We start from the raw sequence: 141,891 nt of genomic DNA, 5'->3' as shown, positions 1-141,891 counted from the left end.
TTTGTTTGCTAAAGATTACAAACAATAATTTAATTGAAAGTTGAAACCTGAACAGAGTATCGTCCTTCTTCAACGAACTCCACGAAATATCTTGAATAAACTCCGTCAAACTTCCTGGTATCAGGAGCTTTAAAATAAAAAATAAATTTGACAATTGCAAACGATACTAAAAGTGAATACAATGTGGGTTCAGCAGAATCTGCCACAATTCAGAACAATGCGCTGTAGCTGTGATCGCCAAGTGAACATCCAGGAAGCGAGATGATCCTGGCTATTATGCGATTGCATAAAACAATGCGGCAACGCAGGTTTTTATATTCTTCTATAAATTTTACCTGAGCCTGTGTCCAAAAGTGTGAGGGTGTACGTAGTCCCAGAAGGAGATGATACAGTTGCAATGACAGTAGCCCCAAGTACCGGTGTGTAACCGATAGCAACCTATTCTCATCAACAAGACATATTTATGTATGCAATGGCATTGATAGTTATAGACCAATTAGGATTTTTGAAAACCCAAGGCTTAGATATTTAATAGGCATATGTACACATTTCATCAACGGAAGCTGTGCTCTTTAAGTACTGACCACGTCCTCAAAACAACATTGTAGTGCTCTTTATAATATCTCACTAAAGGCGTTTTGAAGTAAATACCCGTGTCTTTAAATAACAAAAATTAAATTATACAAGAAACGTTGACGTCACGCAAACATTAGGTTAAAATACCTTCGCGTAAACAACGATAGGTTCCTGGTTGGTTGGGTCAATATTTGACATCCCTGACTCTACCAACATTGGCTCCACATCTCTGTTTGCCGCCATTGACGTTACAATGACGTCAACGCTATCTGGGTCTTCCGTATAGATTAGAAATACCCAGCTTCCCACCTAAATTGAATGAAACATGATTATGTGGGCCGAGTTTATCCTCCATAACTTCCTACCGCAGCAGTACCGGGAATCGAAAACATAATAGTTTTAAGGGTGTTGTCATTTGTTGAAAGACCGTTACAATTTCCCATATTACTTGCTGAACAATATCGCGCACCACCAGGGGAATTAACAACAACATTTATTGGATATTGTGCAGAATATGAGAAGGTGAACACTGTCTGATTGCCGATAGTTGAATCGATGAAAACTGTTCCATTTTGTTCGTCTTTTGAACTCAATTCAAATGTTTGTCCATAAACCTAAAAAAAAATTTAAGTTACAACTTACCCACAAACATATAATAAAAAATTTTAACACAAACATATTCGTCAGGATGTTCGCCATGCCTCGTCGAACAGGAGACAGAAGTATGCTATTTAAACATCGAACCCAACGAGCATTAAACATTTAAAAAAAATTATTATTGATATGGAACGAAGCATAGCACAATTATTACCTGGAAGACATCGTTGTACACGTCGCCATCCGATACATCAGCCAGTTCTTTAAAAGATTCAAGCAAAGCACCGCTGTCGGTAGCATCATTGAAAAACCAAACTCCATGTGTTTCTTCACTTAAATGTTGAAGATCTGAATTTGCGGTGGTGACACCAACAAATATGGTGTCCACCACAACATTCTATCAAGGGAATAAATAGGTAAAAGTATAAAGTCCAATATTTCAGCTGAAAAAACTAACCTTTGACATGACTTCTTTTTTGGTGTCTTTTACATAGGGTGGTTCATTCTCTTCCCCGTCAGTTAACACCAGTAAGTGCCCTCCCGCAGCCGATGTGCCATCGCTTTCAAGTACCTAAAGTTTCATACGATGTGAAGTCAATCCAAATCACAACCACCCCAAGTTAAACAGCCAGCAGATAATAAAAAATGTTTACATATATGGGCAATCTTGTACACCACGTAAATATAAATTTAGCAAATGTAGTATAACGCAACGTTAACAAAGTAATCCAATATGTGATAAAAATTATGTTTTCTGGTATGTCAGCGTTTATTTTTTACAATGATTGTTGTTCTTAAAAGTCATATTCAAAGTTGTTTTACGTGGATTTTTAACAGAACATTATTCTGTCATAGTAGTTACATGACTTACAGCAATGCCATATTTAATTCCACACCCAATGCAGGTATTTCCGCCTGTAGTAAGCCCAGTAATGTAGCTTGTTAGTAAGTCTTTGTTATCATCGACCAAAACCAACTTGGATACAATCGTTGCGGAAGTTTCAAATTTAACAATTCCGACTTTTGTACCATTAGGTAAAAACTGCTTGACAAACAAACTTGCTGCCTTTTTTACTCTACAAATTTTATCCTAAAAACACAAATTAGTCTCTGAGATAGTTGCTGAAAGTTGACGGATGAATAGACATGGTTTGCATAAATGACAATTACATTGTTAGTAGAAAAGATTGACAACTATGCTTAAACCAAAGTGCAATGACTATGCAAGGACCCAACTTACGCCTCCCATGCTTCCAGAAACATCGAGGACCAAAACGAATTTGTCGTAACTTCTGGCTTGCACGATATGAAACGTTGGTGTGACGTCATGGATAGAATTATCGGGAAAGTTTGCGTTGTCGAAATCCACAGACGATCCAATGACGCTCCAAACACTTCTAAGTTCACAAAGTCGGTTCTGATCGTTCGTAGCTTCTGTGTTGTGATAGCTTTTGTCTTTCCGATTTTCTTCCGTTTCGTCATCACAAAACTCTACAATCTTTAAATGCACAAATTTTGATTTTAGGCATTGAATTATTCGGTTTAAAACAATAATTTTGAGACGAATTAGGGATGACATATCACCAACTAACCCAGATAAAATAGAGTGACATGATTAGAAACTACAACACAAATATATTTATGGGGGTTACCTGATCCACGAATTGGTAAGACATCAGCGAAGTGTCGACGTTCTGGTCTGAGTTGGGAACGAATACACATCCGGTCTCTGGAAGTCCAGTGTAAGGGTCGTTTTGACAAGAACGCGAAAGCGCATCGTTGGATGAAAAATAAATGTTGCTTCCCTCAAGACCCACCGGGCACCTTTTAAAACTCAGTTTCGCGACAATGTACGACTTGCAAAAATAGGATTGCTAACAATAAACTAATGTTTATGCCAGGTCGATTTGATCCTTTTCGCTTCTGGTAGCAATATGAAAAAATGTCAAAATAGAGACAATAATATGAGTTCTGTGAGCTGCAGCTGCATGGGCCCATAAAGAGTTTCGTGTATTAATAGAAAATTGGGTTTAGTGTTGTTGTACTGCTAAAGAAAGGGTTAGAAGCTTTTCTTGTAAAGTATTAGTCCAGCAGGTATGCTATAACGTTATTGCCAATCCGCAGTTGTTGCGACATCATAACCTCAGGAATTCGAAAGTTAAGTATCGCGTTTATTTCGTCATATTACGACCTTAGATAGGAGGTCGCAAAGCAAACAGACGTTGCCGGAAATTCCCCGTCAGTAAATATAGATTAACGACCATTCATGTTTGCCAAAGCATACGCCGCTACCAGGATACAACTTTACAAGTATATCCTACCAATAAGATTTCCAGTCTTTCAAACGAAGTAGAATTTTTCTTCAACAATTAAAAATGTTTACTCAACTGAATTCAATTATTTTACAGTTCAAAAATACATGCTCTGGCAATGTTTTCTTCCATTAAAAAGTGGACAAACGGCACAGTTTGGGGTTCTTAAATATCAATGAATTTTAACCTTGTGGCTTGGATCTTTTGTTGGTTGTCATAGTAAAACGCTCCGTATCCGTCCGTAGAAATTTCGTCGAAAACGCCCCACCGCAAGTGCGCCCACTCGTGGACAAAAACTTTTCCTAAAAATTGTGACAAGTAAATTTGTTAAATCGTCCATCAGTTTGGAGTTGATCTAATCAAGTTACCTCGAGGACCGAAGTCATTGACAAACGAATCATCCCTTAAATAATCAGGAGTCACGTGGATGTAGGATCCAGGTTCTCCACACTGACCATACTGTAGCGTGTAAGGGGAATCACCGTACACAGGGTTGGCATCGGCTACAAGAACGTCAGCCTGAAAAGAACGTCAGTCGAAACTAGTGCTTATGGATCAAATGCCTCTGGTTTTGATCAAACATTTGAGGTTAAATTTTTAACATGCAATGATCGTAATCAACATTGGACGTAATTGTTTGAGCATCTGCTACTATTCAACGCAATTCCTACCAAGTTATAGCTTTGTCCATAGGCTGTCTCATAATTTCCACTCCAAGTTTTGGGAACAAGAATTGTGACGTTTCCAAAGTACGCCCTCTTGTGGGTGGCGGCAAACAAAACACTTGAAGCATTTGTAATCATGTCCTGTGTTGCATACAATATAGACCTTTTTTGATCTACACCAATTCAGAAGATTGCATAATTTACCTTAACGGCTTCAATAATAGCCAGATCCTCAGGTACATCAGGGTTGATTGCAACCAATATCCCGCCGTAGGCATTATCCACAAGAGAAACTTGATCAAACACGGCTGAGCATTCCAAGAAAAAGAAACAAAACAAAACGCTTGCAACTCCAAAAAAATGTCTCATCGTTTTGTAACACTACTACAATCTGGTAGAAATCTGTGTCCAATTATTAAAAATGTTATAATTAGCTGAGTTCATCACCTTAAGACAACGCTTGTAGACCTCTTCAAAAATATATATTGCTTCCACTAATTGCATTAATTTGGAAGGTAATGTTTCATTTTCAGTTCGATCTCACAACTGATGTGAGACATCCGCTGCTGTTTGCTATATAATGTCGCAATTGCGCAATCTGTCTACGTTGTTTCTACCGCACAATAAAATACCCCACTTAATTAATATCTTTCAAGGAGCTTTGTTTGATTTTCTTTCCTCTTCTAATAATTGCGAAGTCGTAAATATGAAACTTTGGTTTTCCCGGGTTTATTTTGACGTCATTGTGCAAATATTCGTCTGGTGCTGCACGAAGTAAGAGTGGCGCGATTAAGGCGGCAATTAACAATAGTTAGACTGACAAATTACCGGTTCTTTATCATAATTTCTCAAAAAAAATCACTGCTCACGTAATTAAGTCATTAACTTTAAGGAAATGGTTTATATTGTATCCATTTCATGAAATGTTGAATTAAGAGCGAAACCTACAACTGTGGGGTAAAGATGAGTTCAAACCACAGTGTAACGGATCAATAATGATCAATGAGACACTTGTTTTCCTCTAGCTACAAGGTTTGTGATGATATCAACAAGGTTTTTTCTGTTTCCGTCGACCAACACCAATTTGAAGGGAAAAAATGGTCCATTGGGAAAAAATTGATCAACAAACAAACTTGCTAATTTATTCGGGAAATGTTTTCGTCACAAAACAAGCACTCGGAAATAAGTCTGCTTATTTTGCAAAACATATCTCATTTAATGGGCTTTTGTTCACAATACCAAAAATCAATCAAATAAAACAGAATATATAATCACTATTAAAATACAGCCAGTTACAACTGCCCAAAGCCAAAATATTTGCAATTTTATTTCATAAAAAATAATCGTACCTCTCCCATGCTTCCAGAAACGTCCCAACCAACACTTCAAATGACGGTGTAACATCCATAATGTTGCTATTTGGAAAGTTGTTGTTGTTGTTCTTAATATCAATTGACGATCTGATGGCACTCCAAACACTTCTTAAGTCGCACAATCTTTCATGTTCATTCGGGGCTTCTGTGTTGTTTTTGTCGTGATTATCACAGAACTCTATAATCTGAGTGCAACAAATACATGGGTTTGTTCCAAATTAGAGGCTAAATTCATTGCAAGAAAATTCAGCACGATCACATCGATTTATCTGACTCATGCAAACGATGCAAGTTTCAGTTAATTCCCAAACAAGTGGGAATTGAGTCTTTGGGCTGCGACCCCTGACCATCAAACACAATCCTACTGCCTCAAATAAGATATTTTACTTAAACGCTGCCTTCCTAATTCGGAAAAGGCCCGGACCGTGCAATAACGGGTTACCTCCAAAACCAAGGTACCTTACACTGGTTTTACTAAATGGACATCTGACTTTAATAAACGAACTAATGTTAAAAATTACAGTAAAACGTACACAAAATACCACAAAACGCCAATAAACCCTTTGATACAAAGCACTAGTTTGGCAACACTAAAAATCACCGTACAACGCAACGCCAATCTCAAGACTAGCTCGGTAATTCTCGGAGCGCTGTTTGCACCGGCCAATCAACCAATCAAGGAAGATCACACGCAAGTCATTGGCGCGTTACGGGAAGTGGCAAACTTTGAAATAAAATACGGAAAACAAATGAAAACGAGGTAAAACGAAATTGATGAAAATCGCTGAAAGGCAAAGAGATACAGTGCAGTGTATTGGATGTGTATGTGATAAATCGTGCTTTGAATAGACAACAAAGATGAAGAAGAAAGCATGAGGAAAAGCATTAGTGCGATGTGTTACTTTGTGTACTGGCGCCGTGAACAAACGCTACAAAACGGGTGTGCGCAAACTGAACAGTTGGGATAGTAATACGAGGACAAACTGTGTTTGCACAATATTCGATTTACATCAATTAACAAGCTCGAACAGAAAAGAAAAAAGGGCGTTCACTAAATTTTTGCACTATGAATAGTTTTCATGATACAACATTACCACCAACCGAATTTTTGAAAAACATAAAGCGAAACGGGACATTAATTCGACTCGCATATATTAGCCAAAAAAATCAGCTTGTTTCGTACTCGAGTGCTTTAAGGGACGTTACGGATCTTTTTATATACTATGTGCGTAAATTTTTATATTTCCAAAAGCTTGTGATATATAACGAAAAATTTAGACACGACTTTCATGCAAAACGTTTATTAAAAAATCTGATCCTACGATGCAAAATATTATATTAATTTTCGAGGTAAGAAATGCTGCATAAAAACACCTGTCACGATATTTGACTCAGAAACGCAATAAATAGTCCCGCAAAGAGCATGGTTTGGGAATTCAGCTGACAAACTGCACAAAATAATCGGTCGGTCGGAGTTTCATCATAAACATCCCCTCGTGAATGCGTCCACTCGTGGACAAAAAACTTTTCCTGCAAAAGATAAGTTAAGAGATAGTGGTTTGCCCTAAAACGTACACGAAACAAAAAGGTCGAAACAGTGCGTGTACACACCCTGTCTGCAGCTTACCAATATTATAATGGCTTTTTTGCACATATATAAACAAAAAAGTTTTTCAAAAAATCAGCTTTGTTAAAATTTGTTTCCGAATAAATCTGACCGCGAGGCCCAAGTCACCAACGATAAACTTCTTCACCTTCACAATGATCATTCTTAACCTTTACAGTGTCGACAATTGCTGGATCTTCTGGCACGCGTGGGATAGTTGCCACCACTATCCTTTTGTATGCGTGTGAAATTGTTAATATATGCGAGCCAAATTTATGACCAGTTACGTTTTATGTTGTTCAAAATTCTGAGCTTATTCACGCGTAACGTTTTGTGACCTGTGTGTTTTGGGTCTTCATAAATTATTTTAGTGTCGAAGTGTGTCGAAGTGCCGAGCACGCAACCACGAATCCCAACGTTACATATAAAATATTTTGAAAACCTTGCATTGTTTTTTTAATCTAAAACACGCCTAAAAAAAAGAAAAGAACATTCCCAACATAAAAAAAAACGTAAATGTTGTCATTGTATATATATATAATAGCAAAAAGTACATAAATATACATTTGATTCTGGTGATGGTGCTCACAATACTTCCTTGTATACATATTGTTACTGGAACTAGAGATTTTGATTGCGAGTAGATCATTTTTCGCATTGACCATTTAAACAATATCTCGTGTTGACAAAAATAGTTCTTCTGGCATTTAAGTTTCTAAAGTTTTATTCGAAACCAACGTTTCGTCTGCCATCCGGCGAGACTTCTTCAGGGTATGTCAACAGTGAAGCATCACGCGCATAAAACACTAAAAACGCAGGAAAAACGCAAGAAAAACACAAGGAAAAAGGAATAGATAACATTGGCACCGCTTGCATCGTCACGTGAACCAGGTGTTCAATTATGCCTGGCAGCAAAAATAGCAGAATATCTCGTGTTCCTGTTGTTCTGCCCACTGCTTCCCAGCAAAACTGAAACTGAAATGAATCGCTATTGTATGCATCTGATCCATTTTTCGAAAACAAGTTGTCACCTGCAGGACCATTAATTACCCAGTACACAATTAACAGTTTTACGAGCAAGTAGGTGGAATTGCATGTTTGAACCTTCACGTGTAACACCTCGATCACCCAAAAATCCAACCCGAGCCATGAAAGTTATCGAGGTACTTTCAAATGCTTACAATGCGGTAAGCTTGCAATATGTTTTATTGTTGCTATATTAACGAGCAATGACGTTTATTGTTAATCATGAACATATGGTTGTTGAAAAATATCACACTGCGAAGTTTTGCGAGCAATGCAGTCATAAGTTTGAAAACACCAACCATCACATGACCTCGCACATTGTAATTGGATTTGCTATAGCAGTAAAATTAAATTGTGAACACATTTATGAAAGCATGCATTTCCCATGAAAATATGTTGGATTTGGTATGAGACAAATATAATTCGCTACACAAGGTTGGTCAGTTGTCTGTGTATAAGACATTATAATGTGAATGGAAACGTTATGGGGATTCACGTAGAGCTGAACCTCTAAATTTCGTATCCTAGGTTGGTTCGACCAGACGATACAGTCTCTGGTCTTTTGAATCTTTTAACATCATTCTCCTTCGATCCATATTTGCCATAAGTGTTGCGATACTTCATGCTTTCGGCCAACAACACGTTGTATTTTCTGCGTTGCTTCCTTAGGAGACAATGCACAACGCTGACTGTGACCAGAACACAAACTGTAAAACATAAAAAATCTTGGTTGAAAATCTCATAAACATCAGCATTTATTCCTTCACATATCTTGACATATTTACGCCGAAGCTCATGAGTTAATTTACGAACTACGAAGAGTGACAAAATTCCAACTCGTAAAACGTCACGTGTGCAGAACTTTGTTTGATAAGACGTTAATCAACGGGTCATCGATTCAAGTGACTCGTATGTGATATCCGAATTTTACATTTCGACACATGACCAACTGATGCACGTTGTGAAATAGAAAACTGTTGGTGCAACGAATATGATGTTAAACTTGATTGTTGAAACATTTTGTTGTTCTTACAAAAATTATTTGCCTTACCCTTTACCCACACTACAACAAAAAATGTGATTTGGATTTACTTTTGGCACATAGCTTACCTCACGTTAATCAAGCATAAGTCGTTAAGTTATTGCTGCTTGGGGTAAGTTTATACGCAAAACTCATAATCGTATTATACTTACTCAGAAGAACGCAAACAGCCGCCAGAATTATTGTCGTCAACTGAAAAATTTCCAGCTTCCTCTGAATCTCTGCAAACAGTAAGTAGAAACGTCAATAACGTTCTTGAAATATTACCACAGGCACCAGACGTGAGTAATCGTTTAATAGTAAAATCAAAATGGTCTGGCTAATATTAAGCCCTTGAGTTTATAAACGTAAGTCTAACCCGATTTGCCGGTTGTTGTTAAACTTGTAGTGGAAGTAGTTGTTGTCATTTCAGTGCTAGGTGCGTTTGTGTCAGGTGTGTTTGCAGCAGTCTCATCAGGGGTGGTGTCAATGACAGTAGTGGTTGGGACCACGAACGGAACAATGAACACATTCATCATTCTAATATTGGACAGTGGACTCACGTTCCCAGCTTCATCGTACGAACGCATTGCAAACCATACGCTGGAAGGCATTGCAAAAAATTGGATATTTCCAAGACGCAAAGGACTTGATATTACACATGATATTTCCAGACTTGTTATTTAGAGGTAATGAACATACCTCACAGCATCACGGTTTTGTGGCAAATCAGTTAGACTTGTGACCATAGTTTCCGGACTTCCCGCCACTTTAGGTGCTGATACATTGCCTTCCAGCAGCATATTTTGATCCACAATAATACAACTGTTAAAACTGTTCATGAGGTCGTCAGTGCCGTTGTAAGTGTAGCGGATTTCGTAAGTGGAAGCTGTAATCAGGAATTTGTCGAATTTGTCGAATTTTAATTGACAGACTTGGTTTTACAGCTTTTATTTCCTCATTAAAGTTTACTATTCAGGCAAAAAAAAATCAATTAAACCTAATTTTGCCATAAAAAAACAAGTGATCTCAATGTTGTATTAGCCTGGTTAAAGTCGTTCTTTAAATAATTGTTCGACGCTCGATTTAGCAATCATTGACGTCAATGGAAACTACCCCGCATTGTGTGGAGTTGTATTAAACATTGAGGAGGATCGTTTGAAACCAAGCAGCATTTACCAACTGGGCTGTAATGCTGCCATGAATCGAGAAAGTTTTATTGTGACTGGATAAATATAGACGTTTACAGAAGGATTCAAACTTTGTGCCCACCTTTCCCGGAATCGTAATCTGACCCAGGAGCGGAGAAGGTCAATCTTGCACCACTCGAAAGATCTGTGACGTCAAGTTGCGCTGCATTAAGGTCAATGACTTTGCTCGGAGGAAGCGTGTCAACCGCTGGGTTAACAACGACTCTAGAAAAAATATTGGACGGTTGCTTGGTCACATCCAAGTGAGGTTGACAATTGCAAATAGTGTTTAAAAAGAGTTTGTAACCGTTTGGCATTGTTCATTGTATTTCAACAAACGGCGATCTCAGTTTAGAATTTGTGAATCTAAATCAAGTCGCAAAAAGTTAAAAGCAGCCAACACCAAAACTGTTGAGAGGTTTGATTCTCTACGTGGGCGTGGTTTATACACCCAGATATTGCATGGCATGTAGTAAATTGTTCCAATTAGGCAATCACTTGTCATTTGAACTTGTCATTGAATTACCCAGAGTACGAAAATCCTCCTGGAGAAACAACTCTTGTGAAAGGATCGATTTGTGAAGTGGATACACCACTATCGGCGCTGTTGCTCCCTGTGTTGTAGATTGGTCCGTTCGGGTTGGGTACAAGAGTGCCTTCAAAACACACCGGGCAAAATATGGGGAATCAAAAACCTTTTGAAATTCTTCTGTAAGAAGTTTTTTTCCTACCGTCACTTTGAATAGAACCGGGGTTGTAGGCAGCTGGTGACGACTTTGAACTACCTGTGGATGTTTCTTTTCCAGTAACTTTCACCTGGAGGAATTACATCGGTGTTTCCCAAAAGAAAACAAAAACCCCTGTGACTTGGCGAAATTTACCACTCAAATGCCCGAAAATTTAGCGGTAACAATTAGGCATAACAGAGGATGTGCAATTATGATTCATCGAAGGTTACATTAATTATTTGACCTGCTCTGTTAACAAAATAATTTAATTTAAATATTGAAACCTTAACAGAGTAACGTCCTTCTTCAATGAATTGCGTGAAATATCTGGAATAAACTCCGTCAAACTTCCGGATGTCAGGAGCTAAAAAATAAAAAACAAAATTAACAGAATTGCAAACTATAGCAAAAGTTAACACAGGATTGCAGGTTTTTCAAAAAACATTTACCTGAACCTGTGTCCAATAGTGTGAGGGTGTACGTTGCTCCAGAGGGAGATGAGACAGTTGCAATGACAGTAGCCCCAAGTACCGGTGTGTAACCGATGGCAACCTATTCATATCAACAAGACATATTTATTTATGCAATGGCTTACAACCTTATGTATGCAATGGCTTATAACCTTTATAATAAATTATACAAGAACGTTGACGTCATGCAAACATTGGGTTAAAATACCTTCGCGTAAACAACGATAGGTTCCTGGTTGGTTGGATCATTATTTGACATCCCCGACTCTACCAACATTGGTTGCACATCTCTGTTCGCCGCCATTGAGGTTACAATGACGTCAACGCTATCTGCGTTTTCCGTATATATTTGAAATACCCAGCTTCCTACCTAAATTGAAGAAAACTTGAAGGGGTGGGCCGAGGTTTATTTCGAATATCTCCTACCTCAGCGGTACCTGGTATTGCGAACATAACAGTTTTAAGGGTGTAGTCATTTGTTGAAAGACCGTCACAATTTCCCATATTACTTGCTGAACAGTATCGCATTCCACCAGGGGAATTAACAACAACATCTATTGGATATTGTGAAGAATATGAGAAGGTGAACACTGTCTCATTGCCGATAGTTGAATCGACGAAAACTGTTCCATTTTGTTCGTCTCTTGAACTCAATTCAAATGTTTGTCCATAAACCTAACAAAAATTGTAAGTTACAAATTACCTACAAACATATAATGGAAAATTATTTTAACACAAAAAAATATTCGTCGGGATGTTCACCATGCCTAGTCGAACAGGAGACAGAAGTCTGCTACGTATACAATAAACCCAATTTACGCTAATGTTCTGCTTTATTATTATTTTATTAATAGGGAACGAAGCATAGCACAATTAATACCTGGAAGACATCATTGTACACGTCGCCATCCGATACATCAGCCAGTTCTTTAAAAGATTCAAGCAAAGCACCACTGTCCGCAGCATCATTGAAAAACCAAACTCCATTTGTTTTTTCGCTCAAATCTTGAAGATCTGGGTTTGCGGTAGTGACACCAAAGAATATGGTGTCCACCACAGCATTCTACAAAAGTAAAAATTAGATGTAAACTATGATATTTCGGGCAAGGCTGAAAAACTAACCTTGGACAGGACTTCGTCCTTGGTGTCTCTTACAAAGGGGGCTGTAGTCTCTTGACCGTCAGTTAACACCAATAGGTGCCCTCCGGCCGCCGATGTACCATCGCTTTCAAGTACCTAAAAGTTTTATGCTAATAGAAACACAGACACCCCAAGTTAAAAAGCCATCAAAGAATAAAAATTGTTTGCATATATATCTTTGCTCGTAATAATTAATGCGGACAAAACACTATACTAATCTGGAGCGCCAAAGCATACCAAAAACGCCTCCTGAATGTGAGAAACAATGTTACCAAAGGAGAAGAAAGTGTTTGATGCCAACAAACTTATCCAATACGTCATGAAAATGACCTGTCTCGTATGTGTGATGTCAGCGGGATTTCTTTACTGTTGTTAACAATCAAAATGTGTTGCATTAAAACCCAAACATCAGGCATGTCGTTTCACGCGGATTTATGCAAACATAATATCGCCGCGCGAAGGCAGTGATTTCACGTATAGTGTAGAAGCACTACTTACATCAATACCAGATTCAATTCCACAACCAATGCAGGTTCTTCCATTTGCATACAGTCCAGTAATATAGCTCGTTAGTAGGTCTTTGCTATCGTCGACCAACGTCAAGTTGGATAAAATTGTTGCGGATGATTCAAATTTGACAATTCCGACTTTTGTACCATTGGGTAAAAACTGATTGATAAACAAACTTGCTGCAGTTTTCATGGAATCTACTTTGCCCTAAAAAAACATCATATTTCCTTATTACGGTTGCAGAAAATGTACTAGACATGGTGTGTATAGCTAACTATTGTGTTGTCAGTGGAAAATATTGACAAAAATTATAAAATCAAGTTAAGATTATGTACAAAGAACTTACGGCGCCTCCCATGCTTCCAGAAACATCAAGGACTAAAACCAATTGATCGAAACTTTTAGCTTGCACGATATGAAACGTTGGTGTGACGTCATGGATGAAATTATTGGGAAAGTTTGTGTTGTCGAAATCCACAGACGATCTGATGACGCTCCAAACACTTCTAAGCTCACAAAGTCTGTTCTGATCGTTCGTAGCTTCTGTGTTGTGGTAGCTTTTATCTTTCCGATTTTCGTCCGTTTCGTCGTCACAAAACTCTACAATCTTTAAATGTATAAGTTTTATTTTCGGGCATTGAATTATTCGATTAGGCAATGATTTTTTAGAAGAAATAGGGATGATCACCAACTACCCCAGATAAAGTAGAGTGACGTGACTAGAAGCTACAACACAAGAATATTTATGGCGGTTACCTCATCTATGAATTGGTAAGACATCAGTGAAGTGTTGACGTTCTGGTTTGAGTTGGGAACGAATACACATCCGGTCTCTGGAAGTCCAGTGTAAGAGTCGTTTGGACAAGAATTCGAAAACATGCCGTTGGGTGAAAAGTAAATGTTGCTTCCCTCAAGACCCACCGGGCACCTGTCCAAATTAAGTTTCAAATTGTACGCAATGGCTTGCAAAAATAGGATTGCTAACAGTAAAATTCAGCTTCCGACAGGTCTGTTTCAGCCTTTGCGTTTATTTCTTGGTCTTATAGTACCAATATGAAAAAATGAATGAAAAAAAATTACATAAATTCTGTTTCCTGCAGAAAAATAGGGGCCATGTGGATTATTTGGATGAAATTACGTTGATTGTGGTTGTTGACAAATATAAGCCCAAAAGTTTCTTTGTAAAGTACACCAGCAGGTATGCTATAACGTTATTGCCAATCCGCAGATTGTTGCGACATCATAACCTCAGGAATTCGAAAGTTAAGTATCGCGTTTGTTTCGTCATATTACGACCCTAGATAGGAGGTCGCAACGCAAACAGACGTTGCAGGAAATTCCCGGTCAGTAAACAAATATTAACGACCATTCAGGTTTGCCAGCATATACCACTACCTATACGACTTTGTGAGTATTTCCTACCAATTAGATTACGTGAGATTTCTATTCTTTTAAACTAAGTAGAATATTTCCTTTAACACTCGCCATTTTTACTCAACTGAATCCAATTATTTTACAGTGCAAAAATCAATGCTCTAACCATGCATTTTTTTGTTTAAATGAGGAAAAACGGCACAGTTTTGCGTGCTAAATATTTTGGAGAATTTCAACCTTGTGGCTTGGATCTTTTGTTGGTTGTCGTAGTAAAATCCTCCGTATCCGTCTGTAGAAATTTCGTCGAAAACGCCCCACCGCAAGTGCGCCCACTCGTGGACAAAAACTTTTCCTAAAATTTGTGAAAAGTAAATTTGGTAAATCGTCCAACAGTTTGGAGTTGACCTGAAATAATCAAGTTACCTCGAGGACCGAAGTCATTGACAAACGAATCTTCCCTCAAATAATCAGGAGTCACGTGGATGTAGGATCCAGGTTCTCCACACTGACCATACTGTAGCGTGTAAGGGGAATCACCGTACACAGGGTTGGCATCGGCTACAAGAACATCAGCCTGAAAAGAACGTCAGTCGAAATTAGTGCTTATGGATTAAATGCCTCTTGTTTTGATCAAACATTTGAGGTTGAATTTTTAACATGCAATGATCGTAATCAACATTGGACGTAATTGTTTGAGCATCTGCTACTATTCAACGCAATTCCTACCAAGTTGTAGTTTTGTCCATAGGCTGTCTCGTAACTTCCACTCCAAGTTTTGGGAACAAGAATTGTGACGTTTCCGAAGTACGCCCTCTTGTGGGTGGCGGCAAACAAAACGCTTGAAGCATTTGTAATCATGCCCTGTGTTGCATACAATATATAGCTTTTACACTAATTCAGAATATTCTAAAATTTACCTTTACGGCTTCAATAATATCTGGGTCCTCAGGTACATTAGGGTTGATTGCAACTAATACCCCGCCATAAGCATTATCCACAAGTGAAACTTGATCAAACACGGCTGAGCATTCCAAGAAAAAGAAACAAAACAAAACGCTTGCAACTCCAACAAAATGTCTCATCGTTTTGTAACACTACTACAATCTGGTAGAAATCTGTGTCCAATAAAGTTATAATCAGCTTAGTTCATCTCCTTCAGACAACACTTATAGATACGTTTAAAAAATAAATTTTGTCTAATACATGAATTGAGAAGGTAATGTTTCATTTTCAGTTCGATCTCACAACTAAAATGACACATCCGTTGCTGTGTGCTATATAATGTAGCAATGTGGCAATCTGTCCACGTAAGCTCGAATTCTTCATAAGTTGACCGTTTGATAGAGAATCAACGTCACAAGATTGGTTTCATTGCAACTACTTTCAGAATAGCAACCGTTGTGCCTTTCTACGGCAAGAACATGTCTGACTATTTTTACCGATCGTCAAAGTCTTAAAAGATGTTTAACTACAACGGAGTCGCTCGTACCGCATTGTAAAATACCCCAATCAATTAATAGCTTTCAAGGAGCTTTGTTTGATCTCCTTCCTTCTTCTAATAATTGCGAAGTCGTAAATCTGAAACTTTGGCTTTCCCGGGTTTATTTTGACGTCATTGCGCCAACATTGCGAAGGCGTAACCTGTAGGTCGAGTGACGTATGTGATCGGGGATTTAACATTTTTGCAAGAGCAAAAAGTCCCGGTCTTCAAACAATTCTAAGTAAAACCCTCTTCTCAATTTAATTGTAAACACTTCTCACGTGTGTATCTCATAGATCTTTCGGAAAAAATCATGCCAATTTTGCATCATTGAGGTTGAAGTTGCTTGTTGAAAAAAACACATATTCCGTTATTTTAACACGGAATAAGTTTGAGGTAAATGGTTTAAATTGTTTTATAAAATGTCTGAGTAAGCAAAAAAACTAACTGGTGTTTAAACAGGGGTTTTTAACCACAGTTTAACGGACCAGTAATATCCAATAAGACATAAGTTACCGGTCTGTATAGAAACGTATCGGGCATTATTTCGGGGGGCACATGCTTCATGCACCAAACAGCGACAACAACTTGCACGATAAATCCAGCAAGTAATAATCCGCGTTGCATTGTTTACTAAGACCACCTTTACGAGTTAACAAACTTTGCAAGGCTGGAAAACGATTGGTAATGGCTTTATTGTCACGTTCGCATGATGTTTAAATGAAATGGAACTTTGCGGGTATGCAACACTGATCACAGCACAAAATGAACAATAATGACAATGAAATCAAGCAGGGCGAATATTTCAAACATGCTTACAATATTACACATATATTAAACTTGGTCGTTTTTCAAATAAAACTCCTGTCAAGGATATGCAGGTTTAATTTGAGGCCTTATAAACTTGGGAAAATCACTGCTGGCCCATATGTTCTGTTTTGATGGTTCCAATTCGATTCTTAATTGGATCAATTCCTTCTGGAATTTTTTTCTCAGTTTCGTGACCCGGTAGTTCATAATAACAGATGCCAACAAACCGCAAGCTGAAAAAAATATGTTTAGTATTCGCCTACTCATGTACCAAATAACTTATGTATAAATTACCTTTTAATAAGCAATAGTATATAAACGAACGTATCACCGTCGTCCTAAAATATTCGCTGTATTGCTTGATATTCATAGGCTGCAGTTTTAGTGGTCTCTTACCTAGAATAATGCTGACGGGTGCAAGAATAATTGTTGCCAACTGGAAAATTTCCAACTTTTTTTCGGTGTCTGCAAACGTAAGTTTACTTTATATACTGGCAGGTATAATTTATGGCAAATATTTTCCCACCTGACTTCGTACTTTCTGCAACTGTCGTTGTTGCGGGAGTGACAACAATGGGACTTGTAGATGTTGGAGTTGCTGTTGTTGTTGTTGTCGTAGACATGTCTGCTGTTGTTGTTGTTGTTAAAGACGTGGTTTCTATTGCTGTTGTTGAAGATGTGAATTCGGTTGCCGCAGACGTACCGTCAACTAACAATAAGCAAACTGGAGCTAATAATATGAATTGTGTGAGCTGCAGACAGACAGCCACTGTTTCGACCTATAAGGTCTATATCAGTGCAGTTGGTTTGAAAATTTTATCGTACCTTCAACTGTTGTTGCTGTTATCGTGTCTTCACTTGTTGTTATCGCACCTTCAACTGTTGTTGCTGTTATCGTGTCTTCACTTGTTGTTATCGCACCTTCAACTGTTGTTGCTGTTATCGTGTCTTCACTTGTTGTTATCGCACCTTCAACTGTTGTTGCTGTTATCGTGTCTTCACTTGTTGTTATCGCACCTTCAACTGTTGTTGCTGTTATCGTGTCTTCACTTGTTGTTATCGCACCTTCAACTGTTGTTGCTGTTATCGTGTCTTCACTTGTTGTTATCGCACCTTCAACTGTTGTTGCTGTTATCGTGTCTTCACTTGTTGTTATCGCACCTTCAACTGTTGTTGCTGTTATCGTGTCTTCACTTGTTGTTATCGCACCTTCAACTGTTGTTGCTGTTATCGTGTCTTCACTTGTTGTTATCGCACCTTCAACTGTTGTTGCTGTTATCGTGTCTTCACTTGTTGTTATCGCACCTTCAACTGTTGTTGCTGTCATCGTGGCTACAGTTGTTGCTGCTGTTGGATCATTTCCAATAAAAACCCCAACAAAAATAAAACTCAGAACAAATGTCAACCGCATTTTAAATTTTTTTTTGTACCTTTACAACATTTAAAAAAACACATTGTCAATTACACATAAATAAGTATATTATTCAGTCTAACAAATAATATTCTGTCTAACAAACAGGAATAGTACTTTGCAAAACATCATACTTTGACTGTCATCATAAAAGCTTTACTGAACCTGCGTTAATGTTGTGCAATGATGAAACCAGACCTCTAGTTAATTATTATCGTTGCAATTTTATTGTTTAGTGTGACAACCGGAATTATTCAAGTTAATATTTGACATGTACTTGAAATTGGAATGGTTACATTATAGTTTTCTTTTTGTCAGTATATTTTTATGTATATATTTAGCATTACCTTATTAAAAACGAATCTACTTCACAGTGAAAACTACTTCCTAACGTTTTTGTTATTTTCCTTACAACACGTTCTACACGAAGGTTGAGGGTGTGTTTAATGCTCATTCAGGCTATTCTCGTTTTATCCGTGGGTTGTCAGCCTTTATCCAAAAGAATCCTCCAGTTTATGAACTCCATTGCTTTGAGAAAATTTTCCCTCATCGCCTTTTGGCGCTCAAAAAAAGCTTTGAGGAAAATTTACAACAAATTGTCTTGAATATACTTTGAGAGTGCATCTATCACGTCATATTGGAGAACAGATCCCAGTATCGTGATGCTATTGTTTAACACGCAATTGCTTTGTCCCGTTATCAACCTGTTACAATTAGCCACGGGCATTTCCTAAACTGACGTCAACTCGCTTAGAACGAACGAACATTCATCATTCATGCTAAATGACACAAGTAGCGCTCCGTCCACCTCATTAAAACGTTCTACACCAATCATGTCATAACCTTTAACACTAACGTCAGTTTTTAAGTAGTCTTTCTTTTTCTTGAACCTAATTAACTGCACTCTCTCTGGGCTATATATTATGTTCAAATTTATCAAGTAACAAGAGACAAGTGAAAGGAGAGACAAATAAAAGACAAGGAGAGAGACAAGGCAAAAGGGGTTGATTGTCGCCTAGCTATACGAATTTTTGAATAGGACCCGATTCTATGCGTTGCTTGTAAGTTGTCGATGTGTTTTTGTTGGTGTTTTAATGAATTAAATTGGAGGGTAATTCTTAAAGGTCTGCAGTCTATGTTTAAACAGTAGAGCAGGAGTCGGATATACGGCAGTGTTATATTTTGTACTATACGTTCAAGGAACGGTCAATGCAAATTTGGTGACCCCGACGTGATACTTGAACTTGAACACCCAAATCAACCTTCTGATTGATAATCTGCGCAATGTTAATAAACTAACCGTAAGTATGGGTAATTTTTTGTGTCTACAAATTTTCGATTGTACGAACAAAAAATATTTACCCATTTCAAACAAGTTTTTTAAAATTTATCGTCGTTCTCCTTTGAGGAGAGAGACCGGATCAGGCATTTCGAACAATTGTAAGGTATGATGTTTGTTTTTCTGCGCCCGATTGTTTAAGAAAATGCCAAACTGCTTTTAAGCATGTTTTGTCAACTGCGAAACCGTTTCTATAGTTTAAGCAAACGCAGACCGTAGTGGTTATGTCAATCTATCTTTTCATTTGAAGTTGTAATGTTTACAATAACGCATGCATCTTAATAAGGGTTACGTCACGCGCGAATTTGTTTTATGTCCGTAAACACAAACACTTCTTGTACGTGAGGTAACTTTAACGATTAATATTGATTTGCAACGAATCGCTTGACCTTAAACTCGACATCCTCTTTTGTGAGTAACTATCGGACTGATTAAGGACCAGTATAAAAGTTATCTTAGATTTGATAAGACTACGTGTTCCCAAAACGATAAAAGTTTATTTAATTTTTAAACTTGCCGAAGGAAAATGGTAGAGGAAATGCACAAATTAACAGTAATGGTGTTTTCAATGCAAATGCATCGGGCAATCGCGCAATGACGCGACCGCGTACTCTCTACGCATTAATTTTTTTATCCATTTTCATACACATAGCTCTCTTTTACCGAACATAGTCCGAAGAAGCAGCATGTGACTGCTTAGTCGCCATCAGGTGCATGTAACTATTCCCTTATTTCGCATGTGTCCAGTCGTCAACAAAAACATGGACATAAAGCTGAAATATTATGCGTTGGGCCTTGGGCAAGTTGTAAAAGTCCGCAGTGATTTGCCTACGATGTTTAATCGCAATGGTAAATTTTAAAAGGCGACTTATTTTTCAGACCGCAGAAAAACGCCACTCAGTATAACACACTGCAAGTCTATAAATTGCATTGTGGGAGATTCATGATAAATCCAAGTCGTGGATTACATTTCACATTTGAAAATTTTTGTCATTAGCCCGCACCTAGTGGACTGTTTCAACTGTATCGCTGCTACCAAGTACAAAGGCTCGTTTACTTGTATACCATTGGAATTGCTGAACACATGTCAAATGTCGAACCTATTTGTATTGGTATACTCCTCTTTAACACACGAAATAGTTGCTCACAAGGTATGATAATCGCGTTGGATTTTTTTTATCGCAGTTGGAGGTAAGAGCTATGGTGTCCTCACGTAGCAGCTTTACATATTGTCTCCAGCGCGAATATGTAAACATGTCCATCAAACAACTCGGTGAACGAAGTATATTGTTGTCACGTATATTCCATATTCTGCACAGTTCTAAGTATCGTGATGCTATTGTTTAACATGAAATTGCTTTGTCCCGACATCAAGCTGTTGCAATTAACCACGGTCACTTCCCAAACTCACGTCAACTCGTTTAGAACGAGCGAACATTCATCATTCATACTAAATGACATAAGTTGCGCACCGTCCACCTCATTAAAACGTTCTACACCAATCTTTTCATAACCTTTAACACTAACGTCATTTTTAAGTAGTCTTTCTTTTCCTCGGACCCAATTAACTGCACTCTCATTGGCTATATATTCCATTAAAATTTATCAAGTAACAAGAGACAAGTAAAAGACCAAGAGAGAGACAAGGCAAAATTGATTGATTTTCGCCAGTCTATAAGAGTTATTGTTTGGAACCGATTCGATGCGTTGTTTGCAAGTTGTCGGAGTGTTTTTGCTGGTGTTTTAATGAATTTAATTGGAAGGTAAATCTTAAAGGTCAACATACTTTGTTTAAATAGTAACACAGGAGTCAGATATACGAGAGTGTTATATTTAGTATTACGTTTCCGGGAAGGTCAGTGCAAGACGAATGAATTTCCAGTTTTGTTACATTTTAACTACATAGCGGCCTTCTCAACGTTAAACAGACCCAGGTATGTTCAGGTAATACGATGTCGGTGTATAAGTTTGTCATCGTACGACGCATGGCGCAATATTAACACTGCAGTTATGCGGTTCCGTCGCCCAAACATCGTAAACTTAACTGTGTACAAACCGTGCCTTGATGGCGGGTCCTACGTACACATGAGCATTCCAGCTGCATTTAGGTTCACAAATTGCTGCAATATCACAAATTTGCCAAAAGATAAATTGTCGTTAATTCATTTTCTGTTTCTTCCTGTTTTTTTCATCAACACATTTTTGTTTTCTCCAAAATTTTTCTCCAAGTGAGTTTTTCACTCCCAAAATTGTATTCACTGTAAAACATTATGGACGCCATGTGTGTATGGGGTTGTTTGAGTCAATGCCAATATAGACAGAACAAAGCCCAAAGAAATTAACAGGCAACAAGAACTGAATGCCACAGAACTTTTTACAGACGTTAAAGTTTTCAGCAAAACCATATATTCGGATTTTTATTTTTTAAGGTTTTCGTTCAAATGTTTTACCAATCTTAATAAAAGAAGAATTTCATGAATTTCAATAATCTTGTTACTGGTCACTAAATCTTATACCTTTATACAAGCTAGATTCTAATTATTCAGATATACACTATACACGTTCAAGGACCGAAACTAAAGTTGTCGTGATCCGAGGTTCCTCTGAGATCCGGCCGCTTTATGTTTTGATAATTCTTCCAGGATGTGGATCGTTGCAACTCCACCCTCATCTCAAGCAACTCCCGTTCGTACTTCTTGCGCTGGTTGTTATGGCGACTAGTCATAATGCACGACGCTAGCAGAGCACAAGCTGAAAACCACAAACAAATTGTTAATACGTGATCATGCAATAAGCATGGATTACTTACCCATTATGATACATACTGGAGCGAGAATTATTGTCGTCAACTGAAAAATTTCCAATTTCTTCTCGATTTCTGAAGAGACAAAAAGAGTTAAAAAATACATTTACGGCGATTGACAATGATTTAATTTTCAATTATTAGTTTTCATTATAACTAATTTTTTTCTAAATAAATAAAAAAAATCGATTAGTTTAAGTGGATTATGTAGTGACGCCTTGCCCGGTTTTGTTGTTGTTGTTACTACCACAGCTGATGTTGTTGTTGTGGTAACTGGTGCAGCAGCTGTTGTTGTTTCTGGTTCAGCTGTTGTTCCCTCAAAATTTACTGGTGTATTGTACAAGTTGATTTTTACAACGTTGGATAAATGGTCTCCGGTATTGTCGCCAAAACGAACGGCTATCCAGATGGTGCTAAAACAAACAAGTAGTAAAGTCATACTACTTCCATTTGAAATCACAGTATATTTTGAAGATAACGAAGAAGTGATGCTTGAAGGTAGATCAAAGTAAAACTCCTTACTACTGCTGTATCTGACAACGTAGATTTTTCGCTAGTGAAGATCTTTTTCACCTACCTGGTGTCTTCTTGCTTTTGGAAAAAATCTCCAAGCTTTACGATAAATTCTGTTTGGCTCCTAAGAAAGTTTTTTTCAATTTTTTGTGCAGGATGACAACTCTGGAAGTCGTTGATGAGCTCGCTTTTACTTGTTGAGGAATACCGGATGTCGTAGTTGGTGTCTACGCAACACGCATAAAAAAAGTGTGTGAAAAAATATACTCTTACACAGAATTTGCGGAAATATATTTGCTACCAACCGCTGTAAGATTCAGGGGAAGTGAAGATTAACTTCAGGCCACGGGACAAGTCGGTGACGTCAATCAGTTTCGCGTGAAGGTCAAAAACATCGTTTGTTGGGTTTTCCCGGTTTTCCTAAGGAAATATTGTTATCAACTTACAGCAGACAAGATTACAAAATTGACCAGTTGGTTTTCAAAGCAAAATAAATCAATAAATACTTCAATGTTATTGCATCGCAAAGTTTACTTGCAAATTGTTGACGTTCACTTGGTGCTTTAGTCTTGACATAATGGAATCCATTTCTTCATTGTCGGCATTGCCTTGAAGAAAGGCAGGATTAAATTCCACGGCACTCCCCTGCATTATTCCAAAGAAAGCAAAGCACAGACACAAAATCCACTGCATTATAGTGAATCGGTAATCGCAGTAACACTAACAAACAAGATCGTTTCTCTGTGGAGATTTAGTTCAAAAAAGTGCACATAGAATAAAGCAATAAAGTAAGAGTTTGACGAAGTAATTAGACGCAACGCTGCCCTACAAAAATGCTTACGTTATGGAACCACCCATGTCCCCAAACCATTAAATGTATTAGTCTGTCTCATCCCACAGAAACCTAACCTGTCTCGAATTCCACATTTGAAATAAGAACGCGTGACTTGGGAGTGTGTCGTGATGGAACCAGGCATGCAGTTAAATATTATCAGTACAGTTTGATTAGTCTGGAGCAGTTCTGCAGAAATAGCAAACAAAGTATTTAATGTTGTTGTTTATCATCCCAGACGTCAGATCGTAAACTTAACTGTTCGCACACTGACTGCTCCCATCAGAGTCAACTTAACAGGGTCCAATGTACAAGAAAAGCAACTCACCTGTTATGAAATTTTGCCTCAATAAAAGAGATATCAAACTCTGGCATGGTTGTTAAAGGTTGTTTAAACATAGGATGGAGTTACGCAGGTCACTTTGCCGGACACCAACATTACAACTTTTCCCCCACAGAACATCAAACCAAAGCATCGTATCGAATATCGCATTTGAACCTTAACCAACTAACTTACATTGAGTTTATTCGCAATGACGCAATTGAAAACAATTGCCTTGTAACAAACATTTGGCCCTGATCATAGGGGGCCGATTTGGATATTTTTTGGGGGGAGTTAATGAAGGTTAAGCTCCATTTCCATGTAAACTTCAAACAGAAGAATTTTGGGAAGTTTCATAACATGAAGGCTGTCCTAGTTGTTGATATTGTGTGAAGGAAGACGATAATATCACCGTCAGCTCTTGTATTTTACCAGCAAACTTTTGCTGCAAACATTTTTCGATCAATAAGTATGCGTATGCACATCTTTATATGTATTCAATGCGCAGTATGTACATCGTTATATGTATTCAATGTGCAGTATGCACATCTTTATATGTATTCAATGCGCAGTATGTACATCTTTATATGTATTCAATGTGCAGTATGTACATCTTTGTATGTATTCAATGTGCAGCATGTACGTTTCAGCATCTTTGAACAACGTGAGTATTTTTTCTGGTTGTTACCTTAATTATTAACTAACGCCTCATATCATAAGGATTCCACATACACGGAAAGTCCGATTTCTACGGTTTATTGACCACTGCATCAGAATATTTCTTTGCATTCCATGAATTTATAAAAAGGAATAAATTTAGGTTTTTTGTTATATTGTATTGCGACGAGTCATTTGTTAATTTGTTTTTGTACAGATTTACTGTAAGCAATAAAGCGGGAATTGTGAACACTAATAGAAAATTGTCACAGTACGTTAGTAAATAGAGCAGTAATCGTAAAGGTGTAATAAGTTACATCATATATGCATTATTGGTGCGCGCGTGGCTGGAAGGACGAACTTCTGGCTTGGGAAAAAGTCTCGGTTCCTCTTCGGTCCAAGCACTCCTCACACGCGATGGCTGTGAACGCATCTCGTGTGAATTCCTCATTTCCTCCAACTCTCGCATGAACTTCTTGCGTTGCTTGCTTAAACGACTGTGCATCACTATGGTGGCAATCAAGGAGCAAACTGAAATGTTAGGTGACATAAAATCCTAATTCTGATAATGGCAAATTGTATTGTAACATTTTAGAAAAGAATAAAACGACTGGCCCAAACTGTTTTTAACATTGTCATGTCAAACTGATGATGACATAAGTTCCTGCCGAACATGACAATGTTAATAACAGTATGGGCCAGTCTTTTTATTCTCAGAATTATGAGTAAATCCGTGAGTTGTGTTCCTAAATTTTAGATAATTTCCTTTACTCTGTCATCAGGGATATGGGTAAACACAGTAAAAATACTCTTTTAAACGAAACTACTTTTCCAATTGTCCATCACGAGTTGTTTATTAAGTTGTTTTGCAAACAGTGCACTGTGCATGCATTTAAAAACGACAAATGCATGGGTTGAAAAATGACAATATTATTTATCAAATTTGTAGCGACGTTTTTTAAATTATGGGTTGAATTGAAAATGAGTGCTGAAATCTTTATTTGTTTACCGATGGTGTTTGATAAATACAGGCAAAATTCAGTTCTGGAGCTAACGTGCAAAGACAAATGGCATTCCATTTAAACCTTTATAAACCTCAAGCAAAATCATACTTACTTCCCATGTTGAAACTCAGTTATCAATGAATGTGATAAACGCAAAGGAAAGTACCTGATATTTAAAATATGATTTTTCCTTGACATAAGCACTAGTGAGTAAATTACTGGCAGGATATATTGTATTTTAAAACCCAACATCAATGCAAAATAATTAATAAGAGTTCACATTTTGAATGTTCGATTAACCCATTCAACATGGATTGCTGAACTGCGAGTCAGTTAAACTTTGAGCGACCCCGCATTGTCCTGTCGAGACTCATCTCAGTACTTTTTCATAAACAATACGGAGTGCTGAAGTTATTTTGTATCATTTCACCCAAAAACGAGTTAGGGTTCCAATATATTGGATCGAACGGGTGGCCCACAGACCCAAAAATGGAACCCTGCATAAATAAACCCAACTTTGCACTCGTTGTATTACAAATTCCTTACTGCGAGTGTTCGAAAATGGTGGGCAGCAATCTACGGCCGCAATATAAAGGTTGAAGCACATTAGTAACTTATGCAACTGTCGCTCGGCAAGATGGACAACATTAAAACCACAGTAGATAAGTTACCCCCGTTGGTAATATTATATCGGCTCACCAAGCACAAGACAAACCGGTGCAAGTATCACGGTGGTCAACTGATAAATCTCCAACTTCTTTTGGCAATCTAAAAACGTTTGAAGTCATATTAATCTTCTAATTAAAATATAGCCCAAACGACGCCAACAAGATGACAAGTAAAGCGAAAACGGTTCCAAACTGATAGTTGCAACTTGATTAAAAATAATATTTTGAAAAGCAATAGACAAGTACAATGTGGTTGGAAAAAACTAGTCTCATAGTTAATGTAGTTTAAATTAACTTTTTTTTGCTGCAATAATAATCTCTTCTTCATAATAAAACATAATCCTGACCGGATTTTTGTGGTGTTGATACAGTGGTTGCACTTGTAGTTGTTGTTGTTGTTGTTGTTGTTGTTGTCGTTGTATCGTTTGTTGGGTAGGTTGGAGGAACATACGGGACGACGAAGACGTTCATCATGGCAACGTTAGATGTTGGACTCAACAAAGATGCATGGTCACTTGCTCGCATTGCAAACCAAATACTTACAACAACAAAATACATATTTGTTTGAGCCAAAATTCATTCTAAATTAACCTCCACGGCCTCTTAAACATATGATAGAGTTTTACCACAATCTATGCTGAAAGTAGTTCCTTTAAACATTGTAAAAAGCGCTAGACATACGTTATGGATGCCTTTGGCATAGACGGCATAACACAAGCTTTTTGAGCCATAAGTTTCATTTTAAGTAACGTTTGATACAGTTTTACAAGAATATATGTTGAAAGTAGTTGCTTCAACAGTGTAAGAAGGGCTAGACACAACAAGCAAAACAAGCAAAACAAGCAAGATGATTTTCAGTCACACAATTTTCTCACATACCTCAAGGCATCGTGATCTTCTGGAATGTTAATAAGTTCTATAACTATTGTTTCCTCGTTCCCCGCTTCCTGGGGTGCTGAGATATTTCCGTTAATAACCATGTCTTGTTCCACAAGGGTGTTGTTTTCGAAATTGCTGACCAATCCGCTTGTGCCGTTGTAGGAATAACGTATTTCATAGTGAGCAGCTTGAAAACCAAAATTGCTCTGTCATTTTTTTTAAATCACTTAAACGGAAATTATTCCCGCCAAGCAAAATACAAGATACTGTGACTCTGTTCAAAAAGTTACAAAGTCCAGAAAAATGTTTTATTAATTTGGCCACAAATCACCAGTTATTTTGTGTGTAAATGCAGTACACGAAGCTCATCTTGTATGCTTAACACCAAACAAACCTGTTCCTGAATCGTAATCGGAACCAGGAGCGGAGAACGTCAGTCTGACTCCACGTTCCAAGTCAGTGACGTCAACTTGACTGGCTTGGAGGTCAATGACCTTGCTCGGCGGAAGGATATCTACTGCAGGGTCAACAACAGCTCTAAAAGTAAATAATAATTACAAAAAAATTTATGTAGAAATCTAATTTTCCACTTAAATGGACATTAGAGTTGGCAGATGCATTTCATCAACAATCAAGATAAGTGTATGTGAAAATAATAAAAATGGTAATGGAACAATCAAGTTTCGACATTTTAGCATTCGGTTGTCAGGTGCCTTGCAGTCCAGTCGAGTAAAGTAATAAATTTCCCAAAGGTAAATTTTGAAATTACCTGCAGATACGTTCACGTATCTGTGTGCAAAAAATAAAACACCAAGCATACCCTGTGTATGAAAACCCGCCAGGCGACACAACTCGAGTAAAAGGATCAAGTTCAGAAGTTGAAACTCCGGTTTCACCGGAGGTTGTCTCTGCGTTATTTGTCGGACCTTTTGGGTTCAGAGTTAGAGTACCTAAAATATACGTGAAATATCGTTTGGTTGTGGTTCGTCTCTTTTGTTTGGTGCTCAGTATAGAGTACCCAACAGATCGACGTTGACCGAAAGGTACCACAAAGTGGAAATCAGTGTGCCTGCTAGTGTAAAAGCTAGCAGAGTGACACAGTCAACAGCTGCACTGATGATAACTTATAGGTCGAAACAGTGCATGTACACCCTGTCTGCAGCTCTCATTTAATATGGCTTTTTTGCACATATATTGAATTTGGTTGTTTTTACTTTTCAACTCCAGCTTACCGTCGTTTTCAACAGACCCTGGGTTGTAGAGGGCTGAAGATGACAGGGATTTACCGTAGGTGGAAGTTGTCTGGTTCCCCATCCCCGTTACTATCACCTAAACACATCTGTGTACATTGGGAATTTGCCTAACATACTTTTTTTTACCGAAACAGAATATCTTCCTTCCTCTGCGAATTGGGTGAAATATCGTGAATAAACTCCATCGAACTTACGAACGTCAGGAGCTGAAACAATTTAACAAACATTTGCAAAAAAACCTCCAGGGTGTTATTTTATAGATAGTTGATAGGTAAAAATACCAAGTTTAAAGATGTCAAGGAAACAGTTTCCCATATTACCTGATCCACTGTCCAACAGTGTGAGTGTATAGGTTGTTCCAGATGGAGATGAAACTGTTGCAATAACCTCAGCCCCAAGTACGGGGGTGTAACCAACGGTTACCTGCAAGTAACAACTTAATTTCGTAAATAATGCCAGGTTTCAGAAGAGCCGTTTTTATAGTAATAAAAATCTCTAGCATCTGCAATGAATACCGTCTTATATATTTAGATTTCAAATAACGAATATACCCCAGGTAATCCGTAAAAATGAGTAATTGTACCATTACTGGTATTGTTGCGATGTAAGGAAAAAATATTTTGAATTAAAAACCTTAGCATAAACAACGATCGGTTCCTGGTCGGTTGGATCAATATCTGACATCCCTGATTCTACAACCATCGGTTCGACTTCTCTGTCCGCTGCCATGGACGTCACTATGACGTCAACGCTGTCGGAGGAAGTACCGGTAATAATTTGAAATAGCCAACTTCCGACCTATAGCAAAGAAAACACCTGAATTTTGTTTGATTTTGTAGAGCGTTGAGTGTTCATACCGTGGCAGTTCCAGAAATCGAAAACATGATTGTTTTGAAAGAACTGTCCTCAGTTGCGTATCCGTCACAACTGGAGACACCTGCAGTGCATAAATGTGTCCCATCGGGTGAATATAGAATAACATCAATGTTGTTGGAGTAGGAAAACGTAAACACTGTTTGGTTTCCAATTGTTGAGTCGATGAACACTGTCCCATTTTGTTGGCTGTAATAGGTTATTGTGAATGTATTTCCGTAAATCTAAATAAAATTAAATAAAATAGGTTAAAATACCCGCTGTAAACAAAAGTGTGACTTGACTTTGTATTTTTGCGTGAGAACAGACAGGCCAAAAAGAAATTCTATATAGGCAAGTAAGTGGATTTATCTTGATTTTTTAATTTAGAAGAACAAATTTGCAGCAATGTATGCTGTAGCAATCTTTAAATTTCGTATATTTTTATGAGTAGTACCTGAAAGTTTTCGTTGTAAACATCGCCATCGTCATTGTTTGCAAGTTGTTTGAAAGATTCGAGCAAAGCTCCGCTATCTGTTGCATCATTAAAGAACCAAAGTCCGTGTGTGTCTTCAGATAGATCTTGAAGATCTTGGTTGGCGACAGTGACGCCAAAAAATATTGAATCCACCACCACTTCCTGATAACAAAGGGACAAAATGTTGTTTTGCTAAACTGTTTGGGAGCATGTGGTTGCCTTATATAAGAAAAGAGTATCGTAGTTGCAAATTAGTTGGTTTTGTTGCACAAAAAATTTTATACTGATGTTTGTTTTTTATCGTGGCGTTTACCTTTTTTAATACTTCATATCTTGTGTCTATAACCATTGGAGATCCGTTCTCCTCACCATCGGTAAGTACAAGTAAATGCCCGCCTCCCGCTGATGAACCATCACTTTCAAGCACCTAATGAAAAATGTGTTAACGATATTTCATGACATTGTTTGTTGTCACCTCAATTCCATGTTCAATTCCGCAGCCAATGCAAGTTCCTCCTCCGCTTACGAGCGTACCAATCAAGTCCACAAGGTACTCTCTGTTGTTGTCAATGGTAACAAGGTACGTTAAAATGTTCGCTTTGGATTCAAACGCCACAATTCCAACTTTTGTGCCATCAGGAAGAAATTGGCTTATAAACAAACTTGCCGCTGTTTTCATGTCTTCAATCTTATACTAAAACAGTAAACCAAAGCGAAATTGATTTACGAAAGACAGCAACCATTTTTAAGACAGTGCATGTGAACACTGGCGCATAATGCTAAGTTTGTAAATTGCTATTATTCATTTCATACATCTGAAAGGAGCTCCCGTGTACTAACACGCTTCAGGTTTATTTGGTAAGTGAAAAACAAATTTCCCGAAATGTTTAACCTACCCCTCCCATGCTCCCGGAAACATCCAGGACGAGGACAAACTTCTCAAAAGGTTTTGCTTGTGCCACGGAAAACTTTGGCGTAACATCAACAATGTTGCTATTAGGAAAGTTGTTGTTGCTGAAATCAACTGACGATCTGATGACACTCCAAACACTTCTCAAGTCACATAATCTGTTCTGCTCGTTCGGAGCTTCAGTGTTGTGATGGTTGATTACTTGCGGGTTGGCTTCAACTTGGTCGTCACAAAACTCTACGATCTGTAAGGTGTTAGCTTGTCACTATTATTGTCGGTGAGCATGACTAAACATCGTCCTCGTTGTGAATCTGTTGATTCTGTGATACAGTTTACTAAAGCCCTACTTCTTATCTTCGTTCAACCCAATACTTAAGCATAGCAATAATTTTATGAATGGGATATTACTAGTAAACCAAACAACATTTGCAATGACCTGTAAACCGTGGCAGCATTGAACACAGGGTTGTAAAATTAAACTGGACTTGGTAAAATAAATAAACGACCAACGACGTAACACACAGAAAAACCAAGCAAGGATGTTGATTAAAGTTCGAACCTACATCTAGAAGTATCATTATTAATTCCAAACCTCTTCTTTATACTGGTGGGACATTAAAGAAGCGTTGACCGGTGTGTCAGAGTAAGGAACAAACACACAACCAGCTTCAGGTAAACCAGTATTTGGATTAACTCTGCAAACTCTGTAATTATTTGGATCATCCGGTGGAAAGTAAAAGTTCTGACCCTTCAGCCCCAAGGGACACCTGTAAAGTATTCAGTCATGATGTTGTGCCCTTGCTTTGTGAACAGCTTTGCAAATGTGTGAGGCGGGTGAAAAGAGCAAATATTTGGATAGACAACAATTATAGTATCAATGCTTTCAGGCCAACATAATGTTTTTGGGAGCAAAAAATGTTTAATCTTAATTGTTTTTGACAACAAGAAGTGCACCTAAGTTGACAACAATAAGTGCACGTAAGTTGACAACAAGGAGTGCACCTAAGTTGACAACAAGGAGTGCACTGGAAACAATAGCAGTTAAGAAACCAGATACTGATGCTGTCTACTGCAGAAAGTTGACAAAGGTCATTCGGATGCAAAACTTTACTTGGCGTGTTGTGAGCAGAAATATCGCCGAGAAACATTGCATTGCGGCGGCAAAATGTTTCAACATATCTTGACAAACAATCAATTTGCAGCCCGACGAAGAGCAAAGAGTTGCGACACAAAGCAAGCAGATTGTCACCAGGCAACAGAATATATACAAACCAACATTATTGTTTGCAAAACCGCTGGGGATATTTGTATTCTAGATAAGAGTAGCCAGGAACCGCTACTCGCGTCACTCAGCGGTAATTGTAAACTGATTGGAAAGTACCTCACTTGGCGAATGTTGCAATATTACGCTACACCAAAATGGGTGGCGGTGAACTAGGGCCTGTATCGTGCGGCCATGAATATCAATGTTGCTTTGAAGGTGGGGGATCCGCTATAATGGCTTACCCCCCACCTCTCACTTCCTTCTCAAGCGATGTATAAAACGATCTGGCAATTAGCTTTTAAGGCAACAAGCTGTGTATTACCCTCTGTGTTGAATTGAACTAAATGTGTCATGACAAAGTTCGTTGGGTAACGTAAATGCAATGAACGTGACGCTTCTGAATGCCCGTGATCAACCATACTGAACGGTCATAAAACGGTTTAAAGATTGTAAATCCGCTGTTGTATGCTCAAGATTTATTAGGTAACTACCTGGTAGCCTGAACATCTTGCTTGCTGTCAAAGTAAAAATCTGCGTAGTTTTCAGTCGATGCTTCGTCATAAACTCCCCAACGTAAATGCGCCCATTCATGCACAAATGCTTTGCCTGTCAAGAAAATTATTGTAATTGTTGCATTGGTTATCTTGTGACAGCGTACTATTGCATAGAAATTTAAGTTCTCTCGGCAAACTTATTTGGAGGTGGTTTAACATTAATAGAAGCATATATTACAACGCCAAATTTCGATAGGATTGTTTTGAACTTTGGCTAAAAGTAGCAGCACAGAAAGATGAGCCTTGCCAAAATCATCGATGGAACAATTTGTACCTCGAGGACCGAAGTCAGTTACAAACGATTCGTTCCTCAAATATTCAGGAGTCAAGTGAATGTAGGTTCCAGGTTCTCCACACTGACCATACTGTAGCGTGTACGGGGAATCACCGTACACAGGGTTGGAATCGACGACCACGACGTCAGCCTGAAATCACGTGATATCAGTTACAACAAAACCTTCTAAAAATTTTCCCCTGTTTGATGTGGAAGGTAACAATGCCAATACCAGATCGTAACTTTGACCGTGCGCCGAGTCGTAACTTCCGTTCCATGTTTTCGGAACTAGAATAGTGACGTCACCGAAGTAAGCTCGCTTCTTGGTCGCAGTGAATAAGACGCTGGAAGCCTCCGTGATCATTTCCTGGATAAAGGGAAACAGATTTACATAATTCAATTTCTGCAATGCAAAATTTGCCTTTTCTTCTCTCAGTTTATGTGAGTTGAGAACTTTGAGTTTTGATGACTGCCACAAATAATACACCAGTACCAGTACAGAAAGAATTAAATTAAAAGAGAGTAAGCTGCATGCCAGGCAATGCCCTTTAACTTTGTGGTGACTATACAATCGCAGTCATCCGTTGGGCACCAAACTAGATGTAACCGTACAGATAAAACAAGGTAGAAACACTACGGCCAAGCAAAAGCGAAATCAAAAGTGCCGCCAGACTCTGTGCGACAGTATGTCATATACATAAGCATTTATAAGTAACATATGCAGCATACAGAATTCATAGTATAGATTTCATGCTTATGTACTTTATCCATTTTTCACCTTAAGAGTTTCGATAATTAAAGGGTCCTCTGGCACATCTGGGTTAATTGCTATCAGCAGACCATCGAACCTATTGTTGACAAGAGAAACTTTGCTGAAAACCGCCGAACACCCGAGAGCAAAACCCAGAAAGACAACAGACAATATGAAATAATGTTGCATGCTTTACTGCATTTATGCAACACCAATATCCGCAACGGTGAAGGTGTTGCTTGTTTAGGTGTAGTAGTTTTTTGCACTTTAACCTTTATTATTGCAAAAAGGAAAAAGAAATGCTTGTAATGGTTTCCAAATATCTGCAAAAAGATTTTAGCAGCCTTCTCATACTAACACAAATTACTAAATCTAAAACTGTCTAAAATTGTGCTTGCATGATTAATGCTTTAATGTTTTGCAAAAGTGTATCAAAAACGCCAACCTGAACTGTTCTTGACGCGTACTTCTAATCTATAATGCGAGTTTTTGACAAGTTGCCGCTGCATAACCTCGACCTTCTGAAGCTCCTTCCATCCACCATGAGTATCACAAAGCGAACCTCAAAACATTAGCGAAATTCTAGAGCCCTGCAGTTAATAATTATATACCGACACCTACGTCTTTGAACAATAAAAAAATGAAAAGAAAAACGCTCTTGAAAATATGTTTACTTGTATACCCACACGCCTGGGTATTACTCGAGTGAGGTATTGCCAATATTTGTTTTCACTTCAACGTTCATGGTTTTTGTGACAAACTCTGCAGCCAGTTGAACAAACTGTGGACGTTGATCCCAGGTGGGGGTAAAGTTTATACAGATTTCTCGGAGTGCAGACAACGCACTCGCCTTTATTTAATCATTTACAGTAATATCACATGAAGTTCTCGGGTATTATGGCATTGCTTAGGTTTTGTAATCCTCCCATTTGAAACATTGTCACTCTTTCCGCGTGCAAATGGTACTGTTACGGAATTATTTCGGCAGCTTTGCAATTAAGCGGTTAAATGTTTTTGGGTGGCGATGTTATCCCCCAATTAACCCTTCTACCTAATTTGGTACTTTGCACAAAACTGCCTCCCTAATTCTGATACTGTCCAGAACCCTGCAATAACGGCTCACCACGAAGCCAAAGTAACCCAGGCTGATTTAACTTATTGGACGTCGTGTTCAACTATAAAACGAATAAAAACAGTACAAATGACACTGGCCAAGATCACAATTATCCACAACACCGTAACAGAGGTGCTCACTACACGACGCCCAGAAGAAGACTCCTCCTTTTAGGGAAATCGTTCGTTACATGCAATCGCCAACCAATCAGGATGCGCCTTTCCGACACGCGGCACATCCGGGGCATACAAAAATAAACGGAGCGTAAAATAATAGGAAAGGGGAGACGAATGTAATAAACTAGTGTGGTGAGAATAGGTGAAATGCGAGACTTAAAAGCAATATACGTGCGTAAAACAATATAATAAATAAGGTGGTAACAACGAAAGAAAACAGTGAAATTACAAGGTGCCAGCAAGAAAGGTGAAAACAATGAAATACATACAATACTTAACAAAAGTGAAAGGTGACGTGAAGGAAATAAAATTCGTTACACTCCCCCCAACCCAAGAATTGTCCTACTCCTGTTGGACATTGGTCTACACGTGTGTCTCCGACGAGAATCGAACTGGCCGGCGTCGGGTCCATGTAGACCTTCTGCATCCGCCCGAATTATCCGGTGAATTCGATACCTCTCCATTGTCCACTCTCCATTGGTTGTATGTGGCCTAAATACATACACCAACGTAGGTTGTTGATCTTCGGCCTGCGGAGGTTCTGCCGTTTGCTCAGCGGGCATTGGGAATGTATCTGTGGTCGGTTTCAGTCGATTGAAATGGACAGTCTGTTGTTTACCAGTCCCATCTTCAATGACATAGTTCACAGGCCCGCGTACTTCGACCACTCGGTACGGACCTTTGTAGGGATACTGCAATTTCTTGCACCGACCTACGGGAATGACCGGGTTCGTTAACAGCACATAGTCTCCCATCGAGTATGGCTTTTCCCGTTGTCGCAAGTTGTAGCGGTCTTCCATACGCTTGCGCTGTGTCATAAGACTTCCCCTGACAATTTCTTCGGCCAGCTCTAGGCCGTCGCGTAACTGGTCGATCTCCACTCCGTAAGATCGTCTTGAATCTTCTCGGAGGGATCCCAATAAATCTGCCGGAAGGCGCAACGGTCGGCCGATCAAAAGGGTGTGCGGAGCTTCCCCTGTTGCTTCATGGGCGCTTGCGTTGTAAGCTGCGACTACTCCTGGCAACGCCTCGTCCCATCGTCGTTCGTCTTTAGCAGCTAGCTCTGGGTCGTTACTCTGCCGCTCTAGCAGCTCGTCCGGTTCATATCCGATGGTTGCTTTGAAGTCCACTGCGTTAACCTGTTCAATCCCTCGGCCTTCATCCGCTCTTTTGTATGGACATTCTGGATCATCCTCCAGGGAGTCGGATTTCTTCCGAACCAACACGATCGGACTGCTCCACGGCGATTTAGACGGCCGAATCAGTCCTTGTTTGTCCATTTCTGCCAAAATCCCTTCCACTTTCGCCTTGTTGTGGTGGGGCATGCGGCGGGGTGTAGCGAGTTTTTGCACCGACTTTGGCGCCAAATATTCGGATGTATCTCGAGCTATACGTTTTTGGTCGAAGTGACATTTTATCTCCGATGCGCGACGAATCGACCTGGAAAACGAAGGTGTACATGGTATGTTTTGACGTCTCGTGTCGACATCCCTTGTGTGTATATCCGTATGCGGGCAGTCGCGCCGCATATGGCCCAGTCCACCGCAACCATAGCAAGTCCGTGCTCGCACGTTGTTGTACTGTGGTCGTTCGCGCTTTATGTCATCCACTTGAGCTTGTAACGTCGCTAAGGCGTCCTCGAGTTGTGTGTTCTTTTCCTTGGAACGTTTCTCCATGTCTTCTAACATTTTTAGTACTAATTCCATCTCTGATGCTTTGGTGTTTACCGCAGCGACTTGGACAAAGCTCGGTGTTTGCGTATTGACAACGACTTGAGCTGCGGCTCTGAATGATCGCTCATACTTGATGGTGATCGGGATAGTGTCCGCGAGGCGCCGGTCTTGCAAGCCTCGCAATAAGGTAATGTACAGAACCTCATTTTTAAGGGCAGCTTCAGCGGAGTTGCTGTAGGCGCCATCGCCCAGTGCCTGTAGGGCGTAAACGAATTCACGTGCTGATTCGCCAGGTAATTGCACGCGCCTTATCAGCTCGGCGCGTTGACGCTCTGCGTGTTGACCAGTAGCCCTTTGGCGCAATGCGCGTTGTTTGAGGTCCTTGTAGGAAACCTCGAACAAGTTTGCGTCTTTTTCTTGTATTGTCCATTTCAAGTCGTTGTCAATGCTTGCCAGGAACAGGTGTCGTTTCATTTCTTCTGAGGCCTCGACGGTCGTACAATATGACTCAAATACATTAAAATACTGTCCTAGGTCAGCTCCCGGCCGTAAAGGCGGAGGTTGCATTAAAACATTAAAAGCCATTGTTAAGAAAAACCAACCTTTAAAATATCATAAAACCAAAATACACGTGGGAGTCTTCCCAGTAAAACCAGCCGGGTGTGGTGACAGGGTCCTGGCGTGCTCGCCAAGTTGTTACGGAATTATTTCGGCAGCTTTGCAATTAAGCGGTTAGATGTTTTTGGGTGGCGATGTTATCCCCCAATTAACCCTTCTACCTAATTTGGTACTTTGCACAAAACTGCCTCCCTAATTCTGATACTGTCCAGAACCCTGCAATAACGGCTCACCACGAAGCCAAAGTAACCCAGGCTGATTTAACTTATTGGACGTCGTGTTCAACTATAAAACGAATAAAAACAGTACAAATGACACTGGCCAAGATCACAATTATCCACAACACCGTAACAGAGGTGCTCACTACACGACGCCCAGAAGAAGACTCCTCCTTTTAGGGAAATCGTTCGTTACATGCAATCGCCAACCAATCAGGATGCGCCTTTCCGACACGCGGCACATCCGGGGCATACAAAAATAAACGGAGCGTAAAATAATAGGAAAGGGGAGACGAATGTAATAAACTAGTGTGGTGAGAATAGGTGAAATGCGAGACTTAAAAGCAATATACGTGCGTAAAACAATATAATAAATAAGGTGGTAACAACGAAAGAAAACAGTGAAATTACAAGGTGCCAGCAAGAAAGGTGAAAACAATGAAATACATACAATACTTAACAAAAGTGAAAGGTGACGTGAAGGAAATAAAATTCGTTACAGTACTATAAAGTAAAGTCCGTATGCACAGTTTTTTGAGAACACATGAAAATATTTGGTTAAAACACTTTCCATCAACTGACACTAAAAAAGTTGATTACCAGAACAGCAATTGTTGCAAGGAAATACTGCCTTGTGATTAAGTGCTGTAAAACCACACGGGTAAAGTTTGCTCGAGGTTGCGTTCCGTGACCTATTGATTTTTTCCGTTCCGACCGAGTTTATATATGGTCCAAACATGAGGTTCTTCCCCCAGTCAGAAATTTATGTACGGGCCACAATCGAATTTTCAAAGCATTATGCTTGGCCCAAGAAATGCTTCCCATTGATTGCCCGTACTTCTATATATGGGGTATGACACGAAAGTGAACATCCGGCCTAACTTCGACCGTCAGTGATGTACCTTGCTTGAATGTTTTACATGTCCCATATATATATCTATGTTTGGTAACAGGAACATCACCACCACAATATGTTTTAACGAATATTTATTGTGTTTACACAAACACATCAGTCACAGGAATTGTGTCACTGCTTGAACTACTGCTGTAACTGATCTTTCGTCGCCGCTCCCTGCCTCCGTCCCAATCTGCGGCACTGGCCAAACAAATTTGAATTTCCTTTGGCAGCTGATGCCCGAAGTTTTCGTGTTTGGTGTGATGTAGAACATCTAAGTTTAAAAACAATTTTTTGAACAAAATGCAATGCTAAAAATAAAGAACTTGAGCACAACTTTCTCAAAATAAGATTTCACAATAATTAGCTAAAAGCAACATGCAGTAGCAATTAATAGTCACATATGAAATACTTACTTAACAGAAACAAGTAGAGCTTGTGCTCCTTGAAAGAAATCTTTAAATTTGGCTTTCTTTTTTCTCCCATGCCCGTCCAAGAAAATTTCATTGCAAGTTCACGGTGCAGAAACAGCTTCAAAAAACAACGTATAGTCCCACGTAAAGAATCTCGTTCAACAATCTCAGCAATTCGACCATGGTTCTATAACACAAAATACCTTGTAGATTTTATAGACAACAACAAGTAATTCCCAACCAGGGTGCCATTCAAAAGGGTACTGCAAGCTTTTTCCTATGTATTCAGTATGCAAGTTTGTTATATTCATGGTAACATTGTAATGTAAATGCTCCTCGATGTGCCACTGAATGCTAAATGTTTTTTGAAACTTTATTGGCTTACAGCACAACACAAAATATAAAATGTTTTTATTTTGTGTTGTGCTGTAAGCCAATAAAGTTTGGGATGCACTGCCGTTAAGTAACATTTTTTTAACTACCTTGATGCTCTCCATGATAACTTCCAATTCCTGTTCTTCTTTAGCTGATTTGAAATTAATTACCAAGGGTGCAGCTTTTGTTTCCTTGTTTACTAGCTTAACCAGTTGATTTTCCATTGCAATGAGCTTCACTTGAATGGATTGTAACTCATTTGAGTTTTTTATGACCATATGAAAAATGTTGGCTAAATGGTCTTGTTCCACTCTTCTTTTTTTTCAAGGTGACATCTTTTTCGGAATAGCAAATGGGCTGAAACAGAGTTTGTATTAATAGCAGCTTTCGTTTTATTTTTTATTTGGGCATACCTTGGTGGTGAACTGGTAAAGATTTTTGGCACATTTGAAGGAATTGAAAAACTGTCTGTTCTAAGGAGAGGTGCCACCATTTCATTGTCGTCACTCTCTGAAAATGAAGACTCTACCTCTTTTGTAGTGTACGCTTTTGTTGCACAGCGATCGTATGAATCTGAAAAAAATATGGTTAGAGCACCATATGTCCAGAATTTTAGCAAGCATAAAAAATCATTACTAGATGCACATAAAATGCTGCAGCTGTATGTCTTCCAGTCATCCATACAAGGAGCTTTACTTCTTGCAAGCTCTTCTACTTGACCCTCATTTGGCCACTTGCAAAGGTTGTCGTTCAACATCCAATTTTTATAAACAATATCAGTCTTCCCTCCTTTTGCAAACTGTACACACAAGTACTTTTTCATTGTTAAAATTTGCTTATTCCTGTAAAAAAACAATTTTGGTAAGATAAAGGTTGCAGCATAACGTTATGCTTAACAAGTGGTGTGAACCATTTCTATTGCAACAAACTTCTTCTTGTACGGTAGTAGAACACATTTTGTAACACAACAGTCAAATACAAATGACTCCAATTGTGAGCTTAAGTGATCAACTTCAAAAATTCCAACATGGGTCGAGCAAACAGGTGACGTAAAAAATGGTTGGACACTCTCATATTTTCTCACTATGAAATATTTGCATGAAGATTTGACACAAATATTAACTACATGTGCAATCACACTTCCAACTTTAATGGTGGAATTTCCACAGGATTTTGGCACAATTAAACAATCACTGTACAGTCTTGCCTTTTTATAATAAACAGCATTTTCAAAATAAGGCATCGGTATAGTAGTAATTGTTTTTAAAACAGAACTAACTCCACCCTTTTTTAACTTATTATATTTAGCCTGGGTGAATGTTACAGCATTACTATTTGCATGGTGAGAGTAAGAAGCAACTTGTTGTAATGGCTTAAAGCCAGATTTTACATAGTTTTTTAACACCCCAAGAAAACTCTCAAACATAAAGCTATTTACTAAATCAAGTGAACCATACATTTTATAATCATCAACCAAATGCACAAGACTGTGGACATTATAAGACACAAAACCTTTTCCATACAAAGTTGGACACTCAGTGACAAAACTTTTTAACAACTGTGTGCATAAATTTAAGTTACGATCACTTGTCTGTGAATATACAAGGAATCGTAAAGAAATGCAGAATTTAAGAAAATGATTATATTTTGTAGGTGATATAACATGTTTGTGCCTTAATATTACAAATCCAGTGTACAACAAAAAAAGTCTGAACTCTGATGCCTTCCAGTATGCCACTTCAGATAGTTTTCGCATTTTGCGATTAAATTCTACAGGAATGAAATCTTTGAATTGTTTAATGTGCTGATCCATCTTTTGTACAGCAGTCGCTGACAGCTTTGCTTGGTTTTGTCTGAAGAAGTTTAAAAATTGAGGAATATTCATTGGAAAAGTTACCAATTTATTATACCTTCTGACACCTTTCCACCAATTAAGCAATCGTTTTGTAACTCCAAGACAACATAAGTGCATATAATCTAATACAAAACCATGCACCATATTTACTCCAAATTCAGCTAATATTGATGTTCCACGGTGATGATTTTTATCAATTTGAGAAATGAAATCTTCATTTTTTCTTGGAGTCTTTTCACAACCTAGCAGGCATACATGATGTGAGACTGAGTCATAATGACCAGTGATTTGACACCTCTCACAAGAATTATATCCACTGTGGGCCTTTATTTTCTTGAGTGAAGACCTTGCAGGTGCATCGCAAATGTAAATACCTTTGTTTACCATTTGGAAAACTTGGCTGCCTGTTGAAATGGGGTGAGTAAAGAGAAAATCAATGTCCTTTAAAAATTCCCTGAGAAATACATCGCCTTCAGGCATTTCACGATTGGTAGACTTCTCTGTGCAATAAATCCCAGCACAAAGGGGCCTTGATACAGTCTTGTATATGGAGCATAAAATAGGATATAATTTATAATCTGGTGTGTGCTGAAAAAGAGGAAGGCCATCTATATTAATGAGCAAACAGTAACTAATATTTCCTGAAATGCCTTGAAATGAATATTTCAAGAGATCTTTCAAACCAGACATCCAGTTGGTGAGATGTACATAGTTTCCACCATTCATAGGTCTATATGTAAGGTTGGGATTGGGTATGAGAGTTTTGTATGATCGAGGTAGTTCTTTATGAAAATGGTGCAAAGCTTGCAAAAGTCTTGAAATTGAATCTTTAGGGACATTTGTTTCAGAAAGAGCCCATGTGGTCAATGCACTAACAACACCATAATTTTCTGCACAATCAATGGAATTATCTAACATAGCAGGGATGCCGGTGTCACATTCATCATCACTAAAATGATTTTCCAAAAATTCCAACTGTGAGTGGTCATGAAGTGCAGAACTACTAGTAGACGAAGTATTACAAACAGATTTATTGTCATTACTATCTAAGGAAATATCATCAACTTCTTCATTTGAACTGACAGAAGTCATCGATGTCTCACATACATTGTGTGCCACTTCCATTGCTGTGTTCTTGCAAGTTTATGGTATGGTTTGTAAAACGAACGTTTTGTTTTGGTGCGTCCCATAACGACCTCCTAATTAATAAACATACATTTATACACACATTTATATCACTTACTGTTATTGATTAATGCTTGTCACCAAATACTAGTTGGGTTGCCTTAGATATAAGTCGCCTACAGTCTTCTGCAGGCCACGCATTCGAAAAAGACCGATTTTGCGCATGAATGATCTCCCTCCTTGTCGTTTTGGCCGTCGTTCTAATAATCCGTACCTACATGGTGTCCTCCAACATCAATATTATTCTTTCATTATTTCGTAAACGTTGTTTTACGAATTGTGAAAGAAAATGCATGTGTTTTTTTAGACAAAAAAAAATATGTGAAATGTATACTTCTTCGGACGTAGAAAGTTTTTTAAAAACTCTTTGCGGCAAAGCAAAAGCAGTTTTGCTAACGTAATTACCTTGAAATTGCAAATACAGTGTAATAAAAGCCGTTCTCAGTTATTTTTCTGTTAAGTCGATCATAGTTTTGCTATAACCAAATTGCGTACCTAGGACGGCATAAATCCACTTACCCGCATTATATTTGGGGTTATCAACCCAATCTATCATACATCATCGATTTATGCAGATACGGCCATTTCTATCATACGCCTCTGGTAACTCAACTGTAGTTGACACGAATTCCAGCGGTGTTTTTGATACACCAAAAGCGAATTTTGTTTATCACGCAAGTTTCTATGCTAATTTTGACAAATATCTCTGTGTTACGAATGTCAAGGAAAGCCCGGGTATTTGTCGATTAATTCTGGCAAGGCCCGGTAATACGACAGCTATAATTTCTGACTGGGCCTTCCTTCCTTCCTTGTTCAATGAATAAGGCATCCAGTGTTATTTAATTTGCTGTAATATTTTTTTTCTGCACAAGGATATTTTAGGTTTGTTCAGGTAAATAAAACAAAACATCAATAGATACGCAATAAAATATGAGAAACAAGTTTATGCTGCGGAACATAAAGTTGGTATCACTAATTAAAACTAGACCGTTGAGAAGATACATCATTTTTACGTATATTGATTCGCAATCGTTCACAATAATTTAAAAAGGCAAATTCCTTCCCAAGCACCATTAAGTTCAACGCAAATAACGAATACAAACACACAATAACAAAACAATTAAACCAATTTTGAAAACTTTCAGCAAACACTCGTATGCTACATCACAAACATCACACAGTATCAGTAACGTGGTATGTGTTGTTGGCGTAGCGAGTCGTTCCACGTACATTCTCGTACACGTTCCCTGATGTCTTCGTATTTCGCTTCCGGCACAGAACACAACCGGTCACCCCTAATATTTACAAAGAGCAGCCTTACGTGTATTTAGTGACAGTCGCAACATTTTAGTGCTCATAAATCCAAGTTATCATAGCTGCTTACCTGCGAGAATCGATACCACTAACGCACATCCCAGAGCAAATGTGGAAATTTGATAAGGACCAAAACCTATAACATAACATGGTTAACACTTGTTGTCAGTATCCGTTTGTCACATGGCTTACTGAAGGAAGTTGAAGTTGTAGAGGCGACAGTGGTGGTTGTGGTGGTAGTGGAAGATGGGCTGGTAACGGTGGTTGTTTTGGAAGTTGTTGTTGTTGTTGTTGGTGGTGTCCTGACTACGGTTTTAGACGCAATATTAGAAAATTCTGCCTGATTTCCAACCTCGTCGAAAGCTTGTATGGCGAACCAGACGCTACGAAAAGAATGCTTAGGTTATGTTTCACTGACATTGAAACGAATTGGAATGTTTCTAACATATTATTAGATAAGTATATAAGGCGTGTGGCAATTTAAACATAACGTTCCTCATTGCGTATTAACCCTCATCGCCATGTACGTCAAGATTAAATGTACACATTACTATACAATAGTGTTTCCCAACCTGTGGGTTGTTACACGAAATGACTTCATCAAAAGTTTTTTTGCGTCATTTCTTGTAAGTAAAGCGAATAATTACGAACATTTAAATATTAATGCTTTGTGTTCTTTGTTACTTCAAATTCACTACACGACTTCCATACTTTTGGTAACGAATAAAAGGATTGCCTTAAAGACAGGTTAGTATCAGTTGCTTTACACATTGGTGGTAACCTTATTAAACTGTTTGAAGAGGAATCCGGTATCTTGAGAATAAAACTCTCATCTTCTCCGGCAGTTTTCGGCCGGTAGATGTCGCCCGATACCACACTTTGGTTTGTGGCGAGCATGCAAGTTTCCTTGTCGCTCGTAAAGCATGCAGAACCGCCCACACTATACTGAATATTATATCCAGAGGCTGAAAATAATATTGTTAAGATATTAAACGACGCGGAAGTGTTTCATGCTTTCGCATGATTGGCAGGATCGCCCTCTGCGCAGTCCTTACTTGGCTATCACAGCTACCGTATGTCTGTGAACCTAATGATTATATAATATATGTAAAAATTATAATTTGGCAAGAGGGACAACAATTATAATGTTGTTGAACGTCGTAGCAACGTCGTGAGTGACTTTGTGGTGATGAGGAATAGCAGACTCATTTTTATTTTTACCTGCATCCATAGATGCCTAAAATACTCTCGGCTACAATTTAAGGGAATTTTTCAAACCTGTTCCCATGTCTAAGTCGTCACCGGGTGATGTAAAAGTTAACTCAAAACCTAGACCTGATTCGTAAACAATAAATCGTTTCACGTTCAGGTTCAGAATTCTGCTGGGGGGAAAGATGTCTGATCCAGGCCCGGAAACCCTTTAACAGTAAAAACTGTTCGTAATGTTGTTACATGTGTTAGAAAATTACTTTACTCACCTGGAAACGGGGATTCCCCCTGGGGAAACCGTTCTGGAGAAGGAACCAATTTCCTCAAATGAAATTCCAGTGGTTTGCGATGGCCTGACTCCAACATTGTTGGGAACCAAAACGCCTGTAAATTCCAATAACAATTGTTGAGTTGATTGGGTGCCGAGTTTGGCACCTAACGGATCAACGTGGACCGAAAGGTATGTGGGCTGCTAGTCTACCAGCTAGCACAGTGGCACAATCACCAGCTGCACTGATAAGACGTCACAGGTGGAAATAGTGTGTACACTCGTCTGCATTTTTTTCTGGGTGTGTTTCAAACATTTTCTCTGCATGACTCGCTAACTGCAATCTGTACAGAAGCAAAATATCCCGGAAAAGGAATCTTGCCTTCACATTTTTTGATAGAAACCAATCCATGGCGTTCTTTAACTACGTTATTTGTCTATTACTCAAGTTGTTTGAAATGATATTGGATTCTTGTGGGAGTAAATCTTATACCAGAAAGTGCCAACACAACGTGAACATTACACTGAAAATAGGTAAAGCGACGAATTAATAAACTGTTCGGTCTTCCGGTGAAAATGCAATAAATAAACACATTTTGTTTAAAAAAGGTCGTATACGATTTACAAGGATCGTATACAGTTTAATAAACATTATACAGTAACCAATCTGTACATTTGAGATTTCTAATAATCAGGATATTTTTGAATCAAGCATGATGTTGTTGCCTGATTACGTTAACTTACCTCCCTGGTAAACAAATGCTGAACTTGCGGCTGAGGAACCTTCTGTTGTGTTGGATGATGAGCTCACGTTCCCTCTGACCACAATCTGTAAAACAGCATTTGTTTTGTGAACTATAGCAACAAGCGTTGATTTGAGATATTTAATCTCGCAGTGCAAGTTTATTTTTATTATGAGGATACTGACTCATGTAGAAAATGCAAGATTATTTTATTTTATTTCTATGATAATTTTATTTTACAAAATTATTTTTATTCCTTTACATCCAAACGAATTTCAGAAGAGCATTGCAACAGGTTTTTTCAGATGAGAAAATCTTTAGGTAAGTATCCTTACCGTAACTCAAGTTATAGAAAGGTTAGAAGAGCCTTAAAAATTGGAGATATGAATGGCAACATAGTGGATTCGATCGTTATAAACATCTGGTTATATACACACTCACACGAAGCGAATGTCTGTTCATTTCTGTGGGAATGAAATATCGAGAGTAAACTCCATCGTTGGCTCGAACATCTGGAACTAAAAAAGAATATAATCTATAATTACTTGGCTATGTTACATGTTTTCTGCTCAACAGGGTTTTTCGGCAAAGTGTTTGCCTACCATACATCGACATTCCCTCGGTGTTTCAGTGCATGGTAGGTAAATCTTAGCACGAAGCTCAAGAGTAATTTAGGTGTTAAAGGTTATTAATTTTTTTACGGTAATTTTGTTGTAAATTAAAGATGGTTTGCCTAAATTTACAAACGATAGTTAAGTGGCATATTTTCAAACGCACCTGATCCTCTGTCCAACAGTTCAAGCGTAGTTATGCTTCCACTAGATGAGGTAATGATTGCTTCCACTTTAACTCCCAGGACCGGCAAAAACCCAACAAAAATCTGAATGAATGTTAAAAATACAAAAGTTAAAAATATGTAATTACTTTCTAACTTTATTTGTTAAAATGAGCTTGCATGAAAAAAATAAAAATTAAAAAAATATTTACTGTTGTTACAAACACTGTGATTAACGGGTTATGTTGGTTTATAACGGGTTTGTAAATGACAATTTTCACATTAGTCAAGTCCTCACCTCTGCGTTAACCACAAACACGTCTTGAGTGGTGTCATTCACTGGGTTGTAACCTCCATTGACGACCACTGGCTCCACCAAGCCACTGGCAGCTGACGACGTCACAGTTAGAGACGTTGTTTCATTTGTCGTTGAGTTAAGGGTGTAAGTCCATATACCAGTCTAAGTGAATGTAAAAATGGCGTGAGATGGCTGTGCGAGATACATTTTTTAATGGCCGAAAATAACCACGATATGTCAAACGAAGTTTTAAACAGCAGACAAATAAGATTTAAACGTTGCTGTTGAAGTTGGTTTGCAATGGTAAAAAGCACAACAATGTCAAAAATGTATTGAACAAAACGTAGCAATTTATACGGAATAAAACAATAAAGCGACAATCGTATTCAAAATCGACAACACGAGTCATTAGCTCTGGGACATTAACTCACTAATACATAACTTAGATTCATTCCACGCTAAAACAAAACATGCACACACAATAATTTCATTACCTCTGCTGTCCCTGGAATGCTAAAGACAATCGTTTTTGTCACGTTGTCAATTAATCCAGCACTAGTGCACCCAGGTATTAAATTTGAGCAGTAGGTTTCACGTGAGGGAGATGTTAAGACGATCACGGGTGGATTTATTTCATAACTAAACACGAATGCTGTATTGTTGCCAATCGTGGAGTCGATTGCCACGGAGTTTTGTAGAACGAGTCCACTTGTCAGTTCATACACTTCGTTGACAATCTTACGACATAATTATATCATAATTATGTGATTCAAATAAGTCACCAAGTGTTAACAGCGAAACTGCGAATCCTTCTATCGATACTAATAACAACCAAACGGCACCAAGGTGCATTTCCGGCGTACAACCTTGAAGTTTCAAAGGGTGTATTTAGGTTGTTTCAGTTATACAACTTTGCCGCCAAACTTTTAAAATGAACCAAACATGCAAGTAACCAACATGTAAATAAATAGGAAAACGTTCTATTCAATAATTATGTTTTATCCGGTTCAACCTGAAAAACTGTAGCGAAAATATCTCCATCATTAGATTGGGTTGATGCAGAAAAAGAAGCCACGAGTTGCTGAAGGTTTCTTTCTTGGTTGAAAAACCACTGGCCGCAAGCTTCGTCTGTAAGTCTTTGTAGATCTATGTTTTGATTTGAAACCCCAGAGCCAAAGAAAATGGCGCTCACGCATACTTTCTAAAGCAAATATGCAGATTACCACATTTGAGTTTATTTTGGGATGGTAGCGTTACAGCTGCTACACAAATTTATATGAAAACAGTTTACCTTGTCTAGAACATTCAATCGCGTATCGGAAACGTAAGGTCCTGCAGTTTCTTCTCCATCGGTTAAAATAATCAACCTTCCCCCAGCTGTGCCAGAACCACTTTCCAACAACTTACAACAAAATCAATATCAAAATTTAGCCTTATTTTAAGCAACACTGCTTACTGAAATTGCTTGATTGATGCCGCATCCGATACAAGTACCGCCACCGGCATTTAACGTGGACAAGACCATCTGTAACGACGCTCGGTTTCCATCAACCATCTGAATATTCGCAAGTGTTGTTGCCGAGGAAGAAAACGTCACAATGCCAACTTCACTGCCGTTAGGAAGAATGTGCGAGAGGAGAATTGTCGCAGCTCTTATCATGTCAGTCAGTTTGTTGTCGTCCTAAACAAACATTTACAACTGAAACCGTAATTCACTATAATGTGTGTGTTATTTTTGGAAATGGAAATTCGTACAAGCAAACCATACAATACAATCTTGGGTAAATCGTGTACATAAAGTAATTTACTTAGGTACAAAGGACCGTAATCCTATGAACGGAAATTCCAAAGTTTAAGATGTCGCTGACTGACATACACACGTTACGAACACATTTGTCTTCAACATCAATTTACATTTGCAACAAAGTAACGTCCATTTGCATGCTTGTGCATTTTGCTCATAAAAAGTTTGACGCGAAAATGCATTACATTAAACTCACCCCCATGCTTCCAGATACATCGAGGACCAAGACGTAAGTATCAACCAAGCGTGTCCGAAACACTTCAAAAGTGGGAGTAATATTCACATTGGTTGGTGTAGGTTTGTTTAGGAAGTCTGGTGACGTCATGATAACCTCCCAAGTGCTTCGTCTGTCACACAACCTGTTCTGTTCATTGGGAGCCTCCGGGTTATGAACATTACCCGGGTCAGATTGATTATTGTGACAAAAATGCGTAACCTGTGAAATAAATGCAGAGATTCAGGCAGAAAGTATCTGGAACACAAATTTATTTATTTCATAAATTCCATGTGTAGTACGGCAGGAAATACACATTGTTGATCAACAAAAGCACATTCAAATTTTTCACTCAAAGCGATTACCCAACTGTACACTATAGTTATTTAGACATTTACATTTTCAATTTGTTGGTGACCCATCAACGAAGCTGTCACGCCCGTCGGTTGCGTTGGGTCGGGAATAAATTCGCAGCCCTCTTGATACGGACTGGGACCATCAGGCGTTGTTGCACACGGTGTGTTTACTGTAATGAGGTTTTTCCCCGTAAGTGATAAAGGACATCTGAAAAATATGTCAAAATTATTCGGATCCGGAACCGAATCTTTTTAGTGGTGTCGAATCCCCAGGAGTATTCTCGCGTATTATAAAAGGGTGAAAACATGTGACATTTGTTACCGGTACGCGCGTGCTGCGAACATTTACACATTGTTTATGACGAAACAGACACTGACGCGCCGTCAACATGCCCCAGCGGTGCGGTAGAATGGCTCGAGATGTTCACCGTTGTCCTTTAAATATATAATATTACACTAATGGCGTCGATTTTGAGAGTGACATAGCAGTGGAACGTGTGACCCTTGCCATCAATGGCAAATAGTTGATGAAGGTCGTTCTATGACAAAGACAACAAATACTGCGCTTAAAGCGAGGGCCCGTGGGCCACATCCGGCAAGTCCAATAAAGACATCCGACCCAGTACAAATTGTAGTAATTATGTGGTGTTCTTTATGGTACAAAATACGGATATAATCCAAATACATTGCCCGAATTTGCAAAGTTTTTAGAATTACGCGCGATGTCACTCATCCAAAATGTTTAATATTTTGTATACCTTATTGCCTGCCGACTGCCGTTACTGTCGACGTAAAACTGATCCGAACCGAAACGCGGAGCTTCATCGAAAACGCCCCATCGCAAGTGCGCCCACTCGTGGACAAACACTTTTCCTGCGATGCAACAAAAATGCATCAAGCTACAAATATTGCCAAATCGTCATGATTATATTTCTCACAAATGCAACAAACAAACAACTAATCAGTGATTGTTTTTATGGTTGTGGAAATTATAACCATTTAAACATTGCGCGTAGTTTGTAAATTCACCTTTCGCCCCATTTATAACGAATCCATCTTTTAAAACATAGTCGGGGGTTAAGTGGATGTAACTTGCCCGTTCTCCACATTGACCGTACTGTAAAGTATACGGGAGGTCTCCATACACAGGGTTCCGGTTGGCGACCAAAACATCCGCCTGTTGAGGCAAACCAATGCTAAATTTAACTCTTGTATTAGGAATAAATCTAAACCAATTACGTCAGTAAAGTAACAGTTAAACGTTGTGCGATCTGAACATATTTCACCTCCAAGTAGTTAACTGTTCCTGCTGTTGGCCACGAACCATTTGTCCAAGTTTTGGGGAGAAGAATTGTCACATGACCGATCGCTGCCCGCTGATTGGTTGCTTGCCACAAATAATCTGATGCCTCTGTGACAATATTCTAAAACAAAAATACGATGTGACGTTTTGAACAAATGGAAGTTGCCTACTTATAATAACCTTTCTCCTGTTACAGCGTTGCATTACAAAAGAAATTATTAGAAAGCGAATCGGTGAAGTATTCTCATGCCCTTCAAGCCACCTGTCTTAAACAATTGGAAAATATCTCCATAGAATGCTGCACTTACTTTGATTTTCTCGACGATTGTGAAGTTTTCGGGAACAGACGGGTTGATCGCAATCACAATTCCGTGGTAAGAACCATTTGTGAACGAAACACTTCCAAACCTTGCAGTTGACACATTCGGGAAAATACACAAGCACAAAATCACCAAGGAACGACAACGACCGAGAAACCTCATGGCGTTTCCGTCACCTGCATGACACTTGTGATTTATTACTTAACTCGTCACGTAGTTAAGTCACTTCAACAGTTAAAATATCAACTAAAAAAGCAGCTATTTAACATATTGAAACCACCATGTGCTTACACAGGCTTTCACTGCATGACATTGAGATACCTTGTCCAAACAGCAACGCGCTTCTTTCGAGTTTCAATCTCAACCCGGTGTTTCCCGAAGCCACCTCCAGCGGTATTGATCAAGTTACAACGCTTTGTCGGCCATAACGCCACTTAATAATAGCAATGCCTCGTTGTGTAGCACCACGCTTCTCAAATGTTGTTTATACAATGATCAACGAAACACATCCTATAACTTCAGTGTAAGGGCAGCTTCAATATCTAGCAATAAAGTCATATTACCCCATCAGTTACCAACTCACATAACATTTTGTGGGTTCTTTAAAGCCGGTATTAAAATGTCACCAAAACGTTTGCTTAAAAAAAGTCGGTATTTAAAGTTGAAGATTAAACGCGAAACTATTCAATTCTCTGAACAATCTAATGTTGCCCAAATTTACAACCGCAACCCTCATTAATACAAATACATCGCTAACATCCAGTTTTTCGCATGTTTCAAGCCTAACGACCACATCTTAGGGAAGTAACCGACTGACGTCACGTGACGTCACAAATAAAAATCTTGAGCAAAAACCAGCAAAAATATTTTCAGCATTTTTAATGTTTGTTGTAAAAATAACGATGGTCAGCAACGACACCAAGTGGCCAGTGTGTGTATAGAAAAGCGCGCGCAAAAAGTGCATATTTCAACAAGCTTTCACGTGACGACACGCACACGTCATACGGTGACGTAAGGCACAGTAAGTTGTGCAACTTTGAAGGGGCACGGGGAGTCACGAATATGTGAAAGCACTTTGACGGCAGCAGTGGTGGAACGGTCAGTAAAAAGCGAAAACAAGAAAATCACTCAAAAATTTGGGGGTAAATATAAAAAAACACAAGTTACAAGACGTCTTGATTACAAACGAATACTTGATCGTCACTTGTTTGTACAAAGAAAATTAATGTATGGGTAAACAATACTAGAACAATAAACATAACAATGAAAGGTGAATGTAGATAGAGAACTCATCGGTTGTGTTAATGACATTAAATGAATATACCTAGCTGAATACCTGCGTTTATGACAATTTCGCTTGAAGCTTACAGCACCAAATATAACCAATTTAGCGAACTTAACAACAACAATTAGAGAAAATCGGAATGTTCAAGTTTCATTTTTGGCAAAAAGTATAACGTGCATACGAAAGGGGAACGATATACCAAAACTTTTATATATCAGGGTGCTATTAAGACTTTCACATATCAACAAAAAAATCCTAAATTTCACTCAGAAAGCAGCTATTCTTCTGTGGTCAGTTTGTACAAACAAGTGTGTCTATTGAATATAAACATAAGCTAATTAAACATCACATCTAAAACACTCAAATATCAACATTTCCAAGTAGGCGAGGAATTATTATCTATAAGTTGAGATAAGCAGCATAATTTGTATGCCAGTATTACACTGAAAATAATGAACATGATGTGAAACTGCAGTATATGAACCTGAAATTGTGCAAACTAACCAATATTAGTAAGTTAAAACATGCAAAGTGCACGATTGCCAGGCGGACACACCTGTGGCTGTACACCTTTTCTATCTCAGGTCAAAAACCCACAAATAATTCAGCCCAGAAATATTTCATAGCAATTAAAAACAAATCACTAATGCAGTGATTCTTAACTAGGGGACTGCAGAGGGTAATTAGGGGTTATGCGGCAAAATGCACACTTTGTAAGTCATAAACCCCAATTTGCAAACGTTTTGTGTAACTAAATGCATTGTGACATGACATATTTGTTGACAAAACCTAATATCCACCAGTACTAAAAGGTTGGGAACCACCGCACTAGTACAGTCCAAAAATCCCATTGCTTGTGAACAATGAAAAACCGCAGTTTAAATCAAACCACACATATCTGTTGGTAGGTCTACTCCCAGTTGGTATCAAAAGTTTTAAAATGAGTATTTTGTAAGGTCTGGTGGAGAGTTTCTTATCGTGACTGATGTCTCAACCTAAACGCAATCCAACTTCATGTCACCATCAACACTCATCGGCGATCCAAGCTCTAAATCCTTCTGCAGGGCCTCCATATCGGCCGGTTGGAGACAGTGGACATCCAACCAATTACGAAGCAGGGATGAGGAGCAGGGGTCCAGGGAGTCACCGGATGCTGCAGCAAACTCCATCCCGCTCATTATCCCTCCCTCACCTGTTGTTTGTGGTATGAGATCGTCGATGTTGATTCCAAGTCCATACCCACTGCCTGTAGCATCGGCAGCCACGACAGATGATGGCAAGTTGTCGGGATGAGTAATCTGAAATAAACATTTGTAAATCTTAAGGTGGAACACTTAATATCAGCAAACAACTCAAAACATTACTGCTGCTGTGACATTTTATGGCTATACTCAAACACAAATTTAGTTTATAAAACATTGTTGGAGATATCGGTTGCGTAATCACAAAAGTTTTGCAAGAAGGATTTTGGTGCAAAATCTTGACATAGCAAAGTATTATAAACCTTGGTTAAGTAACCATTGGTTTTGTAATAAACTTATTGAATTGGATTTCTGTCTATTTTAAAAATATGTTTAATTGATGCTGTTTTTCTTTTGCATTGCTAAAAGCATGTGACAGCATATTATTTTAAATTATTTTTTTGCTAATTTGGTAAGGTTTTGCCAACTTACCGGCCCATAATGGTGAGCATTGAGAGATATGGAATTGTCAATATTGGGAACAAACAATCCACCGTTAGACAGTGTAGATTCTGTGGACAGTTGAGTGGTTCTGTTGTAGATTGGGACCCCGCTTGTCGAGCCATATAGTGGTTTGCTGGCAACCTGTGTTGCCGTGACAACGATGTTCTGCAGAGAATCGTTCAACACTGTTCGTGGAATGTCTGTGACCGCAATCGCTGGTGTTACTGAATTTTCCGTCAGTGGAAAGGAATTTGGTTTTGATTTGATTTTGGGAAGTTTTGCACGAAACACAAGCGAAGTGCCACCCGGTGATAGCGTCACACCGCCCTCTAAGGATGAGGATGACTTAGCACTCATCAGTATTGAATCGCTCACCACACGATGGTGGTCTTTCAACTCTTCGTCTAGCACAAAATCAACTGTATCAGGGCTCAGAGATATCAGATTTTTACCAGACGGAGTTGTGAGACAATTTTGCATCGATGCCTGTCCCGGTGTCATCACCTGGTTATTCACGTACACTGAAAGGTTGCTTTGTTGCTCCAATGTTGTGAATAGTGAAGTCGGTCTGCTTTTCTCTGGCAATGTCACCGCGGCTTCAGTCTCCGGTATAAAAACACCACCTGTGTTGGTGTTGATAAACTGGTTGCCTCCGTTGGTTGAAGGTTTGCTGGTGGTTGGTATTTGAAGGTTCTTGTGAATGATGGGCTGATAAGCAGGTTCTGGTATAAATCCATTGTGGTTTGATTTGTTTGATTTCACATTTTGCTGTGATATTTGGTTGGTTTCTATGTTCGATGTAAGCGCATTAATTGAAGATGTGACATCACTGAATGATGACATCATCATGTTGTTGTTTCCAGCTACAGTGGTGTTATGAACAAGTAGGTCATCGTGTGATGGGTCATCAACATTATTTCCCATCACGACAGTGAAAACATCAGGCTTGCCAGGTGTACTCAGTATTTGTGATTGTTCATCGTTCATGCTCCATCGCTTGCTGCTCGCTTGACTGCCTCTGAAAAGACATTCAAGCATTAAATGCAGCATCAAGTTTCATTGGCAGAAACCAATGGCATTTTCTACTTATCTCATTTAGAAGTGAGTTGTTCATGATCATACAACAGTCTTTTTGTATTATAACATGACAGGCGAAAAATCAGTATTTAGTGACACTTCAATAATACACATACACTAGTAAATAATTATTATTGTCTGTTTAAAAAAAGAAATAAACACTATGTAGTTTATGGATCAAGCCAAGGATTTTTGCTTTAATAATAAAATTATATAACACCCAACAACAAAGCACGGTGGTTGACGTTCAGAACAAGATTGTGGGCTGCTACAGAAAATACTTTCTCAACTTACGTCACTAGGTGGCGATAGGGATTGGAAGCTGACGACGGCAAACTTTTGTGACGAAAAAGCCTTTTGTCAGAGGAGCTTTTGTCTGCAACTGGAAATGGCATTGTAAAAATTGAATGAGCACACTAGTATACACATATTATAGACTGAAGCATTTACCTTTTGTGTTTCTTGCAGTGTTGTCATTAGGTTTTTTGTTTTCTTTAGCCTTGCTTTGCTTAGTGCCATCATATTTCTGTTATGTAATTATCAAGGTAAGTGCCATTTAAATCGTACTACTTTAGCATCCCCTTAACAATTTTGTTACATACAGATATTAGCTGGTGCAATACCTGCATGTTCGTCCACCTTGCCAGTAAAGTTTTGTCTGCATCACTTAACTCCTTTCTTTTTTCTGCATCTTCAGCTTCTCTCTTCTTTTTCTCTTTCTCCGCTGCTCGCTCTTGCCTTTTTCTTCTTTTCTCTTCTCTCTCACGTTGTCTCTCAGCAGCGGTCACTGATTTTTTTACCTTCTCATTTGGTTTTCCCAAACCTGTGAACACACATGTGACATATTGGAAACATTAATAATAAATAAGTCTATTGGCAATTGCATGTATATATGTAAAACCACTGATACAAAAGGCTGTGTAAAATTGCATGCTTTCAGGTTGGAAATCCCATGACCATGGCTGTGTATGATTAATTGGGGAAAGCACTTACCTTTCTGTTTGGACAGCATGGAAGCGAAAATAGTGTCTCTAATTTTGGTTTTGGTTGCTTCAGAAATTGTTTTCTTCTTCTCCACATTGTTTGATTTGCTTTTACCACCAGTGGTTTGACGTTTTGAAGGTTCACTGGTTTTAACTCCCTTTGATTCCTTTGGTTGGGTACTTTCCTTGTCAGGAGCTGCTTCAGTGTCTGGGTCTGTGTCTTGCACCACGTGAACTGTTATCATTGGTTTCTTTGCAGACTCTGTGGCAACTGAGGACACGTCTGCAGACGGGGGCTTTTCCTGGGTTAATTTAACTGCTCGTTCAGCGGTTTGTGCGTCTAAATCCAGACTAAGGTCCATGGAGCAAACCGATGACGCACTTTTCATGTCAACGTCAAGGGTTGTGGGCATCTTACGGGTGTTCTCCGATGGTTTGGGTAAGATTTTTTGTCCACTGATTGGTGTTTGTGGTTTTTTGAAAACATCTTCTGATGACTTTCTCGTGTTTTCTTTTGACTCTGCATCAGTGGGCTGAAGCTGCTTTGAGACTACCACCAGCTGCTTGGACAACCTGGAAAAGACGACAAACATCAAAATTAACAAAAAATACACCTACATTTCTGCACCTCATAGTAATTTTGTTTAAATTGAAAGAATTTCACACCTGCTTTTTCTACACTGGTATTGGTCAATGATTTCAGAAACTTGTTTGATGACTTCGTCCTTTGTTACAGTGGCTTCAAATCGAAAATCAAACGGAGCGTGACACATTGGTTCATCCTCGTTGTCATGGTAATGTCTGAAGAATGGATGCTTTAATATTCTGTCTGCATTTGGCCGCGATGACGGATCAAAAGTTAACAGCATAGCAAGGATCTCAATCTGTAACATAAGAAATTGTGTATGAAAGTGTTAAGTTACATAACTTGTTCATCAAATTCATTGTCTTCGCTGGTTTAAAGTCACAGTGTACACGAGATGTTTTTAGTATGTGGACAGAAAAGTGTCACTACAATTTATGCCTAGACAAGTGCAGTAACACAGAATAATACTATTCCAACTTGTATGATCATAACAGTTGCATACCAATGCCAATAAAATTGTATATACCATTTCTTTGGTGGCTTTTGGGTAGAGGGATGGAAAAGGTACTGGATCTTTCTGTGGCAGGTTTTGCATGTAGCGTCGAACTCTTTCAGATCGTATGGAATTTACTAAATCTTTTGCTGGTGAGCCAAGCACAGAAATCACAAGCTGTAGCTGATGGACATAGTTGCGTCCTGAAACACACAAACGTGTTAATGACACCCAGTACATGTGATACATAATAAACACTACACATTACCATAGAATGAGTAACAGAGTTATACATATATACAACAAAATCAGTGCTTTGTTTTTACATATTTAACACAAAACAACAAGATATTAGAAACAACATCTCAGTGTACATTGTTCTTTGACAACTAAGTGTCAATGTCTGGATTTTGTCAACGAGTGAAACCAGAGCTGACAAACAAACCACAAAGGAAAAGTACTCGCAGCCATGAATCTTACCTGGGAATATTTGCCTTCTGCCGAGCATTTCTGCAAATATGCAGCCCACAGACCACATGTCAATTGCTTGGCTGTAAGATCCAGCTGAAAGCATTAATTCTGGTGCTCTGTACCACCTAAAGAAAGTATATTTGGTACAAGGTGTTTGGTAACAAGGTTTCAATTTTATTTGCAAGTACAGAACTTATTCAAGTACAGAACATAACACAAATCTAGTCATTGAATTTATCAGCAACACAAAACCCTTCAGTAAAAAGCATTACAGTTGCCCGACAATATATATTTTACCTTGTAGCAACATATTCCGTCATGAAAAGTTTTGGATCTTCTGGCCTCATTGAGATGCCACGTGCCATTCCAAAATCACCAATCTTCAACTCACAATTTTCATTCACCAACAAATTGCTAGGTTTCAAATCTCTGTAAAATTGCAAATTATGAAGTGTGAACGTTGAACAAACATATGGTAAGTGGTAAGACAACAAAATCTAAAAGGTAAACATAAGTCAAAAGTACCTGTGTATTACATTTGCAGAATGGATATATTTTATTCCTCTCAATAGTTGGTAGAGAAAATAACAGATGTGTTCTGAAGTGAGGGCCTGCTCTGACCTAAAACAAACACATTTAAACATCAGTTAACTATTAATTTTGGCATTAACAATAACACCACACATTACAACACAACTGCACAAGCTACAGCATTATATGCCCTTTTCATATGCATAGACAAAACCAAATGCAGTTGACAACCATGTTTCTGCACATAGTTTTAGTCTGACCATTTCACCAAATTTAGGCATGTTAATAAACTATGGACACTAATATTGAAATGAACGCAAAGTAAAACATTTAAAACACGAAATATTGTATCTATGTAATGTTACTTCCAAACATCTGCATATACCTGATGATGTGATGCAAATCTGTTTCCATCAAATCCATGACAAGGTAAACATCCTTTAAGTGTCTGTTTTCACTTTGTATAATGTTTTTAATTCCGACCACATTATCATGTTTGAAGTGAAGTAGCAGCTTTAGTTCCCTCAATGTTCTTTTTGCAGTTGTCACAATATCGAATGGATTGACGATCTTTTTTATGGCAACGTGATTCTCTGCAAATAAGTGTATGATAAATTAATATTGTCAAAAAAACACAAACAGTTACTTTAGACTATAAAGGTTGCAATACCCTTTAATTTTAATCTGTTTTATATCATTAGCTTTCGGGAATAATTTGCGAATTACTGAAAATAAAGTAACTTAAACAAAACCCAGCTTACTTGTTTTAGTATCGATTGCGGAACAAACAACTCCATAAGCTCCAGTTCCAATATTTTCCAGCAACTTGTAGCGGTTTCCGACATCAAATGTAACAAAACCATCCTGTATATGTCCACCATGCTTATTAGTACCAATGGTTGGATGTTTGGATAACAATGGAAGCCGTTGAGGGCCTGACATGTTTAAGACCCAGTGCATTTACTTTCATAACAAACTGTCATAACCATTACCCTTTAAATAAAAAGACAATTAATTAAAATAAAAAAATGCAATCATTTTACACCACCTTATAAAAAAACATTAACACAACTTAAAAAGAAACATGAACACACATTTTATTTGCCCGTTGGTGTTCATTGCCGATTTAACTTCTATTCGTCTAGGCTATATGATCTATCTGCATAACAATCCAGATGTGGATGTGCATAGAAGTTAATGCATAAATGCAAACACAAATTTACACACCACTTCTGTCTGTTCAAGAAGAGTAGAAATTACATCTGCTGGACTTCAAAACAAGGAATTTTTCTATTTTCGGGAAAAAAACAAATTTTTGGAAGCAATTATATGCGTGTGAACCCAGAACTTCCGAACATTACCCTGCTTCGTTTCGGCGGTAAACCCCACGTTTTCACCCCCATTTGGGGCATTTGATTTGTATTGCAGTGTTTGTTAATAGAAAGTGTAGCACAATTTAGGTTTAATAATTTTCATGTATTGTAACAGTGAATTAATATTATCTGTAATCACTCATGTGTAACGTAATCAAATTTTAGTCTTTTACTCACATGCATATTGTTGCGACGCCTAGCGTTACAGGGCGCATGAAAAATGCAATGTGCTCAACAAAATTCATTCCTGTTGCCTTTAATCATCGTATTTCTTTGGTTAAATCCTACCGAGCAGTTCCAAACTACAGTACTACTCGCGGTCAAACTAAACGCAAAATGCTGTATGGACCTATAGTTCTAATATCTTGAATTTAGCTCAGGGCCTTCAAGAGAATAAAAGATGTGCCGGTGAGAGGACCTTTTTCTTTTGGATATCACATGAAGTTATAGGTGGATTCCAGCCTTTGCGATAGAAGACCTTTAATTTTGAGGCAAACAATGGTGTTCGTTTGCTCCCTTGTGTTATCCATGGGCCCTGATGCGCCGCACCGGTTGCACCCACTTCTCGTGTGGCCTGAAGTTTAGCTATTTAGAAAAGGTTTTTCCATTCCATTTTACTACTGTGCATTTTGTTTATTTTTGTAGTAGTAATCCTTCGCACAAAGTCAAATACTTTGATTATTTTTTGTTGTTTCAAAAAGCGACCTTATTATGTATAAGCTGCAGACAGATGGCCACTGTTTCGACCTAAAAGGTCTCATCAGTGCAGCTGGTGTGACTATAAGACGACTCTGCTGACCAAACGGCCAAGCAAAGACTTCCACTTTGTGGTGACTATACAAGCGACCTTATTGTTCAACATTGGAGCAAACAAGGAAAAACGTATTTGATAGATGTTATTGGTAATATTCGGATATACTAAGCGATTGTTCATGAACACCTTACACCAACATGCTTCTTTTTAAACCTAAAGCAAGGAAGTAAAACACCTTCATGCACGATAAGAATTTGATTTTGCATCTTCCGGTATATGCATTGATATTGGTTACGCTATTTCTTAGCAAAAACTGGCAAAAACTTCCACTTTGTGGTAACTATTTGTACACCGTCATCCGTTTGGGCACCAAACTAGGTGCATCCTACTTGGATAACAAGGTGTAAACATTATGACTAAGCAAATGCTAAACCATTAGTGCCGTCAGGCCCTGTGTCACAGTAGTCATGTATATAAGTAAGTGTGGTGTATAGGGAATCGGCTTGTCATAATTCTCAATATTTTGTTTAAACGTGGTCTTTTAAAACCGCTTTCTACACTCTTACATTTACACCCGTCTTTCTGGCGCCATCGCTAGTTATCTCGCTTGCGTTATGTCTTTCAACTTGCGCTACTTCTTCTTAGTCTCCTTTGTCGCGTAATAGCAGCAATTATCTGTTTGTTTCTGCCTCGTCTTTGATGTATCCCTATACATTTGCGACTCTTTCCACAAATAATGAGATCATGGTTTCCGCTCTAACAGATCACAATGTGGTCTCTCAGACCACGGTGTTCGGTCCCAGATCTCTGTTTTGATCTCAGACCGAACTTCGCTCCAAGAACAGACCATCGGTGTCGGGACCTGCTGCCAACATGGTGTCGGAAGCTTGATGTCGGGTCTTCGCCCATGCGACCCTTCAGTGGAGCCAATAATATAATTTCTGTGAGCTACATACAGATGGCCACTGTTAAGTTATTGTTTACAATTATCTGAAGATGTCCTGTATGGCGGATCCGCTACAGCTAGCGTTCAACTTGTTAATTGTATTGCGTCGGATATACTTCTTCTTTGGTGACTGCAAACTTTATGTTTAGCGCTCGGAGGTTTTCACATCTTGCACGCAACAACCTATTTTATTTGCTACGGTTGTGTCAACGACAAGCACGTCACAAACTACAAAACTTTGCATTCACAGAAATTCATTGTGTTTACAATTCATCACTGACGTTTCAAGTTTCGTATGAAGTGCATGTGTAAGTTTGGAAGCAAAAAATAGTGGCACAGTCATATGTGATGTCTACTTGAGTTACAAAGTTTTGTATCATATAAAAACTATAGTGCAATAGTGAACACATAGCAAAACGGATTTACATTCCTCTATTTTTAAACGGACAAGCACATTACTGCGGGGTGTAAACCTGCAACGACAAAATAGTTTGAGCAGAGCTTTTTAACAATGGCCCATTCTCGGGGGCTAAAAATGATTTTATTTATAAAAAAGTTTTTTGCTGGTTGACTCGCAATCTAGGTTTTTTACCGCCGATCCTTTTGCGTTACTTATTGGTGGGCAAAGATGTAAACGATTTAGATGAAAAAATAGGAACAACAAAAATGCGCACTAAGGAATTATTGCACACTAAACCACTACCAATTTTATGTTATAAGTAGTAATTAAGCTTTTCCCGCAGCTGCCATCGAATGATATTTTTCCCACGCCGTTTTCGTGATTCGTTGATTTTCGTGTTGTGATTCCCATTCCAACTTTTTGATGTATTCAGTATCATTGTACTCATGGGCCATTTTAATGTCTCCAACCAACTTTTCGACGGCTTTATCCTGGTTTTCGTACTTTGAAAGTACGAAGTCCTCTGTCAGTTTTAACAAATATGAAGCAGCATCTTGGAACTCCATTCTTCTCTGATGTTTGTTGTATGTGTACGCAATACGAGTTTGTATGCGATAACTTGTACAACTATTTAAAACACCTATCTTACTTTAAACCTCCGCCAAACTATGGCCTGAAACATTGGTAACGGTTTCCTTCGTGACAATTAAATCAATCAAATATTAGTGTTTCTTTCACCGTTCCGCTAGATGTGACGTATATATATATAATAAATTCGGTTCCCGAAACGCGCACCTGTGTGTTGCTCAATTGCAACAAAGAATGTAGAGTTTGACAAAAGGCTAAGGTCTCATTATAGCTTTTGTCCATGACGTACAAGAATAATATTTACAGGTAAAGCCTCACCAGCAATAGTGCAGTAAAATAGTGTTTCAGCAAACCATTTATATTTGACAGAAGATTTTATGTTTGAGAAACATCGTGCTAAATATATTTTGATTAACAGCTGATGGGTAGGGAATAAGAATGATGTCGGTAAAAAGTAACATTTGGGGATAGCCTTTGGACAAATCTTGTTTATCACGTGTTTGGTGGAAATTACATATATTTTACCGTAATGCAGAAGTTTAATTCAAAATTTGTCGTTAAAATCTTAAATAAAATCTTAGCGTAATTCCCCGTAAATATGATGCAGTAAATATTATTCATCTAATGCGATTGACATAAGGCTTGCGACATGAAACAGAATATAGCACTCTTCGCATGGGCGATGGTCGGCCAAGAGCGTTAAAATGTTACTGAAATACGATATAAGTAATTATAAAAGGAAAGATTTACCTTGCAGATTGTCGTTTCTGATTAGTTTTGAACTATATTCAAACCTATGTAAAAAAAGGCTTTCGTCACTATGCCTGACAGGGTCAATGACAGATTAATTTTAGTCTTTTAGGATTCATAAGACGTAAAAAAAATGTCTCGACTTGAATACCCCTTTATAAAGCTCTATGATCACGTTTTGGGTACCATCATACCATGGTGGGATACTGTTTTGCTGTTTAGTGTGTTTCTGCTTTTCTATATAGCCCAGGCTACGGACGTCTACAAGCCAGGTTCGGAGAAAAACCTTATCTCCTGCCACAATGTCTCCTCAGGTTAGACGTTTGAAATTTTGTCTTGGAATTATCGTAAAAGATCAAAAACAAATAAAATTTATGATAAGCAATGTGGAGCTAATAATATGAATTTGTGTATAAGCTGCAGACTTATTGGCTCCACATTGCTTATCTTATGATTATTGTGACACGGGGCCTGACGGCACTATTGGTTGAGCTTGCTTAGTTTGGTGCCCAACGGATGACGGTGACTGTATAGTCACCACAAAGTGGAAGTCTTTGCTTGGCCGTTTGGTCAGCAAAGTCTTCTGATAGTCACATCAGCTGCACTGATGAGACCTTTTAGGTCGAAACAGTGGCCATCTGTCTGCACCTTATACACAAATAAAATTTTTTTTTTTTTTTTGTCAAACAAATTTATCAATTTATCCTTCATTGCAGATCTGGGAGAACTGTTCAATCTTACAAAATGCGTTTACGAACTTTCTTGGATTGAACGAAACTTCGGTTATATTTCCATAATCGTTGTCGTTTTGTTCGGAATTGTTGTCCATATCTGGAGATTGCATCCCGAGGCCAGGGCTGTCATGACCAAATGGCTTTTTGTATTGGAACATATTCCACGAGTACAGAAATCGGAAGTTGATGAGTACGACCATGAAATGAGCGCACCTAAAAAAAGAAGGAATATACGAAAAAGAAACTTCGCCTTAATAGGAAAACTGAAACAAATCGTTGCTTGTCCCGTGCAAATGACGAAGGGCCTTGAAAATCTGACTTCGTACGGTCTTAAAATGTTGTTAACTTCATTGCTTTTGCTTTTAAACATTGCCTGTTGGTATTCTGTTAGGTACACGTATGATTGTTGGATTATACACCGGCGTCCAACACTTTTTAAATGCACCCTAAAAGTATATGACAATTATACCACATCATTTTTATTGTTTGTTATCATTATTGTTGGTTGTGAAGCAATAATGTTTTATGCACATTCACGTTTACGTGAAAAACCATTTGGTTCATATAAGTATATGCATGAAATGTTATTCGAGCAAAAGCCCTTGAACAACAGTGACAGGGAAATATTAAGGTCGCTATGACCAAAAAGTAATCAAAAAAGGGTAAAATAGATAGGAAGCTCTGTTGTGTATTTATAGCTATACAATAGCTTTCATTTATTGGTTTAACCAAGTGTGCAAGTGTTTGAAAATTACAATGCCTGATATACCTTTGAGCGGAACCATGTTTGCTAAATATTAGACCTTGGGTCACGGAATAAATGTGGAAAGCTTTGCTGAGTTTTTGTATGAGAAAAAGTTAACCTTTACTTGCCACAAGTAGCATGTGATGCTATGCAAGATTTGCGTAACCTTTTTCCAAGTCCGTTTGACGATAATTTAGTTGGAATTAACTCAAAATTATTTTTACTCCGATACACTTGATGAAAACATGAGCTTTGCAGTGCTTGACGTCGTGTTTCAAGGAAGCATCATTGTACACCGCACTTTGCAAAGTTGTATAAACTCTAGGTATTTGAAATGCCAGGTTTGACGCTATATGAAATACGTTGGAATTTATTTCGGCTTAGAATCATGTTTTCGCCATTTTTGCATAGCGTTTATAGAGCAAACCAGCAATCCTGAGTCGCAGGAAGCACGTAGACAGGTAACTGGATACTTGATACGGGATAAAACATCCCGTCGTCAAGTTTTGATTTGTCTTGTTAAAACGGTGCTCATGCTCACACACCCTATACAGAAACTGATACACAATCAATTGTTATATCCAGCTTCACCTTTATCGAGTCACAATACTTTGGACGAGTGTTGTTTCCATCCTGTTCAACAGGACTGAATGTTTAACTTAGTGTAGCCACTTTTCATTTGTTTTAACTTTCCGGAGCATCGTTATTGACACCTGCATGAAAATTGCAGATTTGAACAATGCCAAAAAACAAACATCAAACATATGCCAGAGCAAAAACGCCGTAACAGGAAATAAACAAAATAGCCGCAATAAACGATGCAGCAACATAGACAACCTCATTTTAACATAACTGTGTAAACCAATACCGGGTTCTTAAACTGGGGGTACTCACCTTTAGGGGGAGCATGAATAACTGTCTAACGACCAATCAGTGATCTGTTCATGTTTATGATTTCTGTGTAAATCTTTGCCGTTTGTAGGTAAAACGGGACTATACAAGACTGTGACCCAATAATGTTTATTATGTTGACAACAGTGGTTTTGGATTACGGACTAGTTGTTTTTCGTTAGTAAGTACGAACCCGACTGAGCAGTCTTCCTGTGATGTGCGTTGTCGAATTGTCATCCACAAAACTGAGCATTAAACACTTTTTTAAACACGGGTTTGATGAGTGGATATTAAAAATAAATAAAACACTGTTTTTGAATGCTGGCTGTTTTTCGAGGATGAAGGGCACAAGATTTAAAAAATAATGTCATGGGGTGCGACCAAATAAGTTTAACAGCCACTGCCGTAGACAATTGTCAAAACGAAATCGAAAACCACGCTTGTGCTACGTACTAATTACAACTTACTGAATCTAATATCCGTTGTAATAACCAATCGGCCGAAAAAGTCACTCATAAACTAACTGTTACAGAATACGTTATAACTCCACCACAAAACCCAAGCACGATACCAAGCTGAGAGCCAAGTTAAAACAGCCAAACTAACAAGTCGCTTTAATGTACAAATAGCGTGCATTTTTGTCTGATGTAACTACCTCTATTCGTGTACAAAATACCTGGTTTGTTTTAGATAAAGGCTAAAGAGGAGTTATCTCCAGTTCTGAAAGTGTTTGTCGGATTGATTTCCTTTATTTATGTTGGTGTGAAACTTTCTGGATCATATATTCAACACTAAAACTTCTTGAAACAACATGTGTTCGAATTATTTACTCGTTCTAAAACACAAGACTTTTGCTTCAAACTTTCAATCATTAAACCTATGTGTACTGTTCGTAGTTTTAATGTTGCAATAAAATGTTTTTACTTCATGAAATCTACCTAACCAGCAGCACTTCTTTCACGTGACACAGGTTAACCTTCTTCTTTTTTTAAATGTTACTAGAACAACTTTGTGTCCACGCTTCTGATTTTATAATGTATTATAAAATGTATTATATGTTTATATTACATAAGGTTGCCTTAAACACCTACAAGACACTATACACCGAAATGTGCTGGTTGTTATAGATGTTACAATTGCGTATATAGTCATAATTGTAATACGGAAACGTTTTGGATACGTTATGATATGTTATGAATAAAAAATGTAATGATATGGTATGTTCTTGTATTTTCATTTTATGCAATGCTTATTTAATGAATAATATATGCTGACACCTTAGTACTTTTTGGTCCGGCAGCAAACAACAAGTCTGTAATACCAATAGGGAAGCCATGAGGTCCTAACCTTTCGTTACCTTAATGGAATTTATTTGATTTTCCACCGCACGCACACGCGACGAGCGGGTCGTTTCATGAAGGTTTGTAATTACACCAAGGTTGTAACATACATATTAAACTTTTTTGTCATTAAAATAGCCGGACCCTCTGATGGTGACATACGTGCCAGACAATACGAACTGTGATGTGTCGAATTTGTAGACCAACTGATACGTGGTGTAACATAGCGCCCAGAAACGTACGAGCGCAATGGGTATTGACACAGAACGTTCGGTAAACAGTTTTTTTTTACATTGCAGTTAACATTTAATTTAACCTAGGTTTGCAGGCTTGGCAGCCCAGGAAATTCACCCTAACTGGATCAACCACTTCACAGGTCCAGTGGCCAATCATGACATTGCATAAAATATTACTGCGTTGTCTGATATGGTGGTAGAGATCCCCTACGTATATGTGAAGGTTGCCTGGCAAGTTGTGCGCTTGAGCACCAATGTACCGTGGCCACAATATACCCGTGAAACTGCTGATCTCCTGTAGCTCAGTTGGTAGAGCGTTGGGCCTGACTACAAAATACACAAGCATACCCTTTGAAATGTGATCACACCTATTGTAACAATGTTGCGCAACATTCGCAACGTCGCTATTGTCCCTATTGCCTTTGTCTTCCGTAGAACCACCTCTTATTTATGTTCATTTTTTCCTTGACCAACTGCGGTGAAAGATTTTGTTGTTTGACAGAACAATTGTGCTTGTCACACAAGCGAAACAAATATTCGGTTTAATATATAAGAGATTTCAGTGGAAGGTTTTGTGCAAGATTTTGACCAAAGCGTGAAACCATATCCCCATAAAGTTTAGTGACACGTAAAGGTAGCTATGGGATTTGAAACCTACAAAAAAATTGCTTGTTTTAAAGAGATTTGCGCAAATCATGCGAACAACGAGGGCAAACAAAGCCAAGAAAATGGAAAGGTAAAGTCTGAGTATTCTCTTGCTGGTTTAATCGTAATTTAGCTTTATGTTTTCACTTAGAACAAGCCTAGTGATACTCTGATGCGATCGGATTTCCTGGGATTTGTTTTATTTTTGTTGTCGATATTTTACATTGCTCAGAATTTTTTTCTAAACTGATTGTTTATTTTGGAACAACAATCACGTCGAAATCATTTAAACTTGCTTGTAAATATATACCGTACTTACTTTTAACGTTGCCATGCTATGTATATTTCTAAGATTTGTGCTTATTTTTGTGAGCTGTGTATTACAGATTGCAAAAGACGTATTTCTGAAAAATGCTCTTATTTTAATTTTTTAATTTTAACGTGCTTATAAGTCGAAAACAAGCCTTACAGAAATTATTGAACATTTCCTTATTTTTTCCAGCTTGCTTATTTTCTGGCTCAGGTCGATGTCTATAATCATGCAAACGTTTATTACATGCGCAAACGTTTCTTGTGTTACCTTGTATACACATCTTGATCTCTAAAGTGGACAGAATCTATATCCCCTGATGTGGCGCTGTCTTAAAACTCGCGACATCAATTAGCGGATAGAAAATGTTTGAAACAGAGTGTTTCTAATTACCGTCATATCTTTTGTTGTTTTATCTTTTTCGACTCGATTTCCGTCAGGCGATGTATTTTTCTGAGCATTAATGTTTGTTTTGTATAAAGATCAAGACAGGATTTCCTTTCTCACCAAAATGATAGACCATTTTATAAAAAGCTTGTATAATTATATTTTTGGAACAACGGTGCCATGGTGGGAAATGGTTTTGTTGGTTTTGGTACTTCCACTGTTTTTAATCGCACAATCCACAGTCGACTACGTCCCGGGTAATGAAAAAAGTTTTTTGGATTGTTGCAAAGTTCAAAGTGGTGAGATTCTTTGGTTTTACAGTAAAAGTTACTCGTAACTTATATTTTTGCTATAACACGTAACCTATATATATATAAATACAATTGCAGGCCACGGTCATGCGGAATCAACCATGAATTATTCGTTTTTTAAAGTAGTAAAAAATTCTAGCCATTGCAATATGCAAGCACCAAGTAGGTTGAATTTCAAATTAGATTAGCATGAGCCTTAAATAAAATTTTACAATGGTGATTCTTGGCATGCAGGTGCCTATGAAGCAACAAGTTGTGCTTTCCAAACAAACTACATGGAACGCAATTTTGGATATATTATTACAGTCCTAATTAGCGCGTTGAGCATAACCCTTATACTGTGGCGGTTGCATCCTGAGGCAAGGGCTGCGATGGCACAGTGGACTTTTGTATTTGAAAACATTGATACTTTGTCTCAGCGCGATATTGACGAGTTTAAGTTGCTGACAGAAACAAAAGATTACGTTACATTTTTAACGTCAACTTCACCCTTTGCGTCTATGGAAAAATTCAGAGAAGCAATAAATTCGGCGAAAAAAAGAAAGCATTGGACAACATTGTGGTTGTCTTCCTACAGTTTTAAATTCAAATGTACATATGCTATATGGTTTGTATTATTTGTGTGTTATACATATATAGATATAAACCACACATGTTTTGTCAATAATCAAGAACTTCACTGCATTCTCAAGTCATACCAAGTTTATCAAAGAAGTACTTGTCTTTGTACTCTCATATTCGCAGTGGCGGCATTTGTAACATTGACTGCTTATTGGCTGCTTAAACCTTCAGAGTTTGGTTCGGTTAAATATATGGTATTAATGCATTCGATGCAAAGCCATTTTTCAGAAAAAAAGCGACAAAAAATACAAGAACTATTTTAACAAAAAGTAATATTGATATGAATTTCATGTCCTGCGACGGGGAATCATTAACGGGGTACTACCATCTATCGTGTGGCATACTGTATATGATATACGTTTAGTAAAACATTCGTGGTTTTTGAGTATTTTTGTGCTATTTTACATGTTTAACACGCAGTTGTCCAAATAAGGTTGTGTTGTGAAAACATGTAGATTTTCGTACATGTTGCGCCAATTCATTGGTGTCTTTATTAAATTACAATAAGTTTCCTTCAGACGTACATTTCTTTGTTCACTGATAAAAAAAAGTTAGGTTTTGCAAAAGGGGCATTGACAGCAGCGTCATCAAACATTTTGTTTATTTACTAAGGTACCCGGGCCAATGTATCACTTTACTATATTCGAAAAGCGTGATGATTGCGATTTTTTGGAATATCATGTTTTGCAACTGGAATATGATGATAGGCTAAATATAGCACGATCAATCCTACCAAATATAGCACGCCAGCGATCCTGAGTCAGGAAGCACGTAGGCACATTGCATACTTGAAACTAGATACTGAAGAACTCGTCGTCAAGGTTTCCTTCCAAAAAAACACACAACAAGTTTCCCTCTGCGTACCATTGTGTTATAACGGTGCTCATGGCAACACACACACACATGCGTAAACTGATCCACAATCATTTGCTATATCCAGCTTCGCCTTTATCGTATCGCAATACTTTGGACGAGTGCAGTTGCAGAGTTGCTTTACAAGACTGAACGTTTAACTTCGTGTTGCCATTTTTTTATTACTGGTGTTACAACTGGTATCTGCTCGTAAGCCCTCTGTACAAACTCCCAGATCAGACGAGAAAATATGCATCGAAATTCTGCGCAAATAAGAAGAAAACGAGTAAAAACGTAACATCTTTGTATATTGGAAGTGAGGCATGTGACGACAAAAATGCAAATGGTATTTTGTTCATAAAAAAATGCCAAAAAACAAACATCAAACATATGCCAGAGCAAAACGCCGTAACAGGAAATAAACAAAATAGCCGCAATAAACGATGCAACAGCATAGACAACCTCATTTTAACATAACTGTGTAAACCAACACCGGGATTCTTAAACTGGGGGTACTCACCTTTAGGGAGAGCACAGAGAATAACTGTCTAACGACAAATCAGTGATCTGTTGTTTATTATTTCTGTGTAAATCTTTGCCGTTTGTTGGTAAACCGGGACTATACGAGGGCATATTGTCAATTGGTCACAATGTAACTGTGACCCAATAATGTTTATTATGACTACAGTGGTTTTGGATTACGGACTAGTTGTTTTTCGTTAGTAAATACGAACTCGACTGAGCAGTCTTCCTGTGATGTGCGTTGTTGAATTGTCATCCACAAAACTGAGCATTAAACACTTTTTTAAACACGGGTTTGATGAGTGGATATTAAAAATAAATAAAACACTGTTTTTGAATGCTGGCTGTTTTTCGAGGAATGAAGGGCACAAGATTTAAAAAATAATGTCATGGGATGCGACCAAAAAAGTTTAACGGCGACTGCCGTAGACAATTGTCAAAGACGAAATCGTAAACCACGCTTGTGCTATGCACTAATTACAACTTACTGAATCTAATATCCGTTGTAATAACCAATCGGCCGAAAAAGTCACTCATAAACTAACTTTTACAGAATACGTTATAACTCCACCACAAAACCCAAGCACGATACCAAGCTGAGTGCCAAGTTAAAACAGCCAAACTAACAAGTCGCTTTAATGTACGAATAGCGTGCATTTTTGTCTGATGTAACTACCGCTATTCGTGTACAAAATACCTGGTACGTTTTAGATAAAGGCTGAAGAGGAGTTATCTCCAGTTCTGAAAGTCTTTGTCGGATTGGTTTCCTTTATTTATGTTGGTGTGAAACTTTCAGGATCATATATTCCACACTAAAACTACTTGAAACAACATGTGTTCGAATTATTTACTCGTTCTAAAACACAAGACTTTTGCTTCAAACTTTCAATTATTAAACCTATGTGTACTGTTCGTAGTTTCAATGTAGTTGTTTTATCTTTTGCAATCCAACCATAAGTTTGAATTCTTCCATGTTTATGCGAAGCGCTTTCTTCGTTGGTTTTATCAATTTTCTATGGCCATTTTAATTGTATTCTTTAGTGATCAAGTTATTATTTTTTGATGAAAATTCGCAACTTAAAGTATGCTTTTATTCTGATCAAGAGCAAAACTTTTCAGTGATGATGACATAAGTTTTTGTCGAAACGTCTTATTTTACCATGTCAGTGTTAATAACAATATGGGCCAGTCACTTTTTACATGTTTTGTTTCGTTAAAATGTAAAATGTTCGCAGATCAAGATACGATATAGTTAGTAGCAACATGATAGAACATTTAATAAAAAGCTTGTTTGGTTATAATTTTGGAACAATGGTGCCATGGTGGGAAACGGCTTCGTATTTTTTGGCATTCCTGCAGTTTGTAACAACACAATCCACTGACAACTATGTTCCGGGATATGAAAATAGCTTATTGGTTTATTGCAAAATACATAATGGTAAGATTTGCTTTGTTTGTTTCATACTTTGTGTTTGGTTGATGACTTTGATTAGGTTACAGTACTTTTACACACAATCATTTTCAGACAGAAGAAAACAAATACACGGAGTACGAATTTTATGAAACAGTGAAAAATGATAGCACTTGTGATACTCACACAGCTAATGAGGTGTATGCAGTCTCAAACTGTGTTTACCAAACAAACTGGATGGAACGCAATTTTGGATATTTCACTACAGTCCTAATTACTGCACTGAATATAATCCTTGTTGTGTGGCGGTTGCATCCTGAAGCAAGGGGTGTGTTGGCACAGTGGTCTTACGTATTTGAAAATATTAAAAATATTTCAAAGCACGACATTGAAGATTTCAAGCGGCAATACGTTCGGCCGGGTGACAAAAGACATGAATTTTTTTTGACAAAAAAACCTTGCTTTGCGACTCTACATCAATTCAAAGAAATTTTTCTGTCTGCTGAAAAAGAAAAGCACTGGACAACACAGAAATTGTCATCTTACGTGTTTAAATGTAGGTGTGCCATTGGTATATGGATAGTCATACTTATATCTTCTATGTGTATAGATTTAAACCACATCTGCTTTATAAATAATCAAGAATTTCACTGCATTCTAAAGCCTTACGGAATTTACAAGAGAAATACGTATCTTTGTTCAGCCATATTTGTCATGGCGATTGCAGTTATGGAATATACTTTAAGGCAACTTAAATTTTTGCGGTTCGGTTCTGTTAAGTATATGCTATTGCTACATTCAATGGAAAAGCAGTTATCACAACAACAACAAAATACAATACAAAACCTAACCCAATAAAAAACTTTGCGGTGTTTATGTTACATGAGGTTGCCTTAAACACCTACAAGACACTATACACCGAAATGTGCTAGTTGTTATAGATGTTACAATTGCGTATATAGTCATAATTGTAATACGGAAACGTTTTGGATACGTTATGATATGTTATGAATAAAAAATGTAATTATATGGCATGTTCTTGTATTTTCATTTTATGCAATGCTTATTTAATGCATCATATATGCATATATAAAATTTTTTTTAATATTGTACCTTGTTTACAATACGGGGCATTGTGGCTCTAATGGATGCTGTTACAAAAGATGCGCAGAAGTAAAGGAATGCTTGCAAGGAAAACAATTAAAAAATCGTTCCACATATTGGAAAAAATGTCGTGCACTTTCGCGAAATTTACCGATAATACACGCAATATAAATTAGCTAATGCATCAACATATGAAAAGCATTGTGATCGTCAATGCAATTAACGATCGCCGAAAAAAACTACTAAGCACAAATAACAAACTTTCCAATCTGACACAAATATACCTGCAATTAAGTAATTTAACACTAAAACTTACTTAATTTTGTATCGATTGCGGAACAAACAACTCCATAAGCTCCAGTTCCTATATTTTCCAGCAACTTGTAGCGGTTTCCGACATCGAATGTAACAAAACCATCCTGTGTATGTCCACCATGCTTATTAGTACCGTTTTTGTAAAACTTTCTTGTCCGATCTGTGCCTTGTGGCCTGAGCTCAGTTGAATGTTTTCTTTCATTGCAAGTTCCAGCCAAAACAAAAGCCAAATAAAAGATAGCTGTTACAGCAATCCCGTCTTTATTTTAAATTCGAAGCTAAAATTTTGAAATCTGTCTTTCAGGTTTACGACAAGAAACTACATACTTTGCTTAACCTGCATAGCGTATGTTTAATTTAATTTTTTTTGAGTAATGTGGGTTAAAATAGTCTTTTATTCTGGTCTCTTGACGTCCATAAATTCAATGTGTCATGTTTTGTTATGTAAACCTGTTCAACATGTGATCGAGAATTCGCAGACTTTTTAAGGGCAAATCGTTGAAATCTAGGTTTCCAAGTTTTTGGTTCGCTATGTGCATTCGAAGTGTGCTTGAGAGAAATTTTTGAACCTGGGCTGTTTATTTTAAATAAAAAATATATCAGACAAAAATTACCACTATTAATTTAAGCATCGTGAAAAACACTTCCATGCACAGTAGTTTTTAAACAGTAATATTTCATGGGTATCCTGACCAAGAAAAACAAAGCAGGTCTCCTTACCGTATTCTCCAATGCCATTCTAACACTGATTTGTAACTTGCCCTGATGTAACAATCATTCATAATTTTCACACCTTTCTATATTTAAACATATGTTTTTATGCAGACTTAGAAGAACTAGAGTACCTGACACCGTGCGTTTATGAGCTTTCCTGGTTTGAACGGAATTTTGGATTTTTTTCTACCATTCTAGCTGCAGTTTATGGACTCAGTGTTGTTGTGTGGAGGATACACCCCGAAGCAAGAGCTTTAATGAATGAATGGCGGTATATATATAATCATATAACAGACATACAACAAAGTGAGATTGAAAATTATAACCAAGAAATAAGCACTCCTGTAGAAAACAGAAACAATGTTATCGGTAATTTTGCTATTATCGCAAAAATGAAAGAAATTATTGATTCTCTGGTAAAAGAGTTAAGTTTCTCATTATCAATAATGACGTCTTACTTATTTAGACCTGCGTGGACATTGGCATGTTTTATTTTACACCGCTGCATTTGGTTCAATATAAGATTTGAATATCGTTGTGTCCTTGGTCAATATCTTTCGCAACACAATCAATGCGTCAAATTACATATATATTATCAATGTATTTTGAAACCATACTTTGTTTTGTTTACATTTATTTTTGGTGCTTCCCTTTTAACTATGTTACACGCAAGTTGGCACTTAAAAGGTAAGAAGTTTGGATCCCCTGACTACATGATTGCAATGTTGCGTACTCAACAACGTTTGCATAGAAGTGACCAAAGAAATTTTTACAATGTTATTGGTCATTGATATGCTTGTTCTGCACATTTTGCCTGCAAACGCTTAGTTTTCTTTAATTACGTCTTTGTTTATGTTTAATTAAATAAACACCGATTGCTAACGTCTGGTAATGTAAGTCTCTCTCTCTCTCTCTAGCCATTTTAGTTGTGTAAATGTAGTGTATCAAATATTTTGACCAATAACTCCCAAATTTCGACATTTTTGTGTATTTTTTGAAAGTGCTGTAATTTTTCCTTGCTTGTCATTTTTACTACACCGGGATTTGAACCCATGACATCCTGGCTACGAATCTCGATAGAGTTTTCTTCTCGGCGTATGGGTCGGGTGCTTCACCGATATCACCACCATTCGTGTTTGACCTTTAGCGTCACCTACCGACAAACATCAATAAAAAAGGTTTTCCAAACAGTTGACTGTTGTAGATATAATTAGTACAAAACAAAATTCGAGATAGCGGAATCTACGAAAAGCTTTACTTTTGATGAACAAAATCTTAGTATGAGATTACTTTTGACAGACTTAAACATTGGTATGCCTTTTGTCAGCAACGAGATTTTGGTTTCATCACATGCATATTTGATCTACTTGCAGACACAGTACCAGTATTTGTATATATTGTTTGATACTTGTAAGATTTAATTGCTTTCTGTAGCCTACTATTTACGTGCAAGAGAAAATATATTTTTGACAAAATAACAGTAATAATCGATATAATGTTTTTGTTGCTGCCAGGCATATTGTAACTTAATAATCTGTTCTTCTGGCACATACAAAAAACGTATCTTTATTCCGACGTTTCGCCTGTTATGCAACAAGGCTTCCTCAGGGTAATGAGACAGGTACAGCACACAACTAACGCCAAAAACGTACCAACACGAAAACCTGAGGAAGCCTTGTTGGATAACAGGCGAAATGTCGGAATAAAGTTACGTTTTTTATATATGCCAGAAGAACAGATTATTAAGTAATAACAGATGTTTGAAGCAAAACACATACAGGTGGCGGTTAGGTAATCCTATGTTTTTCATGTTTCACCTACTTCTGTTTGAATAACGTTATAAGTTGTCAATAAATCACCAAAGTAGTGTCAGTCTGGGAATACTATCACACATATAAACTAAACACGTGTTAATCCCACATTAAAAACAATCTCTGATTTAATAGCAAAGAAGGGGGTCCAAGATACCAACAAATAATAAAACCATGTTTAATTACGATTTTTAAACACGAAGGAATGAAACACACCACTAAGACTACAGATAATAATACAAGAAAAAGACAAAAGTAAATTTGCGCTTCTCACAGCACAATTAAGGGCAAGAAAAAGCTAAATTGGCGAAACAACTAACCACGTCTAAAAGAATAGAGGAATAAAAATATCAAGGCCGCCGTGGACCGATAGAAAATTAACAAAATTGAAACAAGGGGATTCTTTTTAAATATCAGTTATCTTCGCGGATTCTGTGCCAGATATCTGTGACTCCACCAGGCAAACCTTTTTGTTTTATCATGAATTCCTTCATGTATTCGATTGAACCAAACCTTTTACCTCCTAAACGCTTGTTTGCATCATGTGTAATAAATATTGAGACAGTTAGAAGGAAAATAAGTACAAATGACTTTGTGCAAAAACTTCCATAAGGTTTTAAAACACAATCAAACAATCTGGGTCGATGGTGAAAGACAACACATTGATAAGAAAATCGCAAAGAATACCAACTTAATCCTAAAATAAGACCCAATGCGAACGTGCATATACTTTTTGCAAAATTAGATGTAATTAATTGAAGAAACCACGTACTCTGTATTTTTTTATTTACAATTTCTTTCATTTTTAAGATAACAGTTGCTTTTCCGCTAAACTTTCTTTCCATTTGAGGTTTTCTAAGTTTTTCCCAAAATTCCTCGACGTCAGCAATCGTAATACTGGACGAGTGTTCATACACGAACTTCCATCCGCTCATGGTTGCTCTTGCCTCGGGATGTAATCTCCAGATAACGATGATGAATCCAAACAAAACAGCCAATATCGTTGCCAACGATCCGTAATTGCGTTCAATCCACGAAAGTTCGTAAATGCAATTTGTTGTTGCATTAAGTTCATCCAAAACTACGCAATTATTTGCCTTCATTATTTTGGATAAATGTAAGATAAAAAAAACAGACAACTGAAGTGTTTATATTATTACTGCCTTAATTAGTCTTTGGAATAAAACCAAATTATTTCTTACCTGTGGAGGGGTTGTAACAGAACACAAACTTGTCTTCTGATCCTGGGTCGTAATCATCAATTGACTGTCCAATAATTAGGAGAAAAAATGCATTGAGAAACAACAGTGTATCCCACCAGGGCACTATTGTCCCCAATATGTGGTCGTACAATTTTAGGAGTGGTTCTTGAATGGATGCCATTTTTGCAAATGGATGTTGATTGAATGCGAAATCAACGCAACTATATCAAACCAAATAACAACAAGTTTTAATTTAAAAATGGTGCTTATCCCTTTACTTTTGTGCTCACATTGAAATTATTCTTCCGGGCTTTGATTTCTATCGGAGAGTCTTCTGCAAGCTTTGCAGTTTCGTGATATCTTGATAAGTGACCTTAGCAAGAGATGTGCAAGAGAATTAAAAACAAACCAATCATTTTAATATAGTTCTAATTTGCGTTAAACAGGAATGGCAAATACTGTTCTCACGCAAATTAAACAAACAAAGTTCAGTACATGTAAATTAACCATCCACCATTAATAAATCTAAATTATATTTTGCCCTGATGTGGCAAAAAAACTGGTCGCTAAATTTTGAAGGTACTAAATCAGAAGATTTTAATCATGCAATATATTTTTAAAACTGAGATAATTGTTTCCTGTGTGCAATAAACCGCATCGCAATTACTTTTTCTGAAACAAACCTAAATGGTAAAAACCGACTCACTCAAGTAGCCTACAGCTTGTGACTATGTCTGACTCCTTGTCTGTCCGTCTGTTGCCGATCCTTATTCAACGCCTCTTTTTATTTGTTTTTACTATAAGTAAGTTTGTAAATAGTAACTGAAGTTCCGCGTCGCGGTTTTGAATCATACGGCGGCTTGTCTTAACTTGCCTGAAAAGTTATCTTTCATTTCTGTGGGCATCACAAACTCTCTCTGTGTGATGAATGTTGACTTTACAAGCAAAGCGAATTTATTGTGCAACCAGAAAGTTTCAAGGAACATTGTTCTGTTGTCAGTGAAGATGCAACAGGGCATATAACACTTGGGTGAATCTTCAGTAAGTAAAAATCGTTGATGGTTAAATACTATAGTTGAAGGTTAGCCTATATATAAAACATGCCTAATTAGTTTACTCTCTTTACATTTTAAATACAGTTCTGTAGTTTACTAAAGTTGTTTCTCGCAATGGAGGTTGAACAAACGGTCCGACTTTTGCAAAGACTTACTGAGGAGTACAAATTGAAGGAATACAAAACCAAGTCAGACGCCATGAAATCGCTGACAGACGACTTGTGGCAAGCTTATCAATACAAGGATTTAGAGTACCTCCGTCAAGTATACCTGGAAAGCGAAAGTGACAAACAAAAAATCACTAAGAAAGCCTGGCAAAATTTTCAATTGAAAGTGAAAGAATGACAGTACCGCATCCGAGTGACCGGTTTTCCTTTTTGTATGCTGTATTATTGTAGTGCAAATAATTTACGGTGAGCAATTTTATATGTATCTTACACCACTACAGAATGATAGTAAGCACTTTTTTTAACTTCTTTCCACATTTTATTTTTCTACTAAAAAATTATAAATTAAAAAATAAAAAATTTTTATGTACATATACAATTGATCATTGTGTTGTACAAAATGTACAATATTTGCTCTAAGTCAGGTAGCAACTAGGCACATATTGTACTGGTTCCACTTGTTGTTGACACGTCTCATTCATTCATTCGTATATTTTTGAACTGATTCTTTTATGAATAAAAGAAACATTGAACAAAAGAAAAGTCATATGATAAGCAATGTGGAGCCAATAATATGAATTTGTGTATAAGCTGCAGACAGATGGCCACTGTTTCGATCTAAAAGGTCTCATCAGTGCAGCTGGTGTGACTATCAGACGACTTTGCTGACCAAACGGCCAAGCAAAGACTTCCACTTTGTGGTGACTATACAATCACCGTCTGCTCCGCAAGGTTAGTTACCGGCAATTACCACGCTACGTTTACTTTAACCTAAATATTGCTGATTGACTCGTGCGCTTTCGAAGGAGTGACGTAATAAAGTAAATTCCCGGATGCAAAATGTTTTTCATTTTGCAAAAATACATAAAAAAGGTCATGCAACAACTTAATGAACGTAACTACACGCACTTCTTATTATTATTTATGAACATTTCAGTGTATTTTCACAATTAACATAACAATCCACCTTCAAGATGGAAAAATCCCACCCGTCACTTTTACCGAAAAGGTGGATATGGACTTTTCCTCCCATGGTTTCGGGAAATAGGGTGGAAATTTCGTCCAAATCTATAAAAAGGTGGAAAATCAATTTTCTACCCACCAAAGGTGGAAAGATTTTCGAAATCCACTTTTTTAGTTTATAGTGTATTGTCTTAGTGTAAACACAAGCGTTTCATTGCTCTGGTCTGTAATGCAATTACAGTTTTTACGAATTTTATGAATATTGAACTTAAGTACAGTTTTTACGAACAAATATTGTAACCTTCGCCTTCTTGTGCTCAAAAAAATCAAAAAATCCCAAACTGCACGTTTTGTGAAAGTGCAAACCAACATTTGCTCAATGGTTCTGTTTATGATGGACTTGCTTGACGAAGGAATGTCCTTCGCAGAGATATAATTTTTTTTATAATCTGAAACCCGGAAAAGAATTTATTACACCCAAGGGTTAACACCAACCTCGCTTTACACATGTTAAGATGATAAGTGTTAAAAACTGAGAGGGAATAGATCCTTCGACCAGGTCACCCTTCAAATACAATTGTGCAGATATCAAACATTACAAAATAAATATCAACGTCATCACTCCGCTTATGCAGTTTAATTCATTTTCTCTTCTTATTGTCCATCAACAAATGCGATTGGTCATTAACAAGATCTACGATAATGCGACAACCGCAACTTATGACTGATCCCGACCCACCACGAATTGCACTATCACTAAAAAAGAAAGTCCTCATAACGACTAAGTCTGTCGATACGGATCAAAGGAACCGTTATGAGAATCGAATTTTCGTTTTGATGGGTTTTGCTTTGGCCAGCAGGGCCGGCTGGCCACCTTCCGTCAAATGCAACCTGTCGCAACCCATCACCTCCCAGTGCGACTGGCTGCGATCCTACGACAGACGTGAGGAAATCACCTTTACAAGAAAGCCTCATAGTTTTATCGCGGTTCATACCATTTTTCACAACATAAACACAAATACAACAGAGTGTTTACATTACATTGGATGACAATCCCTTTAGTTCAAAGGACCACATGATAACAGATGCATTCAATCCAAAAGCAGATGTTGCCAAGTGCAAAACGCAAAGTGCGAAAATTTAGTAAATAAACCTTTGAATTTGCATTTTAGTTTTGCGCCAATTCATAGTAAAAAAGGGAAAACATTCGTGGTTTGCAATTGCGTTTCAAACAATTATAGAACTTTTTCAATGCTTTGATTGATCCATGTTTTTACGTAAGTCTTATACATATTAACTTAAATTCCTTAAATGTTTTCGTCTTTGTGTTTAGAGTTGTTATTTGTGGTTTAATTACACGGCAAAAAAATGTGTACCAAAACTTTATCGAGCCTCTAGAATCCAACGGTATCCAACAAAACAGAAGGTTTTCAATATTGTGCTGTCGAAATTATTTTTACTCAACAAAGCATGCTTTGAAAATTGGCCATAAACCACGTTCATTGGTATAGCTCTCACTGGAGTAGCAAGCGGTCAAAACTTATATCACACCACCCTTCGAAGCCAAGATGGTTTCAAGGCTACTTTTATTGACAATTATAGCAGCGATATACGAAAAATAAGTTCGGATGGGGTTGGAACTCCCGATCCTATGCATTTTTCTTCGCTATAACTTCTCAGGCAAATTAATAATATGTCAAAGGCGGACAATAAAGTAACTCAGCTGTACTGTGAATGCTTTTTACTTGTCGCTGTATTGAACTTAATGCAAGATCAGTTATCACAAAAATTTTGAGAAATGTTAGGGTTAGCAGCGCAGTGGGCCAAAGGGGCCATGGATTTGGCTTGGTCAACGCTTTGTTTTATGATTATAATTACTTGTTTCGTTTTGATGTGTGTACCTGGTTGGAGATAGCGTGGGTCATTGTGAGGGGAAATGTCGTCAACTTGTTTATGGAAAATATCCCCTTACGACAGTCAGCGAACAAACCTGAACAAATAAGTGCGGGAGTTCGGTAAACGACGTCACAAGTTACTTATTCATTTATTGTTCCCTTTCTTCGTCACCACGTGATACAATACGACTTAATTACAACACAGCGTCGAAACTGTTTTACAACATAGCGTCGAAACTTATCCCACAGCATACATCGCTTGAAACCAATGAAAAAAGGACGTTGTTTAAAAGCATCCGACGCCGAATTTGAAACTGTGTTTTTGTAATTTGATCTGCAGCCCTTTTTTAGCCGGGGTGCTGAATTTACTTTGCACACATCGACCGGTAACATGCCAAAACAACTTTTCATTTTACAATACGACGCAAAAAGCTTTGGTGCTGTTGTACAAAACCCACCAACTAAAGAATTTGCGCCATTCTGTTTACTTGAAAATTCTTGCATCTTGATTTCCCAAAGAAATATGAAGAAACGTCAATTTGTTGCATGGACGCGTGTTTAATAATTGTTTAAAAATATATTCCCGTGTTAGGTCACCATTACAATCCTTTGCGCTTGACCGATGTTACCAATCACCCGCCATGCTATGGTATGTTTAAGCACGACGAACCGTTTGGACTCAAGTTCGAGGTCTAGCGTCGCACGTTATATTGCCGTTAATGTAACACTGTCGCACTCATTATGACAACAGCTTGCATTGCTTTTAAGATCTGACACAATTGAAATACCAGTTTTTCTGAGTATTTTGTGGTTAACAGCATCCTTTAAAATAGGATTTGTTTGGTCAGTTCTGCAAACGTCGTTGTCTAAACAGCAAAACAACATATACTCTTCAGCTTACGCACAATTCATATTATTGGCTCCACTTTGCATATACTCTTCAGGCCCATATATCTTTCCTTTTTAACGGTAAAACACATGAAAAATTATGAATATGCAAAGCAGCATGATTAAAAGGTGATTGAAATAAATTACAATAGTAGGAGTATCGAATAATTCCCATCTTGCATACAGCAAACTTAAACACGTACATGTGCGTGTGAACTGTGAAGTGCTGTGACTGGGCTCGTATAATTGTCGGACGGATTGTAAAATGTCGTCAACTTGTTGTTGGACTTTATTGGCGTAATGTGCAGAAATGCTTTGGAAAATCACCTTACGACATTCCGAGAACAACCTGAAATAAGCGCCGGAGTTCCCCCATATCGCTTAACCACCTCACGGACGGGCGATACGGGGAAACCTTTATCACGCCACAGGGAAAAAACACTATTGCTCCACGGGGTTACTTTGTTCTATGCCCGTCATTGAGATGAACGCGCACAAGAGTTTATTTTATTTCTCTTAACAACTTTAATCTTGCCTGAGGAGACATGATGGCAAAAAATATGGTTTCCTTCCGAACCTGGCTGATAATTGTAAGTTGTCTGTCCGATTAACGACAGAAAAAAGGAACTTAAGATTAAAACTGTGTCCCATCAAGGCAATATAATGCCAGTAATGTGTTCGTATAATTTAAGCAAGGGATTTTGAAAAGTCGTCATTACAGAAGCTTGTTTTTGGTAATTAATATAGCTAAAAAGGAAGGCAGTTTATACTGAATTATTACGATTGTTTGCACAAGAAATATGAAATATGACATCATTAGAAATTTAATAAATAAGTTGACTGTAGGCTTTATGGATAATTACAGGGTACGTAAAAAATCGTGTTTACATTTTGTAAAACTTCTCCATTGCACTTCGTAGAAACATCATTACCAACGTAAAATAATAAAAAATGGGACGTAATTTGGAAATTAGGGTTCAGATAGTCTCTTGAGATGACTCTGAGGAATTACTTTTTGCAGGTACGCTAAATTGTCAATCATTTTAGCTTTCGCTATATCTCTGACAAGCAATTACAATTACCTTTCTCCCCCAACACCCCCCCCCCCCTCCCTATGTCTTATTTGATTTTCGAGTATTGTGTCTTTAGTTCACTGTTGGCGTTGTAATAATATATTTTTTAATGTTCAAGTCGAATAACATAGTAGAGTTGTTTAAGTTTTTGTGTTATTGCGTTTTCATAACAGAATTAACCGAACGTATATAGAAAAGTGTTGGCAGTAGAGCTTCTTGCCTTTATTACGACGTAATTATGTTGAAGTACGAAACGCAAAAACGCACAAATCAGTCGTTTTAGCAGCAAACAACAGTCTGTTAAATAATCGGAATGAGAAACACTGGTGTAAATGATATTGAGTCGTAAACCACTAAGCGGAGATGTATGTGTCATTGTAAAGATGACGAGGCGTGGAGAAATAAGCTCTTGAGTAACGAGGGTTATTTATTTCAACTTTGAGTTTGTCAATAAGTACTCTTTGTGAATGGTTGAATTTTTACGTGACCGAGAAAATTGTCCCTAAACGCGTACATTCCAATAATCTCACATGTGGTTAGGTAAACAAACAGGCTCTTGAAACAGACTTCTTTAACGAATCATTTACACCATGAAGTGGATATGTCTGTGTGGATTTAGTGCACACTAGAAGTCGCTAAAGGCCAAGCGCCCGACCAACAAATCAAAGAGAAACCTGACCGGGAAAAAAATCCTGCTTGGCTGCGATGCCCGTGAACCTCACAATAGAGATAAGAGAGCAGAGATCGTCAAATTTAAAGGGATTGTTCATCCAGAACTACGCAATTATTTGCCTTCATCATTTTGGATAAATGTAAGATAAAAAATAAACAGACAACGGAAGTGTCTATATTAATACAGCCTTAATTAGCCTCTGGAATGAAACCAAATTATTTCTCACCAGTGGAGGGGTTGTAACAGAACACAAACATGTCTTCTGATCCTGGGTCGCAACCATCAATTGACTCTCCAATAATTAGGAGAAACAATGCATTGAGAAACAGCAGCGTGTCCCACCAGGGCACTATTGTTCCCAACAATTTTAAGAGTGGTTATTGAACGGAAGCCATTTTAACAAATCTTTGTCGATTGGATGCGAAATTAACACGACTACACTCTTACTTTTGTTTTCACGTCTAAATTATTGTTCCGGGTTTTAGTTTCTGTAGCTGAGTATTCCAGTAAGTTTGCTGCTTCGTGTTATATCTTGATAGATGCCCTCAGCAAGGGATGTGCAAGAGACTTTATGCATCAAACCAACCTTTTTATATAGTGGAAAGCGAAACAAGAAATCACTAAAAAGTCTGGAAAAATTTTCGGTCGAAAATGCACGATTAACGGTCCCAGCACCTTCGTGACACAGCTTTGTTTTCTTGGAATGTCGTAGTGCTACATATTGTTACAATTTACAGAGAAAACTTTTGTATGTTTTGTACCCACTGCAATATTTCAGTGAGCACGTATGAATTATATTTTACATTTGATTTTTTTACAGAATCAGTGTTGAGTACTTTTTTCAACATTGCGAACTATTAGTTTATTGCAAATAAATATATGCAAAATTATACAATTGCAAATGATTACTGTGGTGTTGGTTACAGAATGCACAATATTTGCTGCAATCCTCTTTGGGTAAATAGGTAAATGTCGCAGAACGCACAACACAAATAACAAAAGATTTTTGCCTCTTTGAATGCATAGGTTTGGTAAAATTGTTTGGATACATATATAGATTTTTCTGATACATTTCTACTTATGGGAGATATTTCGCCAGATTCATTGGCGGCCAATTGAAGCACCAAGCAAAGCTCTTCATAGCTGGTGTAATCCAAAGCAAGCTTTTATAAAGGGCAATGGGGCACAAAAAAGGTAATGTCACGCTTCGATGCACAGGCGAAAACTTGCTCTCGCTGGAGTAATCGCAACGAATGCACACGTAGGAAAAAGCTCCATTGTTGAAACAATGATGTCAACGTAACTCGAGATTCAGCACTATTTGTATTTCAAATGTGATCTCACCGAAACATACACATTATAAGATCTGGCGAAAAATCTCATAAACAAGATTTAGCAAAACCTGACATATGTATCTAAGTATCCTTGCCAAACCTATACACGGTAAAAGAGACTTGCTTTCTATGTTTTATTTGAATGATATTAGGTCATTGCGAAATAACCTTTTGCGAACAATAAACTCGCAAGAGAACGAGAGGGACGTACGTGGTCACACACACTATTTAAAAACAACAGCTTAAAACAAGGTAAATCAAGAGAGCTGACACTAGTGGCGCCAAATAAGCTTGCAAACAGAAACTGAACGTCATCTTGTTGGTCATTAGTTTGAAGAGAGCCAATTTAACTGAAAGATCACCAAACAATCATTAAAAAACGTTTTTGGCCCAAATCTGCCGTAGCCTTTTTGGCCAGTCACATATTGCTCAACGTAAACAAAAGGTAAATTAGGAATCCAAGTTCATAAGAGTGCATCTTCCATTTAACGATAACAGACACCAAGCACCACAAAAAATTTAACGTCCATTTGTCTCCGGTATTCTCACCTGTCATGTATGTCTTGCAATACGCATTGTACAACATAATATATTGTCACTAAACACGACCAGTTTACTATACTTGTGCCAACTCGAACCATAAAATCTGAATGAATTTTATTCTGTCAACGATTCAATTTTTCAAACCAAGTACAGTGTAATCTACAGTTACTGTAATGGCAAAAACGAATAGGAAGTCGACATGAAAGGTTTTGAAAATGCACGCGTATAGTGTTAAAACGTACAAACGGTTTAGGTTGTGTTAACTTGACGTAAAAACATCAATATTGTTTTTCCTAAGTTGTTGTGATTCGTTTTACATTTTCATTGTCCGATTCTTGTAATCGTTGCTCTTTAAACAACAGTATCAACATATATTCATTTGAACCAAACTTGTTTCCATTTAAACGATTATTTGCATGTAACATTATGTAAATAGAAAGCCATATGATCCAATAAAACAAACAATATGTTGTGAAATAAGTTTCGTGAGATTTCAAAATACATTGGAATGTTACGGATTTTCTGCAATGGAACAGGTTACAATGATAAGATTCTCGAATAAATATTTTACCAATAATTAGGAATATAAAGCAGAAAATGGTAAATACAATCTTACTGAAGTATGAAGTGAATATACGAAGGCCTGGAGTTATTTCTATCTTCCTGTCAACGATCTCCTTCATTTTATGAATTAACCTAAAGTTATTCGACTCCGTATCTCTATCTGCTCTAGGTTTGCTCATTAATTTGTGATATTTATCAATTTCGTGCCGCTGTACGTTAGGAATTTCTTCGGAAATAAATCGCCATTCAGCCATGACAGCTCTTGCCTCTGGATGCAACCTCCAAGCGATGATACTTAAACCGAACGAAACAGACAGAATTGTACAAAAATATCCGAAGTTTCGTTCGATCCAATATAGTTCAAAGACGCATTTTGTCAGATACTTCAGTTCCGTTAACTCTATAATAAAGTGCCATTTTTTAGAAAACTAAACGGAAACTTTACCAAATTAGAGTGATAAACAATTTAACAAAAACAAATTCTCAATAATACATCTGTTTATACCTGAGGCATTGTTGTGGCAAAAAATTAGATTTCCTTCTAATCCTGGCTTGTAATTGCTCGTTGTCTGTCCGATCCAAAAAAGGAAAAAAGATCCAACCATCAAAACTGTATCCCACCAGGGCACTATTGTGCCAACAATATGGTCATATAATTTAAGTAAAGGATTTTGGAGGGTGGACATTATTTAGGCTTTCAATGCTTACTACACTGCAAAACTAGAAAGGCAAATAGGAAACAGTTGAAGACATCTGAACAGGTTTTATTTCAGTTCACAATAATCAGGCTTTTGAGGCAAAATTGCTTTTGTTGAAGTCAACGTATACTTTTTTGGTATGGCATGACATTCACCATGATAAACAAACACAACAGTGATCAACATAACAAAGCAGAACACTTAATCAGAAGTCGGAAGAAACCATTTATTTCTAAGGCAACACTGAATTCAATACATTTATAATCCTAAACAGTTATGTTCATTTTCAATGCATCCTTGGTAATCCTCTGTCTCTCGAGTTGACTTTCCCGGTTTACTTTTTGCAGGTACTCGAAGTCGTTAATTTTTTTAGCTTCCGCTATGTCTTCAGCAAGTGATCTGATTGTTTGGCTGTTAACTATTCCTCCATGTTGTTCTATCACGGAATCTTCAGTTAACTTTTTCAAATTCGAAATGACTTCTTGGGCTTGCATTATTACCACTGTGTTACCAATGCTGTGGCAAAGGATTTGTCATTGAATACTGTTACGCGTACGTAAAATATACAATATATAGCTCCTTACCTTTCACCATGTTGTTTGGCGTCACGAAAACAAGACGGGTTCAAAGGAATCATGATCTTTTATGTAGTGTTACGTGTAACGTAAAGCGAAGAACGAACAAAGACAAAAGATCAGACAGACTAAGAGGTACGTACGTGGTCACACGCACTGTTTCAACCCACGGCGTTACAAGGTTAATCAAGGTTATGCAAGGTTGACGCAATAGTGTAGCCACATCACGAACACTACTGTTTTCTGCAAACTTATAAACACGACCTGGATTTCCCTTAACGATGTATAACAATGTCATCTTGTTGCGAGGTTATTTGTTGAAAGAAAAATTTAGGTGGTTGATACTTTATTGCGTGAGTCGCGCAGAATCCAAAAGACAGCGAAGGCTGGCGTGACGTGACATCACATGCTGCAAAATTCGTTGCAAGGTGTCCCGCAATGACGGCAAAACCTGACAATGGCACTAAAAAAAGGGGCTTGCTCGTCATCTTTGGGGGCGGTCCGAACACCAAGTAGCACCCACCGTGACTCCAACCAATTGGAGTCAGTTACACGCGCCATTTACGTGCTCTTTAAATGGCGATGAAAGCGCTTCAACAGGCCGTTCGCCTGCGGGTGAAACGCTGTCGTGTGGCGAAGACTGATACCCAGCAGTTGACCAATGGTTGTACACAGTTCGGAAATGAACTGAGGGCCACGGTCCGACGAAACGTTACTGGGAATGCCGAACCTCGCAACCCAATGAAAAACAAAAGCACGTGCACAAGTGATGGTGGTGGAATCATTGATTGGTAACCCTTCCGGCCATCGGGTGAAGCGGTCGACCATGGTCAAAAAATATCTTTGATCTCGACAAAGTGAAAGTGGATCAACGATGTCGTTTTTTATCTATTGAAACGAAATGTCGGAGAGCTGTTCTCGACAAGTGGAGCTCCAACATGCTGCTGAACCTTGGCGCGCTGGAAAGCTACACATTGCTTGGCCCACAACGCTACTTTTTTCTTTAACCCATGCCAAACAAATTTGGAGGCAACATGGTTCTTCGTGGTGTTTTTACTGAAAACCCAAATTTCAATTGGAGTGCTACAAGACGTACTGAAAACCCTTTCAATAATTTGCCCGTTGTTGATGACGCTCGTGTTGAAATTAACGATGAAACGTCTTGTAGCACTCCAATTGAAATTATTGAAGAAACGCCTTTTAATGCGCCTTTTCATAATAACGAGAAATTCAACAAAGTGACAGATTTTATCAGCATTTACTAGTTTTGATTCTTCGAAACATGCCGACTGGTGTTTGTTAGCAAAGCGCTTTTACAAAAAGAAATTGGGCAAGTCTCAGTTAAAACAAAAGGTAAAAGTATTATAATATTTTTGGAGAAAGAATAAAACAGTACCTTAATTTTTGTTATTAAAAATGTACTGCTCTTCTGGCATAAACGTACTGTATTTTACGACGTTTCGTCTGCCATGCGGCGAGATTTCATCAGGTATAACGCAACAATTGCATCACACTGAAACACGCATGGAGAAAAAGAAAAAAGGGGAACGTTGACACCGCTTGTCAACTCACGTGCTAGAGGCAGAGGCACCAAACATTGCAGAAGATACAACAATTACAACAAATTGTTGTAAACTGCCGGAAACAAAACACATTGTTCTTTGTTATTGACGCAACCACTATTTTTGTGGATGTGCAACGACTCAAGAAATAGCCGCTTGGCGTGGTCCAACTCCATTTCCAGGACTTGGGCTCTATCGAAGTCAACTTTATGTCGCAATGTCACCGCATGATTGGCCAACGCAGTCTTGCTGGCATCTTACGATGAGACATCACGGCGATGCTCTTTCAGTCGCGTCTTGAAGGCCCTCCCGGTTTCGCCGATGTATACACCACTGCAATCCTTGCATGGTATCGAATAGACCACCCCCTTTGGCTCGAAAGCCTCCGTAGCAATGGGTCGTGAAATTAGATTGCCAAGCGTTGTATGAGGCTTCGTGTAAACTTTTATGCCGTAATCCGACATCAATCTTCGCAATGTTTCGGTAAGGCCAGGGACGTAGGGAATTACAACTGTTCCGCTAGTGAGCGTTTCATGCTTCTGGGTAAATGCCGTTCTCGCGCTTAACATCCAGGCAGGATATTGGTTTGTTCGCAGCGCATTTTTTACGACACTAATCTCTTTTGCTTGGTCTTCTAGCCTTGAAATGTGGGTCTTGGCTGTATCCATAAGCGATCTTACAACCGCCCTTTTATGTTCTATTGGGTGTGCCGAAAGAAACGAAAGGTAGCGATTCGTGTGTGTTGGTTTTCGATGAACACGAGTATTGATAACTCCATCTTTGTCCCGGTAAACTTCTACATCCAAGAAGGGTATTTTGCCACCACTCTCCTCTTCCAACGTAACTTGATGGAATCCTCGATGCTGTTAATGTAGGTCAGGAAGTCTTGCACTTTTGCTGCATCAAGAATGGTAAACGTATCATCCACATATCGTCTCCAGTAACGCGGAGGGTGCGCAAAAGTGGTAAGGGCTCTCTCCTCGATAGTTTCCATAACAATATTAGCCACTACAACGGATATGGGGGAACCCATCGCCGTCCCGAACACCTGTTGGTAAAACTCGCCCAGAAACGAGAAATAGGTCGCGTTTAAACACAATTTAAGTCCCTCTGCAATGACTTCCCGGGACAAAAGCGTTCGATCCTCGAGATAATCGTCTGCTTCTAAGCGTGCCATAACGGTGTTGATTGCTAGGGATACCGGTACATTGGTGAACAATGACACCACATCAAAGGATACCATGCTTTCATGTTGCGCCACTCGTAAGCTCCGTACCTCGACTGCAAACTCGAGTGAGTTTTTCACATGGTGCGGACTATTGCCCACCAAAGGAGCGATTATTTTCGCAAGAAACTTTGCAAGCATGTAGCCCGGGAACCGGTAAACGACACAACAGGTCTTAAGGGTACGCCTGGCTTGTGCACTTTAGGAAGACCATACAAATGGGGCGTTCTGCCGTCTGTGCAGTGCAACTGCCTAAATTCGCTCACTATCAAAGCCTCACGCTCCCTGTGCAAGTACCCGACAAATCGATTTACTTCCGTTCTAAGGACAGGGTTGGGCTTCTCTTCAACTTTTTGTAAGTTCTTGTTTTTGTTGCGTTATACCTGATGAAGTCTCGCCGCATGGCAGACGAAACGTCGTAAAATACAGTACGTTTATGCCAGAAGAGCAGTAAATTGCAATATGCCTGGCAGCAACAGGAATTTCATATTAATTTTTGTTATTGTGCAAAACATACAAATCAAATTGTTTTGGTAACAGCATAAGATTTGATTCATAAAAAGCATGGTGTTTATATAGTATTGCAATACATGTACTGCACAAAGGAAAACTACCAATATATATATATATATATATATATAAAAAACAGCAAAAAAAGTGAAGTGCAAGTTACTACACATGCAATGGTAAGATGTTCCAGTACAAAGAATAGCAGTTATGGGTCATCAAGCATCAGATTATGATGTTTTCCAGCATTTCAATTGTTGTTTGCTTTCATCGTTTTGTTGCACTAAAATAGAAGATAAATATACCTTAGCATATCTGCCAACATCACAAAAAATGCCTGTTATATGTAAATTTCATGAAAATAGTGCGACGATACAAAAACACAGTTTCTTTTTGGCCCAATGAATTTAAAACAGACATGTGGCTCCAGAGCCAAGAGAGCTCTATTTTATTACTTGGTCTCCACCAAATTTTATTTTTAACAAAAGGAAATTTACCTTCTTGTTTATAACAAAACCAACAAAAAATACAGTCGAGGTCAAAGTCAAAGCAGTTCCAATCAAAGTCAAAGCAGTTCCCTTGTTTACCTAACCAAAAAAATATAAAGGAAACTATCAACAAAATTGTGTAACATTAAGACTGTAGTTCTAAGTATAAAGAGACTGGCCCATATTGTCATTAACATTGTCATGTTTAAAAGAAAATGTGGGAGGTGTGCAAACACCTGCTTGACCACCCGACTCACAAGGTTAACTTTAGTGCGCCACAAATCCTTGGGCTGGCGAGACAGGTATCGTCTCCTGCTGATGGAGTCACTGTCCATACTACAGCAACAACCACAACCACAACTTAATGTGGACGGCACTGCTGCACCACTATTTCTATTTATTGTGTTTTTTGCATTTTATGCTGTTTATTGTGTATTTAGCATTTTGCGTCGCATACTGCGCATTTTCCGCCTCTTAGTGGTGTGTGGCCAATAGCAAAATGACGTCACCAACCTTGTGAGCCTTATCTGTGACGTCGGTCAGGTCAGCTCCTTATAATAATAGAGCTACACCAACCGCGTCATTCAAACTGAAGATGGCATAAGTTTTTGCCGAAACGTTTACTGTTAAACATGACAATGTTAATAAGAATATGGGCCAGTCTCTTTACTCTCGGAATTATGAGGAAATCCGTAAGTTGTGTTCCTAAGACTGTAGTTGTTAATTGTTTTTAACGCAAAAATTATTGCGCAGAGTTTTACTCTATATTTCAAAAGTTTCGGAGGGAAATTAAGCATAGGGTAGTGTTTACCTTTTGCTTTCACTTCAATGCACAGAGTTTGTTCTTGGTCAATGTATAAACTGGTTATAGTGAAATTGTAACCGCCCAAATGATTTGTTACACAGATTTTTTTCAGTTCATGTCCCATCCTTGAAGTCATCTACACTGCTTTAAAAAAAATAGGTTACTGGTATACATATATCTAAAATAATCACTCAATTATTTGATGCACATAATATTTTTCATAATATTGATGTGACAGATATTAGGTAGAGTCAAACAATTGCGTTGCTAAACACTTAATTGCACCAATACCTTCCTGTATTACATCACAGTTTCCTGTATTGCAGTTTATAGTACTTACCAGTCGAAGATAAAACCTCCAATAGTCAAATTCCCCACAGTATTCTCGTGGCATATCACAGATTGACCTTGAAATGATATGTCTACAGACATCCCAGCAGAGCCATCGAGTTCTTTACATTCATTTGGATGAATAGTAAACGAGACATTACATGTGCTAACATTATTCACAAAAGCTAGCAAACAAAGGAAAAAAACTAAAGCCATGACCAACCTGCAACAAAAACCCTGGATGTTACATATTTAGCTTTTGCTTTATTTTTTATGGATAATGCCACAATTATGAATTTGTTGCATGTACAAATTGTAAAAAAAAAATACAACCCGATGATACACAAAAAAACGCACATAATGGAAAGGGTGACAGTACTAGTATGCAGTTTCGGTTGCATAGGTATGTATGTGTCACAGTGTCAGTCATGACATCACACCAAATGCTATACAGAAATGAGGGAAGACGCGAAGGCGAACTTTCTAGAATAATGACAGCAGCACATGACGAAAACTATTTGGCAAAATCCAAAAAATTCATAAAATCAATCGAATCCATTACGAAATTTATAAATATCACGAACTTATGAGCAAACCTTATTTCACAACCAGGGCTGCCAGATGGTCAAAACACTTGACGGCCAAATTTTTTTTCTCTTACGGCCAAAATTCGGCCAAATTACGTTATAAGTTTGATGATTTCCTTTAGAAACGACTATATAGCCGGAAATAAATTCGTAAATTGTATGTTTAAAACACTGTTATCTATATGCTTATCAGTGGTTTCAAAACCGGTTATGTTGCTAAAACATTACGATTGCAGCATAATTCTTTGCCAACTCAGTCAAGATTAGTTTATGACGTAACAATTTTTCTGAGACATATTTATGACAACACAATCGTCCACAAATCTATGGATAACCTGAAACCAGCATGCCTTTTGTGGATTTACATAGTACCAAGTGAAATTCGGCCAAATTCGGCCAAATATCTGCCTTACGGCCAAACGATTTTTTCGCGGCCAGGCCGATTTTCAAACGGCCAAATTTCTGGAATTTGGCCGTGAAGACGGCCAAATGGCAACCCTGTTCACAACATGTTGTTTTGTTCGACCATATGGCTTTTTATTTTCATAACGTTACATGCAAATGATCGTTAAAATGGGTAAAAAGTTTGGTTAAAATTCAACTGAATGTTGTTTAAAGAGCAACGATTGCAAGAATCAGATCAAGAAATTTTAAATCGAATCACAACAAATTAGGAAAAACAACATTGATGATTTTTACACAACTTTAAAGGGTGGTATATTCACAATCCCCAATCAAGATTGATCCACGATCCTGGAACAATTGATCCGTGATCAAGGATCGGATCAAGTTGGTATTCAGAAACTCCGATCAGTTCAGCTGATCCTTGATTTTGCATAGTTTTACTCTATGAAGAAAATTATGATGACATTACCTGTTGCTAACTTTTTTATCATTAAAAGCACGTAAAACAAGCTTTCCAACAATATTAGAATTGTAGGCCGCAAGCATGCAACTTTGACTAACTGAATATCTAAAAGTCAATGGAAGCCAGAACAATTTACCTGTTAGGTTACATTATCTCCCTAAAATTAAAAAAATTTAACCGAAAAGTTTTAATCAAAAATTTGATGAACTAGGAAAACTCTGATTTGCTCAGCAGACCGCAAGAAATCACGCCAAGGGGAACCATGTGCAGTAGCGTAACATGCGTGGTTCCTATATTTTCATTTTGGAAGCGGCCTTTTCACAGACTTTTATTTGATACTCCACAAATCACATGCAAAACGAATAAAGGTAACAAACAAATATATAAACACATAGGGTTGTTGTGAATCATTTAATCACGCGAAGTTTGAAAAATATGTACCTTGCAATTAAAGGGCTATATTATATTTTTCAAAGTTCTCTGTTCATTCAGTTCATTTTATTTTGTTGCGTGAGTATTTAGTTCCAGTAAATCTCACAAATTAATGAAAAACAAACAGGAATATATTAAAGTTGCTAAGTTGTTTTCTCAACAAGCGGTCTTTAAGACCGATTAAAGTTTTACTCTGCTGCAACACAATCTTCTTTTTTCTCGTTGCTCTCCAATTTCTCTGCAGTCGCGGATAATTTGATGCTGTAGATCATTCCCAAGAACGTCATGAATTCGGTAAAGTCCCAAACCCCTGTATGATATTAAATAAAAACTAAATTATACACAGCATTATTGCATGTTGATTAAAAAATTGCACGTGTTTCAAGACAGCCCTAATCCCATTTGCTCGCGTGTTGACTGTAACAATTGGCCTTCAAAGTCGTTACACTTTCACAAAGTAAAAACACGTAGACGTAACGAATGTTCGAATGTTGCAAACCATAAATAGTGTGTATGCAAATCTTCACAATACCTTAAGCATCCACCATAAAATATTTATAGGTGGGAACAATATATAAATTTTTAATTCACATAGGCGGGTTTTACATAAGTTAGCAGCGTTCCCACGTTAAACCACAACATCATAAACGGAAGCCGTGGTTGCCATAGAAATAATTTTCACAACAAAATATTAATAAAGTTCATCCCACCGTCTCCATTCGTGTCAAGTTCCCTCAAACATTCTCGGCATTCTTGCTCCGTCACTGCGATGTTACAAGTCTGAAACAAAAAGAGTTTCGTGTTTTTATAAACTAATTAGCATTTTTTCTATAAACAATACGGACGTATTTATATCACTTGAAGTGGGAATTTACATGCATACAGTTATAAAACGTAGAAGGTAATATATCCACAAGCTAAATTTAGTGAGTATGCTGATTTCTTGCATTAGGCATTTGCTTTGCAACACTATAATGGGAGTCAAACAGTTAGCAGCTTCAATATTGCCAAGCATTCCGATTAAGCACCAATCTAACAAACTCTACGTGGTTTCTACACATTATTTATACGCCAACTAATTTGCAACCAGCTTGCCTGGAGTAGATTCAGGATTTCATTGTGATCTAAAGTTCCACTTTTGTCTTCGTCATACTTTCGAAAAATCCTGTAGGCTCCCCTCAGTGCCTTGTCTAAATCCATTACAGCAGACCTTGTGTTGCCTCTCATATCAGCAACAACAGACTTACCAGCACTATACATTGACTATATTCAACCTGTTCAATGAAAACAGGATGTGCGTGGGATTCGCAAACGCAGCGTGTGGATATAATAATGAGCACGTTGCTTTGTTTACTGCAGTGACGCGTGACGTCATATAGGTGTTGCGTTTTAAATGGAATCGCTTCGTATTAAGAAATAACTGCAGAATTTCATAAAACTTAAGTGTAAACACTCCCCGCGCCAAAAACGGTTGCACACAACTGCCATGCAACAAAACCTTGAACATTTACACATTTTGGTCAAGGTTTGTGGCTCGGTCCAATTAGGTCACACACTGCATTGCATATTCATAAAGTTAAAGTGGGTTTTGATTCTGGCATCAACTACTTCTTACACGACTATCAGGCAGTGGTTTGTTTTCGTTATTTTTTCAGCAGCTCACAGCACAGTAAAACAATACAAAAGCTTCGCACTCGTCGAATGGCTTCCACTGTAAATACTGAACTTATTTGCATAATGACTCCGAATTTAAGGCTGTGATTCATCGGCAACCAGCAGAGAAGTTTATGCCTCACAATATCAACTTCTCGGAGAAGTAAAAACCTCGGTAATTACAAAACAGCCAACATGCAATCGAACGAAAAATCGATGCAATTAATGGCAATTACACCCGGCAGTCACATAAAGTCAATGAAACTAATATACCAAAGTGCAAAATCATTCAGGTCCAATTTGCATGGGGAACTTGATGTACAAACTCTGCCCGCTATTTAGTAATGGTAATATTGGATTTATTCTTGTGTGAGTGAAGGCGTGATTTCAAACCTGTCCAATTATCTACACCTCGATTTCGCCTAGTTTTCATATTTACAAAACAATATTTGCATGTAACAGCACTGAAGTTTAACGTGCCTACAGACAAGGTCAACGTTCTGCTGCAGGCTAATAAAAGACTTGTTTATGTCGCTTCCTGACAAACCAACTGCTTGCTGGTGACGAAATAAGGCTGTTCCTAAATAGAGACAGATATTTATATGGGATTAGAGAGTCAGGCATATATTAGTTTGCCATTACTCCGTGCGATGAGTCAACCATCATATGACGAAGTTTTCAGCGATAGTCACAATGCTTTCTTACTGGTTTCGCTTTCCATTCACTCAGCAGCTTCCCTGTTCGTTTATAATGAAGTTTATAAATCACGGCTACAATTACCGTCATAACCAATCACCGAAAATTTTGTAACTACTGTTTTTCTTGGCTCCACTGTGTTTATCATATAACTATTGAGACACGGGGCCTGGCGGCACTATAGGTTGAGTTTTGCTTGGCCATAGTGTTTCCACCTTGTTTTCTCCGTAAGGTTGCACCTAGTTTGGTGTCCAACGGATGACGGTGATTGTATAGTCACCACAAAGTGGAAGTCTTTGCTTGGCCGTTTGGTGGACAAAGTCGTCGGAAAGTCACACCAGTTGCACTGATGAAACCTTAGAGATCAAAAGAGTTGCCCATTTGTATGCAGTTTACACAATATTTTTTTTCTGTTCCTTTTTTTACTATTATTATCAAAAACACGCAAACAAGTAAAAGTAAAGCGAATAAAGAACGCACACACCAAATTACGAGGGATACTTTAAACCAGTGCTTCCCAAACCTTCAGTTCGCAACCCACTTTTAATGCAAGTTTTATTGTGCAACCCACAATGAGATGTGACCAAACGAATGTTACGTGATGATAATGCAATAATTTCGTGATCTATTAGAGAACTGTAGGATTTAGAAATGCTTTGCGACCCACCTGAAATAGCTTCGCGACCCACCAATGGGTTGCGACCCACTGGTTGGGAAGCACTGCTTTAAACAGTACACGACCATCTAGGTTTATGGACATTGTTCAAAAACTTAACAAATTTGTAGCAAGTTTTTTTTTCTTGGTCTGTGGGTCGGGCGTTTGACCCATTCTGCCAATCACCCGTCCAAGTTTGATCTCCAGTTCATTGTCCTTTTTTGATTGGAGGTTTTTGCACCGCTTGCCGAGCACAATTAAATTACATAACTTTCGCTAGAGCGCGCTAGGGAGTTGCAAACCGATGGAATGCAAGCACACTTACAACACATCGATCATATTGTCCGCTGTCATAGAAATCAAGGTATGCTACAACCTCACCGGGAGTGTGGATTTTTATTTATTTTGGCTTTGGTGCCAATGAACGTCATCAGTAGGATTTGCTTCATCTGTGACAACCACATCGCATTTAGCCAGGAATAAATCTGGTTCAAATTTATGCGCTGGTTATTTTGGGCTGCAACAGCGATGGTTTTCGAATGTAAATTTATTCTTTGGTATATTTTTTATATTTCCCACATGAATGTTGAGGCAAAAATAACTCTCCAACTAGGACTTGGATTGTTGGTAAATTCTTTGTTCAATTTATTTATGAAGTTTGGTTTGTCTGACCTGATTAAAACCTTCAACTCAGAACTCACTTTGACGTTTCTGAAAGTGGAACTCGGTTTATTGATTTTAAAAAATCATCACAGCATCGCGGTACATGGAGACGTGCAGTAACACTATGTTACAAAATCAAACAACAACAAAGAACGACAGAAATACGACAGACGCGTTGATTGGAGTTGAAAGCAAACATTTTGCTTTTGTACAAATTAAATGGTCGCGTATATGTGTGGAAAGATTTAAAAGAAAGAATGATTAAAGATAAAAGTAATCAAAGTTCATAAATTTGGTGCCACCCAAAGACGTGATATTTGAATGGGCATTTAAACCTTCTGATTAATAATCTGCGTAAATTATAGAACTAACTGCAAATATGGGTAATTCCTTGTGTCTAAAAATTAACATTTGTACTAACCGTAGATTTTTAACCATGTCAAACAAGTTTTTCAGACATTTCTCGATGTTCTCCAGCAAGGACAAAGCTCGAAACAAACATTTCGAACAATAATAAGGTATGTCGTTTGTTTTTCCCTTTGATTTTATGCGCCTGATTGTGTAAGAAAATGCCAAACTGCTGTTAAGTATGTTTTGTCAAATGTCTAACCGTTTTTATAGTTATAAGCGAAAGCCTGACCGTAGTGGTTATGTCAATCTCATTTTCGTTGATATTATGATGTTGTAATAACGCTTGCATCTCAATAAGTTTTCGTCACACACGAATACACTTTGAGAAGTGTTTGTTAGATTTAATTAAATCATGTCCGAAACGTTAGATTATTTTCTTTAACATACGTCACTGCTGGCAACTTAGGGTTGATTGTGGAAAAATGGTCATAACATTGTCTGCTTAGAAAGTCCTCACGGAGGCATGACATCAGCTAAGGGGCCTGACACGTTATTTCTTACATTGCGCAAACGAGGTCGCCCAGCCTGCATGCATTTTTTACTCATTTTATTTTGTCCCTCATTAGGAGAAACCCTCGTGCTAGTTTAGGGGTTGTTATGGCTATTCGAAGCAAGAGATCACTGATCAACAGCTTTTATGTATGATTTTTCGGCCCATTTAATAATTGACATGAGCTTAATGCAAATCTAATTCACCACCATTTACGTTTGTAAACACAAACATTTCCTTCATGTGAGGTAGCTGTAACGATATATTGATTTGCAACGAACCGCCTGACGTTACCTTGTGTCCCTTGTAAGTAACTGCCAGAATCGTTGAAGGAAATTGTATAACAGTTATTCTAGATTCGACATGGCTACGTGTTTCCAAAACGTTAATGTTATTTAATTTTGAACTTGCTGAAGTAAAATAGCAGGAGAAATGCACAAAATGACGCGAAATTGGTGTTATAATGCAAAAGCATTTGGGCAAGCGCGACATCTCGCGACCGTGTCCCCTCGACACAGACTGAATCCTTTTTTATTCGCCGAGCAAAGACTCGAAGAGCATATAACTGCTAGTCGCAAGGCACATTAACACGCCACATTTTTCGCAAGGGTAAAACATAGAGAAATATAGAGAAACATAGAGTCATAGATATATAATTCAGTCTTTGAAGAGGGCGATATTTCAGTCTATAACTCTATTCCATGATTTCTTTATAGACTCGCAGACAGAGACTTTAGTACGCGTGGTTTGTAACGTTTTGTTGTAATACTTGTGCGTCTTTTATTTATGCATCAACTGACAGATTATAACTTTGGTTTAGATAGTAGCCTTTTTAACAGGAGTCAGATATACGGCAGTGTTAATATTTTGTGTAGACGTTTACATAACGCCCTACAAAACCAAGACGCCAAGTGACCTATTGTCCAATGTTTGTGATTTTATTTAATTCAATCCAATAAAGCGTGCACATCGAACCCAATCATTGCCTCAAATGCACTGCTAGTGGTCATAAAATGACAATGCATAGCCACGAATATAAATATTTCCGTGGCTATAAATATTGCAAGTATAGTACCCAACACGAAATGAAAAAGGTAAATTTGGAAGCAGTGAATATTTGTTTCAAAACACATACTACATTCAATACATACATATATCAAGCTTGTCACAGTAAGGCTCAACACAGTTCAGGTGCAATTGATATATTACAAAAAAACGGAAATGTGTATTGCAAAGTTAAACTGATAACAAATAAAATACTTTTTACAGCAGAAGACAGTTTAGTGCTAGTTAGTAAATAAACTCTTAACTTGGTATTATTTCTATGATATGGATGAGTGCAACTTTACCACAAGTTTTTCATTCGAATTTAGTGACAAGTGGGAGTGGTTGAATGAGACATGACCAATTTACATGGTAGCTGAGAATAGTTCTATTTCTTTGATGAAAAAATGTGTCTGTCACATAAGCCACTGTCATATAGTGACTTTTCAGAATCTACATCTTCCGTTCCAAATGGCACGATGTTGTTCCAGCATCAACAGTCGCAACAACATTTATTTTGTAGCATTTTTTCTAGAAATAGCAAGAAATTTGTCATAAAATAAGTTCAGTATACCTTGGTACATTTGTCACTAAATCACAAAACATGCCTATTATACAATATATACATATGTACATTTAATAAAAATAGTGTGACAATGCACAAACACAGTTTGTGGTCCAATGAATTAAAAACAAAGCAGAGATGTTGCTCCAGAGTCAGGATAGCTAGCTATTTTATGTCAAATGTTTACATTACTTGGTCTCGAGCAAATTTGCTTTTGCACAAAAGGAAAATTTACCAAGATATTTTGACCTAACCAAATAGAAAAGTAATACAGCCAAAGTCAAAGCAGTTCCAATCACAATTCCAGCAATTTGTCCTTCACTAAGTTGTGAGGACCCTTGTTTACCTAAACAAAAATATAAGGAAACTATCAATAAAATTGTATAACATTCTGTAGGGCCCATATTGGAATTTCTGTTAAAATAAGTTTGTAGTCCTCTGCCACAATGGAAGGGGCATATCACAAAGCAATCAGTGATGCATTGGGGTCAAGTTTTTGAGTGAGTGCAAATGCATGTGCTGTTGCTAGGGCAAATTTAAGCCAGATTCGGGCAGTTTTAGGTAACTATTAAAAAGTAAAAACTAAAGAGATAGCTAAAACTTCAGGCTATATTTACAGAAAAATAAATCAATCAAGGACCCAGTCATTTGTGGTTTTGTAAAAGATCCAACCCTCAGCTATATATTCTGGTCAAAATTGGTCGCCAGACCGGTGCATTTTTGCACATTGGGGCATTTGATTACCCCCGAATGGACATTACTTGGGGTGAAAGGACAACAAAAAAAGCAAATGGTATTTTCAGAAAAATGAATTTTCTGGAAAAAAAAAAAAAAAAAAAGTAGAAGTACTTTTGTGGTTTTATGCAAGGCCCATCTCTCCTCTACACAATAGCACCAAAATTAGTTGCTGAAAAATTGCCTAAGCAACTCCCTAGGGCTGTTTATATCCACCTATAGGTCACAATCTTACAGGAGGATCAATAAGTCCTTGCTGCATATTGTCTCATTAAGGAGCAAAATCTTTTTATAAGGTTGAATAATATTAGGCCCCCTATGCAAGTCACAAGACCCATCAACGGTCATTAGGAAACAAGTGGAACATTTGCCAGGTGCATTATTCAACACAAGAATTAATGAGCAAAGTTTATATTTCACAACTCTCAGAGGAAAATTATGTGGTACTACATGGAGTAATGTTTCTAAACTCTACCTTTTGCTTTCACATGAATGCACAGAGTTTGTTCTTGGTCAACGTCCTTTATACTGGTTATAGTGAAGTTGTAACCTCCCAAATGATTTGTCGCACAGATTTTTTTCAGTTCATATGTCCAATCCGTAATGTCATTTACACTGCTTTATAAAAAAAAAAGGTTACTGGTGTATATATACCGGTATATATATTTATATCGAAAATAAACACTCAATTATTTTTTGCACAAATTTTCATAATATTGATTTGACAGAAAAATCAAACAATTTTGTTGCTAAGCACTTAATTGCATCAATAGCTTCCTGTATTACATCGCAGTTTCCTGTATTGCAGTTTATAGTACTTACCATTCAAAGATAAATCCTCCAATAGTCAAATTTCCCACAGTATTCTGGTGGCATATCACAGATTGACCTTGAAGTGATATGTCCACAGACATCCCAGCAAAGACATTGAGTTCTTTACATTGATTTCGATGGATAGCAAAGGAGACATTACATGTATTAACATTATTTGCAAAAGCAAACAAACAAAGGAAAAGAACTAAAGCCATGACAAATCCTGCAACAAAAACCCTGGATGTCACATATTTAGCATTTGTTTTATTGTGTCTCTGAAACGCTAATTTAACCGTATCTCCCGACAGCTTCTGATAACCGCCTATGGTTCAAAGCTGTTCGGTTCTCGTCAGTTCACTGCACATGTTTACGGCGTAATTAGACTGCTATCACGACGGGAAAGATAAAACTATCAACGATCACATAGAAAAAATACTTACGTAGACAAGTCAGGTAAGACTCGCCTTTTTCTCGTCTCTCTCTCTCAGACTTAGTGGAGAAGTCGGGTATTAGACTGCTCAGGTAAGACTCGCCTTTTTCTTGTCTCTCTCTCTCTCTCTTAGATTTACGTAGACAAGTCGGGTATGGTTTGGTGGGAACGTATTTGGCGTAGGACACCAAAAAGTTTCTTGTTGCAAAAATAAACCTTTGTCTATGACGTGCAAACTACTAAACATTTGTTTGTGTTGGTTTACTTTGAAGAAAATGAGTTAAACACATGTAAGTTTCCGCCAAACATGTTAGAGAGAGAAAGACGAGAAAAAAGCAAGTCTTACCTTGTAGATGCGTGTTCTATTTTAGAAAACTCCGTGTAGATCTGACACCATTTCAGCATAACAATCTTTTATTGAGATGGCAAAAACTTCATAGACATCAAACAGCAAATCCAAGAGTTCAATTTAAACGTTCGGAATCGAAATAGTCAGAATGGCATTGAGTTGAGTTGTTAAAGTAATCTGTTCTTTTAGACAATGCATTACATCGCTTTTTAAACCCGCTTGCAACTTTCTTTCGAACAATAAACTTCTTCAAGTTAAAAATGCCTCCAGGTCAAGTCATGATGTGCCAGCGCACTATATCTGCGTCCAGACAAGGCGGAGACACTGACACGTTTTTATCGGGGTCGCAAGCGAGTTGATTGTTTTAGAGCGATGGTCGTGAAAGTTTTTAAATGGTCGTTCAGAGTTACGTGAATGCGTGAGTAAACGCTCCAGGGTATGAAATTTGCACAAACATAACATCGGCAAGTAATCAACGTACATTATAAAAATACATATTAAAAATACACATGTGTGTTCACTACAACCTGACTTGTCTACGTGAGAGAAAGAGAGAGACGAGAAAAAGGCGAGTCTTACCTGACTTGTCTACGTAAGTATTTTTTCCCGATCACATCAAGATTAACCGGGGAAATCCCTTTTCACCAGACCATGAGGTGGTTAAAATATCTACCGTTGTTTTGGTAGAAATGACTAGCTAGGAAGTATGCGTCATTACAAAGGTGATGAGGAGTGGCGAAATAAGCTCAACGTTAAATCCAAATTATTTCATAATTTTTTTTTAAGTAATAACCGCAATTTCAATTATTTTTTTACAAAAAAGGAAACGCTGAACAATCGCAACGGAACAATGAAAGTTACCACCAGTGTCATTTTTTTAATGTTATTACCCATAACTTTTTCTGTTATTACAGATAAATTTTAATGTTATTACCCAGAACATTACACAAAAGATCATGTGTCTCATTAATAAACCGTGTTGGTTTCGGCGCACAGCATGGTGAAAGGTTAGAAGCTATATATTATATTCAATGACAATTTTCTTGTCACAACGTGGGAAACACAACAAGTTGGTAAAAATGCCAAGAAGTCATTTTAAATTTGCTGTGTTAAATGAAGATTTCGTGTTAGGACAACATGGAGGAGTAGTTAACGACCAAACAACATGAATTTTTGTACGCTCACTTTATGCGTTCATTTTCCAAACCTCATGTCGACTCTCTATTATTTTTTGCCAATACAATAAATGTAGATTATGCTGTACTTGACATAGTTACATATTGTTTAGAGAAATCTAGGTTGTGTTTACAGGCTTGCAGAATGCGGTAGTGTATGCTGTTATTGGCACCAGTATTGTCAACCATGCATGGTCCTGATTAATCTTGTAACGCCTGTGTATTTAAACAGTGCGTGTGACCACGTACGTACCTCTTTGTCTGTCTGATCTTTTTTCTGTAAATAAGTAAATAATTGGGTGCTCACGTTGCGCAAGAACTTAATTCGCCACTCCTAGTCACCTTTACAATGACACATACATACTCGCTTTGTCATTTACGACCTATATCATTTAACCGTTGGCAAGTGTTAGTTTTTATTTGCTTAATGGAAACTTCCTTTAAGTTTTCTCGAGCGAACGGCCAAAACCCAGGATATTATCATGGGCACGAATCCTGAACAGGTTTTTCTCTTGGTACAAGGGTCGAGCGCTTAACCAATGCCTTTTCTTTTTTTTTTGACCACACCGGGATTTGAACCCAGGATGTTCTGGGCACGAATCCCGATCAGTTTTTTTGCTTGGTATACGGGTCGGACGCTTGGTCAATGCTGTCAGTAAAAAAGTTTTGTGTGGTATTTTAGCGACCTTAAGTGTGCACTAAATCTACATCGACAAATCCACTTGAAGGTGTAATTGATTTCATTAGGAAGGCGATTTCACGCGCCTGTTTACATACCTAAGCACACGTGCGATTTTTGGAATACAAGCGATTTGTGACAAAAGCCACGCCACGTAAAATCCAAACCATTTGCGACCAGTACTTACTGACTAACTAAAAGTTGAAATAAATATTGCGAAATAACATGAATTTATCGGGAGATCACGTTGCACAAGAGCTTATTACACCTACCCCGCCACCCAATATCATTTACACCAGTGTTTCTCAATCTGTCATACAAGCCTCTGTGAAACTGTGTCCGAACCTCGACCTTTTGTTCGGTGTACGTAACCAGTTCACTCAACAGTATAGATTTTTTACTTTAAAAAAAATTAATGTTTAACCCAAAAAATCTGTGATAACTTTAAGGCAAACACACATAGGGCAGAACAGAGTAGCAGGTTGTTTGATGCTGAAACGGCTGATTGGTGTATTTCTGCGTTCCGTACTACAACATAAGAAGTTAATATTAAAAGCAAGAACTTCAACCGCCAACAATTTGCTATGTACGTTCAGTTAATGCAGAGAAGTTTGAATGTTGTTTGGTACAAAATAAATATGAAGCTTGTCCTACATTGCATGACCTTCGTCAGTGACCTGTGTAGAATAAAGCGTTCATTCCACCCACATGCAGAAAAACATTTCGAATATAATATCATCACGTTGACGAAACAACTCCATGTCTTTTGTTAGTCGTGTACAGTCGTGTACAGTCGTGTCTGGGCGCGTCGACAACAAGTTTAAATTCTTTCCATAGAAAGCTTGTATACAAGCAGATAAAATTGGACCAGGCGTTGTTTTCTTCAAGTACAATTATGTGCCCAATTCAGTGTTTCCCAACCGGTGGAACGCTTACCACTAGTGGTACGCAACGGCATTCCAGGTACGCGAGCGGTAATTACCTTGAGGAAGCCTTGTTGAATAACAGGCGAAACGTCGGTGAATAAAGTTACGTTTTATCTTTGCCAGAAGAACAGATTATTAAGTTACAATATGCCTGGCAGCAACAAAAACATTGTACCTCCATTATGTTAAAGTTCGACGTAGACAATATTATTACAACTCCAATGGGGAAGAAAAGACGCAATACTCGAATTTTAGTTGTTTCCTGTTGTGTCAGCGGTCATAGTTATTAGGTAAAATTTATGCAACAACCAAAACTGTCTTCTTTCTGCAGCTACCAAATCACTACACGTACATGTGTCTTGCAAACAGTGCAAAATTCTCACTGGTTAGATATGGATGTCCACGTAGCAATTTCCAATCTAATGAAATTGACTGAGGATTTCGTGCTGGAACGGAATATAGGAGATAAAAATAAAGCTATCAAGGCACTTGTCAAAGACATTGCAGTAGCTAAAAAGATAAACGATTCAGAGTACCTGCAAAAACTGTTTCGGGAGAGTCGTCTAAGAAGCAAAAGATTACCAAGCAAGCATTGGAAACGTGATGAAAACGCAACTTGATATAAAAATGTACTTGTCATTTATGCAGTAGAAGTTTAATAATGTTTTGCAGATAAAATATTTGTTTTTACATTACCTGTTGTAATTTGTAAATATCGTTGTCCACCTGACGTGATCCGTTTTTTAATTTTTCTGAGAAAGCTTTATCGCATCAAAAAGCAACAAAGCCTCAGACGATTGAATACTTTTACAGTCTGTTTCAAAGCTAAACTTAACCCATCTTCACTATCGGTTAATCTATTTGCTTTGTCGTTTTGTTGTTTTGCAGTATTACCATTAAACTTAGTAATGTCAACTCTCCAAAATCCTTTACTTAAATTATTTGACCACATTTCTGGCGCAATAGTGCCCTGGTGGGACACAGTTTTAATAGTTGGATCTTTTTTCCTATTTTGGATCGGACAGAAAACGAGCAATTACAAGCCGCGCAGGATTAGAAGGAAACCTAATTTTTTGCCACGACAATGCATCAGGTATAAACAAATGTATTATTGAGAATTGTTTCTTGTTAAATTGTTTATCACTGTAATTTGGTTCAAGTTTCCGTTTAGTTTTCTAAAAAAATGGCACTTTATTATAGAGTTAACGGAACTGAAGTATCTGACGAAATGCGTCTTTGAACTATATTGGATCGAGCGAAACTTCGGTTATTTTTGTACAATTCTGTCTGTTTCGTTCGGTTTAAGTATCATCGCTCGGAGGCTGCATCCAGAGGCAAGAGCTGTCATGGCTGAATGGCGATTTATTTTCGAAGAAATTCCTAACGTACAGGGTCACGAAATTGATAAATATCACGAACTAATGAGCGAACCTAGAGCAGATAGAGATACGAAGTCGGATAACTTTGGGTTAATTGATAAAATGAAGGATATCGTTGATAGGAAGATAGAAATAACTCTAGGCCTTCGTATATTGACTTCATGCATTAATAAGGGCTTGATTACCCTTGTCTGCTTTGTATTGCTATTGATAAGTAAAATATTCATTCGAGAATCTTATCATTGCAATTTAATGCATTGCAGAAAATCCGTAACATTCCAATGTATTTTAAAATCTCACGAAACTTATTTCACAACATATTGTTTGTTTTATTGGATCATATGGCTTTCTATTTACATAATGTTACATGCAAATGATCGTTCAAATGGAAAAAAGTTTCGCTCAAGTGAATATATGTTGATGATGCTGTTTAAAGAGCAACGATTACAAGAATCAGATCAAGAAAATTTAAATCGAATGACAACAAATTAGGAAAAACAATATTAATGTTTTTACGCTAAGTTTACGCAACATAAACTGTTTGTACACTACAACACTATACGCGTTCGTTTTCAAAACCTTTCATGTCGACTTTCTATTCGTTGCCATTACAGTAACTGAAGATTATGTTGTACATGGTTTAAAAAATTGAATCGTTGGCAGAATAAAATTCAATCAGATTTAGTGGTTCGGGATGACAGACGTATAGTAAACTGGTCGTATTTAGCGTCCATACATTTAAATATGTTCCTGATTATTGCAATGCGCATTGCAACACACATAGGGCAAATGAGAAGTGGCCAGAAAAAAGGACGTAAAAATATGTGTGGTATGAAGTGTCTGTTATCGTTAAATGAAAGGCGTATTCTAATGAACTTGGATTCCTAATTTAGGTTTTGCTTTCTATATTTGCTTCAGATATTTTTATGTTACGTAGATATATGAGTGGGTCGACGTTTGCTACCTGGCTGAGTAATGTTATGAATATGATACAAGAATTAGGACAAGTTGTCAAAACAAGATCAATGGTCTAAGATTTCATTACACACGCATATTGCCCTTTCAAGATATGTTACAATAATTAAAAAAAATTGATGGGATCGTGCAGAAATATAAATTGATATTCATATAAAACAAAAAAGTATTGATTTTTATTTAATAACTTTTTTATCATGACGTTCCCAACTATTTTCAAACAAACGAAAGCACGTACAACAATAACCTTTCCAACAATTTAAGAATTGCAGGCCGCAAGCCTGCAACTTTGACTCACTGAATATCTATGGAAGCCAGAACAATTTACCAATTACATTATCTCCCTAAAAATTAAAAAAATAAAAATGAAAAGCTTTAATAAAAAATTTGATGAATTATAAAAACTCTGATTTTCTCTGCAGACCGCAAGAAATCACGACAAGGGGAACAATGTGCAGTAGCGTAACATACGTGATTCCAATATTTTTAGAAGCAGCTTTCTCCACAGACTTTTATTTGATATTCTACAATTCACATGCAAAACGAAAAAAGGTAACAAACAAATATATAAACACATAGGGCTGTTGTGAATCATTTAATTGCGATACGTTTGAAAAAGATGTACCTTGCAATTGAACCGCTATATTATATTTTTCAGTAAAGTTCTTTGTTCATTCAGTTCATTTTATTTTGTTGCGTGAGTATTTAGTTCCAGTAAATCTTACAAATTAATAAAAAACACACAGGAATACATTAAAGTTGCCAAGTTGTTTTCTCAACATTCGGTCTTTAAGACCGGTTAAAGTTTTACTCTGCTGCGACACAATCTTCTTTGTTCTCGTTGTTCTCCGTTTTATCTGCCGACGCGGATAATTTAATGCTGTAGATCATTCCCAAGAACGTCATGAATTCGGTGAAGTCCCAAACTCCTGTACGAGATTTATGCAAATTTATATCCAGTTTGTGAATACAGCACACACGTTTCAAATCAATATAGTGAGATCCCAATCCCACTTATTCGTGAGTCGGCTGTGTTTCATTTCAAGGGCCTTCAAACTCATCACATACTCTCACTAAGAAAACCACGTGGACGTGAAGATTGTGATGGTTGTCAACCATAAAAATTGTGCATGCAAATCTTCACAGTAATTCAGGTCTTCAGTATAAAATATTCATAGGTGGAAACAATCTATAAATGTTTAATTTACGTGGGCGGGTTGGACAATTAAGATAGCAGCGTTCCCACGTTAAACCACAGTATCATGAACGGAAGCCCTGGTTGCCACAGAAATAATTTTCACAACAAAATATTAATAAAGTTCATCCCACCGTCTCCATTCGTGTCAAGTTCCCTCAAACATTCTCGGCATTCTTGCTCCGTCACTGCGATGTTACAAGTCTGAAATAAAAAGAGTTTCGTATTTTTATAAACTAATTAGCATTTTTTTCTATAAACAATACAGACGTATTTATATCACTTGAAGTGGGAAACTTGCATGCATATAGTTTTAAGACGTAGAAGGTAATATATCTACAAGCTAAATTTAGTAAATATGCTGATTTCTTGCATTAGGCATTTGCTTTGCAACACTATACTGGGAGTCAAACAGTTAGCAGCTTCAATATTGCCAAGCATTCCGATTAAGCACCAATCTAACAAACTCTACGTGGTTTCTACACATTATTTATACGCCAACTAATTTGCAACCAGCTTGCCTGGAGAAGATTCAGGATTTCATTGTGATCTAAAGTTCCACTTTTGTCTTCGTCATACTTTCGAAAAATCCTGTAGGCTCCCCTCAGTGCTTTATCCAAATCCATAACAGCAGACCTTGTGTTGCCTCTCATATCAGCAACAACAGACTTACCAGCACTATACATCGGCTATATTCAACCTGTTCAATGAAAACAGGATGTGCGTGGGATTCGTAAACGCAGCGTGTGGATATAATAATGAGCACGTTGCTTTGTTTACTGCAGTGACGCGTGACGTCATATAGGTGTTGCGTTTTAAATGGAATCGCTTCGTATTAAGAAATAACTGCAGAAGTTCATAAAACTTAAGTGTAAACACTCCCCGCGCCAAAAACGGTTGCACACAACTGCCATGCAACAAAACCTTGAACATTTACACATTTTGGTCAAGGTTTGTGGCTCGGTCCAATTAGGTCACACACTGCATTGCATATTCATAAAGTTAAGTGGGTTTCGATTCTGGCATCAACTACTTCTTACACGACTATCAGGCAGTGGTTTGTTTTCGTTATTTCTTCAGCGGCTCACAGCACAGTAAAACAATACAAAAGCTTCACACTCGTCGAATGGCTTCCACTGTAAGTACTGGACCTATTTGCATATCGGCTCCGAATTTAAGGCTGTGATTCATCGGCAACCAGCAGAGAAGTTTATGCCTCACAATATCAACTTTTCGAAGAAGTAAAAACCACGGTAATTACAAAACAGCCAACATGCAATCGAACGAAAAATCGATGCAATTAATGGCAATTACACCCGGCAGTCACATAAAGTCAATGAAACTAATATACCAAAGTGCAAAATCATTCAGGTCCAATTTGCATGGGAAACTTGATGTACAATCTCTGCCCGCTATTTAGTAATGGCAATATTGGATTTATTCTTGTGTGAGTGAAGGCGTGATTTCAAACCTGTCCAATTATCTACACCTCGATTTCGCCTAGTTTTCATATTTACAAAACAATATTTGCATGTAACAGCACTGAAGTTGAACGTACATACAGACAAGGTCAACGTTCTGCTGCAGGCTAATAAAAGACTTGTTTATGTCGCTTCCTGACAAAGCAACTGCTTGCTGGTGACGAAATAAGGCTATTCCTAAATAGAGAGAGATATTAATATGGGATTAGAGAGTCATGCATATATTAGTTTACCATTACTCCGTGCGATGAGTCAACCATCATATGACGAAATTTTCAGCGATAGTCACAATGCTTTCTTCCTGGTCTCGCTTTCCATTCACTCAGCAGCTTCCCTGTTCGTTTATAATCAAGTTTATAAATCAAGGCTACAATTACAGTCATTAGCAATCACCGAAAATTTTGTAACTACTGTTTTTCTTGGCTCCACTGTGTTTATCATATAACTATTGAGACACGGGGCCTGACGGCACTATAGGTTGAGTTTTGCTTGGCCATAGTGTTTCCACCTTGTTTTCTCCGTAAGGTTGCACCTAGTTTGGTGTCCAACGGATGACGGTGATTGTATAGTCACCACAAAGTGGAAGTCTTTGCTTGGCCGTTTGGTGGGCAAAGTCGTCTGATAGTCACACCAGTTGCACTGATGAAACCTTAGAGATCGAAAGAGTTGCCCATTTGTATGCAGTTTACACAATATTTTTTTCTGTTCCTTTTTTTACTATTATTATCAAAAACACGCAAACAAGTAAAAGTAAAGCGAATAAAGAACGCACACACCAAATTACGAGGGATACTTTAAACCAGTGCTTCCCAAACCTTTTCAGTTCGCGACCCACTTTTAATGCAAGTTTTATTGTGCAACCCACAATGAGATATGACCAACCGAATGTTACATAATGATAATGCAATAATTTCGTGATCTATTAGAGAACTGTAACATTTAGAAATGCTTTGCGACTCACCTGAAATAGCTTCGCTACCCACCAATGGGTTGCGACCCACTGGTTGGGAAGCACTGCTTTAAACAGTACACGACCATCTAGGTTTATGGACATTGTTCAAAAACTTAACAAATTTGTAGCAAGTTTTTTTTTCTTGGTCTGTGGGTGACCCATTCTGCCAATCACCCGTCCAAGTTTGATCTCCAGTTCATTGTCCTTTTTTGATTGGAGGTTTTTGCACCGCTTGCCGAGCACAATTAAATTACATAACTTTCGCTAGAGCGCGCTAGGGAGTTGCAAACCGATGGAATGCAAGCACACTTACAACACATCGATCATATTGTCCGCTGTCATAGAAATCAAGGTATGCTACAACCTCACCGGGAGTGTGGATTTTTATTTATTTTGGCTTTGGTGCCAATGAACGTCATCAGTGGGATTTGCTTCATCTGTGACAATCACATCGCATTTAGCCAGGAATAAATCTGGTTCAAATTTATGCGCTGGTTATTTTGGGCTGCAACAGCGATGGTTTTCGAATGTAAATTTATTCTTTGGTATATTTATTATATTTCCCACATGACCCTGTAAATGTTGAGGCAAAAATAACTCTCCAACTAGGACTTGGATTGTTGGTAAATTCTTTGTTCAATTTATTTATGAAGTTTGGTTTGTCTGACCTGATTAAAACCTTCAACTCAGAAGTCACTTTGACATTTCTGAAAGTGGAACTCGGTTTATTGATTTTAAAAAATCATCACAGCATCGCGGTACATGGAGACGTGCAGTAACACTATGTTACAAAATCAAACAGCAACAAAGAACGACAGAAATACGACAGACGCGTTGATTGGAGTTGAAAGCAAACATTTTGCTTTTGTACAAATTAAATGGTCGCGTATATGTGTGGAAAGATTTAAAAGAAAGAATGATAAAAGATGAAAGCAATCAAAGTTCAAAAAGTTACTGGTCATGATGTGGAAAAATTGTTTATTTTACCACCATTATTTTTTTTAATTCGATCGTAAGACGTAACACATTCGAATGGTGAAGAATATTTTGGGGAAACCAGACCCAAAGACAACTGCTATATTGGCAGTGGGCGAGGTTTTTAATGAAAGAAAGCTAATAAACTCTGTCCTGGATCCTGTAACACTCCGGAGGATGAGATTTCTTCCTCTTTCGGATAAAATCGTGAACGGTTGCTCGAAAGCTTGGCCGTCGAGTCTTCTCTTTGGAAGCAAAGTTGCTTTTTTGTACCTGGGGTGACGTAGGAGCTGATGACGTGGAAGACCAACTTGGATCGTGAAAAGGGTTCTCGCTTCCAATGGAGGGAGATAAAGAAGAGTTGGATGTGCGGAAGTTGAGAACATCTTCACTCTCTCCCAAAGAGATGTTGGACGACCTCGTGCTTTCAGCTATAGTACACGTGGATGCGAGGGAGGTCTCCGATATCGATGGAGTCGGTCCGGGAGACCGAGCACTGGATGAAGATGCGAGGTTTCCTTTGAAAAACTGCATCAGCAGATTTCCGTTAGGGCTCTTCTTGCTCTCTTCCGACTTCGTTTTTTTCATCCTGTTCTTCCTGCGTCCATCGAGAAGAGGAGAAACGGGAGCTCTCATGCTTCCGTATCTCGACCAGTTGTGCTCCTGCTGATCCGGAATCCCGTTCGGAAAGAAGCGGAACTTAGTGGAGGAGGCAAGAAGAGGAGCCGATTTAGGAGGAAGTTCAGCAGAGTCGAGAGACGTTTCTCCGTTTTCGTTCGCTTCCCCGTCGGAATGAATGGAAATCTTCAAGCACTTTTTGTTCAGAGAAGTTTTCCTCTGTGGAGGTTGATGCGTTTCATCCTGCGGAGACTTGAGACTCCTCCGATCAAGGTCCTCATCTCGAATTCGTCCGTCGCACAACGAAGGACTCGAGGACAAGGACGATTCGAAGTTAGAGGAGAAGGGATCGTCTTCGGCGGTGGAAATGTCGCTTAAATCAAAGTTTTCATCTGTGCTCACCGACATCTTATTGCCATCCGAGGACGCCCGAGATCTGACAGATCCCTCCTGGGAATTGCTAAATCTCGTTGCCATGGCACTGTCTATAGTGTGATACTTGTTGTGTTGGTAAAGACTGGATTTTCTCATGGGTGAAGAACATCTCGGAACACTTGTCGTCAAATCAACCTCGGCGTCCGGTTTCTCATTGAGGGTTTCCAGGGACATGCATTTGGATTTCGGGCGCCCGAAACCGTGAAGATTAGCGTTCGTTTTAAGAGCGGAAACTGCGCTCCTCCGAGTCCTCTTCCTTCCATCCTGGAAGGGATTCCCGTTGTTGTTCCGATCAGATGACATCGACCAGCTTCGAAACATGGGGGAAAACCCTTCAAACGTCATGCTCTTCTCGGCGGTTTGCGTGTTTTGCTTCTTGTAGTGATCCCGGATCATGCTGGCAACTTGACTGAAGCTCTTCTTTCTGCTTCTCTTGGGCGTGGAAGCAGATGAGTTGAGAAGAGCTTGATACCGGAGGCTGATGAGTCGGAACGCGAGATGAAAAGCCTCCTCTGCACGTTGGAAGGACTCCGCCGCGGAGGTTTCCACGAAGTAAGAGGAGGGAAGTGTGTTTGCAATCCTTTCACCCTCCGACCTTTTAACTTCCCTAAAAACAAATAAAAGACATTTCTTAAACCAATTTATTTGAAAACGATAACCATAAAGAAATAAAGTATATACAGAAGAGAAGATCTAGGTATCCCTCGAATCGAAGATATGATGATAATTAAATAAAATATCATATTTTATGGTAAGCTTCAACCTCTATTTTAAGTGCTATAAATCAGTAACAATAATCTTGTCAAATGTTTGACTTTTACGCAAATTCACGATTAATCGATCTTGACGCACAAAATGCACACAGACTTTTTGTGGCAGAAGTTGCGCCACCTCCGACCTCGGGCTTTTAACGTGATTTTATGAGGGAGAATAAAATTTAAATCGATAACAACTAAATCTCTTGACGAATAGACATCAGCGCCCCAGGGTTCAAAATGACAGATACTAGACTACGTCACGTGGTCACATGACTTCAGTCAGTCGGTTGAAACTTACAGATTTTTCTTTAGTTTAGTTTAAAGTTTAACTTTTCCTATTCCCACTATTCGATAAAAATTCAACAATTTCCATACAAAACCCTAACAAATACATTCACACATAATACCAAGTGATGGACCTCTATACGTGATTTGATGACAAAATGTTTACCTGTAGTGGTCCAGGTCACATTTGTTTCCCACCAACAAAACAGGTGGCAGGGCGTCAAGGTTGGTTGACTTCACGTGACTTGATCGAATGTCATGGGCGAGTGAGCACGCGTAATCGAACGAATCGCGATTACAGACGCTGTAGACGATCAGGTAAGCGTCGCATTTTCCCATGTACTTCTTCAAGCAGGTTTGGTGATTCTAAAAACGGAAGTATTGGTTAAACAGTGCCAACATTATTCCTTGTTGTAAGACATAAATATATCCGGTTTCGTCCGTTTGTCGAATAAAGCTTTTGACCATGTTTCAACTGCCATAAATCTGAATCAGTTGCCAGTAACGTACATGTGATCACTGGAAACAGTACAAAAACATGGAAGTAGGTGACTTGTGTTTTGCCATGAATTGAAGGTTGAATATCGGAAGGTATTTAGCTTGTCTTGGTGCAAATGAGTCATTGTTGGTTCTTATAGGGCTCATGGCATTACGTCGCTGTTGCTGGAGGCCATTAAGTTTTGCTTTCAGGGAAACGCATTTCATTTAATCGAAGGATTATTTTGTGAAACCTGCAAGCAACCCAATGACACATTATGACTGTCCTTATTAATTTCGACGTGACCAGGCCTGGAGCCGCATGCGAACACTTTTACTTTCAGGGGCCGTCCTACACAAATAATGAACACATCTGTTCGTGTAATCCAAGTGGGAGAAAAACGTTATTTACAAAATAAAATAATGGATCCCATCATTTTGGGCGTTTTCTGTTCGATTTTGGTAATTTAGTTTGCAAACAATCTCGTTGGGTTCCATGTCAGAGAAGTTAAACGGCCATAGGAAGTTCACTTATTGGGTTTCAAACCATGAAAAGTGTTTGAATGTTCAAGTGGCGCAAAACGACCGGGCAACAGGAAAACGCACTCCCTATAAATATATTATCACAACATCAAAAATTCTCCTATGTTTGTCGGTAAATTTCATATTTTTTCGGCGTTGTTTTTCAATTAAACGCGATCGCGTCACGGGACAATGGATCAGATCAATCAAGCGTAATCGCGGGGTAGGGTGGTTTGTTTCGTAACAAAGAAACGCGCCATTGTTCAAAGTATCGTAAAAACGTCGCGTTGCCGAACTCCTATTGTTTCGCGTTCTAAAATAGAATGTTTTAGAACCTTTGACAAACAGCAGCGGGAGCTGTCTGGGTCATACGAGTTCATGCCTACAGTCAGGCGTCATGCATCTGCCAATATTATCACGTGGTTAACACCGCGGTTTGTTTTGTGTAAACAGGCGCTGATCAGCCGAAGGTCCTTCACAAAATCCAAGTTTCGAACGGGATGTGCGTGGTTGTATGCAAGGGGAAAAGACACTTTCACCACCATAAGTCATGGAAAACACCTAGGAAAGTTTGTCAATCTATTATTCAATGAAATTTTTCTGTAAAGTCAGTCACTTTGTCTCCGTTTCGACGGCTTCAAAGCCATATTTCCTTAAACAAGATTACGCTAAAAAGAATCTGTTTTGCCAGGATCTTGTTATCTCCGTCAACTAAATGACAGTGAAAATCAGCACAAGGATCTCATAGCCTTCATTCTTCCTTTCACATATTCCATCACAACTTCAGGGAAATTTAACATCGGGCTCCCGACAGGATCAGAATTCGATTTGGCGCCGCACAGATCGAACGTTTGCACCAATTTCCTGACGCCCGGGAATCGAAAATCGATTTTGAACAAAATTTCACAAGGAAATAATATCGATTCCGACGGAGCGAAGCAAATTTGATGCAAAATTAAGCAACGTAAAAATCGTGTCTAACAGGTTTTGTATCACGTGATTCTGATTTAAATTCATTTTCACTGACGTTTTTCGTTACCCCATTTTCAGTACACATTATCAACCGATGAGTTAATGAGTTATTCTTAGTTTTCAGTGACCCTCCGTCCCCCTCCAACCCCCACGGAAGTGAGTCAGACCCAGTTTAAACCACAAACACTTAAAAACATGCGAATGATCTGAATTAGGGGGGTCCTTTGGGTCGGTTGTCTCCCGTCACTCAACCATGTGGCTACGGGTGGTTGGTTTCTGTATTATCCCGAACTGAACAAACCGATGTAGGTTTTGCAAGACCATTAAAGTATATTGAGCCGGTATTTTTCCACCTATTCTCGCTTCGAACAAGCTCAGCTTTTAAAAGTTTTTGGAAAGTTAGGTGGAGTTTTTGCTGAAGACCAGCAAATTTGTTGCATTCCAACTTGACAATTTGAAAAGAACATTTGTACTTGAAAAACGTTTTTGTCAAGGAACTACATCGGAAGCGTAAGTCCTATCTAGGGACATACATTCGTAAGGATTGCCGCCCACGTGGTTGGTAACTGGAATCGTTCAGGTTTCTACGAGGCCTTAATTACGATTTGTCACGAATTAAGCGCCCGCAACTTCATCCCTTGCATTAATATTTGCGTTATATACACAGGTGTTGAAGGCAAAGAACCAAGGACAGGACTCTTCACAACCGAAAAAAAACATCTTCCATAAAGTCGAGTTGAAACGCCTTTTTAAAACCACAAACATCGTGTTGGGGGGAAGAGGGGGGAGTGTGAGTGGGAAAGTAATTTCGAGCAATCCATTTTCCGTGGTCGCCCGTGTGGCGCTCCACTGACAGTAATAGCACACCGCTAATTGCAACTTAAACATCTCGCAGAGATATATGGTAGCTGTATGGCGTGATAGGTGGCCAGGCGGTTGAGGAGTCGGAAAAACATGAGAATTTTGAAGCAACGAATGTTGAGAAAACATGTTTGCTTCGTTACACTGGATTGTAAATGAATACAGATTTATCCGTAACTTGGTACGGTTCTACATGTCACAGTCACCAATGTGACAAAAGTTTTTAAGTATTGCCAACGCAGTGTCTATTTTAACCGTGGTTCCGGGAACACACGACAAGTTGCAAAACAAGATTTTGTTTGACCAACGCGCGTGGACGCTTCGGATTGTCACATTTGATTATTTGCTAACCGGGACATTCCCTAAGATTAAACACTGTTTATCCGTCAAGTAAAGATCAAACGATGACGTCAACAGAGCAAAAAGTGTTTGGTTAAACTGCTTTACGACCGCATGTCATTAATATTGTATGAGAAATGATGTTTAATAAACAAAATGCATGTTGTGTTCGTTATAAATGGAAATAGATTGGATTATTTCAGAAAGTTCAAGTTTCGTTGGGTTTGAAGCATCTGCATTTCACAAAATACATGTAGTTTTAAATTTTCAATTCCTTTATTCAACCAACAAGCCTTTGCTGCTGTGGCCATCCCACATACCCATAGAAATTACAGACCATCGACGTTATATAGACCGGAGGCATGCTCAGAAGATGGAGCAACAAATTGTGTCTTGAAAGCAACTGGAATTAATCCCGAGCAAACAGTTTATCTTCGTAAACTTAGTTACCCGGTGCCGCCAATTTTGATCCACGGCCATAAATCAATGTATATTAGTGTGGGCAAGCGTGCTCAGTGGACCGTGACCAGAATGGGCCCGGACAACACACGGGTTTGAATCTGTTAAAAACCGTAAATGTCATTCACCTTGCAAGAAGCTGCGTCGCATATCTCGGCTGTCACTGCACTCCCAGCAAGGGTTACTTCATGTTGGTAGATGATTTCTAGGTGGGAAAATAAGATATATTGAAAGTTAACTTAAATTTCTGTGATCGACAAATTGAACTTGAGTATGGCGAGTGAAGCGCACTTGACCTTTAACCTCTATTGTGGAACAACCAACGTAGCAGTCACTTAATCACGTTTAAAGTTCCGTCTCATATATATTTCGGCGTGAGCAAGTTGTCGATTGCTATGTTATTAATCAAAATGTTAAACAGACACATGTATGGCGGGGTTAACAAACGAGTTATCAAAGGTATTTTGCACCACTTTCTTCTCCGCCGTAGAGATGACCCCATGACCCGCTCATAACAGAGTATTAAGCGTGTAATTACCAAACATGTCAGGTCAGAAACCACAAGACATTAATCGCACATCGCTAGCTAATGAAGGGTGAAAACGTTGAGGTCGTTACTCCTCGATAAGCTGCCATTAAGCTCTATCTAAACACCAGACCATAGGCCCAGAACAGGGGGATTATTGTCTGAGACTCGCTATGAAAAATGCAGCACGTTCGAAGGGCCAGCGCCAGCATGCTTGCGTGTAACATGCTGTCCAGCGCGATGATGGTGGTAGAAACGGCCCGGTGTCGTCCCGTAGATAAAAGTGAAGGATTTATTACCTGTTCCTGAGACGTATTCGCCGATGAATCTCTTTGTGAGAAACCGGACCACCAAAGCTGCAACAACAACACATGGGGATTAACATGGGTGGCATGGGCAAGGGGGGTGGTGTCTGGGTAATTTTGTGTTTACAAACAAGCAGGGATTAATTGGGGTAAGAGGACCACACCGACCCCAATGAATTGAGAAATGGTTTCGAGTGCTGTGGAATTCAAGTAACTGCAGTAAATCTCATAGCCTTGGTTTTATTAAAAAAAATGGAGTACAATGACGATATTTATGTAACTATCTTGACCTTTCTTATTTAACGAGTTTCCTTATAATGGTGCACAATATTCGCACATGACTGTAAAGCTAACTTTGAGATGACCAAAAAATACATTTCCGGACACCAAGGATTGTAATTTCTGAGTAGTTTTTCTGTCACATGACTCACGGATTAAAGTAACGAAAAACAAACAGAAACACACAAAAAACTGCTGTTCCTTCAAACAGGACAAAAACAGTAAGTCTCATCTTGGCAAATACCACCAGAGACAAAGTGTTTTATGGTTGGGCGTTGCTTCCATTTTACGAGAATTTATTGTGGTCATCGTTTAAAATTCGATAATTGCGCAACGTAGGCGAGGTTATGGCCGTTCCTACTCTTGATTTACAACCGCCGGTTGTTGAACAAATACTCACGACCTAATCCGTACCACTGCACACTTTCAGTCGTTGGTGTATTGCCAAATAATTGGTTTATCGGAATTTTTCGTGACGACGTTTTGTTTACAAAAACGATGGTGGGAACTGGTGGTGTGGATTAAGGGAATATATGATGATTATGTTTATTTATGAACCGGCGATTTTAAGGATTTCAATGAAATATTTCTCATATCTTACATTCCCAGAAATTTTCGGTTGACATTCCTTGATAAATGCTTTAAAAATACACCACGTCATAGAAGCACATAACATACATATTTTCTCATGCATTAGACCAATAGACTAAAAAAAACGAATCATATTCCAACAATTAGCATTTAAAACCAAGGTTTGGCGCCTTATACGAATATCCAGCAACAGCTTATATGGTGGATGGCCCCATCAGAGACTTTGACCGTCTGGCCGTACGTCCGGATAAATTACTGCCAAAGTGGCTTAATTATCGGGCAACTTCTTTCGGCCTACGTAGGCGACGTACAATTACCCGAAACCTAATTAGAACCCTGGAGGCTCTGTTTAAGTTGAGATTAGCGTTTGTGTAATTGGTGAAACTGCGAGTTATTGATTACAATCGGCAGTTGGTCCAGTGTCTCTTTTTGAGCCCGTTGTTTAGAAAGATGCTGCGCGATGATTTCGCGACTTAATCCCCGCCTACAGAAGATTTTTTCCAAATAATACTTGACAGTTGACGCAGCGGCGTCGGGCAAAAAGCTTGACACATGTCCTTGCCATCAAGTGCAAACAATTTCTTGACACTCAATTTTAAAATTGTTTGCCAAGATTAACTGTAAGAGCACTTGGGACAAGTTTGAGGCCGGAATAAAACAGCGATGTTTTTCAGCAATAACATCGACAGGTATGCAGTCCTCATGTGTCCTCATTCGACTCCATGAAAAACCCGGAAATGTTGTCGAATCAATTCGAGCGCAAACACAATCACTGACGTCATTTCAGTGACGTTTTGATACGCTTGAGCGAGTTTAGAGTTTGATACTAGTTCAAAATCAATTGGTGTTTTGTATCTGTGTGAAAATGAGCGTGACTTTGAGAAAAGTGATTCCGAGGAAAAATTTAGCGGGGTTTTCACTGTCGTTGTTTGCGAGATGTGTTTTTCCACAAATCTAGTTTCACAACAAATTTACAAATTTACCACGATTTGACTTTTTAAAACTTACTAGTTTTTTCTAATTGTAGTTTAATGACTACCTTTTTGTTCACGTTTAAAATGAAAAAGGAAAATTATTTGATGCAATCAAACCAGGGAAATGTTCTTGATCAATTTCAGCCTTCGGTCGGATCAAAAATATACAACATTACATAAACCCCCTTGTGGTTACAGGGAAGATACGAATTTCGCAGAAGGAGAAAGATTTGTGAGGAAGATTTCTTGTTGGTTGCATGAAGAATTAAAAGTTGTCCATAACGTGTTTAGTCACGCTTAAAATCCATGTGATGTCCCGCTAAGCCCAACTGACACACAGATAAAACCAATGGACCCAGTGAGCTCTTTATCTGATTGGTCAACTCGCAGTCTGGTGTGACGTAACAAAAGTGCATTATCATCAGCATACGTCAGCGGTTTGGCGCCGAGCTTTCGTATCCATTAACGTTGGGAGTTGGAATGTTGTGACCGCTGTGTGGAGCTTCGTGTTATGGCAAGCGGGAAATGCCATTAGTTGAAAATATCCCGGAAGTTTGTGAAACACGACCACACAGTCGTGCCCGCTGGAGCGTGTATAGACACGTGGCCACCAAATCCATATATTCCGGAGAGATTCGGGAATGTTCTGCAGCGACTTTTTGCCATAGCAACAACACGCGATCCCCGCTAATATGTTGTTTGTGGTTCTGAAGTTAGAACTCGCAGTCGGGTGTTTCACATGTGACTTTTAAAGAAGGGTCATACATGCAACTCGATTCGTCTCAATCCTGCTGCTAGTTTGACCCCACTGTATGATCTTGCTGTATTCGTGGGCTAGGATTAAGTGCAAACGATACCTCACAGTTAGTATGGTCACAAAATTCGATGAGTAAAATACGATTCTTGGTGTTATCCCACACATTAAAGCGGTTTAGGAAATCCCAATATCTAACCTGAAATCAGCACTTTCCACGTGTCTCACTTTGGCGAATAACCTCCGAACTTACGCGATTCAATACGCGGCAATATTTCAAAACCAAAGCTAAAACTATTTCAATTTAAACTAATATCCAATTGGCTCTATAGCTTGTACATAAAAAATATAGTTTTAGTTTTTTATTCGTAATTCAGAGATCAGTGAAACGTGGGAGAACGTCCTGTGGAACGTGCACTAAGAAGCACCCTAAAATCTTGAGATTGCTTCCCGTGATATGAGAGGTTTAAGCTTATGATTGACAGGTGGTCTGATAGTGACGGCCTCGCGCGCAACGTTCAGAACGCGACAGGTTTATTAATTTGTAGTGTTATACCACTTTGCGCATGCCACGATATGACAAGGCGAGCGTACGGTTTGCTTGTGCTGTCACGCAATGCATGGTTTGTTGTGCAATTGGCAGCGATTCCTGTTTTTGGGAAAACACGACTTTGCTTTGGACTGCAAGTTGACTTTGTACACAGTTTGTTTCACGGCATTTTTATGCGTCCGGAAATGCTTTTTAATGAACCGATTTCTTCCGATTCGCTGAACAACGTTTTGATTCATCTTGCTCGCATATTTGAAACATTAAATTGAAATAAAATTTTCCAAATCATGTCACAATTCTTTTAGTCAAGGTTGCCAACATTCTGGCCATAGTAGTGAAATATTCCATCATAATGAAACTTACCGGATTTCCCAACGTTTCTGTCACCGAGGACAACAAGTCGAACAGGTGGTTGTGTCGAGTTGTTGCTCGCATTGTTGTTGTTGTTGTTATTCAGACTGTACCGCCGCATGTTTGTTGACAAACTTTGTGCTTTGACGGTAAAGTTAAAACTTACATCACTACTTACTACCATCTAATCACTGACGCTGCAAGAAAGAAAGATAAAGTTGAATGCTGGTTTGCCCAAGTATATTCAAACACGTACAATGTGGTCTTCTATTGTAGATTTTACCGAAGCGCTTTGGGACCTTTAATTGAGTGACGTCAGACATATTATTCCTAAGCAAAACATAAGTGTGGGCATTTCAGCAAAGAAGTTGCGCAGATTGTAAATTATTCTCATACAAAAACCTGATTGTAAAATAAATTGACCAGCGGAGCACAAAAGTTACCACAGGAAAGACTTCGGTGAAATTGGCCGATTTCCTGACTAAGGGATTTCCGCAAAAATCAACGCTCGTGTTCTAACTGTAAACATTACCTCACACTTGCCTTCAGATCCTAAACCAACCGCGTTCAGACCTTTTGTTTATACAGGAAATCCAACGTGTTTAAAGTTAAAGTCAACCCGACGAACATCTGTGAAAAGTATTTTTGTTACAAACCCACGTGATTTATTTTGACCAATCACGTCACTCCGCCACAGTAGATATCATTTTTCAAACTTCCAAACATGTTGTTGTTTCCTTGACTTTAAAATCGCCCTTAGGCGCCACGGTCGGCCTCCATAAAACTTCCAAAAACCACTCGAAATTATCTGTCTTCGACGTTAGACCTCGCATGAATAAAAGACGAATTTACAGGTTTACAATTTCCGTTGTGAAAGACGTGAATCGTCTGGTTGTAATAAATTTACAGCGTCAAAATGGGCCGATGCGGGCCTCCTTCGGTTCCAGTCGATCCGAGAAATTGATGTTTCACAACAATCGAAAAAAGTCGGCGTTTATTTGAGATGAAGCTTGTCAACAGACTGGATTGTCACACAACCGACAGCTAACCAATATTTGCCGTGGCCTGCGCGCGCTTATTTGTTAAAAGTTCGTGACTTGAGTTGCCCTGTAGGTTGGGGTCATGAATTCGAAGAAGCAAAAAACATTCGTTAAAAACACAGAATTTATGTAGGAATTTTAAGGTTGTTTTTTTAACAGATTCCACGAAAAAACACGAGAAACAAATTTATGGTCAAGGTTTCTAAAATTTTAAAGTGACGAGAAATTAAAACAAAGGAAAGTTTTCCATTGGGCGAAAAAAAATCCAACTCTGAGGCACATCTCTTATTTGACCAGTATTTGAACTGGTTGTATTTCCAACGATATCCATTATGCATTGTGCTTTGTCGTAATGGTGACGCCCTTTTCGCTAATTGGAATTTGACAGTTGTAAATTTTGACGTATGATTGTGGTGCCGCTCGTGCAGCCCCAAATGCAGTTATTGTCGCTCTGTTACGTCAACACCCCAAACATATGAAGAAATGTGGAACAATAACCTTTGCACAACCCTTGCATACGCCGCAGCAATAATACAAGTGGAACGGACACTTGGTGAACATTTTATTCAAATCTAATTTCTCTGAAACGTTTGAGTCGATTTGGAACACTTATTTCTTCTATGTGTTTGTCCGACGAAAACATTTTTTGCAAAAATACGGGATACAAACACGTTTGCCTCCACTTTTATCTCAACTAAAACAAACCTCAAGATTTCTCAATGCAACAAAAGCAAGTACGCGAAAACCGTGGGAAAAAAGTCCACTACGTTTTTGCACAAATTTACCAATTCTGTACACACTGGCAACTGATACTCAAAGCAACTAACTGCAGAAGCAACAGCGCAGATATGAAACATCTAAACACGGCGTCGCCACTTTATATCCAGGCCCGGGTCATAAAACGGCGAGACGCGGCAGTAGGCGGGCAACGAAATGTTTTTCGTCTCGCAGAAACTCGTCGTGAAATACACAAACAAAGTGCGGGCAGCCTTCGACCGACAACATTCGCACTGACCGTCAGACACGCCTCCGTAACTGAAATAAACCCACGTGTCTTGAATACGATGCAGTTGCGCATAACACCATGTCTCATTTTATATTAATATTTGACATTTTTTACATCAACCATAAAACACGAGTATTTAATAACCTATTGATATCTGACTAATGTCTGGCGACGATATTCCGCACTACTTTCAAGGACACTCATATGTTTTCATCTTTGTATGCATGAAGTAACTAAGAACGAATTTTCTGCAAATACCCAAGAATATTTTCACGTTTCGTTAATTCCTGCTATGTTTTTCTACGATTTGCTATAGTTGGTTGGTATACGGTTTGTCTAATGTAAACCCTCTACAAACAAATATTGATTAATTTTTATTTACTTGAATGCAAAACCTCTCCCACTGACCTATAAGCATTGTCTTACTCAATGAACTAACATCAACAAATGGTACAAATTCACCTGAACTGTGACACACGAAACCTTATCGCGATCCACTAAATACCAACCTTATCACGACCAACAACTCATATTGACACATCGTCAATTGGTACAAGGCAGCATGAGGTCATTTGTATATTCTGGAGTCTGGTCGGGTTTACCTCGCCAGCAGACACCAACATACTGGAAATAAATGTCTGGAAACCTCCACCTCTCTATCGAATTAACGACGAATAGTTTCGGCTTAAACAGGATTTAGGCTGCTACAAGCCTACGGTAAGTCCGCTGTGTTTTACCGTAGCCAGATTTCACTGAGAAACTAAATTTCTTTTCGTTGCACTTGTGTGTGACGTCATCTGAGATGTAACCAGAGATAAGTTTTCAACAAATTCAGGACTGGCTTCAATATAAGTTACGATAAATACGTTTAAGTTTGAGAACCTTCGAAAGTCGGTCTGAAATCAAGTACTCGCTACTTCTTTCATTGTAAAAACAACTATCCACACATCCGTGTTAATATATCCAATTATCTCCCATCAATACTTCTACCTATCCCGCAATACATTAACATTACCACCGCCGCATCCTAGCACCACTTACACCGACTGCTTAAAACCATAACAAAACAACGCACGACTTTAACCTCACTCCTGTCTTCGCAACGACTGCCGACCACCAACCACTGTCTGCTCGTAAATAAGCGTCGAGAAAAAGGTTTTCGTCCAGTGAGAGATTGACAAGGATAAGAAGCGGCCGAAATCGAGCCATGTGTAAAAGTTGAACCACAACACGCGAGGAAACGAGAGAGGCCCTCGGCAGGTGCCAAGTGCCTTTTTCCCCCTCGCTTGTGCAAAATCCTTTCAAGGTATTTGTTTATCTTCGCGGGAAAATGTTTGCACATTAAACCGTCCATATGTTGGCATTAGGGTGTGTGCGTGTTTGTATCGTCTGACGATAAGGACAAAGTTAAAGTGCAAACCGATTGATAACGTTTATGCGGCAGTCTTATCTTAAATGATTACAAAGACTTACATGCCGATCTGCTCACAATCACCACAACTGAATAATTCAAATGGATTCAGAATGCAAAATCACCTTTATTATGCATTTGTTGCTATTTTGTTCGGTAAAATATTGGATATAACGTCAACAAGTAATTGACTGCTTAGTAAATTTCTGAGACAAACAATGCAAAACTATTCTTTAGCTTTAAAATACATCTTAAAACATTAAATAATTGAACTGACGTTTAAGTCCTCCACAAGTTAACCCACTTTTCTTTGAGTACTAACAATCGGTTTTCGTTCTCAAAGTACAAACTTCAAGTTCAATAATAAGCTGAACCTTTTCTGCAACATAAGCCTGTGTAACGAGATTTTTGAACCAAACCCACAAAACCGAGAAATCGGAGTCAAGACTTTCTCATTTATCACGAAGCAAAATGCCATGCGGGCATCATTGCACCTTCGGAACAACATTTCGTGAGGCCGTAAGCTCCCGAAATCCCACGATGTTCAGGCGCCTCCTCGCCTGTTTACAAGTAAATTCTGGCAGATCAAATGGGACAAAAGCTTACAGGTTACTGGCTTTGTGGCAAACTGAGCCGCGCGATTTGAGTCTAAAGCCAGCGTGAAAAGCGAGACATTCGCTGTGCTCGTGAGCTCGAGGACTGATTAATTGAGACGAAACGACCCTTGACAGATTCAAGCATTGCTTCTATTTAGATCAAGTCAAGCGCGTAGACGATGGCACGTAAGCGTTTAAAAAGAATCTTTGACATACAATAGCAAAAAGGGACTGTTGCGGTGCAAATTGATTTGAATCAAAATCGACAAACTGTTAAAACTATCAAGGAATGTGACAATAATTCTCCTTTATACCAATCACAATTTGCATTTTTTATCGTTTTCTAGAATAATATTCACTTTGCCGAGCGAAAACGTTGTCTACCCCATTTAAAAACACAAGCATGCAAGTTAAAATCTGTCAACTTTCTTACCAGACAAATGCATTTCACTTTAAGACACCTGCTGGCAATAAACGTTTCCATGTTTGTGGTAAAAAGTATCGTCACGCCGATTTTAACAGAATGGAGAATGATTCTTGGAATCGACTAACAATACATTTCCAAGCTCATCATTCTTCCCATGTCAGACATTATATGTCATCTGTCACGTAGCAGATTTTTGGACCGTCGCCGTAAAAGGTTTTCAATATTAAGAAACAAGCCCTTCAATTCCACCAAGCAAATAACATTGCGTGATATCAAACCGCAGAAAAAAGTGCATGGCTCAGTTAAATTTGGGGCCTATCCTTCATTGGTACACAATATCGCGGACTACAAACTGTAATATGAAAACCTCATATATGTTAAATCGACCAAGTCCCTGATCTAAAAACTGATGATTCCCACAACTTTTTCTCCTTCAAACCTTCAGATTCGAACGCCTATCACCCTAGTTTGGCAAATTATTCACAACCGCGAAGAGTTTTCATGCTTGCTTTAGCGATGCTATCAGCATAGCTTTGAACAGCATCTTGTGCAGTCGACTCGTATCTTATTACTTACCAGCAAAAACCGTTTCAACCCCACAGCCGAGACGTCTTTATAACATGACGTCTAAAACGTTGGCATCGATTTGCTTTGGAATGTCCAATCCACTCCCATTCGTATTGCGATTCGCACATTGTTCAATCGATCCGCTGCTGGTCGACGTAGGGTCATTCAGGTTCGTTCAACGTCACATTCAATCAACCGAATTTTTTTTGTTTTTAAACTACAAATGATCCAAGGCTTTTAAGCCAGTAATGTAATAACGTTCCTGCTTATTTTATTACTTATGTCCTTTAAAATCGTTAACACGTTTGTCAGTTGAGAAGTTGATGCAAAATCATATGAACAACACCAACATCTTTGATATTTGCTTGCATTACCACAAACTCCACATGAATTAACGATTTTAAAACTCCACAAAGGTTTTAAATCCGGGTCACAAAACACAAGTGTAGATTCTTGCTGGAAACGAACATTTCGCAAACGACAAACTTGCTTTCGGTGAAACTCCAACCGCAAAAAAACATGTTTGTGGGAAGAAGAATTTGCCCTTGAACGACTTTCACCACAAGTTTGTCGGTTCAACGACGACATTAAAATAGCTGGGCGTGGATTTAAGGTGCAGGATGTCAACTGACCTTTGTAAACTATCCCTTAATAGCCGACGTAAACTGACGTACCACGCCTTGTACAGTGCGCAATGACGTCACTTTGCGTCGCTTATGATGCGTAGCGTGGTCCAATTGTCGACAACACAATGCGAAGGGTTTTCTAAACTCGTTGGAAGATTTTTTTAATCGCATCAGAAAGGAGAAAAACAATGTACACAAAAACCTGTGCAATATATAATGCGATACTTGCCGTACTAAACGCTTTCGATTAAATCTACGATATATAATCTATACTGACCCGTTATTGAGCATAAAATTGGCATGAAGGATTAGTTTATTGAAACCTGTTTCTTACGTACTGTTGCGGTGCGACGCGCTACAGAGATGGGCGTGGGTAGTATTTATCACACGAAAGACATTATGCGTTGTAGAGTTTGATAATAATCTGTTTCTGACTTTGTGACTCAAACGTTGGCATTGTTGTCACCCGCAAATAGATTGTTTAATGCAATTTGAGACTAATTTGTTGGGTAAAATAGTGTCTGATTCTGGTTTAAATCCTAAACATACCAATTGAAAGGGTGACACAATAAAGTCATCATGACACTAAAGTCTAAACCGGATTGAAGCCACGAACAAATTAAAAGATGGAACCTACCTTTAAAAACCTATCTCAGCACAAAACTGTTCATTCCAGGCGGCCACAAAGAGCCTTTAACAATTATGTAGGCGCCGTGGGTTGGAAATGGAAAAGAAAATAGAAAATTGAAAATTTTACTAACGACCTCGGGGGCAAACAACGCCGCAACGTCCAAAAATGATGAAGATTTGACAGAAAATACTTCTGCAAATATAACCTTGACACATGGCGTCAACTCATGTACGCTTTCTCTTCTGTCTGCAGATTTTCCAGACGTGCGAAAACAGTTTAACGCAGAATAGTCGACTTTGTGTTTGTTTTAGCGCCCGGGAAATGTTGTGTCCATAAACATCATACTGCAAATGACTTCACTGTGTTTTTTTTACAAATAGAAACTAAGCGGTTAAGTCAGCGGAAAAAGCTTTTTGTAATTAAATTATTTGATACTTGTTGTTTGTCTTTGGTACACTTTGCATTTTTATAGGCTTGACAAATTATAGGAGGATGTTGTACATTAATTTAGTGGTAAATAATTATTCCCAAACATGCAATTTACCAGCATGTTATATTTAAAAGCTTTTTGAAAAGATGGCCTTGGTAAAAATAAACATGGATATATCGCAAAGGCGTTCGTCGGTGGATGTAATTAAATTACCGAGTGTTGTTTTAGAGTCAAGTTACCGAGGTACAATTCCAATATTTGCCTGCAACTTCACAATTGTGCAACGCATTTGGTTGAAAATATAAGTTTTTGTAGCTGAAAATACAAAATCTTTTATAATTCAATCCCCGTCAAACGGCGATACGAAACACAGGCAGGCGGTAACGGATGGGAAACCGCGCTGCGGTTTTGTCGGCGTTCGACGTAAATTACAGGAAAGTGCGGAACCATGCGGTGAAAGTACCGAGGTAATTTGGAAATAGCATGCGAGTTCTGACTGTAGATGTTCGGGTTTTGACAGAGCGTCAAGTTAAAAGGTCGTTAAAGCAAAACTTACAGTTTCGGTTCAGTAAAATTACGCACTTTCTAGGAGATTTGCATCACATAAAGATCGCTTATTGCTTGCAGAGAAATCTGCAAATTCAAACAAAATAATGAACAGTAAAAGCAGCAACTTTTTTGGAGACTAATGATGATACACACACAATGCAACTTTACATAAAGTTTTTTCTGCAAATTTCGCCAAATGCAAAAGAAAGCTCAAGGCAAAAACCGTGGTTTAGTCAACAGGAAAATTCACTGTAAATGACAAGCGTGAAGCAAAATTTAAAACAATCCCTTTCAAACTGTAATCAACCTATGTGGGTTATCTCGACCAAGTTAAGGGTCAACTATTCGCCAAACCTCTCCGTATCACGCGGCTTAACTGTCAAGTTGTTCAGGGAACGCAATAGCGAAGTTTGAATTACTTTCCGTGGAACTAATTTAAAGAGGAATCGTTTCTGTTTATAGGAAAGTAAGTCGCAGGATTAGGCTCAATTTAAAACTTAATCGGCGAAAATCTTTCGCTCTCCGTTTCCACCAATTAACCTCGGTCGTGTGAAACGATAGATTGACATCTCCACCGAAGAGGGGCCACCACGTGTTATAAAACGACCGTTTCAATGTCGAGTGAAGGTCAAGCGCTTCTCGCCTTCCGCTTCTAACGTTGAAATCCAGTGTCGCAGTGCTTTTGTGCCTAACGTGGGTGAATAAGTACATTTGCGCTAAACCGATGTCATGCTTGACGGGCACCAAAGTAAGAGTGGGCAAGACGTGTTGAGGCTGTTATAAAACACAAATAGCGAAAGACTAAATGCACTGTGTGACCAAAATGCCATCAGAAAAATTGATATTTGCGTAATATGATAAGGAACAAACTGATCGTCTGCTGCCCTTTTCGAGTTTGCTGAGGTACACAGAACACATGCAGGTTTTGTTAAACGCATATAGCAGAATGCATACGACGTTTCGTTGAAAGATTTTTTCAGAAATTCGAATCAGTCGGAAGGAGAAATTGGTTTTGGAAAATGCGTGCCATAACAGGGGTGCAATTTTTGTGATGGATTTGACAAGCTTGCGTGATCACCTGGAATCATGTTACGTAAAATTGTAGCCAAACGTCACTTGCAAGCTGCCAAGCATGTGGAAATGTGGCATATTTAAGTACAACCTTTAGAACGAGGTATTATTACCTAGTATTTCATCATATGTAATAAGAAATGGGCGTGACAAGCGTAATTGGCCAAGCCATAAAATTTAAATTAAACCTCCATCAAAACCCGCGGCATTAACGTTTCGCAGTGGTCTCAATACAACGCAACTTAAATTCAGAACCGTGTACACAACATGTTCATCACATGCTAATTTACCTTTCATGTCACTATTTAAATAAATACACATGGCCTAAAGCGCATGTACATGCGAAGATTTGAATGCGAAATTATGTGATTTATCTCCAAATTCCCGGATACAGTCAAGTTTATTGTAGAACTGATATATACAGGACCAAACGATATGACAGAAAAATTTTAACACAAAATTATTCAGTTTGATATTTAAATTCAATCCGATCTTTTTTTAGTTACAAAATATACCTTAGTATGTAAAAAGTGTAGTGCGTGATCAATGTTAAAAACGACCCAATGCCGTTTTTTTATAACATCGATAAATCTAAACACCCGAATATGGAATTTTTTCTTGTTATAAAAACCGTATAAAACGTATAGTAATTCCGAATTTATTTCAACAACCATCCTATGTTCCACTTAATCGTGTAGATCGCAATCTGAAATGCGTGACAGTGTAGCGGCACTTGTGATGTTAGTGTAAGTTACAAACGGTTATCGCTAAAGTTGACATGGAAATATCCGCCTCCCACTATATGTGAACCACACAACGATTTAATGACATCTGAACCCCAATAACCTATACGACTGTAGTTTCACTTGACCTGTAGTGACCTCTGCGTACTTTCCACGACCCCCGGTAAAATTTAACGTGAGGGTCGTTGCAGTACTACAATATACGTCACTACAGGGAAAGACATCATTTTGGAGAGGATCACGTGAAATGTTGTCTTTGGGGGATTTAAGGCAAGCTGCTTGTCAAGTTGATTTAAACCGATGTAAATGAGGATCGAAATTAAATTTGAATCGCGTCTGACGATACCAACGTTTTGGGGGTCACTGACTCGTCATGGGAAAATTTCAAGCAGAATCGTGCAGTACAAGTTTAATTCACGTTTTGAACAAAGCATGACGTCATATTTTAAAGCAACAGTGCAAATACATCTCCTGTCAGATTAAAACAGAACATGTGATAAATAGGTTTTGCCCGTAGGTCGAACTCAAGCACTTTCACCTTACTGAAATCAACTTGTGAAATGGATGATTCATTAACCCTGTGTTACTTGTTACCAAAAGTAACGTTTAATATCCCACATTGTAAACAGAAGCGATTTGAAACAATAGACTACAGAGCTACTTTTAATGAAGCCGTACATCAATATCGCCTTCCAACAAACTTTATTTGAAATCGTATGTTTGTTGTGGCGGGTTGTGATCTCCCAGTAGAAATCACGCCATCACGAATTCGACCACATCAGGGGGATTGCGTGACAGCCGCGGGTTATGAGCAGCCTTTTTCCCGCCAAACTTCGTTAATCTTTCAACCCTTCTCAATACTATCGATAGTACATTGACGTCATGCAAGTTGCAGACAATGGTAATCTCTCACATATGTACAATGGACTCGGTTACAGCCTTGCAATTAGTCTTGATTTTCACTTGATTTTGACAGCGACGAATTTTAGTTGCAATTTTGTTACATCCTGTGATCGTGTTCGGGATTTTCCAGGTTATTTGCTGCAAAACTTTCTTTCTGAACAGAAGCCATGTTTTACCCAAAGTCCATCACATGTTATATGTTGTGGAGTGGTGACGTCAATACAAAAATAGATTGATCCTTTGGATATATATATTTTACATTTAAATTACCTTGATAATGCAGAGTTTACGTTTTGGATTTCTAGAGTTGAGTTTGTTTAAAAAAAAACATTTCAAGTGCTTTGAAGACATTTGTGATGTGTCCCCATTAAATGCTACTTATGGCAGCTGATAATTTGGCATTCGTATCACAAAGATAATTATACTTTTTACGCATCGTCAATTTGTGGGAAGCGACAACGACACGAAACATGATTTGTTGTGTTTTTGTCACAAAAATACCAAAACAACAAGAAAGAACAAACTCAAGTTACCGAATAATATTACTTCGCTTTCAATGCAGATGTTTGTGACTTTCCGCCACCCGCTATTTCGGTTGCAACTCTTCAAACAAAACTCACGTGTCTCTATGACGTCAGAAAGGCAGAACCGTGACTTGATTTCTATGTTCGGGCGCAGATAAGATTGACAGCTCGTTTGTTACAGGGCGGTGAGTAAACAGTTTGCAGAAGTTCGCGGTTAATTTGATGAAGTGCGTTTCTCGGCTTGATATGGATCTACTTTTGGTTTAGGGGCGATTTGTTGAGGAAATTCTATCTCAACATTTGAGCTTGTTTTCGCATTTTCGGCAGCAGATTTTGGCGCGTTCCGTCCAGCACGTTTCGCGCTCTGCGGTGATTTCTGAAAGTGAACGCGGGTTCGTGGTTTTCGATATTTGAATTTCTACAAACGTGACGAGGGCTCCGCATGAAACGATGTGACGAAAGATTAAAGTCTGCACGAGGAAGCGTGAAAAATGTCGCCAAATTATCGCTGATCCATCTTGCCCCACCAACCCCATAACGCATCGAATAAATCTTATCTCAAGTCTATTAAGTAGATTTGCATGTGTTAAATGGCCGGGAAAGTCGGTTGAAAGTCACTACAACCCGTGAGCACGTCAGCGAAATTTATTTTAATTCCTTCCGGTGCTTTTGCCAGGAAATATTTTCTAAAATCACACTAAATCAAAAATATGCAAACTACGTTTCTGCACTTAAAGCATCAGGGCACAATTTAAACGGGGGCTGTGTGGTTACAGCGGACTCTCGTGGAGATACAGTGAGAATGTATCAGCTCACCGTAAAGCTTCGGTGTTCATTTGACCTACAGGACAACTTGAACCATGAACTCCCAGAATTAACTTGTGGTGAGTATTGTAAACGCTGGAAGTGACAAGGCCAAAATGCCTTTCACACCTAAAACCTTGATCTCATCCAAGCGACCTTGTCGTCCCATCAAGAAACACCATCACCTCGTCAAATGTTCAACCATAAGATCTTCAACGTCGCAGTTGGCCGTGAAACCGTGCCACGAACCATGACGTCATGCTTCTGAATCATTGGTTTATAAATGGCTGAGGTTTCATGGAACCACACGTGGTGTATTGTAACTTGAACGTCCTCAAGCGTAGACGAAATCCCCGTCGATTACACGGGAATTTGACAAATCTTGTGTAATCCGTCCTACGTTTAATGTGGTTTGAAAAGATGTTGACTCGTCGCTTTGAAATTATTCTGGAGTGGGAAACAGGTTTTGCCAGATTTCCAAAAAGCGGATTTCTTCCCTTTGATATTACTAACTACCCTCCCCCACCCTTACAGCACTCGAATTTCTCGATCAAAGCGGAACAACCATTATGACGCAGTTGCTATAAACAGTTGCGACAAAACGTATTTTCCGCATTACCGGCAAAATATCGTTGTATTCGCTTATCCGCCGAGCATCTTTAACAACCGTGTATTTTGAACAAGGCCTGCTCTGTCTTAGTAATTGCAATGATCGCAGTCAAAACCAAAACATCCCCACGTGTGACCTTTCGTACGTCACTTGGGCTTAAGGTCACACGCTAGCTGCCCGTTACATAACTGGTTTTCACATTGGGGTTTTGGGCGCACCTACTTCGGCTTACGATAATTCTTCGCTAATGCAGGTTTATTCAGCCCGTTGATGCTTAGGGATTTAATGTGCAGATGCTGCAATAAATTACAGGTTAGTGAGAACACTTGACTGCTTGATCCACCCACTCTTCCCTGTTATTAGACGCAGGTTTAAATGCACGCTGTCATTGCTCGGGTCTCGGAATTCCCGCAACGGGTCAACATCGATTAACATTTTAAAGAACTTCTTTTGAGAACAAATGTGTGTTCTTTGTTCGTTTCTGGAACTGCTTTTGTGTCATAAATACAAAATATTTTTACAAGGTAATCTGCAGCCGAACAGATAACAGATGAGATTTCCTTTCTTCAGAAAAGAAACAAAAATAGACAAAACCCAAATATCTACTAAATTACACTTCGCGGCCAAGTAAATTACGAAAGCCACTAAAAATAAATGAAAGCAATTATTCCAAAAACTTTACCCTAATGTTCAGTGTAATTATCTCCAAAATAAAACCAAGCCAAAGTCATTTGTTAACTGTCATTTTTTTCTCCTCCCGTATCCAATCCATGCAAGTTTAACTCATTGAAACTCAAGTACATGGAGTATTAGATATGAAACGGTATCTGTGCTTCTGTATCTTTGGTAATATTACGTGATCATGTAAGCTTATTATCGTGGAATAAAACCTTCTCCCATACGTCAGTTCCAAACCACGTGATTATCTGCTAACCAATGACATTTGGCGGTGGATTTGATACGTTTTATCCTCTACCATAAACTTAAGCAAGCTGTGTATTAAATTTAACTGGAGTTAGTTTTGTCATCGCGTCCCACACAATACTTAAACCGATTTTGATTGAAACGAAAACACGACGTGACGTTTCGTGACCTGTGGAAAGAGCTGCGGTAAGTTCATCGTATTGTTTGCAACAACAAACTACATCATTTTCCATTTCACTTTTATGGTGGTTTTTTATATGAGATTAGAAGAGGAATCCATGTTTACTTGTTGGTCAATTCATCCTTGGTTACCACTAAATCGTGACCGTAAGTTGGAAAACATTCTCTGCAGAAGATAAATGAGAAGTTATGAGGTAATGATACTTGTAATTACTTCGCTCGAGGCAGAAGAGCACAAGTCAATGTACAACACATAGGATATTGACGCGAATGAATCGCAGACAGGAAGACTTTCATAATTATCCGAGCGAGGTTAAAAAGTCGATAATATCGTACATTTGTAAAGTTCGGTCACCTGAAGGTCAACTAAATTTAAAGATTAAACATTCTTAAATTAAAATTTGATCAAACTTCTTCACACGATCCCACGGTTATTCACACTTTCATCTTCTCCGTCGGATTCAACCACAAGAGTAAAACTTCAGGGCGCGTGACGTAACAAGCAAGATTAATTCGACCACCAGGACCCGCTTCTTATTCAAAACACGCGGAACCACTTTGTTCCGAATCCGCAGACCATTCGGGCAACTCGATGTAGCACAGAAACTTGACTTTTCTGATTCCTCGACCGTGGACCACCTGCAAAAGTTGGCGCTTGGATTATTCCTAATTCGTGGCGGATTTGAATCAAGTTCGTGGAAATTTCTTGAAAAAAAGGACGATTTGATTCGGTTGTAGAGCTGCAAACAACCTCTCGCCCACGTGGAAAATCCTTAAGTTATTGGATGGGGATAATACGTTTATATGTGGGGGAAGAAGGCGTTTGATCCGACTTATTTTGCCGAGTTAACGCGCCGTGAAATAGAATAATACCCGGATAAAAAGTTGTTTAAAATTTGCTCATATGTGAGAACGTAAACATCCCTTAGGAGTCCATCCTTCAAATCGTCGCTTGTTCAGTTTGCGAATGTTCGCATTCGATCCGAATTCATATGATCTGTAAGGTACATGGGTAAACTTAAGCCGGTGTACGATGAGGTTTTGCAAACGTGTCGTTGGGTGGAGATGGATTAATTGTAATATGTTCAAATCCGTTCAATGGAAACTTGAGTGGTTTGTGAAATTGAAACTCGACACAAACACATTTAATTAAGAATGATTGGAAAAATTATTGCAGCAGGAAAATTCCCCCTCTTTACATTTGCATGCTAACACCACCACTGTTTAATTCCTTAAATAAGACTAAGAAATTTCAGAATGTCGGAAACGTACCTACAGGTAATTGGAACGATTTTCGGAATAAGTATGGTGCGTACTACACAAGGGCGGTGCCAACTTCCATCTCAAACCACAAGTGCCGCGCTTTCAAATGACCGTCAAATTCCAATCTCTTGAAGTTGTAATTACTGAGTTCACGCAATTAACCGTGTGATGTTCAATTTCGAGAAAAATTACCGCGAAAACCACAAGAAACGCCTTCAGCCTTCCGCAACACTCCACCTTCCGACAGATAATCACCACCACGTTGACTTTTTATGTTTTCGCCAGATTGAAGTGCATGTACGCATGACCCGCATGTTCGAGAAGCAATTAAATTTCATTGTGCGCGTTTACGAAATGCTTGTTTAAAACCACTTCGCTTGCATCGGAATCCGCTCGCACCATACGGAAAATTTTCCCGCAGATATTTTAACGTTGACGTAATCACGAAGTTTCACAAACTTCCGCCTAATAATTTCTCGTAAAATGTCACGTGACTCCCCGTGAGAACTGATGCATGAAATAATTTAACTTCATTCGATCAGTATGATGTGGGCGGCATGAAAATTTTAGAATGAGATGAAAGGGGACTGGGAAGGTTTTACTGAGTACACTGTTCAAATGTTGTTGAAACGGTAAACATTTACATTCGCGAAAATTCAAAGGCGAAAGTTATTTCCATTAGTTTCCAGTTGTTGTGCGTTTTGACAAAGAACTTAACACAGAAAACAAAAACCCCACAACGGTTGTCGACGTAACAAACTTTTCCCTCAAATATATTGCATCCATCCACGCTATCCAAGCACCTCAAGGTCGAATGCATCCATGCAAGGTCGACAATGAGGAGGTTGTTGTTATTAGATGGGATTAACACCAGGGTGACGCATTCGGTTACATAAACAGTTACAAAACCGGTGGGGTTTGGCTCAGGTTAGGTCGACGCATTAGACATTATCGTTTGCCTTTACCGCCGAAAGCGCTTTGATGCAAACCGCATGTACACTCTACTGGTCGTGTAATTTGTTGTGGGAATTTGGGTTTTTCAAAAGGAAGCAATTCGTTCTAATTTCAGTTGGTTTCGTCACTTTGATGGTTTCGTCACTGTTGTCAACCAAAACCTTACAGAAGTGAAGAAGCACCGCCGAGTAATATATTTTTTGGTAACAAATGTAGGCAAGAATGAAGTGTTTGAAAATGGAGATAAGACAAGTTTGACAATCTGCTTGTGTCTTTCACACTGAAGGTCGCCCGAAATATGGCAGACCTCACCCAGACAGCAAGATTAGCCACACCCGATGTTTTGCAACTGTGTCTACCTCCTAGAAACAATATGTAAGCGGATTTGCGCAATGACGTCAATAAGAGCGTGTGGCCCAGCGGAAAGTCATCATCTTGAGATTTGTCTCACTTCAATTTGAACGTCGAGGTCTGAAAAATGTCAAGTGCATTCGACAAGCACAGTTGACATGATTTCGCACATTGCAACCATATATTATGCACTGCAATTACATTAATACTGGCTGTATGCAGGCAATAAACTGAAACTAAAACCACTCAATACTTCAGGATAATCTTGCGCAGTGAAATGAAGAAACATAGGAATGTATCTGACATGCGATTGGTTCCATGGTTGCTTGGCAACAAGAATCTAGATTTTGAAAGATTCTTTTATGACGAGTTTTATAAAAACATATAGATTCAAACAAAACCTTGAAACATAGCATTTGAGGAAGCCTTTGGGAAGCGAGTTACACCAACTCTTTACCGCCACCTCGTGTAAAAATAATTCTGCATTTTTTGTGTACAAATAATTCTGTATGTTTTGTGTTCAAATAATTCTTTATTTTTTGTGTTCAAATGTTGAGGTTTTATGTCTCACAAAACAAATTTTCGATAAACACAACTATGAGTGAAGACCTTTGCAATGCAACATCCATTTGTCCACGTGCCAGAGGGAATTTACAGTTTAAAGGTCTCTCGAACGCAGTGACATAAATTACTCCGTAATTAAATTAAATTATCTGAAAACGTCTGAAAGTTATTCCTTGCAACAAAATACAACACGTTTCTTATATAAGATGACCGAGAAGAACAAAAACTACGCAGTAACAGCTCGTTTTATCTAAGAAACTTCCTAGTTGTTTGTACGCAAATATATGAAGTAGTTTCATCTCATCAGAGGGTTTTACCGAGTATCTTTATAACGTGACGTAATAGTTGTTTTGTAATATTTCCCACACGAATCACCATCTTTCCCTTGAATAATGCGTTATCATAATCGATCAGTTCTTGTAACGAAACCAAGTATTGTGGGCAGGTGCCTCCTCAACGTGATGAAAATACGTCTATTATGTTGCTGTTCCTGCTAGACATATGATTTTTATTAATCTGCCCTTCTGGCACAAATAACGTGAATTTTATTTTCCGACGTTCCACCTGCTTTGAGTGATGCACACCCTGATGAAGCCCAGCTGTATCGCAGGTGAAACGTCGTACAATAAAATTCACGTTAATTGTGCCAGAAGGACAGATATTAAAAAAGAAAATACTTCTGTTACTAAATCGCCAATAACAATAAACACCAAATTTATTTTTTTAAACATATTTACCTTCGCCTTATGAACCGTCACATTGACGCAAGCAGGTAAAGAACGACAGATTGGCGAAATATTAAACACATTAAAATGATGAACGACATGTCGGTGTTATTATGTGGTTTATTGGTAATGGTTAATAAATTTTGAAAAGGGATCGTATTTTTAAGGACAGGCAGATATCGTCCATATTGTAATGATTTCCTGTGTGTACATTGCTTCTTAGACCATGCGAAATAACCCTACTGTAATTGAATTAAACGTGTATCTGGGTTTAAACATGATAATAAAGGCAAACATATAGTATTGTTTTTACACGAGGAGCAAGACATAGAAGCAAACATTGATACAAGGTGTTTGCTTGGAACCATAAACAGATTTCTTCACACATGACATAAGGTATAGAGGATTTGTCAAATTCAATCAACCTCACTGGCAAAGATTGTAGAAACAGTTAATCAGTGTAGAAGTCCGCAAACGTGTTGCTGGTTTGTATCGTGTACCATATGCATACCAAACATAAGTTATACAAAAACATATTGTATGTACGAAGAATAAAACTCTTTTTATTTACACTTCCATGTATACGTGGTCTTCACTATCTTCAATTTCTTCTGTGTGGGGCGCAATGTCCTGACCTATGGGATTAAAGGTAAAACAGATGTTATTTGTGATATTGTTTCCCAGTATTACATGCTATAATACCCACCGTATACGTACTGCATGTGCTGCTGTATCGTCATGTTAACGTACGGGGTGGCGAACGCTGCATGGTAATGAACTTTTATCTTTCGCGAAAACATACGAATATTCACAACCACACTTACTCTGTTCTTTTCCGCTCCGCCCGTGCAACTCAGATGCAGTTGTGTTAGATATGTCTGTATGCAAATAAGATGAGTTGGCAGATGTTTTATATTCTGTTGTGTGGAAATTATTTACCGATAGCGCACGCTCGCATGCGTTCTCCTTCTAACATTTCATTGATGCTGTAAATATTCGAAGCTCCTGGTTCAAAAAGAAAGAAATATCTGACGTAATTTTAGAGAAAAAAAGGAGTCAGAATTCACCTTTCGGCGTTTTCTTTGCTCTTCCGCGAAGCTTTTTATTTGTGACCTTGCCTTCACCTTCAAAGCACAGAAGTGGACTATCAAAATCTTTTCACAAAAGTTCAGGATAATGCACAATCATAAACAAACCATTATTTGGAGAAAATGCAATTAAAACACAGTAGCTTAATTCAATTCTGAGCTGCAATGCGAACACAGTGTGTTAATCAAAAAGAAAGTGAATTTAAATCAAGGTTACCGCGCGTTTTGTTGGATTTCCTGCCTACGTTTGTTGATTCCGACTCATTTCCCCCATCTGCAGATTCTAAAAAATATTTTAGGGTTGTGATTACGAACCATCTGTCGTCGTTTGTCAACTCAACTAACCTTGGTTTCTTTTCCTATATACGTAGTAGATTACACCCCCAATTGCTCCTAGAAAAACAATTCCACTCACTCCGATGATTACCGAAAAAATTATGATATTCAAGGGGTTATTGTCGGTTTCGGTGCCGTTGTTATTGCTGTTGTCGCTGTTCTTGTTTATGATTTGAACCTGTTCTGCTTCCACACATTCTGTGCCGAAATATGGAATAGGTTTTAACGTGAAATTTTATTTTACAAAGGAGCACACCGTGGCTGTTTAAATATACTTACCAAGCATTATTACAGCAAGACTTTTCTCATAAGATCCAAATGCCTTCTTAGTTTTGCAAATGTACGACCCCTGGTTTTTTGTTGATAAGTTTGCGATTTGAAATTCCTTGTTTTGGAAAGTAGGATTGGGAGTTTGCCAAGATATCGAAATATTTCGTTCAGTTTTATATTCAATGGTAAAATTCAACATGAACGCTTTTCCTTCTTTACAAAGAGGATCCCGTCTGATTTTCGCTGGATTTCCTATTTGTAAAAACAAAGGCAATGTGAATACAGTAAAAAAATTCACAGTTACACAAAAAACTATAAAAATACAAACATAATGGATGAAAGAACATAATTCACTTTACCTTGCACTGTTATATTGAATGATGAAAAATGGTTATTTGCAATCACGCAAATTTTTTTCCACGTTTTGCGAAGGGGAATGGTTAATTTCAAACTTGCTGTCAGACAAGTGTTCTTGGGATCGATTGTTAAGTGAAATCCGTCTAATTTGAAATTCGTAAATCTGTTTTCATTTCTTAAGTATGCAGCAGAATTGCTCTCATTCGAAAAAGTTACTTTCCAAGTTATTTCAAAATTATCCGTCACTTTGCAGTAAGTGACCAAGTGAAGCTGGCTCGTGTAGTTTGTGTCCCAAGTTATTCTGTTCGGTGATGACTCTTTCAACGAACTGTTGACTAAAAATAATGATTTCAGCTAGAAAAGGGTCCGAAAATAATGTTAATTGGGAGACTGTTAGGTTATCACATTTCCGCTTATAAAAAAAAAACTACACAGAAATACCCGTATATCCGTATACCCCCGTCAATCAAAAACAAGTTTTTTAAAGTTAAAGCAAAATCAAAACAGTCTATGGTATTACCTTGGACGATGTTAATTGTTATGAAAACAAGAAAAATCCATAATTTTCTTT

At 38.2% G+C, this 141,891-nt stretch overlaps 12 protein-coding genes and 3 long non-coding RNA genes across 19 annotated transcripts in view; 1 reads left to right on the top strand and 14 right to left on the bottom strand.

Annotated features, from left to right (window-relative positions):
- Positions 1-4,519, bottom strand: part of LOC145897009 (calcium-activated chloride channel regulator 3A-1-like) — a 7,090-nt gene extending 2,571 nt beyond the window's left edge. The window contains exons 1-13 of the mRNA XM_082985162.1: positions 4,355-4,519; positions 4,157-4,291; positions 3,854-4,004; positions 3,673-3,787; positions 2,826-2,997; positions 2,414-2,671; positions 2,045-2,263; positions 1,631-1,744; positions 1,388-1,570; positions 942-1,190; positions 724-885; positions 336-438; positions 48-127 (exon numbers count right to left, since the gene is read on the bottom strand). Of these exons, the coding sequence (XP_082841288.1) occupies positions 48-127; positions 336-438; positions 724-885; positions 942-1,190; positions 1,388-1,570; positions 1,631-1,744; positions 2,045-2,263; positions 2,414-2,671; positions 2,826-2,997; positions 3,673-3,787; positions 3,854-4,004; positions 4,157-4,291; positions 4,355-4,519 (2,106 nt within the window). The remainder of the gene's footprint in view (positions 1-47; positions 128-335; positions 439-723; positions 886-941; positions 1,191-1,387; positions 1,571-1,630; positions 1,745-2,044; positions 2,264-2,413; positions 2,672-2,825; positions 2,998-3,672; positions 3,788-3,853; positions 4,005-4,156; positions 4,292-4,354) is intronic.
- Positions 4,520-5,480: 961 nt separating this feature from the next.
- LOC145897008 (calcium-activated chloride channel regulator 3A-1-like) lies at positions 5,481-15,670 on the bottom strand. The gene is made up of 21 exons (XM_082985161.1): positions 15,506-15,670; positions 15,315-15,449; positions 15,012-15,162; positions 14,826-14,940; positions 13,971-14,142; positions 13,557-13,821; positions 13,203-13,414; positions 12,687-12,800; positions 12,445-12,627; positions 11,991-12,239; positions 11,773-11,934; positions 11,544-11,646; positions 11,379-11,458; positions 11,098-11,182; positions 10,893-11,022; positions 10,449-10,591; positions 9,879-10,065; positions 9,556-9,779; positions 9,350-9,418; positions 8,705-8,862; positions 5,481-5,708 (listed from the first exon to the last, which is right to left on the bottom strand). Exons 1-21 carry the CDS (start codon positions 15,668-15,670, stop codon positions 5,481-5,483), a joined length of 3,330 nt encoding a protein of 1,109 aa, XP_082841287.1.
- A 1,242-nt stretch (positions 15,671-16,912) lies between these two features.
- Positions 16,913-18,227, bottom strand: LOC145897517 (uncharacterized). The gene is made up of 4 exons (XM_082985842.1): positions 17,704-18,227; positions 17,405-17,587; positions 17,275-17,343; positions 16,913-17,111 (listed from the first exon to the last, which is right to left on the bottom strand). The coding sequence occupies exons 1-4, from the start codon at positions 18,203-18,205 to the stop codon at positions 16,936-16,938; spliced, it is 930 nt and encodes a 309-aa protein (XP_082841968.1). The 5' UTR covers positions 18,206-18,227; the 3' UTR covers positions 16,913-16,935.
- A 6,841-nt stretch (positions 18,228-25,068) lies between these two features.
- On the bottom strand, positions 25,069-33,831 carry LOC145897004 (calcium-activated chloride channel regulator 3A-1-like). The gene is made up of 19 exons (XM_082985156.1): positions 33,670-33,831; positions 33,124-33,258; positions 32,892-33,042; positions 32,555-32,669; positions 31,392-31,566; positions 30,786-31,043; positions 30,365-30,583; positions 30,203-30,316; positions 29,869-30,051; positions 29,417-29,656; positions 29,193-29,357; positions 28,880-28,982; positions 28,686-28,765; positions 28,539-28,635; positions 28,127-28,256; positions 27,701-27,843; positions 27,307-27,493; positions 26,775-26,965; positions 25,069-25,286 (listed from the first exon to the last, which is right to left on the bottom strand). Exons 1-19 carry the CDS (start codon positions 33,829-33,831, stop codon positions 25,069-25,071), a joined length of 3,066 nt encoding a protein of 1,021 aa, XP_082841282.1.
- Positions 33,832-38,437: 4,606 nt separating this feature from the next.
- LOC145896999 (uncharacterized) lies at positions 38,438-39,358 on the bottom strand. The gene is made up of 3 exons (XM_082985145.1): positions 39,232-39,358; positions 38,753-38,936; positions 38,438-38,610 (listed from the first exon to the last, which is right to left on the bottom strand). The coding sequence occupies exons 1-3, from the start codon at positions 39,346-39,348 to the stop codon at positions 38,438-38,440; spliced, it is 474 nt and encodes a 157-aa protein (XP_082841271.1). The 5' UTR covers positions 39,349-39,358.
- A 658-nt stretch (positions 39,359-40,016) lies between these two features.
- On the bottom strand, positions 40,017-42,169 carry LOC145896998 (uncharacterized). The gene is made up of 3 exons (XM_082985144.1): positions 42,087-42,169; positions 41,035-41,979; positions 40,017-40,977 (listed from the first exon to the last, which is right to left on the bottom strand). Exons 1-3 carry the CDS (start codon positions 42,167-42,169, stop codon positions 40,017-40,019), a joined length of 1,989 nt encoding a protein of 662 aa, XP_082841270.1.
- Positions 42,170-43,008: 839 nt separating this feature from the next.
- LOC145898709 (calcium-activated chloride channel regulator 3A-1-like) lies at positions 43,009-51,139 on the bottom strand. 3 transcript variants are annotated; one of them, XM_082987286.1, is made up of 21 exons: positions 51,090-51,139; positions 50,757-50,944; positions 50,432-50,569; positions 50,175-50,322; positions 49,904-50,018; positions 49,188-49,353; positions 48,772-49,011; positions 48,228-48,452; positions 48,063-48,173; positions 47,784-47,972; positions 47,266-47,508; positions 46,772-46,933; positions 46,476-46,578; positions 46,140-46,216; positions 45,700-45,784; positions 44,957-45,071; positions 44,757-44,896; positions 44,260-44,443; positions 43,671-43,861; positions 43,549-43,614; positions 43,009-43,459 (listed from the first exon to the last, which is right to left on the bottom strand). In XM_082987286.1, exons 2-21 carry the CDS (start codon positions 50,928-50,930, stop codon positions 43,338-43,340), a joined length of 2,994 nt encoding a protein of 997 aa, XP_082843412.1. In that variant the 5' UTR covers positions 50,931-50,944; positions 51,090-51,139; the 3' UTR covers positions 43,009-43,337. The 3 variants fall into 3 exon arrangements, with proteins under 3 accessions (XP_082843412.1, XP_082843411.1, XP_082843413.1); XM_082987285.1 differs by having other exon boundaries at positions 51,060-51,111; XM_082987287.1 differs by lacking the exon at positions 47,266-47,508 and having other exon boundaries at positions 51,060-51,111.
- A 493-nt stretch (positions 51,140-51,632) lies between these two features.
- LOC145896995 (uncharacterized) lies at positions 51,633-58,867 on the bottom strand. Its single transcript, XM_082985142.1, has 13 exons — positions 58,641-58,867; positions 58,265-58,472; positions 57,874-57,969; positions 57,646-57,777; positions 57,358-57,473; positions 56,911-57,080; positions 56,465-56,682; positions 55,809-56,371; positions 55,439-55,638; positions 55,266-55,341; positions 55,110-55,197; positions 53,727-54,756; positions 51,633-53,351 (listed from the first exon to the last, which is right to left on the bottom strand). The coding sequence occupies exons 1-13, from the start codon at positions 58,837-58,839 to the stop codon at positions 53,049-53,051; spliced, it is 3,399 nt and encodes a 1,132-aa protein (XP_082841268.1). The 5' UTR covers positions 58,840-58,867; the 3' UTR covers positions 51,633-53,048.
- An 8,255-nt stretch (positions 58,868-67,122) lies between these two features.
- LOC145898843 (uncharacterized) lies at positions 67,123-69,372 on the top strand. 2 transcript variants are annotated; one of them, XR_014402447.1, is made up of 4 exons: positions 67,123-67,372; positions 67,433-68,277; positions 68,368-68,451; positions 68,524-69,372. It is a non-coding gene; the product is annotated as an uncharacterized LOC145898843 (long non-coding RNA). The 2 variants fall into 2 exon arrangements; XR_014402446.1 differs by having other exon boundaries at positions 67,433-68,451.
- Positions 69,373-75,856: 6,484 nt separating this feature from the next.
- Positions 75,857-77,544, bottom strand: LOC145899127 (uncharacterized). Its single transcript, XR_014402465.1, has 3 exons — positions 77,132-77,544; positions 76,842-77,062; positions 75,857-76,720 (listed from the first exon to the last, which is right to left on the bottom strand). It is a non-coding gene; the product is annotated as an uncharacterized LOC145899127 (long non-coding RNA).
- A 13,087-nt stretch (positions 77,545-90,631) lies between these two features.
- LOC145899486 (uncharacterized) lies at positions 90,632-92,400 on the bottom strand. Its single transcript, XR_014402490.1, has 4 exons — positions 92,197-92,400; positions 91,863-92,000; positions 91,061-91,150; positions 90,632-90,846 (listed from the first exon to the last, which is right to left on the bottom strand). It is a non-coding gene; the product is annotated as an uncharacterized LOC145899486 (long non-coding RNA).
- A 1,552-nt stretch (positions 92,401-93,952) lies between these two features.
- On the bottom strand, positions 93,953-95,341 carry LOC145899194 (uncharacterized). Its single transcript, XM_082987922.1, has 3 exons — positions 95,169-95,341; positions 94,784-94,853; positions 93,953-94,383 (listed from the first exon to the last, which is right to left on the bottom strand). Exons 1-3 carry the CDS (start codon positions 95,331-95,333, stop codon positions 94,262-94,264), a joined length of 357 nt encoding a protein of 118 aa, XP_082844048.1. The 5' UTR covers positions 95,334-95,341; the 3' UTR covers positions 93,953-94,261.
- Positions 95,342-99,575: 4,234 nt separating this feature from the next.
- LOC145899206 (uncharacterized) lies at positions 99,576-102,017 on the bottom strand. 2 transcript variants are annotated; one of them, XM_082987941.1, is made up of 4 exons: positions 101,808-102,017; positions 101,461-101,603; positions 100,486-100,596; positions 99,576-100,216 (listed from the first exon to the last, which is right to left on the bottom strand). In XM_082987941.1, the coding sequence occupies exons 1-4, from the start codon at positions 102,011-102,013 to the stop codon at positions 100,179-100,181; spliced, it is 498 nt and encodes a 165-aa protein (XP_082844067.1). In that variant the 5' UTR covers positions 102,014-102,017; the 3' UTR covers positions 99,576-100,178. The 2 variants fall into 2 exon arrangements, with proteins under 2 accessions (XP_082844067.1, XP_082844066.1); XM_082987940.1 differs by lacking the exon at positions 99,576-100,216 and having other exon boundaries at positions 100,301-100,596.
- A 6,177-nt stretch (positions 102,018-108,194) lies between these two features.
- Positions 108,195-109,602, bottom strand: LOC145899105 (uncharacterized). The gene is made up of 3 exons (XM_082987821.1): positions 109,428-109,602; positions 109,041-109,110; positions 108,195-108,640 (listed from the first exon to the last, which is right to left on the bottom strand). The coding sequence occupies exons 1-3, from the start codon at positions 109,590-109,592 to the stop codon at positions 108,519-108,521; spliced, it is 357 nt and encodes a 118-aa protein (XP_082843947.1). The 5' UTR covers positions 109,593-109,602; the 3' UTR covers positions 108,195-108,518.
- Positions 109,603-112,054: 2,452 nt separating this feature from the next.
- Positions 112,055-122,562, bottom strand: LOC145898596 (uncharacterized). The gene is made up of 5 exons (XM_082987112.1): positions 122,383-122,562; positions 118,866-118,922; positions 118,169-118,245; positions 114,577-114,776; positions 112,055-113,974 (listed from the first exon to the last, which is right to left on the bottom strand). The coding sequence occupies exons 1-5, from the start codon at positions 122,552-122,554 to the stop codon at positions 112,453-112,455; spliced, it is 2,028 nt and encodes a 675-aa protein (XP_082843238.1). The 5' UTR covers positions 122,555-122,562; the 3' UTR covers positions 112,055-112,452.
- Positions 122,563-141,891: the final 19,329 nt, after the last annotated feature.

The sequence above is a fragment of the Ascidia mentula genome, chromosome 4, assembly GCF_947561715.1.
Source record: "Ascidia mentula chromosome 4, kaAscMent1.1, whole genome shotgun sequence".
In the NCBI taxonomy this organism is placed as follows: Eukaryota; Metazoa; Chordata; class Ascidiacea; order Phlebobranchia; family Ascidiidae; genus Ascidia; species Ascidia mentula.
This window is presented reverse-complemented; position numbering and strand designations above follow the sequence as displayed.

Excerpts from the sequence above, each read along its gene's own strand:
- LOC145899206 (XM_082987940.1), bottom strand. The coding sequence starts at position 102,013 with ATGGCTTTAGTTCTTTTCCTTTGTTTGTTTGCTTTTGCAAATAATGTT. Across the intron at positions 101,604-101,807 it reads GGAGGATTTATCTTTGAATG|CAGTGTAAATGACATTACGG; the intron begins GTAAGTACTATA and ends TTTTTTATAAAG. Across the intron at positions 100,597-101,460 it reads CATTCATGTGAAAGCAAAAG|GTAAACAAGGGTCCTCACAA; the intron begins GTAGAGTTTAGA and ends ATTTTTGTTTAG.
- LOC145896995 (XM_082985142.1), bottom strand. The coding sequence starts at position 58,839 with ATGCACTGGGTCTTAAACATGTCAGGCCCTCAACGGCTTCCATTGTTA. Across the intron at positions 57,970-58,264 it reads GATTTGCATCACATCATCAG|GTCAGAGCAGGCCCTCACTT; the intron begins GTATATGCAGAT and ends TGTTTGTTTTAG. Across the intron at positions 57,778-57,873 it reads TCTGCAAATGTAATACACAG|AGATTTGAAACCTAGCAATT; the intron begins GTACTTTTGACT and ends GCAATTTTACAG.
- LOC145897004 (XM_082985156.1), bottom strand. The coding sequence starts at position 33,831 with ATGCAACATTATTTCATATTGTCTGTTGTCTTTCTGGGTTTTGCTCTC. Across the intron at positions 30,317-30,364 it reads GAATTGAACATGGAATTGAG|GTGCTTGAAAGTGATGGTTC; the intron begins GTGACAACAAAC and ends ATTTTTCATTAG. Across the intron at positions 28,257-28,538 it reads AGGGTCTGTTGAAAACGACG|GTACTCTAACTCTGAACCCA; the intron begins GTAAGCTGGAGT and ends CGTATATTTTAG.
- LOC145897008 (XM_082985161.1), bottom strand. The coding sequence starts at position 15,670 with ATGAGACATTTTGTTGGAGTTGCAAGCGTTTTGTTTTGTTTCTTTTTC. Across the intron at positions 14,941-15,011 it reads CAATGACTTCGGTCCTCGAG|GAAAAGTTTTTGTCCACGAG; the intron begins GTAACTTGATTA and ends CACAAATTTTAG. Across the intron at positions 13,822-13,970 it reads CTTACCAATTCATAGATGAG|ATTGTAGAGTTTTGTGACGA; the intron begins GTAACCGCCATA and ends ATACATTTAAAG.
- LOC145896998 (XM_082985144.1), bottom strand. The coding sequence starts at position 42,169 with ATGGGACGCACCAAAACAAAACGTTCGTTTTACAAACCATACCATAAA. Across the intron at positions 41,980-42,086 it reads CAATGGAAGTGGCACACAAT|TTCTGCACTTCATGACCACT; the intron begins GTATGTGAGACA and ends GTCTACTAGTAG. Across the intron at positions 40,978-41,034 it reads TGGTGGAAAGGTGTCAGAAG|ACAAAACCAAGCAAAGCTGT; the intron begins GTATAATAAATT and ends AAACTTCTTCAG.
- LOC145897517 (XM_082985842.1), bottom strand. The coding sequence starts at position 18,205 with ATGACAGCAACAACAGTTGAAGGTGCGATAACAACAAGTGAAGACACG. Across the intron at positions 17,588-17,703 it reads AACAGCAACAACAGTTGAAG|TTGACGGTACGTCTGCGGCA; the intron begins GTACGATAAAAT and ends GCTTATTGTTAG. Across the intron at positions 17,112-17,274 it reads ACCCGTCAGCATTATTCTAG|CTTGCGGTTTGTTGGCATCT; the intron begins GTAAGAGACCAC and ends TATTTTTTTCAG.
- LOC145899194 (XM_082987922.1), bottom strand. The coding sequence starts at position 95,333 with ATGTATAGTGCTGGTAAGTCTGTTGTTGCTGATATGAGAGGCAACACA. Across the intron at positions 94,854-95,168 it reads AAATCCTGAATCTACTCCAG|ACTTGTAACATCGCAGTGAC; the intron begins GCAAGCTGGTTG and ends TTTTTGTTTCAG. Across the intron at positions 94,384-94,783 it reads ACTTGACACGAATGGAGACG|GGGTTTGGGACTTTACCGAA; the intron begins GTGGGATGAACT and ends AATATCATACAG.
- LOC145896999 (XM_082985145.1), bottom strand. The coding sequence starts at position 39,348 with ATGGAAAATCAACTGGTTAAGCTAGTAAACAAGGAAACAAAAGCTGCA. Across the intron at positions 38,937-39,231 it reads TTATCATGGAGAGCATCAAG|AACCATGGTCGAATTGCTGA; the intron begins GTAGTTAAAAAA and ends TTTGTGTTATAG. Across the intron at positions 38,611-38,752 it reads GCTCTACTTGTTTCTGTTAA|ATGTTCTACATCACACCAAA; the intron begins GTAAGTATTTCA and ends TTTTAAACTTAG.
- LOC145899105 (XM_082987821.1), bottom strand. The coding sequence starts at position 109,592 with ATGTATAGTGCTGGTAAGTCTGTTGTTGCTGATATGAGAGGCAACACA. Across the intron at positions 109,111-109,427 it reads AAATCCTGAATCTTCTCCAG|ACTTGTAACATCGCAGTGAC; the intron begins GCAAGCTGGTTG and ends TTTTTATTTCAG. Across the intron at positions 108,641-109,040 it reads ACTTGACACGAATGGAGACG|GAGTTTGGGACTTCACCGAA; the intron begins GTGGGATGAACT and ends AATCTCGTACAG.
- LOC145898709 (XM_082987285.1), bottom strand. The coding sequence starts at position 51,081 with ATGTCATGCAGTGAAAGCCTGT. Across the intron at positions 43,615-43,670 it reads TACAACTTCAACTTCCTTCA|GTTTTGGTCCTTATCAAATT; the intron begins GTAAGCCATGTG and ends GTTATGTTATAG. Across the intron at positions 43,460-43,548 it reads AGTGGTATCGATTCTCGCAG|GGGTGACCGGTTGTGTTCTG; the intron begins GTAAGCAGCTAT and ends TGTAAATATTAG.
- LOC145898596 (XM_082987112.1), bottom strand. The coding sequence starts at position 122,554 with ATGGTAGTAAGTAGTGATGTAAGTTTTAACTTTACCGTCAAAGCACAA. Across the intron at positions 118,923-122,382 it reads CAGAAACGTTGGGAAATCCG|CTTTGGTGGTCCGGTTTCTC; the intron begins GTAAGTTTCATT and ends TTGTTGTTGCAG. Across the intron at positions 113,975-114,576 it reads TGTGACCTGGACCACTACAG|GGAAGTTAAAAGGTCGGAGG; the intron begins GTAAACATTTTG and ends ATTTGTTTTTAG.